Below are 129,278 nucleotides of genomic sequence, written 5' to 3'. Positions count from 1 at the left end.
TACATTAAATTTGAAAGTAAACACATTTGAATTTTTAAAAAAACCTCTGTCATCAAAGGTACTGAAGTGATGATGTCACTACAGCCAGTCCAATTTCTTAGGAATACAGCTCAAATCTGGCAGATTCGCCAGGTACTAAGGAGTAACTCACTGAAGAACCGTCACCGAACAAGTGATCGAACCAGAAACTTCACGATGACCGGAGAAGTTGAAAGTACCTGAGACTTCCAAGTAAAAACCTGCAATTTATTTGAATGATTCAGAAAAAACATTTCTTAGAAATGTGTTTGCCTGAATTCCCAAAGGACCGTCCAACCTGGAGGAGCTGAAACATCACCATGGATCAGATAACACACACACACACACACACACACTTAAACGTAATCCTAATTTTAACCAAATTTGATTTGTAACTAATCCTAATTTTAATCTAATTCTCCAGTTATGTCTGCAGATTCTCAGACATCCAGATCATGGTGATCCTAGGAGCAGATAATCAGATAACACACACACACACACCTGAACTTGATCCAAGATTTGACCAAATTCTAAATTTAACCTTGTTCTAACCTGTATGCCCGACTTGAAAATGTCTGGCATACATTAAATTTGAAAGTAAACACTAATTTGAATTTTTTTAAAACCTTTGTCATCAAAGGTACTGAAGTGATGATGTCACTACAGCCAGTACTGAAGTGATGATGTCACTACAGCCAGTCCAGTTTCTTAGGAATACAGCTCAAATCTGACAGATTCGCCAGGTACTAAGGAGTAACTCACTGAAGAACCGTCACCGAACAAGTGATCGAACCAGAAACTTCACGATGACCGGAGAAGTTGAAAGTACCTTAGACTTCCAAGTAAAAACCTGCAATTTATTTGAATGATTCAGAAAAAACATTTCTTAGAAATGTGTTTGCCTGAATTCCCAGAGGACCGTCCAACCTGGAGGAGCTGAAACATCACCATGGATCAGATAACACACACACACACACACACACACACACATACACACACCTGAACTTGATCCAAGATTTGACCAAATTCTAAATTTAACGTTGTTCTAACCTGTATGCCAGACATTTTCAAGTCTGACATACATTAAATTTAAATGTAAACACTAATTTGTAGTTTTTTTTAAAAACCTTTAAGCAGTGAGGCCTACTAGTAGTAGTGAAGCCTGACGCTTTCAAACGTGTAAAAAACATTCCTGCTCGGTCATTTTTGGGTCTAGCGACACCAAATCGGACACGCTCCTACTAGACCACCCCCTGACCTTGCATATTTTTTTTCAGAGAGTTAGCTCAAATGGGGAGCGAGCACGGCCCCGTTTCTCACTCCACCGTTAACCCTTTCATGTCCAAATGCTTCAAAAGGGGCTAAAAAGGTCCAAATCTCACACATTCCTTCACCAATTTGGACCAAACTGCTAAGGTTCTAGATATAGAGGCTAATGTGAACGCTCATGCACCTTTTCAGACCTCCAGGGGCCACAAAGAAGGAATGAGGGCCAAAATGACACGTTTTTTTCATAATTGTCCCTCTTTGGCTCTCATTTCTCTTCTGTAACACTCAGAGAGCTGAAACCTGGGATCTGGTACCTCTAAAACATGTGAAATCGAAATCCAGTGGAAATGTTTTGCTAGCCCCTCCCAAACCGGAAGTAGCTCCAGGAACGACCTAGAGACTTGTGCTTCAAATTGATTGTTCACCGAGGTCACCTGAATCACCCCTGAAAGTTCCAGCTCATTTGATGCAAAAATGACCAGTTTGTGGGGTTTCACAGTCCAAAAATGTGAAACTTTGACCCTGCGCCAGGGGTCACAGGAAGGTCGTAGAGACACCAAACCACCACAGTTCAGCTCCAAATATAGCCTAGTATAACATACTGAAAGATCAGCCCCGGGGTCCCAGTAGGAAAATCTGACCGAGTGTTCATGTTGGAAAATCAGGTCTTGTCACACTCGTAGACCCTGAGAGCCTTCTGCCAGTGGAATTAGACCCTCATTTTTTACCCGAACGGGACGCAATTTTAACCACGAGTACTAGGGCCCCCCGTGAGTCAGTATATACAATGTCAGCGTCCTAGGTCAACAGGGGGCCAGATGGTACCATGTTGAAGTTTGGAAGTGTACACCTTTAATTTCCAAAGGGCCAATTAAGGTCAAAATCTGACAGAATTTTTTGACACACACACACACACACACACACACACACACACACACACACACACACACACACACACACACACACACACACACACACACTTAAACGTAATCCTAATTTTAACCAAATTTTATTTTGTAACTAATCCTAATTTTAATCTAATTCTCCCTTTATGTCTTTGCAGATTCTCAGACATCCAGATCATGGTGATCCGAGGACCAGATAACACACACACACACACACACACCTGGACTTGATCCAAGATTTGACCAAATTCTAAATTTAACCTTGTTCTAACCTGTATGGCATACATTAAATTTGAAAGTAAACACATTTGAATTTTTAAAAAAACCTCTGTCATCAAAGGTACTGAAGTGATGATGTCACTACAGCCAGTCCAATTTCTTAGGAATACAGCTCAAATCTGGCAGATTCGCCAGGTACTAAGGAGTAACTCACTGAAGAACCGTCACCGAACAAGTGATCGAACCAGAAACTTCACGATGACCGGAGAAGTTGAAAGTACCTGAGACTTCCAAGTAAAAACCTGCAATTTATTTTAATGATTCAGAAAAAACATTTCTTAGAAATGTGTTTGCCTGAATTCCCAAAGGACCGTCCAACCTGGAGGAGCTGAAACATCACCATGGATCAGATAACACACACACACACACACACACACACTTAAACGTAATCCTAATTTTAACCAAATTTGATTTGTAACTAATCCTAATTTTAATCTAATTCTCCAGTTATGTCTGCAGATTCTCAGACATCCAGATCATGGTGATCCTAGGAGCAGATAATCAGATAACACACACACACACACCTGAACTTGATCCAAGATTTGACCAAATTCTAAATTTAACCTTGTTCTAACCTGTATGCCAGACTTGAAAATGTCTGGCATACATTAAATTTGAAAGTAAACACTAATTTGAATTTTTTTAAAACCTTTGTCATCAAAGGTACTGAAGTGATGATGTCACTACAGCCAGTACTGAAGTGATGATGTCACTACAGCCAGTCCAGTTTCTTAGGAATACAGCTCAAATCTGACAGATTCGCCAGGTACTAAGGAGTAACTCACTGAAGAACCGTCACCGAACAAGTGATCGAACCAGAAACTTCACGATGACCGGAGAAGTTGAAAGTACCTTAGACTTCCAAGTAAAAACCTGCAATTTATTTGAATGATTCAGAAAAAACATTTCTTAGAAATGTGTTTGCCTGAATTCCCAGAGGACCGTCCAACCTGGAGGAGCTGAAACATCACCATGGATCAGATAACACACACACACACACACATACACACACCTGAACTTGATCCAAGATTTGACCAAATTCTAAATTTAACCTTGTTCTAACCTGTATGCCAGACATTTTCAAGTCTGACATACATTAAATTTAAATGTAAACACTAATTTGCAGTTTTTTTTAAAAACCTTTAAGCAGTGAGGCCTACTAGTAGTAGTGAAGCCTGACGCTTTCAAACGTGTAAAAAACATTCCTGCTCGGTCATTTTTGGGTCTAGCGACACCAAATCGGACACGCTCCTACTAGACCACCCCCTGACCTTGCATATTTTTTTTCAGAGAGTTAGCTCAAATGGGGAGCGAGCACGGCCCCGTTTCTCACTCCACCGTTAACCCTTTCATGTCCAAATGCTTCAAAAGGGGCTAAAAAGGTCCAAATCTCACACATTCCTTCACCAATTTGGACCAAACTGCAAAGGTTCTAGATATAGAGGCTAATGTGAACGCTCATGCACCTTTTCAGACCTCCAGGGGCCACGAAGAAGGAATGAGGGCCAAAATGACACGTTTTTTTCATAATTGTCCCTCTTTGGCTCTCATTTCTCTTCTGTAACACTCAGAGAGCTGAAACCTGGGATCTGGTACCTCTAAAACATGTGAAATCGAAATCCAGTGGAAATGTTTTGCTAGCCCCTCCCAAACCGGAAGTAGCTCCAGGAACGACCTAGAGACTTGTGCTTCAAATTGATTGTTCACCGAGGTGACCTGAATCACCCCTGAAAGTTCCAGCTCATTTGATGCAAAAATGACCAGTTTGTGGGGTTTCACAGTCCAAAAATGTGAAACTTTGACCCTGCGCCAGGGGTCACAGGAAGGTCGTAGAGACACCAAACCACCACAGTTCAGCTCCAAATATAGCCTAGTATAACATACTGAAAGATCAGCCCCGCGGTCCCAGTAGGAAAATCTGACCGAGTGTTCATGTTGGAAAATCAGGTCTTGTCACACTCGTAGACCCTGAGAGCCTTCTGCCAGTGGAATTAGACCCTCATTTTTTACCCGAACGGGACGCAATTTTTACCACGAGTACTAGGGCCCCCCGTGAGTCAGTATATACAATGTCAGCCTCCTGGGTCAACAGGGGGCCAGATGGTACCATGTTGAAGTTTGGAAGTGTACACCTTTAATTTCCAAAGGGCCAATTAAGGTCAAAATCTGACAGAATTTTTTGACACACACACACACACACACACACACACACACACACACACACACACACACACACACACACACACACACACACACCTGGACTTGATCCAAGATTTGATCAAATTCTAAATTTAACCTTGTTCTAACTTGTATGGCATACATTAAATTCTAAAGTAAACACATTTGAATTTTTTAAAAAACCTCTGTCATCAAAGGTACTGAAGTGATGATGTCACTACAGCCAGTCCAATTTCTTAGGAATACAGCTCAAATCTGGCAGATTCGCCAGGTACTAAGGAGTAACTCACTGAAGAACCGTCACCGAACAAGTGATCGAACCAGAAACTTCACGATGACCGGAGAAGTTGAAAGTACCTGAGACTTCCAAGTAAAAACCTGCAATTTATTTGAATGATTCAGAAAAAACATATCTTAGAAATGTGTTTGCCTGAATTCCCAGAGGACCGTCCAACCTGGAGGAGCTGAAACATCACCATGGATCAGAAGACACACGCACACACACTGAAACGTAATCCTAATTTTAACCAAATTTGATTTGTAACTAATCCTAATTTTAATCTAATTCTCCAGTTATGTCTGCAGATTCTCAGACATCCAGATCATGGTGATCCTTGGAGCAGATAATCAGATAACACACACACACACACACACACCTGAACTTGATCCAAGATTTGACCAAATTCTAAATTTAACCTTGTTCTAACCTGTATGTCATACATTAAATTTGAAAGTAAACACTAATTTGAATTTTTTAAAAACCTTTGTCATCAAAGGTACTGAAGTGATGATGTCACTACAGCCAGTACTGAAGTGATGATGTCACTCCAGCCAGTCCAGTTTCTTAGGAATACAGCTCAAATCTGACAGATTCGCCAGGTACTAAGGAGTAACTCACTGAAGAACCGTCACCGAACAAGTGATCGAACCAGAAACTTCACGATGACCGGAGAAGTTGAAAGTACCTCAGACTTCCAAGTAAAAACCTGCAATTTATTTATTTTTTTATTTATTTTTCATTTTTTTTGACTTAATAGCAGCATCTACACGATCGTTGTCCTCCGTTGCCATGTTTGTTTTGATCTACTGGCGCTTTTTTTTGGGGGGGCATTATTTTATTTTATTTTATTTTTATTAATACAATTCAGTCATTCACAGTGTATCAGTCTATCAATTCAGTACAGTAACAAGTAACAAGTGTGTCAAGTAGATTACACGCACAACCAGTACAATACAAAAAACAGATAAAATTAATTACAGAGGTCTGCGACATCTTAATTATCGTATGTTGTATTTCTTCAAAAGTCTTGTAGTCTTTAATAATTTCTTATTATTCAACTTTAAATGTTCAATTGAGGATAAATACATTTTTAGGTCTGTTTCTGCAAAATTTGTCCAAGAAGGCACTTTTTCATTCCATTTCATTTTATGTATACAATATTTAGCGAGGATTATGAATAGGTTTATAACAAAAATTTTATTTGAAGTGAACCTTGAGTTATCAAATATAAGTAATATTTGGAGTTTTGTTAGTAAAATCTGATTTCCCAATTTTCCTGACAGATAATGTTGTAATTTAAACCAGAATCTACTGCTATAAGGACATTCTACAAAGACATGTTCGATACTTTCTCCCTCACATTGACAAAAAGAGCATTGATTCAGTATATTTGGAAGAAAGTGACAAATATTGTCTTTGACTGGGTGTCACTTTTCTTCACTTGTTCACTATCTGTGAACAATTTTAAATAAACATTCTTTAACTTTATTTGTAATTATATATTTATAAGGTAATAAAAAAATGTTATTCCACTTTTCTTTTTTTATAGGAACCCCATCTATGCTTACACACTGGATTGACAATGTGAATTAAGTGATTTCTAATATTTTTGTTTGTCCATTTCTTATCAAGCAGATTTGTTCCTTCAATGGAAATCGGCCATCCATTGAAATTTACATTTGGAAACTGTATATTATATGCTAAATATGTTATACTACTTGGAATCGACTCTACAACCATTTCAAACTGTTGCTGTGGTATTTGAGTATTGTACTTGTTTGAAAAGCTCTCATAGTCATAAAATTTGCCATCATTATCAAGGAGCTGGGGGGTATTCCACGAAGCTGGCTAAAACAGGCTGGGCTTACGCCGGTAAGTGTGGCTTGAACAAGCGGCAACTTTAATCTCAGCTGCAAGTAGTTCCACAAACGAGGCTCAGCTGTTTTTCAGAGACGCTTATTCAAGCCAGGCTGATCCAAGCCAGGCTGAGCGCGCGTCCGGGGGAGATAAAAAGCCCAGACGTGTCGATCGTCGAAATGATGATATTATGTCTAAAAACAGAGCGGAGAATTTCTCTTCGGCGGAGCAGAAACTTCTCACGGAGTTGTACGAGGACTACAGGGACATTATCACAAGAAAAGGCAACACGGTTGCGATAAATAAAGCTCGAGACGCTGCCTGGCAAAGCATTGCCGACCGTTTAAATGCGTGTTTATTTTCTTTTTAATGAAGCACTTAGTCTGAGCGTACACACGCACACGTCTGAAAATTTAATTTTCAGAGGGCAAGTTTTTGACACCGATTAGGGATAACCCACAACTGCAGTGGTTGATGACTTTTTTTTCCTCACCCTGAAGTTTGTCACACTACTGTGGCCCAGAGGAGATCAATCTTGATGAAATAAAGCTTTTCAAACCCCATCGAAGACATTTTTTATGTGTGTATAAACACACACACACACACACACACACACATATATATATGTATATATATATATATATATATATATATATATATATATACATATATATATATATATATATATGAGAGAAAGAGGCTACAACATAGCCTGGTTTTGTGTAATGTGATGGTGGTTTTCACTTTTTACTCTGGTAGGCCTAATTCATGTTCTTGATTTGACAAATATATATCCACCATAGATGAATAAAGCAGCAGGTAACACCTAAAACCAAAGTAGGAATACTTTGGAAAAAAGGGGCAACTTCATGTGGAGATGTTTCATCAAACACTCAAACTTTGAATAAAAAAGAAGACAAAAAACATGTAGGCCTATAGAGGAGATGTCATTTTTATTAGAGATGATAGTGCTACTGTGCCCTACATTTAAATAAGGGAGAAGACACAAATGAGCTTGTACACAAAATAGTTATCTCATCATTTGGCATCACCTTTGGATTATCATCATGATCAGATTGGACCGCTGGTAAAAGGAAGGTATTCTTTATGGAAAACTGTGGCTGTTGTGTCCTGCTTATTTTAAGACAATCTGTGCCTATTCCTGTTACGTGTTGACTGCACTTTGAGAGTGAAAGAAGAAAGAAACTCAGATATTTCAAAGTATTTACCGCTGGTGGATTTGAACCCATGGCGCAATGAAAAGTAAAACCACATTTAATCTACTTAACTATGCTCTAACCACTGATTCACATTTGCACACTGTGACAAGATGTGTAGTGTAATATGATATAGTTTGATTCACGGTTATTCCGGCGTTATTTAAAAAAGAAAATTTAAAAAAGGTCTCAATGTATGTCACCGAACAAGAACATCATTGATTGCAGATCAAGATGAATTTAATGTGTAACATGCGGTTCACAGGCGTCTTTCTGAAGCTCGTCAGAACCTTCTCTGACATGGAGCTAAAGTAAGCTTGACTGTTAGCCTGCCCCGGACCAGGCTTGTCGCTCTGGCTGAGTTACCATGGTTACCAAGCCAGGCTAGCCCTAAGCCTTGTTGGTGGAACTAAACTCTCACTAAAGTTAGCGAAGTTGACCGAAATAAGCCAGGCTTAGACCTAAGCCAGCTTCGTGGAATACCCCCCTGGTTTACAGTATATAAATTCTCCTCAGTCCAATTCTGTAAATATAAAGATTTGTTTCTATGTAAAATATATGCGTTGTTCCACAGAATACAATTGTGGGGAGAGAAGTTATGTTTGTAGAGCAGAGACCAACTAAGCAGAACCTGCTGATGAAAATTAGCTAATTTCACAGGAAGTTTACCAACAGTAAAAGGACAACGCAGAAGGAAATTCAGACCTCCCAATTTACTAAAAATATAATTTGGGAAAACATTCCACAAACTATATGGGTTTCTCAGAAATCTTTTTAACCAATTTACTTTTAAAATTTGATTGAATACAGTAAAGGTCAACACATCTAAACCTCCTTCAGCTAACGGATTTGATAAAATATCTTTTTTTATTTTATGAGCTTTGTTTTTCCACAAAAAATGAAATAAAATCTTATCAAGATCAGAGCAGAGGGATTTGGAGACATCTAGTGTTGAGAATAGGTAAGAGGTTCCTGACATTCCTTCTGCCTTGCTCAATAACACTCGACCATATATAGATAGATCTCTGGCAAGCCAGCTATTAAATTTCTTTTGAATGGTGTCAACTACAGATATAAAATTATCAGTTGAATTTTTTTGCACTTTAGAAATCTTTACTCCCAGATATGTTACAGTATTTTTTACAGGAATGTCACAGATGTATGTAAGATCAGTATTATAAAGAGTTAAAATCTCAGATTTTTGTAAATTTAGTTTTAGTCCAGAGATGTCTGAGAATTTGGATATTACAGATAAAGCTGATGGTACTTCCCCAGAATTTTTTAAAAATATTGTTGTGTCATCGGCTAATTGAGATATTTTAATTTCTTGATCAAAAACCCTGATTCCCTTAAAAGAACTCTGTTGAATTAGATCATTTAAAATTTGTCCCACAAGTAAGAATATATACGGTGAGGCTGGGCAGCCTTGCCGCACCCCTTTGTTAATTTTGAATCTGTGAGATGTACCATAAAGCAGCTTTACTGCACTGTTATTATCTTTATAGAGTGTCTTAAAAGCTCTGACAAAGAAGTTTCCAAAATTCAAGAAAGATAGTGTTTCAAAAATAAATTTGTGGCTAACTGTATCAAATGCTTTTTGATAGTCGAGGAAAAGAATTAAGGAATCATCAATAATTAAATCTTTATTGTCCTGCCCTCGCACTTGGTTGGCTAGGCAGGTAGTTAACCACCAGTCGAATCACAACACCATTGTTTCATTAGACTGATTTATTTGACATGGTGTGTGTGATGTGTGTCGTATGGCGGTAAAACTGCAATTAAACAGAGAGAGAGGGAATGTATGAGTGACATTGCAAATGTACAAAATAATATAAAATGACCTTACCCCAGAAAACAGACCAAAACCTCCATTGCACAGTTAAAGTTACTAACAAACTGGCTAAAGCTAACGCTAGTTAGCGCCATATGCTAACGCCTGAAAACATGCATATTTCCGCCTAGAATTAGCTGATAACAGGATGAACCACAAGACATCTAGTACTAAATATACAGATGCACAATATCATTTTTTTCCTTTTGAAGCACTTACAGGCTGTGCTGGCTGAGGACACAGCGTATGCAGGCACAGGAAACTCAACTGATTTCTTTCACTGCTCTCACTCACTGGGATTCCACTAGACAAGTGGCGCCCTCTAGCGGCTTAACTGAGAATGTCATGAAACTTACACTAGGAGCTACTGAACACTAAATTCGACCACATAAAATAGAAAAACATATTAAGGTGGCTCATAGGAGCCAGAACACTCCCCGCCTGACATTAATGCATGTCACACCCAAAAACAAACTTATTGCAAGGAATCTGATACAAGGAGAACAACGTCTGTAACAGGTCTAAAATAAACCTTAGCATTGCCATCTTTCATTACTTTAACTTCAACTTTCCTAACAAGTCCATCACCACTGGGGTGGACCTTTTCGATGACTCCCATAGGCCATTGGTTTCTCTTCACAAGAGGATCCTTCAAGAGGACCACGTCTCCTTGCTGCAGGTTAGGTCTGGTGATATGCCACTTGCGACGGCATTGCAGTGTGGACAGGTATTCCTTCCGCCAACGATGCCAGAAGGAGTTGGCGAGGCTCTGGACTCTTCTCCATTGCTGGCTGTAGAGGTCCTTATCTGCGAAGTCGCCCTGAGGTGCAGGAGGTGCTCCAGTCTTTTGTGTAAGGAGCGTGGCTAGAGTGAGGATGAAGGGAGAGTCCGGATCACTTGACACTGGAACCAGCGGCCGTGCGTTGATGATGGCGGCCACTTCTGCCAAGAAGGTGGTCAGGACTTCGTGGGTAAGGTGCTTGGAACCAAGTTGACCTAGCTGGGAGTCAAGAATGTTACGTGCCACCCCTATCATCCGTTCCCAACAACCCCCCATGTGTGACGAGTGAGGAGGATTAAAGACCCAAGTGCATCCACTATCGTTAAGGAATGACTTAACCCTTGGGTCATTAGGAAGCTTGTCAAAGCTTAGTTCTCTACAGGCTCCTGTGAAATTAGTCCCACAGTCTGACCTCAGCTGTTTAGCAGGTCCTCTGACTGCAAGGAACCTGCGGAGCGCATTGATAAAACTAGAGGTGTCCATGCTCTCTATAACTTCTAAGTGAACTGCCCTCGTGCTCATGCAGGTGAACATCACTGCCCATCGTTTGCTGCTAGCCAGCCCACCCCGGGTACGACGAGAGGTAACCGACCATGGCCCAAACACATCAATGCCTACATAGGTGAATGGTGGCTCTGCACTAAGGCGTTCTGAAGGAAGGTCTGCCATTTTCTGAGTCTGTGTCACTCCTCTTTGTTTACGACAAACTACACATGTGTAAATGAGGCTACTGATCTGGCGTTTGCCTCCTAAGACCCAGTAACCCGCTGACCTTAAAGCGCCTTCTGTAAAATGACGCCCCTGATGTATGACCCTTTCGTGGTAATGGCGGATTAACAGGTAAGTAACATGGTGCTTGCGTGGCATTATCAGAGGGTTTTTCTCTGCAGTTTCTAGTTCGGAGTGGAGGAGGCGACCCCCGACCCTGAGGAGGCCTGACTTGTCAAGGTAAGGAGAAAGTTTTATGAGAGGGCTTGATTTTGAAATGTCCTTCCTTGATGCCATCTGCTCGAGCTCTTCGGAGAAGCTTTCTTGTTGGACGGCCTTTATGATAGTCCCTGTTGCTTGGTCGAAGTCTGGAGGTGTGAGTTTGTCACAGATATGCCACCCCTTACATTGTCCGTCTGATTGCCTTTGCTTGAAAGTGCGTGCAATGTGTGTCAAATGGGCAACGGCTCTGGTAAGAGACTTCCAGCTGGAGAAAGACTCAAAGTTTACAGCTTTTAAACCAGGTTGTGTGGTTTGGACAGCGGCAGTAAGCAAGGGACGCACCTCAATGTCTGTGTCGGGGCTTTCAAGTTGAAACTTATCACTTGAGTCGCTCTCTGTGGGCTTTAAGAGAAACTCTGGCCCCTGTAACCATGTGCTGGATGACAGTTTGTCAGCAGGTAGAGATCTGGACCCATGGTCTGCTGGGTTGCGCTCTGAGGGTACGTAGCTCCACTGAGTTGGCTCTGTTGCTCGTCGGATGCGTTGTACTCGGTTGTTCACAAAAACATGAAATCTCCTTGACTCATTGTAAATATAGCCAAGAACGACTCTGCTGTCTGAGAAGAATCTCATGTCAGTGATTGGAGTGTCCATTTCATCTCTGATTAGCTCTGCAACCTCCACCGCTAACACAGCCGCACACAATTCAAGCCTGGGAACGGTAAGGTCTGGCTTTGGGGCAAGTTTTGCCTTCCCGAATATGAAGGCAAGCTCTGGCTCACCCTTTTTGCTTGTTGCTTTTAAGTAAGCCGCAGCTGCTATCGCTTGGGTGGAAGCGTCGCAGAAAACACAGACTTGTTTGTGTACTGCATGGGCAAAGGAAAAGGAACAGTATGGTCTTGGAATGTGTGTTTCCTCGAGTTGCTTGAGAGCATTTCTCCATTCTGTCCATTCCTTGTACATGCCTTCGGGTAGAGTCTCATCCCACCCACATGTCTCCTTGGTAAGTTCTCGCAGCAGTGCCCTCCCCTGGATACTTACTGGCACGGCAAACCCAAGCGGGTCAAAAAGACTGTTGATCGTTGACAGGACCCCTCTTTTTGTGTAGAGCTTTTCCGTTTGGGAAACTCTGAATGTGAAAGTGTCTTTCTCAATGTCCCAACATACTCCTAAACTTCGCTGTATAGGAGGGAACTCAGTGTTGAAGTCTATATCCTTAAGCCCGCTTGCCAAGTCTTCAATGGGAAATGATCTCATCACGTTCGGGCTGTTTGAGGCTATTTTATGGAGCCTCAAATTGGATGAAGCAAGCAGTTCTTGAGTGTCTTTGAGGAGCTTGACTGCTTTGGACTCGGTGGGAACAGACTTTAATCCATCGTCGACATAGAAATGTCCTTGGACAAACTGTTTGGCCTCAGGGGAGTGCTGTGTATCTAACTGGTTGACAGCGTTTCTCAGTCCGAAAATAGCCACTGCTGGGGATGGGCTGTTACCGAATACGTGTACTTTCATTCTGTACTCGACAACTGGCTCTGCAGGGTCGTTGTTGTGGTACCAAAGGAACCGGAGGAAGTTTCTGTGGTCCTCTCGCACCTGAAAACAGTGAAACATTTGTTGTATGTCCGCCGTAACAGCCACAGCTTCTTCTCTGAAACGGACCAGCACTCCGACAAGACTGTTGTTCATATTTGGCCCTGTGAGCAACACATCATTTAAAGACACCCCCTGAAACTTAGCACTGGAGTCAAACACCACCCTTATGTTCCCCGGTTTCTGCGGGTGATAGACACCAAAGAAGGGCAGATACCAGCATTCTTCTTCTACCCCAAGAGCTGGTGCGAGTTCTGCGTGATCTTTGTCAAACAACCCCTGCATAAAGTCCATAAAATGTCTCTCCATCTCCGGACGCTTCTTTAATGTGCGACACAGTGACTCCAAACGGCTGAGTGCTAGACCCCTGTTGTTTGGGAGTCGGGTTCTTGGTGTGCGGAAAGGAAGTGGAGCGATCCAGTTGTTTGCATTGTCTTGATAAAAGTCTCTTTCCATGATGTGTAGAAAGGCTCGGTCTTCGTGGGAATGTGCAAGCCTTTCATCACTTTCGGTTTGCTGAAATATTTGCTCCCCTATTTGAGATGAGCTGTGAGCTTCCCAAGGCTTGCTGTGTGTCTGGGGATGCTCTTTGACATGAAAGGTGTTCTGGCAGGGTGGTAGGAGACTTGGGCGCCCATTCTCCAGAACAGTAGTTCTGTATGAGCCCACAACAGCTGGCTTATGAGCTCCCTTTAGGCATACATCCCCGACAATAACCCAGCCGAGTGCAAGTCTCTGGGCAAACGGAGCATTAACTGGGCCATTCACTCGTTCAAATACCTTGTGCACTTGTATAATGTCTCTGCCTAACAGCAGCAAAATCTCAGCCTTAGGATCGAGAGGCTGGATTTGGTGTGCGAGATGTTTAAGGTGAGAATGGGCTAGAGCGACTCCTGGTGTGGGGATATCGGACTTGTTGTCTGGGAGCGAATCACACTCTAGTAGAGAGGGCAGAGGAGAGCTGAATTGGCCATCAACAGACTGTATAACGAGATTCTCAGCTATGCGTCCATTTGTCATAGAAACCCCATTGCATGTCTTGATTGTGTATGGAGCTACATTGCTCAGTGAAATGTCAAAGGTATCAAAAAGACTCGACTTGGCCAATGACCTATTGCTCTGGTCGTCAATGATAGTGTAAACCTTGACCTTCCTGTTTGGGTGCCCCTGGGAATAGATGTAGGCCTGGCATATTTTAGAGCAGGAGCGCCCCCCACTTAAGTCCCCACAAACTCGAGTGCATGCTGAGCTGGTCTGTAAACTGTCTGCAGCATTCTCCCCGCCATACTCTTCTCTGAGCTCCCCGCTCTGGTCTACAGTAGTGTTTTGAGCTTTTATCTTGTGCGACCAGGGAGCAGGACCTGCGTGCAGTGCAGCAATATGTTTGTTACTGTTGCACTCTGAGCATGTGATTGCCTCCTTACAATCCTTTGCTTGGTGAGTAGAAGAATCGCAGCACCTAAAGCAAATGTTGTGCTCTTTAAGATATGCTTTGCGCTCATCTAGTGTCTTTCCTCTAAAACCCCTGCATGTTTTCAGTGAGTGCGGTTTCTTATGGATTGGACACTGTTTGTTTGTGAACTCACTTGTTTTGTTTACCTCTGTTTTGTGGACAGCAACAGATGGTCTGGGTTTTGCAAATCTTGTGTAGTGGTTGTCACGAGGTGGGGTGCATGTGGGAGTAGAAGACACTAACTTAAAACTGGGGTCATTTCTCATTCTTGCTTCGTCTTGTACGAAGTGACAGAAGAATGAAAAAGGAGGGAAACAAACCTTGTATTTTTGCTTGTATCTTGTCCCCTCTGACATCCACTTGTCCTGAAGATTTATTGGCAACTTATCAACAACTGGAGCAATGCCACGAGAGGTGTCTAAATACACAAGTCCAGGTAAAGAACCATCAGATTTGGCTGCATCAATTTCAGAGAGCAGGTCACTAAGTTCTCTGAGTTTTTGGGGCTCTTTGTTTAAAACTCTGGGAAAGTGTTCGAGTCTGTCAAGGAGAGACTTCTCGATAGCCTCTGAAGTGCCATAACATTCTTCTAACCTCGTCCAGACTTGATATAGACCTTCCGCAGGATTGTTGAGATGGACACAACGTATGCGTTTAGCATGTTTGGATGACTCATCTCCAAGCCACCGGGTGAGCAAATCTAACTCTTCGCCTGGTTTTAAGCTTATGCCCTCTATGGCATTATGAAAGGAGGCTCTCCATGCCCAATAATCCTCTGCTCTGTCAGTAAACCTTGTTAACCCATCTGTGACTAGATTTCGTTTAGCCAGAAATTTAGCGAGACTGGCAAATTCACTGTCCCTATTGTCATGTTGCTTTGGCTGGAATGGCGAACTATAGGGGGAGAAGGAGTTCATTGGCTGGGCTGTGGTACTCACATACTCGAAGCCATGTCGCTCATGGGTGGTGGAGGCTGGTAGGGAGAGACCAAATTCATCTCTATCATTCTTTTTGTTTGTGTGAGGTTCATACTCAAACGAGGCTGCTGGATCAGGAAGCGGGCTTATGGCACGTTGTTTCATAGGAGTGAATTGCTTGGTGTCTGGTGCGTCTTCACCGAGGTCATCTGGTGTTTTTCTGAGGAACCTTTGTACTTTGTCTAAATGTGTTGTAGCTTGAAGATGGCTTAGCGCGTGAGAGGTCAATTTGGTTTGTGCCTTGTCTCCATCTTGTTTTGATTCCCCATGTTGTTTTTCAAATGAACGTTTTGACATCATTTCCCCATTTACCTCCTCTGCTATTGCGGCTTCAAACACATTGGCTTCAGCAAAGGCGGCCTCTGCTTCTTTTTCTTCTTTAAGCACTTCTAAGGTGGCACTTAACTCTGCTTGTTTCATTTTTATCTCGATCTCTCGTCGTGCGAACTCCGCTCTGGCACGTGCTGCTTCAGCCTTGGCACGTGCTTCGACTGCTGCCTTGGTGAGTGAGCTGCGGGATCTGGAGGATGAACTGGAGCAAACGGACCGGACCTCGAGGTGCTCCTCTTTAGGCGACTGCATTGTTGCATCTGGGTCTGATGGCTGCGTGCTGAACCTCCTGCGATAGTCGTTCACAAGCCTTTTTACTGTCCTGCCCTCGCACTTGGTTGGCTAGGCAGGTAGTTAACCACCAGTCGAATCACAACACCATTGTTTCATTAGACTGATTTATTTGACATGGTGTGTGTGATGTGTGTCGTATGGCGGTAAAACTGCAATTAAACAGAGAGAGAGGGAATGTATGAGTGACATTGCAAATGTACAAAATAATATAAAATGACCTTACCCCAGAAAACAGACCAAAACCTCCATTGCACAGTTAAAGTTACTAACAAACTGGCTAAAGCTAACGCTAGTTAGCGCCATATGCTAACGCCTGAAAACATGCATATTTCCGCCTAGAATTAGCTGATAACAGGATGAACCACAAGACATCTAGTACTAAATATACAGATGCACAATATCATTTTTTTCCTTTTGAAGCACTTACAGGCTGTGCTGGCTGAGGACACAGCGTATGCAGGCACAGGAAACTCAACTGATTTCTTTCACTGCTCTCACTCACTGGGATTCCACTAGACAAGTGGCGCCCTCTAGCGGCTTAACTGAGAATGTCATGAAACTTACACTAGGAGCTACTGAACACTAAATTCGACCACATAAAATAGAAAAACATATTAAGGTGGCTCATAGGAGCCAGAACATTTATAATGAATAATATTTAAAATTAGTCTGATATTATCAGCAATATGACGCCCAGGCATGAAGCCAATTTGGGATTCGTGAATAATATCATTTAAGCCTCTTTTTAACCTTTTAGCCAAAAGGGATGCCAAAATTTTGTAATCATTATTTAGAAGCGTAATACCTCTCCAATTATCAATAATCAGCGGATCTTTATTTAGCTTTGGAATCAGAGTTATAAGTCCCTGTTTCATGGAGGTTGGTAACTCCTCATTGTTGATAGATTCATTATAAACTGCAAGAAGAAACTCTGAAATTTCAGAGGAAAATCTGAAATAAAATTCTGAGGCTAGGCCATCGTTACCTGGCGATTTATTGGGTTTAAGACATTTGATTGCATTTTTTCATCTCTTCATTAGACAGTGATTCATCACAGTCTTCTTTTAGATTATCACTTGCTTTTTTTTTACATCTTTCAATGAATTTAGTACATTTGCACTGTCCGAACATAGATCTGTTTTATAGAGATTCCTGTAAAAGTTAGATACATATTCTGAAATTGTAGTATAATCTTCTGTTATTGAATTGGTAATATTTAGTTTTGACAAAGAATTTCTTTCATAGTTTCGCTTTTCAATACTAAAAAAAATTTGCTGTTTTTTTCGCCCTCTTCAAGCCATTTTAGTTGAGATCTGATAAATGCACCTTGAGCTTTCTCCTTGTGTAGCTCATCTAACTCCTCTTGATATTTCTGTAGTTGTGTCTTTAATCCTTCATCATCATCATCTATCATAAGAATAGTGATATCAGAAATATTTTTAATTAATTGCTCTAAGTATTTCTTTTTATTGTGATTTATCCTTTTACTGAAATTAATCACAAATTTTCTAATTTCATATTCAAGTAATTCCCAGTATTTTCCAAATTCGTTATCATTTTTAGCTAGTATCCAATATTTTGTAATAAGTTTTTTAATAACAGTTGTAAGTTCATTATTGGTCAATATTGAGTTATTAATTTTCCAGTGGTTATATACCTTCCTATTAGTTTCATATGTGAAGTTTAATTTGATGGATATGGATTTATGATCCGTTAAAATTGCAGGACAAATGTGTACCTCAGTTACATGTTGTTCAAGTTTCTTTGAGATTAGCCAAAAGTCAATTCGGGATAAAGATGAAAATGTTTTGTTGCTCCATGTATACTGTCGATCGTTGGGATGGTGAGTTCTCCAAATGTCAGATAAGTCCAGGTGATTCGAGAAGTTGATTAAAGAGTTCTCACCAGTTCTTGTTCTTGAGGGATGTCTGTCAATCAGATTGGACCACACCATGTTAAAGTCACCTCCCAGAATCACCTTCGTTGAAATGTATTTGGTGCACATAAAAGAAATTATATCTTGTAGTTCTCTCAACAACGTTGTATTTAAATTGTCTGAGTTATAACCGTATACATTTCCCAGCAAGAGAATATATGGGTGTAGTTCAACAACAAGAAAAATAAAATGACCTTTATCATCTCCTCTTACATCTAATATTTTACCTCTAAAGTTGTCTTTTAATATGGCCACTCCTGCTGATCTGTTAGTGCCATGCGCAAACCACAGATCTTTTCCCCATTGGCTCTTCCAAAAGGATGCATCTTCTGAATTTGAGTGACATTCTTGTAGAAAAATAAAGTCTGTCTTTGTCTCTTTAGCAAATAAAAAGAAGGCTTTTCTCTTAACACTGTCTCGCAGACCCCTGGTATTAACAGACAAAATAGCTAAATCCAAAGTTTTTTAGAAAAGAATAAAGCTACAGAGATACTTTTCCTAGACATAAACGAACCAAAACGACTCCTCTTTTTGTTTTTTTTGTTTTTTTGTTTGTTTTTTTTTAGGCCAAAAACTGAACTTTTTTTTTCTTCACATATTTGTTACATATTTATAAGCTCACCATCCTTATAAACTGGATGTAATTAATCGAACTTCACATAGTGAGAACAAAATCAAACCTTCATCTTCCTTCTTAATCAGTTAAATTTAGGATCTTTGACGAACTTCTACTCCATCCACGTAACCTTTACGTCCCACGAAGTATGCTTTTTTTCCAACGCTCCGGGCTTTCTCAATAATGGGCCACAACGCAGCTCTGACATCCTTATCTTCTTTCGTGAGGTCTTCTCCAAAACGCAGCTTGCTGTCACGTAGATATGCGTTGTTTTTTGCATTTCTCCATATCTCATCTCTCAGTGTGCGGTAAGCAAACAGGATGATGACCGCTCTGGGCTTGTTGTCATCACGTTTCCTTCCAAGCCGATGGACTACATCAATCCCCTCTGCAACTTTTGGTCCCGGCGCAGAAGCCACTTTTTGGCAAACTGCCATTACCTTCTCCTTCACATTTTCTTCGCCGTGCTCGGGCAACCCATAGAGGCGAAGGCACCACCTGCGCTTGTAGCGTTCTGCGTCTGCAATGTGTTCTTGTAGATTCTCCATGTCAGACTCCAACTTTGCACATTTCGTTTTAAGCTCCATGTTCTCTTTTTTGATGTCACCAACCTCCTCATGCAGATGCTCAATGGCTTTCTTAATTTCTTTGATGTCGTCAGAGTTCAGATTTATCATACACTTAACTTCTTCTGCCCTGTCGTTCACCGCTTTCAGTATGGACAGTAAAGATGGCTCAGGCTCACGATTCCCACCGCAGGTTTTCTTGGGTGCCGGGCTGCTGCTGGGTGAATCGGGCAGGGGGGCGAACCCCGGCTCGACTTCCAAAGCCTCAAAGCTGTTTACATCTGTGTAATCATGCTCTTCCATCATCGCTGATACTGCTGAAACTCTTAACTTGCGTTTAGTTTCTTCTTTCTTGTCTTGAGCTTTCAACATTTCTCTGGCTGGGAGCGCTTGCTAGCTAAGATGTTGAAGATTTGCAGTTAGCAAAAACGCTTGTTATGCAAAGTTCACTTTTACCAGGAGTAAAGCTCTTTCCGCGCAGTTTTTGGCTTTTCTTCTTAACGTTGTCTTATTTAATGGCTGAAGTAACACATTTGGCTTATCAAATATCGACGTTGTAAAGTTTGGAGTCGAATTTTATCGCAGGCGTCTCAAAGAGCGTGTAGATTCACCGCCATCTTGTGCGGACCTCGATCTACTGGCGCTTGGTGTCGTCTTCACACCCGGATATCCCGCCCCACACACGAATACTGCTGCTGCTTTCTTGAGAGATTTGTGAACTCACAAATATCGCGAGAAATCAACTTGCTGGCAAGGTTACACATTAATGACACTGGATAGAACTTAATCAGAGCTCGGTTTATCTCGGAACATATGTGAGAGTTATGCATTTGTTTGACGAGCCTAAATAACTGAATGGAAGTTTCAGGACATTCACGTGTGACTCATGATGGAAGCCCTCCAGCTTTAAAAGTTTGGATTGTATCCGTTAAGCTGTAACAGAAAGAAGTGGGACCTGTGTGGTATTTCTGTGTAAACATACTGAGTTTTTCGGTTTGTCTGTGGTGCTTGCCTGCTTTGAAGTCCACCATGTGCGGCTGGGCACCGCCACTACAGCCGAGGCCATGACCGTCCCCCGGCACCTGGCCGGGCTCTGGCCGTGGCTGCTCATGGCGGCCCTGCAGGTGGTGCTGGGCCAGCCGGGCCTGGAGTCCGAGCGACCGACCCTCCGAGCGGTCATCAAGGTGACACTGCTGAAGCACGAACCGTCGGGAAAGCCCATCATTTTGGAAGGGGTGTTTGTGGGAGGGAGCGCCGGCAAGGCGGAGGGAAAACTAATGCAGGTAAGGTGTCACTAAACGGTGGTCACATATTGTCACCATGTACCTCCAAACACATCCACTTCTGCACCTCATATCTGAGCTGATTACTGAGTAGCACTAGGGTTGCAGGAAATGTAATGCCTTGCTCAAAGAGACGTTAACATAGTTTACATTTGAGTATTTGGTCTTTTAGTCTTTTGTCTGTTGGTCTTTTTTAGTCTTTTATCTGCAACACTTCTCCATTAATTCCCTCCTATTTACTGTTTCCTTCAGTTCCAGCAGGATTACTAGACTTAAATCTAATCCTGCTGATGAAACTAAGTGATGTCATGTTTTGGGATCCCCTCTATGGCTCAACAACTTCAATCACCCTGTGGCTGTGCCACATGGAGAGTAACCAAGTCCATAGACTGGAAGGAGAACATGCAGATATAAAGAATTCATATGAAACTATCCTGTCATTCAGTGAATCTGGTACCATGTTTCTCTAACCTAATAAGCAGTTTACATAACCAAATCTTGGTAGTACCTGCACTTGTGCACAATCAGAATCCTGTCGTGACCATGTGTCAGAGCTGCTCACAGTACCGCACTTCTTACTGAGTACTCAGCATGTGATGACAGAATATCTAAATTCCTTTAACAATAGTGATGACAAACAGGTGTTAATAGGGTTACTTTGTTTTCAATCTGTTTTTACCGACCCATGAAAAACAGCGGTTAGATTTAGGCTGCCAACTTTTTTAAGTGCATCTTTCGTTGCTAAGGTGTCAGCACTGTTTTGCAGTAACTATTTTTGGCATCTAGTCTTCTTCCAATCTAGTTAATGCCAAGGTGTGGCTGGTGAAGACTCGCATCATGTTGAGGCTCATGTAAAACTAAGCAAAACCTTTTTCTTTCTTTTTTTTTTGTTACCATTTAGATATAGACATGCATGAACGTTAACCCTGTAAAATGTAAAGTATGTGATCTATTCAGTGTGCATATTTAGGATTCAGGAGTGGATTAAGTTTCCTGGGCCATAAAGCTCAGCTATGTCAATTTATTTACTGTCTCCAAAGAAACAGGACCACAGATATGAGGAACTGGAGGATATTGTCTCTCTTCACTCACCAGGTGTGGGAAGTTTTGCGAATGGCGAGCCAGGTGCTGCAGTTTGTCATAACTGATAAGGATTTACATGGCTTCTTGACAGAGAAAGCCCAGCATTAGGCACCTTGAAAAGCCACTGCTGTTTTCTTCTCCAGTTGAAGCTGATCTCACTTTAATGTGTCTGTGTGGGATGTTGACAACATGTTATGGATGGGTATCACAGTGCTGAGAGAAAAGGCACTTCCAGCTTTCTGGGATTTCCAGCTTTCTTTTTTTCCACATAAAACCACACACTCTGCACAGTTTGCAGAGTGAATGGACTTAATGAAGGATGTAGAAGTTATATGTGTATTTTCCTAAAGGTGTGAAAGGAGATGCACCATTGCTACATTTAAACCGATATTTGTTATCTCTGCTAAAGTCAGAATGGCGACAACTGGATTGCCTCTTGATAAGATTCCTCGTGTTTCTTCTTTTTGCTCTCTAAATAGTGTGTATAGTTGATTATGTTTCCTCCTCTGTTTTCTTGTTTCTGTAAGTCAGTTAACTCACTGTGGTTCTGTCGAAGGCTTGGAGGGGCAGTTTAGTTAGATTTTCTTCCTTGTCGGGTTTCACAGTGCACAGAGGTGGTGTTGTGCTGCAGGATGCTCCTTGCTGCAGCTTAGACCTGTTCAAACAGGTCTCCACTGACTCTGCTGGCACCTTTGTGGTCCCACTTTATGTTCCTGTCTTACAATGGATGAGGGAGATGAAGGCTGTGCAGTAACATAGATTCTTTCCCTCACTCTGTCTTTGTCCTAGCTTTTACTTTTTCCTCTGGATGATGCTTGTCTCTGATTATGCTTCATTCTTGCTGGTGGGTATTTAGCAAGTGTTCTGGAAGAGTTTCAAATGATACCCCAGATTTAACTGCAGACCATGCAGAATCATCACAATTGCTGTTCATAAGCTACAGTTAGTTTTTGTCTTTTGGCAGTTGTACATTTTTTAAGGGTAAAATGTCTCATGTATCATCAAGTCCTGTTTTTATCATGTTTACTAAGATGTGTGGGTCAAACTTTGACAACTTGGGATTGAAGAAGTTCCCAGGTTTCTTTACTGTATCCAAGTCATGAGACTTTACTTTGGTACGGATCTCCCTCTGATCTATTAAACTGTGATCTCCCTGGAAATATGCCCTGTCCTCTGAATGAACACGTTCGCTGGAACACTGGCTGGGCTCTTACATATTGACTTGAATACATGTGTATATGATGAATATAATGACTTGTTTCTTTTATGTTTACTTGCTATTTTAGTCCACTTTTGACACTTAAATAACACTAAAACCCAGGAGCTTCGGGGGGCTTCGCCCCCCTTGTCCCCCAACCGGGCGCTGCCCTGGACCCGCTAACCCCCAGACCCCCAGCTGAATTTTTCAGATAATTTCACTTTCCTCAAATCACATCCCTGGTTGCAGGGTGAGTAAATTATTTTAATGAAATTATGGAATTGCATTTCACACATATGAGCTTTAAACGTTCAGGCCATGTATAATTCGTATCATGTATATTTTGCTATATATATATATATATATATATATATATATTATTTAAATTCCAGATTAGCATCGTGTTGCAGCCATGCAGCAGCTGTGATGTTCCGGGTTGAACTGGCTGTCCGCATGGGGCTGACAACAGAGGATGAGGCATGTACATCAAAGTTGTGCAAGTGGAACGACATAACTCGTAAGAAAGTTGAACCCAGTAAGCTGAGCGACATCAACTTCAGTAGGCCCAAGAGAAAGCAGACAGAGCTGACACCAAAGCCATGTAAAGTGCCAAAAACAACAGCTGTTAAAGTGCCAGGTAAAACTGAAAAAGTAATTAAATTGCATGTAATGTTTAAAATAGTGAGATATCTAATGAACATTCTGGAAACCCTATACATATATATATATATATATATATATACACCCTTATGGCATGCTATGGCATGCCGTTTAGGAAATTATATATATAATGAAAGTCGATATATATATAATGAAACTTGATATATATATAATGAAACTTGATATATATATAATGAAAGTCGATATATATATAATGAAAGTCGATATATATATAATGAAACTTGATATATATATAATGAAACTTGATATATATATATAATGAAACTTGATATATATATAATGAAAGTCGATATATATATAATGAAACTTGATATATATATATAATGAAAGTTGATATATATATAATGAAAGTTTATATATATATATATATATATATATCAACTTTCATTATGTATACATCAACTTTCATTATATATATATCGACTTTCATTATATATATATATCAACTTTCATTATATATATATCGACTTTCATTATATATATACACACGTGGACAAAATTGTTGGTACCCCTCAGTTAAAGAAGGAAAAACCCACAATTCTCACTGAAATCACTTGAAACTCACAAAAGTAACAATAAATAAAAATTTATTGAAAATTAAATAATCAAAAACAGCCATTACTTTTGAATTGTTGATTAACATAATTATTTAAAAAAACAAACTAATGAAACAGGCCTGGACAAAAATGATGGTACCTCTATAAAAGATTGAAAAATATTTGACCAGAGTGACATGATTAACTCAGGTGTGTCATTTAATTGACATCACAGGTGTTTCCAAACTCATAATCAGTCAGTCTGCCTATTTAAAGGGAGACAAGTAGTCACCCTGCTGTTTGGTGAAAAGGTGTGTACCACACTGAACATGGACAACAGAAAGCGAAGGAGAGAATTGTCCCAGGACATCCGAAAAAAATTATAGACAAACATCTTAAAGGTAAAGGCTATAAGACCATCTCTAAACGGCTTGAAGTTCCTGTGACAACAGTGGCTCATATTATTCAGAAGTTCAAGACCCACGGGACAGTAGCCAACCTCCCTGGACGTGGCCGCAAGAGGAAAATTGATGACAAATTGAAGAGACGGATCGTTGGAATTGTATCCAAAGAGCCCAGAGCAACCTCCAAAGAAATTAAAGGTGAACTCCAAGGCCAAGGTACATCAGTGTCAGATCGCACCATTCGTCGTTGTTTGAGCCAAAGTGGACTTCATGGGAGACGACCAAGGAGGACACCACTGCTGAAAAAAACTCATAAAAAAGCCAGACTGGAATTTGCAAAAATGCATGTTGACAAGCCACAAAGCTTCTGGGAGAATGTCCTTTGGACAGATGAGACCAAACTGGAGCTTTTTGGTAAGGCGCATCAACTCTATGTTCATAGACTCAAAAACCAAGCATACGAAGAAAAGAACACTGTCCCTACGGTGAAACATGGAGGAGGCTCAGTAATGTTTTGGGGCTGCTTTGCTGCATCTGGCACAGGGTGTCTTGAAAGTGTGCAAGGTACGATGAAATCTGAAGACTATCAAGGCATTCTGGAGAGAAATGTGCTGCCTAGTGTCAGAAAGCTTGGTCTCAGTCGCAGGTCATGGGTCTTCCAACAGGACAACGATCCAAAACACACAGCCAAAAACACCCAAGAATGGCTGAGAGAAAAGCGTTGGACTATTCTAAAGTGGCCTTCTATGAGCCCAGATCTGAATCCCATTGAACATATGTGGAAGGAGCTGAAACATGCCATTTGGAGAAGACACCCATCAAACCTGAGACAACTGGAGCTGTTTGCTCATGAGGAGTGGGCCAAAATACCTGTTGACAGCTGCAGAACGCTCATTGACAAATACAGAAATCGTTTAATTGCAGTGATTGCCTCAAAAGGTTGTGCAACAAAATATTAAGTTATGGGTACCATCATTTTTGTCCAGCCCTATTTCATTAGTTTGTTTTTTTAAATAATTATGTTAATCAACAATTCAAAAGTGATGGCTGATTTTGATTATTTAATTTTCAATAAATTTTTATTTATTGTTACTTTTGTGAGTTTCAAGTGATTTCAGTGAGAATTGTGGGTTTTTCCTTCTTTAACTGAGGGGTACCAACAATTTTGTCCACGTGTGTATATATATCAACTTTCATTATATATATATCAAATCTTTTTTCCTACCGAGCCCCGGAAGGGACATGTCCGTATGGCGAAGCGACAATGAAGGACACTCACCCGGACGAGAATTTTATTGAGTTTTATTTTGAAATCGGCCTGAAATACACAGACATTCAAGCAGTGCGATGCGCTAAGAGTCTGCCATGCAGACCAGCGATCCTGATAATGGTAAGTTTTATTTCTCCAACATCCTGCTGTTATCCTACTATGAATACGCTAGCTACAACAGTCCCACATCAGTATTATGAACGTTCCGCCAGCTAACGCGGTCCGGACACCGGATCAGTGATTAGAGGTTGGCTTTGAACTATTGTTTGCCAGCCAGTTAGCCGCTGGTAAGCTAACAAGCTATGAAACAACTCCTTATAAAACCGGAGGAAAGCAGCAGCGATATTTCAGTCCAAGACCTGTATTCAGAACCTCCCACGCTGTTACACAATGACCCATTATTCATATTACTGAACTATATGGTTATCATTGAAATTTCCCTTGAAGAACCAGTGAACTCTTTGCGAACACATTTTAATTTATGTGTTGATTATGTTTCGTATCAGTAATACAAATCTAAAAAACTGATTCAAATGATCAAGTTAACACAATGAAGTAAAGAGTACTGGTAATCTGCAGCTATTTTCATAATTTCAAGGTAAAATTCTGATGTGTGATTTTCTAGCTTTGCAGATGTGGAAATCCAATGCACTGATTTCTTATACACAGATGCTTTTGGTGTTTTTTGTTGTAAAATAAAACAAGGCATTTATCACTGTTGGAAATGATGACAGGTATTATTTGTAACACTTTCTAACATTGTATGGACAAAGCAGTAAATCAGTTAATGGATAAAATCATTTGTATTACAGATGCTATCAACAGCATGTCTTGTTCATTTTATTTAGTTGTCGGCCTTGGATGATGAGGTCCAGTTACCAGGAGCACTAGTCTGCAGCTTACTGGTTCCGTCCTGCAGCTCCTCCACGCTGTCCTCCTCTCTACAGACCAAATCAAGTAAGATCTGTTTAGGCTATGCAGACATCAACATGATCAGTATGTTATCTTTTGACCCATCCTAAAATCACAAAATAGAACATTTACTTTAAGTTAACTGTGTTTATGAAATAGAAAATAATTACTGACAACTAGTACTTTTTGGTGCTTTTATGCAGGAAAAGGGAACCAGGAAGCTGCTGTGGATCCTCTACAGTGTCTGGAGAGGTCAGAGAAACGGTTCTTGGAACAGATCGGAAGACACCAAGACGTGACCTCTGCCATTCTCCAGAACATCCAGAAGATGAATGAAAACCTTGGTTGCACTGATGGGACGCATGGTGTCGGTGCTGGAGCAACTGTCCCAGAATTAAACTGCATTGTTGACTATTGGCTTTTCTAGAAAATAAATCTTTTTTAGTACTTCACCTGTTTTGTATTTTACTCATGCACTTTGGGTGAATAAACAGAAATTTGTGATGAGAGATGCAAATTTTGTCTATAATCTACAGAGACTTTATTCAGTGTTCAGTGCACACTTTTGTTACACACATTTTGACAGATAAGCAGTTGTGCTTTTCAAGCAGATTTTAGTCAGAAACATCAGTAGCATATGTTTTTTTTTTTTACTGTTACACCAATCTAGGTAGATAAACTGCACTACTGCAGCAGACATATTATTGAAATGTGCTTCTATTATGTGTCTACATACACTGCTCACAAATAGTTATTCAACTTTTGGGTGAAATTGATGGAAAATATAAAAAGTGCATGCTGTAGTGATATATCATAAAAGTAGGGTATTTAACTAGAAACATGCAATAGTGATTTCCTCATCTCAAAAAAATTTATTGAATCAAAAGCTAACAACAGTGGAGGGTATGTCACAATAAAAATGTCTCAGTTTGGACAGAACAGCAGCCTTCAGCTGAAATCCAGTACAATTGTGTCCCACCAGTGGCGTGATCATGGATGTGTCCAGGCAGCAGCTGGCCTCTGCCTCGTAATTAGCCTTAAGACCAGCTATAAAGATAAACATAGATATTATCATTATCATCAACATATGGTGCATGTGTTTAACCTTTAAGCTATGTAGGGATGCAAATGTAGTCGAAGCTAAGTAGCTAAGCTAATGCTAACACGTTCAGTGTTCAGAATCAAAACATCTCTAAAAATTACCTGTTTTCTCAAACGTAGTCGCCGTTCCCTGTGACAACCATGAAGACAGATAGATAATCACAGAAGAGCTCATCTGAAGAGCAAATGTCCAATAAGGTTCCTGTTTTTGTTTGCCATGTCCTTCCAGGGCTCAGTAGGAAAAAGTCTGAATATATGGAATGAAACTTTGAATAGATGGAATGAAAATCTGAACATTCTATATTCCGACTTTCATTATATATATATATATCAACTTTCATTATATATATATATATCAACTTTCATTATATATATATATCAAGTTTCATTATATATATATCAAGTTTCATTATATATATATCGACTTTCATTATATATATATATCAAGTTTCATTATATATATATTGACTTTCATTATATATATATCAACTTTCATTATATATATATCAACTTTCATTATATATATATCGACTTTCATTATATATATAATTTCCTAAACGGCATGCCATATATATATATATATATATATATATATATATATATGTATATATAATAACATGAAGTCATTCAGACCAGTGTCTAAACAACCAAGACTTCATCAATGTATATGCTTTTAATCGTTTTATTCTTTTCATATAGTAATTTCTAAAGTTTAACTGTTACTTTTAAAACCCCCAAAAATGTCACTACTTATTAAATAATTATGTATGTTTTGATGGGAAAACATGATGTAACTGCTGTTATATATTTTATATTATTTTATCTTTGCAGAGATTACAGCAGCAGACTTTCAAGCACTTCAGCTTATTTTCCCCAAGGCAGCTGTATTGACCAGTTTAAACTCTGCGGTGGACCACGACACAGACACAGCGTCAGAGTCTGGGTGTGACATACCTGAGCCACTCACTGCCATCTATGATCCGTCAGAATGATCCATATCTGGCAGCTTCACCTGATGGAATCTTCTCTTGTGAATGTTGTGGGACTGGGGTGCTTGAAATCAAGTGTCCATACAAGTACAGAGATGGATTAGCAGGTGCAAGCGAAGATGGGTCATTTTGTTTAGACCGTGACCGGAACTTGCGTAAAGGACATGCATACTTCTCACAAGTACAACTTCAGATGCATGTCTGTGGTGTGGAATTCTGCGACTTTTTTCTATGGACACCAACAGAAAATATCACCTGCAGAATTGTAAAAGATGAATCTTTCTTGGCAGCTACCATCCCAAAAGCTACATACTTCTTCATGGCTAACATCTTACCAGAACTGATAGCTAGAAGTCTAGATCCATCAATCCACAAAGGAAAACTCTGTAAAATCTGCGAGCGCCCTAATTATGGCAAGATGATTACATGCCCCGACTGCACCCGAGCATTTCATTACGAATGTGTTCACATCCGTCGAGCCTCGAAAAACTGAAAGTGTGCAGACTGCAAAAAATCAAACTACTGTATGCACAAATAAGGACCTTTATTATTTTCAGTCAGTATTTTATATGTACTGTAGTGACTTTACATCTATTGCACATAATTATTTCCAGAAATACGAAGTCCTTACAGTATAGTTTATAACAGTAACTGTTCTTGGACAAATTAAATGTTGTTGTGCAGTAACATTTACAAAGTCTGTTGAAGTAGGCTTTCTAGTGTTATTACAGTGGTGACAAAATACATTTTGTTGTGTAACAACTTTTACAATGTCTATATTAAAGCACTATTTTTCATATTGTAAATAATGTTTTCATTGTAAATAGTGCACATAATTATATCCCAAGATAACAAGTCATGAAACCACATCTTACAACAGTTTTGCGACAAAATACAGCTTTGCTGGGAAACAGCCTGTTAATGTGCTGTATGTATTATTACTTTTTGTTTACTACACTAGCACAGAGATTTGTTAGTGCTCCACAAATAATTACAATATCATCTAACAGGTCAGCTTGGGAAACTGGAATAATTGAGGTGAGAATTCTGAAGTTTTTCCACCTGCCAATAACTCGTTCCACATGTATTCGAACCCTTGCAAGTTGACGAGAAGCATTAACCTCTTCTGCTGACATCTGTTTCTTTCCCTTTGTGAAACTGGGCATTTTCAGTGTTGCCCCTAATGTGGCCAATTCATCCCTGACTAGAAAACCCCTGTATGCTATGATTTCATCCCCATGTTCAATTTTTTCTAAAAATCCTGATTCCAGTGCAATTACTTTATCAGATGCCCTGCCACCCCACCCCCGTGAAATAAATGATATAGCACCTGCCGGGGTAATGCCAATCAAGTATTTTATGGTGTTGTGCTTGTAATTTGACCAGGTCTCTGCCCATGCGTTTAAATTGTAGGTTCTATCTACAAAAATTTCAGAACAATCAATAATGCATCTACATCTTCTAAATTCAGGCTTAAAAAGTTTTGGCATAGTAGCAATTACTGCTTCCTTGCTGGGCCAAACTATTAAAGCTGACAATGCACGTGCAACACCTGGTATATGGATGAGAATAATAAAAATTAAGAAACTATAGAAAGAAGAATAGAGAGAAAGAATAGAAGTAATGAAATTAAATATAACACAATTAATACCGATATTTACAAGGTAGAAAGGAATATGTAAACACAGTAGTGCAAAATGATAATTGCTATGAACACAGTCATGCAAATCATTGCATACTGCAGTGGGAAAAAAAAGCAGAGAATACTGTTTATGGTGCAAAAGGTACTGTAAATGTCCATTGGAATACTGTCTGTTACACAGGTGTGGAGGAATGGCTCAGCTGTTCATTAGGGTGATGGCAGTAGGGAAGAAGCTGTTTTTGTGTCTGATGGTTTTAGTGAACATGGCTCTGTAGCACCTGCCAGAGGGAGGGGGGAAAAACAGTTTTTGTCTGGAGTGAGTGGGGTCTCTGATGATGTCCCCTGCCCTTTTCCCGGTTCTAGCGGAGTACAGTTCCAGGATGGAGGACAGGGGGGCTACGATGATGTTCTCTGCATTCTGTACTGTGCACTGTAGTCTGTTTCTGTTCTGCTGTGTGACTGATCCAAACCACACAGTGACAGGTGCACAGGACAGATTCAATGACTGCAATGCAGAACTGGATCAACAGGTCCTGTGGCAGGCCGTGTTTCATCAGCTGTTGCAGGAAATACATCCTCTGCTGAGCCTTTTTCAGGATGGAGCCGATGTTTGTCTTCCACTTCAGGTCCTGAGAGATTGTAGCCCCCAGGAGCTTGAAGGACTCCACAGCTGGCACAGGGCTGTTGCTGATGGTGAGGGGGAGGAGTGACGAAGGCTGTCTCCTGAAGTCCACTGTCATCTCCACAGTCTTGAGCGTGTTCAGCTCCAGGCTGTTCAGGCTGCACCATATCACCAGCCGCTCAACCTCCTGCCGATATGCAGACTCGTCACCATCCTGGATCAGGCCGGTGACTGTTGTGTCATCTGCAAACTTCAGGTATGTAACAGCTGGGTGCTTGGAGGTGCAGTCATTGGAGCAGAGGGAGAAGAGTAGCGGAGACATGACACACCCCTGCTAGGGTGACATCTCCCAGCCTCACCTGCTGCCTCCTGTCTTTCAGGAAGTTGGTGATCCACTGACATATGAATGGAGACACATTGAGGTGGGAGAGTTTGGTCAAGAGGATTTCAGGGAGGATGGTGTTGCATGCTGAGGAAAAGTCCATAAACAGGATCCTTGCATAACTCTCAGGGCCATCTAGATGCTGCAGGATGTAGTGCAGCCCCAGACTGACTGCATCATCGGCCAACCTGTTTACGCAATAACCAAACTGCATGGGGTCCAGTAGGGGTCCTACTATAGACTTCAAGTGGCTCAACAACAGTCTCTCGAAGGACTTCATGACCACAGATGTCAGAGCTACTGGTCTGTAGTCATTCAGTCCTGTGATGGAGGGTTTCTTGGGAACTGGGATGATTGTGGAATGTTTGAATGTAGATGTTAATTTGCATAGCTCCAGGGAACTGTTGAAGATCCTGGTGAAGATTGGAGTCAGCTGGTCAGCGCAGGCTTTAGACAGGAGGGTGACACTCCATCTGGGCCTGATGCCTTCCTGGTCTTCTGTCTCTAGAAGAGCTGGTTCACTTCAAAGTAATTTAAGGTGCAGGTGCATGTCTGTAATGTATGGCATATGCTATGTCTTGATACAAGGCAAGCAGGATGAGCAAAGGGGGTCCATTGGAGGCGGGGGGCAGTGATGGTTGAGAGTTGAGGAGCTGAACATCCCTGGGAACAAAGGTTGCTGTCCACTTCTGACTCCTGCATCCAGGACAGAGGAGCTGACGTCCTGATGGGAACCATTTCAACGATGGGTGTGGATGGACCTGCAGTCATTGATATAGAGAATGAAGAGGTGAGAGAACGCAGCCCTGAGGAGGGCCAGAAAAGGTGAAGGAGAGGTCAGAGAAGGTGTTATTAACCAGCAAAGTAGATTATTTAAAATTGCTGTCTTAAAGCATGAGTTAATTGAACTGTACCAGACTGACCCTGAATCCACAGTTTATTCGTGGTGATGATAATTACATACAGACATGCCTTTCTGTTTTTTCTGTTTTAAAAGTTCCTTCTTCATTTATCGTAAAGAACTTAAAGCTGCAGCTCTTCAAGAGTTTTATTTATGAAACTTTGAAAGGGACAAATTAAAAATCCGTGCATGATGCCATGACGCATGATGTCACACATACAGATAGGTACCTAAGGGAAATCCAGAACCCTGGACCCTACAGTGAGGAGTCAAGTAACTCTGGGCCTCATTCATGAACGCGTTCGTAGAAAAGCGTTCGAAAGAACGGCTTTAAGAACTCCCAAGAGAAAAGTACGTTGAATTCACGAAGCGTTCTTGACAAGCCAAATCTGTTCTGAGGAGGGAGATGCACCGGATTCAAGAACAGTCTCTACGAACACCCTCCCCTCTCATTAACATGACATTTACATTGTATTGACTTGTAAATGTAAAAGGTACACCCTCTAAACTTCCTTATAAGGCAGCAGCAAGAGCGTGTTTGAGACACGTGAGCACTGGAGTGCAGGTGAAACTCCGCCCACCAGAGTGATGGTCATTTCTGCAGATGACAGAGCTTCAAACAGCCTATAAAGTCTGACCTGAGACAGCTAAACTTTTATACTCAGAAAGGGTGTCTGTCGTAATAAAACACCCTCTTTCTCTGCTGCAGTGACAGGTAAAACTGTGGTAATTTGTGGTAATAGTTCATATCATTTTAAGGAAGAAATTCAAATTTTTGGATCAATTTTGACTGTAAGAAAATTCTGAAAGAACAGATTTTTTGTGTGTAAGAGTCCTCCTGAGTGTTCTTAGAATTTGTTCTTACTTTTAAGAACAGGTCAGTTAAGAACACGTTCGTGAATGCCAAAAATCTTCTTAAGAAGGCTCTAAGAACAGATTTGTTCTTAAGAACGCTTCATGAATGAGGCCCTCTGTTATTACACTGTTGGGTATTTGGCTGGAATACTTTAGGTCGACTACAGAAGAAAGAGTAATGACAAATCAATGCAAAGTCCATCCATTCCCCACATTCATTGACGAGGCGTCAATGAACGTTTTGATGAAAATGATGTGAATCATATGTTAAGACCTTCACAGATACCAGATTTCAGCCCAACTGAATACCTATGACAGATTTTGGACTGATATGTTGGACAGCCCTCTCACCACCATCCTCAAAACATAAAATATACATATATAAATATAGTGGCCTCCAATATAATAAACTACTTCTGCCATGTTAGTGTGACTTACTCTGCTACATTTCTTTTAGAGACAGCTTCAGTGTAGTGAAGTTTCACTTTCAATTGTATAACTGGTAGCTTAGCTCACTAGACTCTCCAAAGTAAGGAACACATTTTTTTTTTAATTTCTGATAAATAATCCACTAAACAAATGTCAATACCAAACACTAACTGTCATTTATCACTGTATATTAATGGCAGCAATAACAGCAGAGCTTTAAAAGCTGGCCGGTCTACTCTGAGCATTCTTTATTTTGTTAACTTCAGGATGATGATTAAACAATTAAACATCCATATTGTATTTGTGATTTTTATGTGGGTCAGATGGGGGTCTGACTGTTTTAAAGAAAGCAAAAATGAAAGATGTTTATATCATTTTATTGTGCTGTTTCTTGTTTTTGTGCTGGCTCTTCTGCTTGTTCTTTCTCAGTTGGTACTTTACATTGTCATTTATGGTCCCATATAGAGCACTGGTCATCCAGATTTTGCAATCTTGAAAAGTCTGGTCCTTTGTTATTTTGTGCCTAACATGGAATTATTCAATAAAATATCATTCTACTCCAGATTAAATGTTTTGATTAGTAAGGCTAAAATTCTAATAACAACAACAAGCACTTGAAGAACTAATGATATTATCATGTGTGCACACTGATCCAATGTACTGAATATTTTTTGCTTAAAGCACTCCTTCATGGTTTCAATGAGTTAAATACACTCATGCATCACCACAGAATGATGTCTAGATCCTTGACTCATGAGCTAATAGAGCGATCTTTCATTGCTCAACAGGCCTCAGAGATCTTCTCATTACATTTGGCTGGACAGACTCAGTTAAAGGAATGCTGTAGTTGCTTAACTGCACCACTAGATGGTGCTTTTTACTGGGTCCTCAATTTAGACGAAGGGAACCATGGGCCAAACTATTCATTTGTAAATCTGGTTACATTCTCACCTGCAGTGTTTCATGAATACAGTCTTCAGTTAAACATGTCAGACCTTTTGTTCCAGTCATTTCTGTGGTTACTGTTTCTCTGCACAAAGGCTGGCACAGAAAAACAACTCAGGTTTAAAGGTTGTCATCGTAAGTTGCTGTGTCTATCGGGTGCTGTGCAGGTATAGCTCTGTACTGTTGGATTGTGTTACAATTAGGAAGCTTGTTTAATGCCAGAGGGTCCTGGCATTGTGTGGTTTCAGTGTAACTTGAAGGATTGGGGCCATGCACACTGTCTTATGTGATGGTTTACATAGTTACTACAGTCTCGCTTCATTGCACTGGAATCTGCAGCTGGTATTTTGTAGTCAGACCTTAACAGTGAATCCACTGTATGACACTAACGGGTCACAAGTGATGGAGAAGTCAGAAAAAATATAAGTAATTAATAAAATTAATTATTATGAATTTTTACTGCCATTATTTATTCTTATGGAATTGTTCTGGAAATTGCACAAAAAGAGCAATGCATGTGTAAAATGATATTCAGGAAAGTCGTCCCATTTTCTTGCATCCGGGAACATTTCTCATTTTACGTTTCTGGACAGACAACAATGGCTCGTAGAGGGAGAGAGAGGAGGAAGAGATGGAATGACCAAAAACATAAGCCATGACCTAAATTATTGAAACACCGCTCTTTCTTTAAACTGTCACGAACAAGGAAGCCGTTTCTGTGTTAAGTAATGTAGAAGGAAATATCTCTGTATCTGTTCTTAATGATGACAGAATCTCTTTACGAGAAAAGATGCAGATACATGTCATATAAGGAACTAGGTCACATGTCAAACTACAACTCAAAAAAATAACACACAACTAAGCAACAGCTACACCTTATTTCACATCCTCCACCTGCACTGGTGACTTATTTTGATATATAAAAGCATCAGTATCAGCACGCAAACAAGGTTCCAATAAAAGTTAAAGGTGTGTATGAATATGTATGAATGAATGTGTATAATTAATACAAATGTATTACGCTGACAGAGTACAAAAGTGCATTTGAAAAGTCTGGTCAACATTAATCTTGCAGTGCAGATAACAGACACACAAAATTAAAGGATGAAAATAGGAAATCTGTTCTGCTCTAAAGAATAAAAAGACCAATTCCAAGCCACATTTTCTTTCCTTCTGCTGTTTCAGAGGTCAGAGGTCAGAACCAACAACTAGCAGCTTTGCACGTGCTGATACACAAAACCTTTCATTTATGTTCATCTTCTTGTTGTTGGCCCTGTTGTCTACTTCAGTTGTTTCATTTTGTTGTAACCTTTCCTCTGTTCCTCCACCCATTAGCTTTGCGACTATCGTCTTCCTGCATAGATCCAAAAAAAAGTCTCATTGATGCCACCATGTGAAAGACCAGAGGACCAGTAGAAAAAAGCAGATGGTATGTTAATGTGGGAGGCATTTCTGTGTAATGTTCACCGATCAGCCATAGCACTAAAACCCCCTCCTGTGACAGCAGACAGCTTTGACCCACTGAGCCATGGACTCGGACGTCTGAGGGCGTCCCGTGGTGTCTGAAAGAGGACAGTGGAACCTCTGGCTACTGTGAGTTGAGGGGTTTGGCCTCTGTAAGTCGGCCTGGTTTCAGCAGATCTAATACATGCATGCTCAGATTACGATGAGAGGAGTTTAGAGAATAAGTCGACACTTTGAAGTCAACACAGATTTTGCTGCCAGAACCCAAAGTTTACCAGCAGAGCGTTAATTGTAACAAACTGATGCCCGGTCAGTGGTGTTAATGTTGTGGCTGATGAGTGCAGATGTTTGTACTGTGAATATACTGTATTCTAATAGAAACCCAGTATTAAAATGAATTTCAACATTGACCTTCCATAAAAACGATGATAAAATATTTGACACATTCCACCTTCTCATGTATTAACTCATGAAAGCGAGACTCATCAGTCACTTTTTTAAGTACATCTGTAAAATCTAATCTATTTCCAACAGAACAGCTCTGCTATAAATCCCACTTTTATGAAGCGTCTAAGTTCTCAGTTTTTGTTGTCCAAAAGAAAAAAGGTGGTATTTCTTCCCGATGTTTTGCTCTCTGTATTACTGAAGTTGTCGTGGGTGGTGAAAAGTGTTCCAAATATTTGCCCACCTGATGTATGTCAGTGAGTTGTACTGAATATTAGGAACACGTAAATGTAACACGGTCCAGAACATCAGCACCACCCACTATGAACTTAATCCCAAAACTAATGCACAGTTAACACCATTTGTTCTGAAAAAATGTAGAAGCTTTGTTAAAGTATTTATTTTTTTAGCAGAGCTGTTGTGTTGGTCTAGAGTTAAGATAAGATAAGATCTCTTCTTCATCCTGGAGGAAATAATTTAAAATCTACTTAATAAAGAGGGCTGGGAGTGTATGTGGTATGTAAAGCACCTCCAAGCTTGGTTAAAAGAATAAGCTTTTCAAAACAGGTTGTAACTTTAATATCTTTGTACAATTTACTGCTATGCTACGGATATTCTCCATTTGGTTAAATTGCAGATAATAAAAGCAGAACAAGTAAAATCACAGAAAAAATACTTGAACTACAAAAAAATGGCCAAATCTGTAAATAATGTACACATTTAAAATTTGTTCTTTTACAATGCATGACCATAATATTACAACATTACTGTATTTCAGTTATCTTTAAAAAATCTTTTAATCCTTAACCATATACATATACACACACATATATATATACATACATATATATATATACATACATATATATATATATATATATGTATATATATATATATATATATGTATATATATATATATATATGTATATATACATACATATATATATATATATATATATGTATATATATATCTGAAGTGGACAACCTTAGTACACAAGTAAAACCCCATTCTGCTCTTTCATTTTTCAACATTCAAATCCCCTGAGAGCCACTTTGGTTCTGTCTCCTTCCTCAAAAACTTAAAAAGCACAGAAATAAAAAATGTCTGTTATTCAAATGCACAGAATGTTAAAGGTGTCTTTCCATCACAGGTCTTTGTGAACTCACTCTCAGTCTCTGGCAGTTGGAGACAGTTGATCACCAAATAAGAATAAACCACAAGTGTCTGTCTGGGTGCCTCCATGTGGGCTTTGAACTTAGTGACTGCATGTAACTGCTCACATTTACCCTCTTTTCTGCGACCCACAGCAGTTCCCTCAGACAGAGTAGTTTTTCTCCATGTTGCCTGAACCTCTCTAAAAACTACATGTGGTGAAGTCATTTCACGAGAGCTGTAAACTAAAAACAAAACCGAGAACTCGGCTTCCACGACCACAGGAGCTGTCAGGAAGACTTTCAGCTCCACCCATGTGCCACACATCAAGTGTTCTAGCAGCATATCATGCACACATCCACCCATCCACCCACACATACACACACACACACAGAGGCCTCATTGGTGCTCACAACTGTGTCTTTTGCCCTTATTTGGATATATGAAGGCTTTGAGCTAAAGGGAAAGTATAAGATCAGAAGATGAGGTGTTGACTCAAGACTCACACTGAATGCTGGCTGGCCTCTGCTGTGGAAGGAAAAAGCAAGTGGAAGTTTCTTCAGCTCAGTTTTGAAATGTGGGCTGGTAGAATGGGATAACATGGAGAAAAGGGAAGTGAGGGGATGTGCTTCACATGGGGGTGGACATTATCAACACATGGCCACACACACTGCTGCTGTGTGTGTGTGTGTGTGTGTGTGTGTGTGTGTGTGTGTGTGTGTGTGTGTGTGTGTGTGTGTGTGTGTGTGTGTGTGTGTGTGTTTCATAAAGCTGACAAAACTGATTAGAAGGCAGATACAGAACCAAGAGCAGCTCGTCATATTCAAGGATTTCAATTCCATTTACAAATGAAGGCAGCTGCAACAGGCATACAAAGGCCTCACTTCAGCAGGTCCAATAAAACAAAGTTCACATGCTCACAGGTGCATGCACAGATCCTGAAGCAGACACGTACTATCAGCAACATGTACATAAAAAATCAAAAGTGACAGCATTCTGCAGTAAAATGTCACCAGTGACTGATAATTTATTGTACTTGATTCATCAGTATGTCAGCAGCATGTTTCTGTTGCAGCAGCTCCAAATGAAGCTAGTTCTACCTTTACACACCTGTGTCCAGTGTGGGGTCGAGTTCTCTCTCACTGGCCAACTGAGAGATCTGAAGGACTGTCTGATAATTAATTAAAGTCCCAGAACACAAATTGGTTTTCTTTATTATTTAAAAGGTCCTCAGAGACCCCATGTTAAAACATCCCATTTTTTTTTATAACTCGCTCATTTAAATTGTATGAACGATTAAAGCTGTACATATAAAAAATAACTTTGGTGAAAATGAAGATTTTCACCTTGTTAATGTGTTTATATGATTTTTTTTTATATAAGTCATAAACACAATGGCGGAGCAAACCTTGAAACTGCACTTTTCAGCAAGTTGAAATAAAATTGCTTTACATGCAAATACACTGTAGTGTAGATTTATTTCTTACATTCTTCCACTGTATTTGCAAATTCAAGTTTACAGTAAAACAATCACTTTTACAACCTTAAACTGTTTCTATCATAAGATTCTGAGTCATGAAAAGATTTGGATATTTTTCATTTTACTGTCATTTTTCTTGTGTTTCTGCTTTCTTTTTACTTTGTTAAACTGACAAAATGATGAGTCAGGCTGATTTTGGGCTTCAAAGGATACCAATTTGTGGGGTAAGGCACTAGTCAAAAACAAAAATAAATCTTTTTTTTTTTTTTTTTTTTAAAGCACCGTATTAAGAAGATCAAAGGGAAAACAGATTTTTGGCTCCAGACACAATTTTTTGTAAGGAGCCACCAGTCAAAAAAGTTGAGACCTACTAGTTTTATATTCACCACATTGTACTTTACAGTCCTATCATTTTTCATTGGTGCTCTGCAGAAACCAACTGAGCAGCTCAGGCCTGCGTGGGGCAGTGGTGAAGGATCCTGTGAGGGATCAGAGCATCTCGGTGATGTCGACACTGTGGCCCTGTGGGGAGCCAGGACAGAGCAGCCAGCAGGGAGGGGAAATGGCTGCTGGCCCAGATAAGTTCTATCATCAGAGCCAGTGTGGGCCGGCTTGGGAAGGCCCCAGAGTTAGTGAACTGCTCACACAGGGAGTATGGATCACTTCCTCCATGGCTCAGAGGAGTGAATGTGAGCGGCCGGTCGTGTGCCAGATGAAGGCTGGTGTTTTTCCTCAGTGGTGACTCAGTGGGTTAAAGAGCTCCGAGATTCGCACAATGCAGAGCAGAGGTCAGGAGACTGGACGACAAAAGGCCAAAAAAAAAAATGCATGCATCTTTTAAAGCAGCTATATGCTACAAATTTTCTCACTCTCTTTGCTGGTATAGATATGTTTTATTTCTAACTGTAGCATCATGAGTGACCCTTGACTGTCATATGCATAAATAAATGACTCAGAATCCTCATATAGCAGCCTGGGGGCTTACTGAGGCAGAGGTCAGCACAAACAGGGAGTTTGAGAATAGAAGTCAAAGCCCCGTTGCCAAACTAAAAGAGATAAGTTGTACCACATACAACTTAAGGCCTTTTATACCGCCAGACCCTAACAGTAAACCGAAACTTCAGCTATGTAAATGTCAAACAAAATGTGGCTTTGAAGCTTCTCAACCTTTTTTGTCCAGTTGACCTAATGAGCTAGCTCAATAAGTTATCTTCAACTATGTTGAATACAGTTAAATCTCATGAATTTCACCAGAGGCAAAGGCCAGTGCTACTCTGCTGGACTTTTCTGGATTATAATTTAGGATTTGGCTTGCTTTTGTCTCATTCATGCAGTAGAACAATTTCTTAAGGTGCATAAACAACTAGAAAAGCACTTAGAGAGTGCAGACCTCCGCCAAGGATAAGAGAGGAAAACAGGAAACCCATGCAGTAAAGGATCATGAGCTGGAATCAAACCTGGGTCTCTGACACAGTTCTGTTTATGAATCACCTTCTTAATCAGTTGAGCTATCTAGACACCTTGCTCCAATTTGTTGGACAACGTACTAGCCTATGATGTTTTTGTCATATTTTGGACCACATACTAAAACATACTTAAAACTTCAAAGTGATCCAGAATCCAGGATTCTTTCCGGATTGCCACCAAAATTAGATCAGTTCTTCCTCTTACCAAAGTCTACATCCCCTCAAAATTTCATGTGAATCTGCCCAGCCGTTTTTGAGTTATCTTGCTAACAGACAGACAGACACACAAACGCCGGGTGTCACATAACCTTCTTGGCAGAGGTAATGAGTTGTCACATCTCAAGAACCGGTATTCATTTATTTTTGTTTTGCAAAATTAACTTCAGCTAAAGTTAACAACTAGCCTTAAAGTGCAGTCAGAAAAATGAAGGAGTCGCTGCATTTGAAATTTCAAACTAACATGAGATGTAGTATGTTAATAGTATGTCTTCTGTTTTCAAAATGCCTGAAACTTAAGGACGAACCCAATAATACAAGAAATGCTTACAAATCCAAGGTGAAAACTAGCGCATGCAAGTATTGGACACTGTGCTGTCTGATTACAGGTGAGCAGATGCCGGCAGAGGAAAAGGAAATGAGCCTGGTGTGTTACCATGGTAATAGAACTTTCAGGAAGTGACATCTTATTTCACTGAGAAGTTCATTTGAAAAGATGCATATTGCATTTTATCCACAAAGTGATGCTCTGAGTGACGATACACATGTTGAGGGTGTAGTTGATAGTTTAGGATGTGAGAGACTCATTGCATACAGAAAAACCTGAAGTACCCTGAATAGAAATATTTGGGGCAAATTCTGTACCACCAAAGATGGCAGTTGTATGACACACGTCTCGACCCCCTGATAAAAGCCAGTCATCTTTTTGTACCAGCTGAACCAGGAAACATCCGACCAATCGTGTTGATACACGGATGCATAAGCACAATGTCATCAAACTGTTTGCTTACCAAACTTTTAAAATGTTTTTATCAAATTTGACTGGAGATTAGAGCTGGGCAGTGCAGCTAAAAAAAAAAGAAATCATGCTAAAAAATATATATTTCACTTCAGTCAATGTCAATAATTATTAGAACAGCTTTTAAAGACTTTGTTTTTAATAAAGATCAGCGTAAAAATGGTCCATTCTGAATTTGACCACCTTAACTTCAATTTTAACAGCTTATTTATCAAAGTGCACTCATCATCATTTTAATGTTGACACAACAATGAATACGTAATGAAATAAATACACACACATAAAAAAAGGAACACTATCAAGTAAAGCCAGGAGGTCCATGGAGGGTGACCGTGGAGTTGCCGCACTACAATGAGGTTCAGGTTTGTACTGTCTGCTCTGGATCAGGTATACTGGTGTGGATTTTATTTCTATGTCCTAGTTATGACTCTCTCCTCATTCATTCATTCAGACAGAGACCTGGTCTAGTTAGCGTGGAATAACTGCAGATATAACCAAGATGATGATCAAGTGGCGAGACATACAAGGACTTTCTTTGATTTTCTGGTTCTTGGGGAGTGTTCAGGCCGTTTCTAACCCCAAAAAATATACATTCTGTGACATGCAGGCATTTGTAGTCTGAACAGGTTTTGCAGAAGTACAGAAGCACATGCTTTCCTGACATCTCTCTGGTGAACTTTTTTGAAATTTGTGTCATCTTTTCTCTAAAGCCTTTGTTGTGTTGTGGTCACATGCATACTGCAGGAGGAACAGCTTGTTTTCCACATTTACTGGCCTCAGAGGGCCCGATGTCAGAATGGCGTCTGCTCTTTCTCTCTCAACTGGAATATATGTGATGGGAATTAAGCTATATTCGACCTGTGTCAACTGTCTTCACCCCCAGTGCTGTTGGACCTTCTCTGTGGGAAAGAGTGTAAGAACATGTGAAACCTGCACAGACGTATAATCAACAACCCCTCTGTGATTTAGTACAGTTTTAAAGCAGCTTGCTTGATTGAATTTTTTGTTTCAAAGCAAAAAATAAATAAATAAAATGAAATAAAATTAGAACTAAGCATGCAGTTTTTACTTCACTACATGCGTTTCACAACTATAGTTGCTTTTTACATGAAGATTTGACATAAAGAAAAATATTATATACTACACAAAGGGCAGTGAGTAATGGTTACATTTACAGATGACTGAGTGGTTAGAAGGTTCACAGATTAGCAGTTTCTCCTCTAAACTTCTCCCACACTTTCATTTTAACTGTTCCGTGCCCAGAAGAGGTCACAGCAGCAAACATCTCACAAAAAAACTCTTTTACATTCTTTCCATAGATTTATGTGTCAGATTTTTGTTTTCGCTTCTTTCTTCTCTCATTCATCATTTTACAACCCCTCAGATTTACCGTGTGAACTTTTGGAGGGGCTCATACTCTAAGTTGAAAACCCAAAGACTAATTTAACAGGATAAGAAATATTTAAAAGCGGCCCCACCTCAATCAGCTCCAACATGCCGTTTAAAGATCAGTATTAATACTGTAATCTAATGAAGCATTTCGTTACTTTTGTCAGAAGTTCTACTGAAGTTAAAAAAATGGGAGTACTTCTTCTACTGTTGAACTCCATGAACTGTCCTCTCTGCACATAGTAAATATTACAGCACTACACTGATAGAGCAGATTTCAGAAGCCTATAATGGGAAAAATAATGCAGATACAAAAGGTTTACCATGACAATGGGAAATAGTGAAGAAGAAAGGAAAAATGTGTCCTGATTTTTTGTGTGGCTTCTGCAATGTTTTATTTAAAGCTTTCATAAGAACAATACAGTACCAACACTAAATAATAGCTTTAAAAAATATACAAATGAACTTATTTACTAGAAACCTATTTCTGATTACTGTCATAAAATGCTTTTTAAAATGATATATCTATACACTGCTTGTAAATGCAATATAGGGAGGCTTTAATTGTTTCCCAACCTGCTAGCCAGCTGTTAAACACATAATTCTATAGCGCTTAAGAACTTGTAGAGGAAACCAATTATTGTCACTGCTGCACTGCTAACAAAAAAAAAATGAAGCCAGTTGTCATCAGTCTGCATCTTAAGAAGGACTTTTTGTGGTGACCTAGATTAAAAAGTAAACCACCAGAAGAAAGAAAAGAAAATGAACTAGCTTCTCAATTTGGTCTATTGGGCTGTAAAAAAACAAAACAAAACTAAGAGGCAGAAGATGCATTTAGATTTGTTACTAAAAACATCAACACCACAAGAAAATATCGTGTTTTCAGTAAAAGTATCTGAGTTGTATTATATATAACTGACAGCTTTTCTTGCATAAATGTTACATGCAGGTTTGATTATGATATGCCATGAAACATGACATAACACAAGTTCAAATACATCAAACAGCTAACTAAGTACAGTAGTTAGGTAAATGTACTTATTTACTTTCCACCACTGCTGCAGAGAGATGAAGTGCTCTCACATTTTATCTCTGTCTTAGTCACTAAGTGTCAGCAGGGTGAGATTAATCTATCATCCAGTCCCGGTGACTCACCCGTCTCCCCTCTAGACTCTGCATCATGACAAACCTCACAGTTACAGTTGGGCATTTAGACAGAATTGAAACCTGCGGCCTTTCACTTTTAGAATCCAACAGAGGTGATGGTGATCGTAGTGATGAAAATGTCACTCAGTATGCAAAGCAGACCTTTTGAACAAGTGAATGCAGATCATGAGTCGTATCTAACAGCACCCATATGCCTCATCGATACTGACTTCAGTGATGGGAGACAGAAACAGCAGCTCTTGTCTTTGCATAACAAAGAATATTGTAGAGGGATAACTGTGGGTCTAGGCACCGTTTAACTCTTCTTTATTGTACTACTTCTCTAGAGGAGGAAATTTAGATTATAAACGTAGCCAGCCCCTCAGTGGAAACGTTCCACCAAACCTTACTGTACCTCTGTGTTGTATAAGCATCTACTTTGTGCAGAAATCTAAACTGGGAAACTGAAAATGATTTCTAGTATATATGAATATATGATTTACGGTGTATATGCACCGATCAAGCAAAACATTATGACCACCTGCCTACTATTGTGATGGTCTCCTGTATGCTGCTAAAAGCCTCTGACCCAGTGGGGCATGTCCTCTGGGGTTGCCCTGTGGCACCAGGGTGGTGCAGTGAATTCTATGGGTCCTGTGGGTTGCAGGGTGGGACCTGCCGAGATCAGGCTTATTCTGGCACATCCCACAGATGCTAAATAAGATTTGAATCTGGGGAGAGTGGAACCTGGGTGAACACCTTGGATCACTTCTGAGTAGTTTCTGTGGTGTGTCGGGGTGCATTGTCCTGCTAAGGGTGGCAACTGGCATCAAAGACTGCTGTTGCCATGGAGGGTGGGTTGTTAGGAGGGTTGCTTGACCAGCAATGTTTAGGTGGGTGGTACATGCCAAACATGCACATGAATGTCAAGACTCAAGTTCCCCAGCAGAACATTGCATATAACAAGATGATTGATGTTAATCACTTCACTTGTCAGTGGTCATAATGTTGTAGCTGATATTGGTGTGTGTGTGTGTGTCATGAAACCATCACTGTGAGTAGTTCCCATCCACCTGACAAACCTGAACATTGCAGATATGCTGGCTGTGTGCTGTAATCTCTTTCAACTTCATTCTGACCCTATTACTCAACATTTCATTGCTCTGAGCTGTGAAACTGCACGAAGATACAGAATTTCTACAAGGGTTTAAAAGACATTATGGCATGTCTGCAACTGATCAACAAATCTTAACAAGTATGCAAACATTCAGCTTAAACCATAAAAGAAATTTCATTAATTGCGAAAGAAAATTATTAGAGAAAGAAATCAGAGACATTGTAATGTTTGTGCCAATATTAAATCTTGCTAGCTGCTGTCGGCTTTTTGAAAAAGGCATCTGCAGAAGGCAGAGTGAAGACGGAAGAAGAGAAAGACAGCGGCTGTGACTGTTAGACCTCTTCCTGTGGTTGCGTCACGTGGTTGTAGAGGGTTCAAAAGGAGACAACTTGTTCTTCTTCTTCATCTGCTCCTCGGACAGACAGAAGACACGTGTGAAGCTGCTGGACCATCGACGCTCAGAGCTCAAAGAATAAAACGAGGATTCGGGTAAAGTATGATGGACGACTTTGTTTACTGAATGATAGATTTATTCGTAGTGAAATGGCAAATCTGCTTTTATGTGCCTGATGTTAAAAGAGAAGTCAATTTTTTAGCTTTCACTTCATTTTCTCTGCATTTCTTTCATTGAACATCTGGTCCAGTGGCTTTTATTCAGAAATTCATTTGAATTTCAAATTTAAACGTTAAAACTTGAAACACAGACATAGTTACAGTATTAATACTAGATTATTACTAGTATTTTGTATTACTTAAATGCTTAATGTATCTTTTTGATCTTTACATTTAGTCCACTTTCAGTCTGAACTGATAACAGATGTCTGCAGTTATTCTCTAACTCATTTTAACCGATTTTTTAGAAAGTACCTCAGACAGAAAAGCTTACTCACGGCAGCCAAAATGGCTTCCTCAAGATAGCGCTTCCTCTGGTTTCCTTCTGACATTTGCCAAAAAAACGTAGTTTTATAAAGACCGAGAGTTTTGTCTCATTGTTCTACCTTTTCTTTTGTTATACACCAATGTTACGAAGTCTTACAGGATGTCAGTGAGTTATACAGAGAGCTAGATATGCAAATGTTTCAAGAGAAATCAGGAAGTGTGCATTTTCTGGTTTAACAATAGCGAAGGCTGTTGGAGCTGTTGAGCTGACAGGTTTCATGTCGGTGTATCGGTGTGTGTCTGGGTGGGGGAGGGCGGCAGCAGACGTGGGTGCAGATGCAAAAGAAGAAGACAAGACGGAGACGACAGCAGAGGACGGAGGATGTACAGTGCAGTCATCCATAAAGTAGAAAGCACTACTAAACTCCTCGCCAAAGTGTAGTGTTTCCTACTTTATGGATGAGTGTACTGTTGGCTTCAGGGAGGCCCAGCATGGCGCCCACGCAAAAACTCAGAAAAGAGGAAGTTGCTTTGTCTTGCAAGGCCACACATCACCCAGAGTGTTGCAGCAGTCAGTTCACATGGGTAGAGTGTGGCGCCAAGCAAAGCTTTCTACTCTTTCTCCATCTTATAATTCGTCTGTCCTGAAACAAAGATATACACAGTATTTATTGTATAATCTGTATGAAATGTAATAAAGATCACAATGAATAAGTATTATGTTTTACCTTCTGTTTGTTCTGGAAAACATGCACCACACACTGTGTTTTTGTGAAAATATACATACTTTATTCCTGTAAAAAGATCCATATGGAAAGAAACCATCACAATTTCAAGTCAAGGAGTCCTCTGTGGACTACATCTTTACATACTGTTCCTCCATTGACACTGCTTGGACATGCAAAAAAAAAAAAAAAATCTGAAAAACAATATTAACAAAAATATTTACAGATGAGCTTCCAAAAAGGGTAATAAAAACATTAATATGTAATATAAAAAGGTCAATCTTACACTGGTTTTAATGAATGTATGTCAGAACAGACAAAAAAAAAGAAAAATCCTGTGCTGTATGAAAATATACCACAAGTCCCAACACTGTTCAGTATATACAGACAGCTACTACAGCTTCTCTTCCACTGCATCAACAATCTACAACTCAAAAATTGTAGACGAGTCAGCCTAGAACAGAAATGTGACAGCAACATAAATAAGGCAGAACATGGGTATAACATTAGTATGCATGCAGTCAAACATCCTGTAAACAACTTATTAAGACTAAACAAGGTCTTCATGTAAGGCTAAATATAATCAACTGAGCTAAAGTACTACCAAAATGGGTCGAGGTCCTATTCAGTCGACAGTGGAGCCGCTAAGTTACTACACAGCAGGTAGAGGAATACTTGTGCAATAAAGGCCGTGAAATACAAGATCAGTAGAAATATTCGCTGTACATTTCGGCAACTTTTGAGCATCCACTCCTTGTCTTTTTTCTTTTTAAAAATGACATAAATAAAGAGGAAACATACAGTACAGCCTCAGACTTGCCTCTATCCCGGCTACTTCACATCTAAAGTGTCTTTGACAATCCACCCTCCCTTTTATTCTTGGCATCATCATGCTCCCTTTATGTAACACTGACAAATTCAAACATTCATGTCATTAAAGAAAATAATAATAAATCTGCCTCCCATGTGAGGAATCGGGCCTCCGCCTTTCAACCCTAGTTTAGTTTGCTGAATTCTCCCCCCTGCTGTCAGGGATGCTTTGTCTCTCATTGCTATGGTAACAGGCAAAGCACCTAAGATTTTGGCATATTCTGCTGCTTCTTGACAGCCAGAGTCAGAGACAGGTGGCTCAGCAGTGAAAAGAAACAATGAATGAAAACCTGAGAAATTTCCTAACAGCCCCATGTGACACAATCAGACCGAGTGATCAATCTCTGCACGTGTCGCAAGTGACTAACAACCTAAGGCCTGCTCCACACACTCACAGCAACACTCAACACTTGAACTACATCTTCATTTCAGTAAGCATTAACAGCTACAGTGCAGCTAAGCTCTACCACTGCTGTTTACAATGAACTGTATTGCTAAAGTTGTACTATTTAACACAGTGGTATGATGCAAATGTGTGGACAGAGAAACTAATCACCACGACTCTGCATGAACTGATAAAGGTGTTGTAACGCTGTTTAGCCTGTCTGACCCAATATTCACACACCACAACATCACCACACTCCTAACATGGAGGCAAAACAAAAGATACATGAACAACTTAGAGCCAAGTCTATCACAGTACAGTAGAGCTACAAATGACCAGCGACAGAACTGAAAACTGCTCACTGTAAATGCAGGTCTACGAAGTGCTGTCACTGTTGGTTTTTATATGAAAAAACATACAACATTTGAACCATTACTAACCAGAAAGGCTTACAGGCTGCTAACTGCTGCACTGACTGCACTGTTCCATTGAAATCTGGATATTATGGCGAACCAAAAATATTTTCAGTTTCTAATTTTGGAGTACAAATTAGCTAGAGTTCATAAATCAATAAATCCTTCAGTTTTGCAGTGTACACTCTTTGTCTACTGTACATAAAGTTAAAGGTAGAAGGTGTGATGAGGGAGAACCACGAGGCTAAGATACTGCATGAGGTGGAAAACAGGTGAGTGTTGGTGTTTCAAAAACATCTCGCAGCAGCGAAGGGGCCACAATTAAGTACTTAAGGAAAGGTACGATAAAACAATAGGCACCTAATTGAAGCAATTTCTGTCTAAATCCTTCTGAGTCATAACTCTACCATGATGCACTTGTTGACATCAGTTTCCATATAATTATCAGTACATTTCTGAAATCCTTTGCTGTTTTCATTAACTTATTCTAATGTAATAGATTAAAATCTGCTTAGATATGTTCTAGAAATGCACCCATTATCTAACATGTCCACTGCACAAAAAAAAACAAGTCCACCGTATAATCACTGCAAAATGAACTTCAGATCTTGCAGTTATCTCGCCTCAACTTAAAGATTTGACAGATTTCAGATTCTCAAATGTGAGTCCTACGGGCTCTGGAAAAGTGCAATGAGCATGTTCACTGCTTTTTAAGGTTTCATCAACCAAAGGAGTAATCAAGAATCAATCGAGAGAGTTAATAGTGATCAATGGTTGCAGCCCTGTTAGCTAACAAAGCAGCTTGCTGATGTTCACATACTATTAGATTCTGTACACTGCAGGTCTCTCTCACACTCACGCATATTATATGTAGTATGTAACAGTTAGGCTGGTCTTGACTGTTGTCACAACCATTGGAAGTTCCTGTATTAATGATGGAGAAAGGCATCTGTTTTCAGTCTCACCAGTGGACTGCAGACTTCATCTACACACAAGACAAAGAAGGGCAACCCTTCGCATTCTTTACATCAAACTTTAACAAACAGGACCATAAACCTCAAAACCCAAAACGGATTAGTTCTAAACTACACCTATGAAATGGATCCTGACCGTCTCTGACAGCTCTACATGACGACACTCCTGCCCTGACGCCCCTTCATGCAATGTGATGGTATGGGCAAGAGTCTGATACAAATAAATAACATGTTCTGTACAAAGTACTGTATAAATACTCTTAAAGACAAGAAACACAGGTGAGGGAAGCAGACATATTTAAAATACATCACTTCAGGATGGATAGTGCATTCTTTATAGTCACATAAAGGAAAAGATAGTCAGCTGCTTCTGTTTGTTTGCTTCAAATAAAGTGGTACCAGTACACGAGCATTAAAGCTAATATCTAATTAGCTGTCTCTGAGTTGGGATGAAGTCTGCTCTGCTGTTATTTAGTGTTTTAACCATTAAAGCTTCTAATTAGTTGAATATTTGCAAATGCTTGGACAATTACGAAGTAGTTGGAGCATATTTGTATAGTTTACTCACTTTAACATGCGCTTCTACATGCTCTCGTGATGCTATAAGCTGAACGCTGGTGTTTTAAAGTACTCTATATTTACCAGGTGGTCTAGCAGGGCTCTAAGGCAAATGTATAATTACTGATGGTTAAAGCATCAGGTATTAGATGGGATAGCTGCTAACTGCACCTACTATCAATGGAGACTAATAGACAGAAAAAGTGCTTTCAAAGTGACAGAAGTATTCAGAGTCAGATGACCTGACTCTCATTCTTTCTTGCTGGATCCCAGCTTTTTGAACAGTTTCTTCCCTTTGGAGAAAAAGCCTTTCTTCTTCTTTCCCTGCACAGAGCTGTCTGTGGGATTGGGGGCAGGAGGGGAGCAGCAGCCCTCCACTGCAGCTGGACCTGAAGCTGGACCTGAAACCGTGTCCAGCTCTGACATGGGGTCTGTCATGTCTGGGGAAGGAGGTTCAGTCTGGGGGGGTAAAGCCTCTTCTAGTGTTGAGGGCCTGAGGTCCTGTGGCTCTGTAGAAGACGTCTGAGTATCCTAGAGCAAGATAATATGAGTATGAGAATGAGCCTTTTTTATGTTCATTCAACAATATGCAAAACTTGGTAACAGGGTTCTATCTTTATACTGTCTACAGTCAGTATTTACTGAAGTGGAACTAATGTTTAAAATAGAAAACAGTGATAAGAGGATACTAAGGAAGGAGGTCTGAGCTAATTCTGTGGTTGAGTAGGTGCAGGTTCCTCTGCAGAGGAGCAGTGTGAACTACAGCTAAAGGTGGATGGAAGGCATTATAAACAGGCAGTGAACGGGGGAGCACTGATCATCTAAAAACACTTACGATCAAGTCTCAAAGTGTACAGTTCGTTTTTGCTTCTGCAAAAGGCCATGCAGGAAACAGTGGACAGAAGAAATGTGACAGGGCAGAATTAAAGAAACATAACAGAAAAAACACAGCAACCAGACAATGGAAATAGTTATAATTGACGAAAAAAATAAAGTTAAAAAGATCTTTTTGATGTCAGTTACTTAGAATAATGACACATAGAGCAACAAACTGTGGCCAGGAAGCTGTCTACAGCTCCATATTCAGCTGTGTACGCGAAAGAGACAGAAACGCTAAGCTACCGTTAATTCTTTCTTCGGTTCTGGTGCAGGGTGGGCAGAGAGAAGTTCTGCAGGAGCATCGTCTGGTAGAGCCTGCAGGAAGTTGGAAGGGACCAACCCTCTGTGTCCATTCAAATCTCCCTGAAAAATACAAGAAGGATGCAATTGCTGAAATGCTTTCTCTACAGATCTATATCTACCAGACGATATGAGAAGCTAATGTGGTGAATCCTAGGACTTATTCCCAGAACCTGTGCTGACTTGGGGAAATCATCGTTTAAATACGCCGTCCTCTTCAGCATGGAATCAGTTACAAAATGGCCTGAATGTTAAATAACTGATCTCACAAAAAGAATTCAAGTTTAAACAACTTGTGAGCAGACACATTCAGATGTACGTGTTGTAACTAGCTCACTTTGGCTTGGTCTGCTGAGTTATCATCATTCATTACTTGTGACATATATTTTGCAATTGTAATACATTTTTCAACCTTATTTTTGAACTTGTTTTGTGTCTATATCTCTGGCTGTCTATGGCTGTCCCTCTTGGCCAGGACAAATTTGTAAAATAGATTCTTAAACTAAATAAGCCTTTCACTAGTTAAATAAAGAAAGAAATTAAGCAACTGTAATTTTTAACATTCTTAACATATATAAATTTGTAATACTTATAAAACCATAAAAACTTACACACCATCATTACCAGTCTATTTCTATGTTCTACTCCACACGATTATATTTTCAGTTTCTCTCATGTTCATTTAGAAATGAGTAATAGTGTGTAGTGCAAATTTGTTACATTTTTCTGGAAGGAAAGTGAAGCCATTTATTACTATAATGTGGCCAAAAACAGACCATTTTGAATTCCAGAGTCGTTTAAACACTTACGTAGAAGAAGCCATCTTCATCCATGTCACCAATCACTTGTATGATGTCTCCTGCACTGAAGGTCAGCTCAGCCTGAAGATAGTCACAACAAAGATAGCAGATAATGAACAAACATTTAATGCACACAAAGTAGGAAAAAAAAAGCGCATGTGCATTTCTGACCTCAATGTCAGTGTTGGGGGAGCTCTCTCGTGGATCGTAATCAAAGATGGCGACCATCCTGCGAGCTCCTGGGGCTGGGTTCTCCACAAGTGCAGCAGCAGCAGCAGTGTGGCTGGGATCTGTCGGTCAAGTAGAAAGGGGAAACTGTTCAGTCAGACATCCAGAAAATTACAGGAGCAAAACGTCTGCAGTTCCAATCAGCCTGTCAGCATGCAGGTCATCCTGTCTGCATGAGTCTGACTCACTCAGCGTCATGCTAAGCTGAGGGAAAGTCACACCACTGCAGTCAGATATACTAGAAATCTAAATAAAAAACAACAGGAGATTAGCAGTGAGAGGTAACATTTATTCCCATGACAATGTCACAGCAGTCTGAGCAGCGCTGCAGTTTCAAACAGTAGTCAGATCAAACAATTGTCATAGGATGAAGAATGTACGTAACTCTTTGCAATACTGTTAGAAAAATAGAGACAAACAGAAATTATTAGATGATTTAATGATGTTATCTGAACTGTGAAATGAAAAGAGGAGGTGGGGAAAAGGGACTGCTTGACAATTATAACTGGGGGAAGACCTTTAGTTCGCAAGACATTTATTCATTAGGTTGTCCTTTTCAATGAAGATGCTGTTTGGGGTTGTGTGTTAGAGGAGGGGGCTCACTCCAGGGACAGAAACAGGCTGTATAAGCTGATCAAGAAGGTGAGCTCCACAACCTGTTTGAGCTGGAATCAGTCCAACAGGTGGCTGGGGCGAGAATGCTCAGGAAACTGAACTCTATGCTGAATGATGAGCGATGCCTCTCACCCACTACACAATCTGGAGGTGTTTAGGCAGAGCACTTTAAGCCACAGACTCATCTTCCCTCAGTGCAGGTCTGAGCACAGCAGGAAGTCCTTCCTACCAGCTGCAATCGGGCTTTTCAATTCACATTAATATTTGAACTTATGATGTATATGCTGTGCATATGTTTTAGCTTTTATAATTTTTTCTAACTTATACTAAGCATATGGTCATACTGATGACCACTACTGTTGGCGTTCTTTAGGGTTTGTGGGTTGCTGCTACATGCTACATGCTGCTGTAACAAAGTAATTTCCTGCAAAGGATCAATAAAGTATTATTCTGTTCTACGTTATTCTATTATAGGGATTATATGTAAAAGGAGGAAAGAAAAATTTGATCTATCCAATATTTTCGGTGGAAGGAAGAACAGACTGTCCATCAACACAGCTCATTCCAACTTATTTAAGACTTACTGAATAACTATAACTTTCACGAAAAGCATGTCAAAGAAGCTCGCTGTGTGGCTGAATATTGTTTAAACAGATGGATTAAAAGTTGAGTGCAAACTTTGCAAACAGTAGTTTGTATGTCACAACGAAGCAACTAACATTGCAGCTCATCCATCTTACATTCTTCGTAGTTCTTGTACTGGGATCATGAGTTGACATAAGTCTATGTTCAGAAATTGTATGAATATGGGCAGGTGCAAGCTGGTTCAAGTCTGTTGTTATCATTTCATATAAAATAATCAGGTGCCAATGATTTAGTTAATCTACACACGTGGACAAAATTGTTGGTACCCCTCAGTTAAAGAAGGAAAAACCCACAATTCTCACTGAAATCACTTGAAACTCACAAAAGTAACAATAAATGAAAATTTATTGAAAATTAAATAATCAAAATCAGCCATCACTTTTGAATTGTTGATTAACATAATTATTTAAAAAACAAACTAATGAAATAGGGCTGGACAAAAATGATGGTACCCATAACTTAATATTTTGTTGCACAACCTTTTGAGGCAATCACTGCAATTAAACGATTTCTGTATTTGTCAATGAGCGTTCTGCAGCTGTCAACAGGTATTTTGGCCCACTCCTCATGAGCAAACAGCTCCAGTTGTCTCAGGTTTGATGGGTGTCTTCTCCAAATGGCATGTTTCAGCTCCTTCCACATATGTTCAATGGGATTCAGATCTGGGCTCATAGAAGGCCACTTTAGAATAGTCCAACGCTTTTCTCTCAGCCATTCTTGGGTGTTTTTGGCTGTGTGTTTTGGATCGTTGTCCTGTTGGAAGACCCATGACCTGCGACTGAGACCAAGCTTTCTGACACTAGGCAGCACATTTCTCTCCAGAATGCCTTGATAGTCTTCAGATTTCATCGTACCTTGCACACTTTCAAGACACCCTGTGCCAGATGCAGCAAAGCAGCCCCAAAACATTACTGAGCCTCCTCCATGTTTCACCGTAGGGACAGTGTTCTTTTCTTCGTATGCTTGGTTTTTGAGTCTATGAACATAGAGTTGATGTGCCTTACCAAAAAGCTCCAGTTTGGTCTCATCTGTCCAAAGGACATTCTCCCAGAAGCTTTGTGGCTTGTCAACATGCATTTTTGCAAATTCCAGTCTGGCTTTTTTATGAGTTTTTTTCAGCAGTGGTGTCCTCCTTGGTCGTCTCCCATGAAGTCCACTTTGGCTCAAACAACGACGAATGGTGCGATCTGACACTGATGTACCTTGGCCTTGGAGTTCACCTTTAATTTCTTTGGAGGTTGCTCTGGGCTCTTTGGATACAATTCGAACGATCCGTCTCTTCAATTTGTCATCAATTTTCCTCTTGCGGCCACGTCCAGGGAGGTTGGCTACTGTCCCGTGGGTCTTGAACTTCTGAATAATATGAGCCACTGTTGTCACAGGAACTTCAAGCTGTTTAGAGATGGTCTTATAGCCTTTACCTTTAAGATGTTTGTCTATAATTTTTTTTCGGATGTCCTGGGACAATTCTCTCCTTCGCTTTCTGTTGTCCATGTTCAGTGTGGTACACACCTTTTCACCAAACAGCAGGGTGACTACTTGTCTCCCTTTAAATAGGCAGACTGACTGATTATGACTTTGGAAACACCTGTGATGTCAATTAAATGACACACCTGAGTTAATCATGTCACTCTGGTCAAATAGTTTTCAATCTTTTATAGAGGTACCATCATTTTTGTCCAGGCCTGTTTCATTAGTTTGTTTTTTAAAATAATTATGTTAATCAACAATTCAAAAGTGATGGCTGTTTTTGATTATTTAATTTTCAATAAATTTTTATTTATTGTTACTTTTGTGAGTTTCAAGTGATTTCAGTGAGAATTGTGGGTTTTTCCTTCTTTAACTGAGGGGTACCAACAATTTTGTCCACGTGTGTAGAATTATCATGTAGGTTTTCCCACTGCAACCAATCAATTGGTTGAACAGCAGGTGTTATTTCAATCAATGAAGGCTTTATGTGGTTGACTACAGCCAAACCAGATTCTTAGATATGCCAGCAAATAATCAAATGAAACAGGCCCTAATAATAACGGATGAAAATGAGAAATTGTGTTATCAGCATCCAGAATACAGTCCTCAGGTTAGCAACTGTTATCATGACAACACGACAGTAAGTTCATAAAATCGCAGATGGACACATGCTGTGCTCCAGTGCACACTGAGATGCTCGTCTGATCATGCAGATGCAGGGAGGGAGTGTCAAAGGGTCTAAAACAAACCTTGACTGGAGGAGTCTACGCTCTCCTCCCAGAGTGCTGCAGACTCCACTGGAAAAGACGAAGTGAGGGGAAAAGAGCATCAGCACAATCAAAGAGTAACTGGTGCCCCTGTCTGAGAATAATCCTGTCTGAAGTTATATCATCACACACAAAGTCACAGGTGGAGATCAGAAGGATGAATGTTTAAACAAGTGACCTTTAGGTGATCATGTAATTCATTTGTGACACAGGAGCAGGACACAGGGAAAAGAATATTGTTTGAGATTATCAATCGATTAGCAACATCCTGCTCCCGTATCTGCAATGTATTACATGAAAATTCAATGACAGGACTCACCCCTTATGTATGTGGCTTCTAACATTTGTGTGTCCCGTGCTACTGACAAAATAAAAGTCACAAAACCGGTGGAAGGATGTCTAAATAGCCTAAAGCAGTAAGAAAGAAAGTGCAACACGATGCTTTAATGATAGAAATTGAAACTACTTCACATGACCAATTCATAATGGTAACACTTGTCTACAATGCTGGGAAGGTGACTCACTACATCACTACAGTGGATGGCCTAAAATCCCCCCTGCTCGCTGGGTGAGAAGCAGCAACTGAAAGAGCAAAACCTAAAGTGAAAGAGACAGAGATCCAAACCAGAGAGGAGAAGAAAGGAGAGAGGTGGGAAGCCGCAATCTGCAGCGAGACACACCTTTCTTGGATCGTCTCGGTTTCGGCGGTGGAACAGGGCGACGTGGAAGCTGTGCGTGTGTGCGAGTGCCTTAATGGAGTTTTAGAAAGGAAAACCAAAAATAATAATAAAAAGAAAAGAAAAATGAAACCAAAAAGAAACACAGGTGTAATTTTTAAGAGAAGCAGATCAGACGAAGTAGACAATGAAAAGCCAGTGAAGGGCAATTTAAAAAATGACAACCAGTGAGCAGCAGAGGCAGTAGTGAGGACAAGTGGAAGTGAAAAGGTTAAACCATCTGCAAATACCACTCTGGGTAGAAAGCAGGAAACAGAAGCAAAGTGTTAGCTTGATACTCTGGAGTGGCTTGCTGGCATTTGCCACAAACACTTTGACTTAAAGTTTTTCAAGATACCTGCATGAAAACTCAGTCAGCTACTAAGAATATGTAGATGGTTATAATTTCCTTAATAGCAACACAGTGCACAAGAACATAACACATTAAAACTGATGCCAAATGAAATACTTTTTGGGTCCATTTTAATAAAGGTCAACTGAAACCCAGTCTGATCTCTCCTGATAGAGAGGTTACAGTTAAGAAGGAGCTTGTTTTTCTATTGTTCTCGATCTATTTGTCTTTTAAGCATTTCCCATTCATAACATGAGATTCTGTAACACTTGTGCTGCTATTTTCACTTACCACTTAAACATAAACAGCGGTGACAATATGGGTAAAACATTCCAATTTACAGTAAAGGATGTCAAAATGTACTTGTTTTCAACATAATGTAAGTAACACAGAATTGGGGACTTTGACTGAATGTGTTGCATACCTATCTTCTCCATGGAGGCCGCTGTGGATAAGAAACCCTGCTGCAGTAGCTGTAGCCGGGTCTCCTCATCCTCCACCTGGATCTCTGACACCATGTTGCATGGAACATAGCCCAGACGACCACCTGACTCCCCTCGGTAGAACCCGTCTGCGTCTTTATCTCCATAGACCTGTGGAGAGGAAAATGACAGTATGTCTATTGAAACGGAATGAAGTGAATAAAAAACAGATACTTTCAGACATAGCGCCTTTTGCACCTGTAGAACACTAGTTTCATCTAATTGGTGAAGTGATGGCTTTAAAACAGAAGTGAGTACACCCCTGAGCAATAACACTTAAAAGCCACATGATTCTAAATTGTATCATTTCATCTTAATAGCATCACTTTCAAATTGAACAACAGATTACTTGCTTCTATGTAAAATCAAAAACTAACATTCAGATTGAGTCTTTTAAATGTGTCCATCTTCAATTCTATACATCTTCACAAAGAATTCAGTTGAGGTGACACTCAGTCTAGTCATAGTTTCCATTTTGGTCTTCTTAGAAGTGTGTGTGATTTTTTCAGAGTACTTTAGATTGTTATGTTGGAATATTCCTCTTCTGCCAAGCTTCTACAGACCGAGAGTCATCTTGCCAGTGGTATTTTGGTATATCCCCAGACAATCATAGCTCCATCTATAAATGTCAGCCCTCCATTACCTTTGGCATTCATGCAGCCCAATTTCATTACACTCCCCTCTCCGTGCTTCACTCTCAGGACTATGCAGTGTATCACTGTCGTACTCCTGAACAGGTTCACAAGAAACAGCCTGAAACCTGTTTGAGCCAAACAATTTTTTATTGTTCTCATCCGGCCAAAGATTGTGCTGATCAGGTATCTTTTCCTGTTCTATAGCAAAGTCTTGCTGTTTTATACAGTGGAGCAAAGGACACTTTTCTTGGGTGCCAACCATAGAAGTTGATGTTCTAAAATGTCACACTGTCTTAGCTGTTGTACAAACTCTGATTTCCACTGATAACTCCTTTGCCAAGTTTGAAGCAGTTGCCCATCTGTTTTTCATATTGAGATTGTGTCAGTAGCATACTGTCTATGGTGTCATGTCAGGAAGATGACTACTGCAGCTCTGATTATTGGCTTGTTCTTTGCTTCCCGATTACTGCTAAAATTGTAGCCAATTTTGGTTGGCTACTGATATTTCTATCTCTTTCTCCATCCTTGAGATGTCACCCATTCAGATTTTCTAATCGTCTATTAATTATTTTCCACATGGAGCCATGATGCAGACATGCAAAGCATGGACACAGACCAAGTTCAAAACGAAAAGGTTCTGGTGTTCACATGTCATTTTATAATTTGTGATTGTTCACAGGAGGAAATACTCAACTGCTCAACGTAAGAATGAGGCAAATATTAAGAGGTGATACCATTTTGAATCATTTGACATTTAATAATATTGTTTTTTATGTTGTATCAGTTTTTATCAGTTATCAGTTTTATGCTGTATTATATGTATGTGTATGTAACATACAAGCATAGTACTAATATGCTAAGATGCAACCAGAGACTGAACACTATGTCTACAACAGGACTAATCAGAAATGCTTTGAATTGAAAACACGCATAGTTGTCAGTGACAGCAGCGTGCAGCCGTACTTTGATGATCTGTCCTTCACTGAAGGGCAGCTCCTCCTCAGCAGCATCAGGATTGGGTGACATGTTGGCAGGATCATACGGAAAGAGGGCTACAAAGATGCGTATGTCACCGTCTCCTTTCATCTTTGGTGATTCAACACAACCTGCAGACACACATACAAACACACTATTACATTAGCTGCCCATATGAACAAACACTTGGCACAGGGTTGATATAATTAATAATGTCTACAGTGCTTAGGTGGCTTAAATTCACACATTTATTCCTTTCATAAGAGTATTGCTTACATTATGATCCCTGTAATAAATAAATTACACCTTGAACATATTTTCTTAATGTGTAAAAAGTCTCTTAAAGTAAATAAAATGGAAAAATCTACTCTTGCAGAAAATAATTTTCATTATTTTACATAAGTTGCTGTTGTTTTCATGCAATTGCATTCATATTATTTAAAAACAATTTATTATTATTATTACAATGACTATCACTATTTCAACCCAACAGAGCTTGTAGAGAAGCCATGCTTAGCTCGCAGTGAAATCTGCAAATAGTATAACCAGCTTGCACCTCCCCCACCACCCACAAACTGCAGTGCTGCTATGAGCAGTGTACGCCCGGCACAGGCCTGTCCTTAAAAGAGGTAATCAAGCTAAACCACTGATCCTAAGCTGTGTGAGCCGTTGACAAACGTGCACTCGTTCATGATCTGCAACTGCACTACAGCGGAAACAGTGTTTGACCCACTCTGCAGTCTAAACCTGAGAATGTTCACTCACAACACAGCCATAACCTAACATCAAAAATAATATTGTCAGAATTGCTTTGAATACACTGCATGATACAGATCATGCAACGCAGTCTAAGAATTTGTTCTGTAGCTCTGTGTAGAACATGCAAACAAGAAGTATGACATCAATGTGGCTAAAAGCACTGTGACTGTTTCCTATTTGATGGTGAGAGACAACATTGAAGAGCTGTAGTGAGCATTTAAGCTGCACTCAAGAGACGTGTTCTCTATCTCATTAGGGAGAATCAGCCCATCTGTGGCAAGAGTCACGGGCAACGACTTGCACACTTTCACATCCTCACTGATTTTCTAGTAGATAGAACAGAACTTCTCACTGCTCCCTTCCTCTATCTATGCACGTGTACACTTGTGCGTTTATGCGCTCAATCAACTGTGCATCTATACATACACCACAAAAGCCATGTTTACTAAATTAATTTACCGTAGTATCTGTGACATCTTGACAAATGAAAAGAAAGGGGTTGGGGAAATGTCGAGGCAGGAAGAATGATGGTGGGGGTTTGTATATTGAAGTTGGAGATTGTTTCTTTGCTGGCTAATCGAGGTTACTATTTTAATGTCTGTCACTTCCTCCTGTCATGACAAGCCACTTTGGGTTAAGCCGGTTCTCAGCTTAGCAGGCTCTCTCCCACTTCTCCACTGCAGCTACAGCACCTCTTTCTCTCTGACTCCCCCCTCCCTTCCTACACAAGGTGCTAATCTGACTACCTTCATGTGAGAGAAGGCAAGGCTTGCCAACACAGCATCGCCACGTACATTACTGCTGCAACTTTTAGTTGAAGAAGGGAAAGCAATGAGATAGAAAGGAAACATAACGTCAAAAGAGGTAAAAGCCTCTGACCTTTGAGGTGCCTGGACTGCAATGTTGCAGGTTTACAAGAAATCTCCGCCTGGCCTCCCCACGATGTACCTGCCTCAGCTGGAGGGATCTGGCTGGGCTCCTGCTCAAAATGCAGAAAGTGAAATAAGACAATAAGAAAAATGTTCAGCAAAGAAACACTCAGGCAGAGAATAAAACTGACCATTAAATGCAGTTTTTCATTTGAAAAAAATAATATCTAATTATTTATGCTCAGTTTTGAACTGCTAATGTGAACGAATATATCAAACTTTAGGGTTTCTTACATGCCACAGTTATAGCATATACATGCTTATCCTTTGCATCGTGGCGGTATTAACAGACAGACACACAAATATCAAAGCACATCTGCTATAAGGTAATGCAGGACAAAGCAGTGCTGTGACCAGATTAAGATAAGAGTTGAGTGGTTTTAAAGAATGTGCGGGAGAAATTAAAAGGAAAACAGGAAGTGGCGTAGTCAGAAAGAGGGAAGACACAAATAGAACAGATAGTGACAAACTCGTTGAAGCATTTTTAAGCCACTTTCTGGCCACATTTTCACAACTCATCCAATACACTATTACTTAATAATATACTGTATTAATCATGCCTTAAACAATAAAATGTGCTGCCTGACCTCCCTCTGTCCACTCCACCGATGACGGTTGGGAAATAAATTGTCATCTACTGAATGGTGGAATTATGTGACATCCATTAACTAACTCAGAGGGGTAAATCCACACAGTGACAGGGGAGAAGAAGGGGCTGGGACAACACAGCAGCTGGCCTGCAGTTATGTTTACCAGTGGATCAGCTTTTGGACCTCGTCGGTGTGGAGGTCTGCAGTGCTCCACTTGAGCGCCCTCCACCCACCACTCAGAGCTCATCTGCTCCACCACCACCTCCCCGGGGATGTATTCCATGGGCTCTTCATTGTCATCTGTACCGTACTCCACATCGATCTCCACCCCTCGACTAATAGGTGACCTCACAGTTCGTACTGTTTTGCTGACTGGGTAGGGTCTTGGCGGGGTAAGGCCATGACCAGGGCTGGTCAACGCAGCGACAGCCATCTGGCTCCTTAGCATGGCCTCCCTCCTAAGGCGGTCCCCTAGACCTCGAAGCAGTGATTTGCTGTTGTGGGTCAGCTGGGGAGGACAGCGGGCTGAGACCTGCCTGCTGGTGGGACCCTCATATAAACTCAGCTCTTCATCAGGAAAACTGATGGTGTCCACCATGTCTGCATAGTGCACCCTGTGCTGTGTCTTAGGCTTGGCCTGCAAGGGTCCATGTCTGAGTAAAGGCTCTTTGGTTAGGGACCTGGTATCCCAGTTGAAGTGGTGATGGTGGGGGGGAATGTGTGGGTTGGAGTGATGTGCATGATGCTGGGGGGCATGATGGAGGCGCTCTGGGTCTCTTTGGTGAAGAAGGCTGAGCCTTGGCCGAGGCTGGCGGTGGTGGGTTAGGGGGTCTTCCTGACTGCTGTCTTCCTCTTCTGTCACCTCAGGAATGCTGAACAGTTGCTTGTTTTGGGGAACCTGAAGAGGTAACTTTAGGATCTTTTCAACAGCCTCCTCATCACTGTCTGGTGGCTCCAACTTGAATGACTACAAGTGCCACAATTCAAAGCAAGTGAGGAAGATTTGGCGATGGTGGGATGAAACATTGTATTGTCCAGTGAAAACAAAGGCAGTGGAGATAAAACAACCCAGCCATGCAAAGGAAAGAGAAAAGAAAGACAAAGAAAAGACGAACAAGAATCACAATCAAAAATACAACAAAAGAAACAAGATGATTGATGTTATTTACTTCACCTGTCAGTGGTCATAATGTTGTCGCTGATTGGTGTGTGTGTGTGTGTGTGTGTGTGTGTGTGTGTGGTAGTTGCAGTGTACGCTAGTATGCACTCATTTCTTTACCCTGTTAGCTCCAACTGTGTATCCTCTGGGTGGTGCCTCTCCAAGGTGGTCAGAGTAAAGGTCCTCCTCCTCCTCCTCTAGGATGTCAGACAGGTCTGAGCGGCTGTTGTCTGCATGGTAATCAGTGGGAGGCTCCGCAAGGCCCCTGCCGTAACTCTGAGAAAAGATACAGTGACAGTCTGAGTCCTATGTGAACCATTTTAAAATCTTATTGGTCACTGCCGATAACCACTGAGTAAAGCAATAAATCTGTTAAAAAAGTAAATGTAGATGTATTTGAATCTGAAGAACTACTTACTTAAATGCTTATATTACTTGTGTATAATTAAGTGTCATATGGCCTTCTTCATACATTTCATGCATGGGGCATTGGCCCTTTTAATCTGACACATTCAACCAACTAAAGAACATTAAATGACATTCTTTCAGGTCAATTAGTAATTAAATAGCTGAACAATTTTTAACTCTTTAAATATGCTGCCTTTAAAAATCATAAAAATTACACCATTTATTGGGGCCAGGAACTGCAGAAACAATACAAGGGGTTTTCAGTGTTTTGACAATCCTTGAATTACATGCGTTAAAATGCAGTTCCATTCAGGATAGTAAAATTATTAAAAAATTTCCTAAAAATAAACCATTTGCACCAGATTCTGTAAAATGAATAAATACGGGAAATAAATAAAAAAATTGGAGGTCCCCCTCACAACTGAGAAGCTATGACTGATTCAGTTCTGACCGGCAGTCATGCAACAAAAATCTTGTGAGCGAGACAGAGGAGTAAGATAATACCTCATTTGTAGAGGTTGTAAAAATATTAAGATAGAAATATTTCAAGTATGCAGAGCCACCCCTTTATTCAGTATTGGTTACTTATGTGGGCACTTGCAAATATGGTGCACAGGCTGATTCTAAGTTAAGTAAAAATGTGAAAAGGAGCCAAAAACACTCAGACACTGCTTGGGGTTTAGAGGGTTAAATTCTTTTACAGACATCAGCAACGCTATGTGTAGAGTATGTGTATTTTATACATAACCTACACCTCTGCAGTATGAGCCCTGTTAAATTAGTTGCAACACGACTTTGAATTGCAATGACACTGAGAACACCTAACTACCTAGTACATTAATTTTTCCAGTGTGCCAATAAATCAGGGCTGACCTGTAGCCTAATACAGTATGCCGGCTCGTGATCCTGCCTCAAGAACTCCTCGATGGACACCAGGCGGGTATTCTCTCGCTCCTCCTCTACCTCAGACTCTAGTGGTGAACTGCTGAGGGGTCGCAGCAGGTTAATGTCCTGAGGGTTAAGGAGGTCTGTGATTGGGGCTTTGGGTGGGGAAGGGACACGCTCAGGGGTCCCAAGCTTGGCACTAGGGTCCTCGATGAACTCTGTGATGGACGGGAATGGACGTATTGTTCCAGGGCTGTCGGTGTCTCTGTGCTGGTCCAATATGGGTGCTGTTGCCATTACTAGTGCTTGTTCAGGTGCTGGTGCTGCTACTGGAGACAGCTGAGGTGCTGAGGTGGTGGGGGAGGTCACATGAACCTGAAGATAGTCCAAAAAATGCTGTTTAAATAAAGCAACTTTCTCGAGCACAAGATGTTCAAAGTCCGACAGTCTGATCAAATTAAGACAAATGTGTGTCCCCACCTCACCCCCCCATGATGCCATGGAGTCAGCTCGCTGTCAACAACAATGTGAGTTTTTTTTAGTCTGTGTTTTTTTACATGTTGACAAACTGGCATTTATGCAAAATTAGCAGTTCCTTTTTGCAACCATAACTGTACATACAAATCGTGATAATCTGGTCCTAAGGGTTTTAAAGTACCAGAGTAGCCTTAATAGACTGTGTCACAGTCAGTGCCACAGCTCCAACTGTTGACTGTGTTGATAAGTGGGTTAAATCATTCCTCCCAACTACACTGACTATCTTCCAACTGTTTTTAAAACATCAGGATGCACCTACTACTTTCACTCATGCAGAATTTTGCCTCACATCTCTCTCTCCAATTAGGGCTGCACAATCATTGCCAAAATGCTAATTACAATTAATTCCATCAATATTAAGTTAATAATCACATTAAATAATTAAAATATTTTTATTGCACATCCACATTTGAACAGAGTACTGCCTCTACTTCCATGTTGTACTATGTTCTCCTAATGTACAAATCTACATCAAAATAGAATTCAACATAAGGTTCTTCTTCACTAGAATTCAGTGCACCTCCTAGAGGCAAAATATAAATAAAATTGGACTCAAAATTCCTCATTTGCTGAACAACTACTTACTAATAAACACTACAATTTACCAATGTTGCTTTACCTCATCGTGTGCAAGTTACACTCGATACAAGCTCAGCAGCTGTGCATATAAAAGCCTCTAGTTTCCACTCAGTTACTGTAGTGTAGCAACTCAGACATTCCATTCTCTATACACCGCTTTATCCTCACTAGGGCAACTCAGACATATTTAAGAAAAAAATACTTTGAAAAGAGTGGAACTAGGCATTTTAATTAAAGATTTACTTTATGTGCAGAGCGGTCAATTGTGTTCATTCAACAGTGGGAAGCAAAAATGAATTCACCAGCCATATAACTGACTGAAAGTAATACCTAAGTATGTAAAGTTGGCCATTTATATATAGAAGGGTCACAGAGTGGGGATTACCACTGGAGTAATGATGGAGACTACTGGTAACGTGGCCTCACACACAGCCAAGGCAGCAGCAGATGAAGGGTGGGCCCAGGCCTTCACATATGAGGCAGATGAGAGAAGATCTTCGGAATGGAGAGCATTACATGGGTTGGCAGCAGCCTCCACTTTGAGGCCAGTAATGTGTGTGTCTGATGGCAATGTACTGGGCAGCATGGAGACTTTGGCAGCAGAGTTTCCATAGGACGGCGATAGGGGCAGGATACTGGGACCTACTGGGGTGCAGGTCAGCTGTGGCACAACTGGGGTGGTGGTAGCTGGGCCTGCCATGATGGCAGCCAGCTTGCAGGGCACATTTACTGGCAAGGAGTCACAGGACTCCCCGTGGGCAGACATGGTGCGAACAGTGAGCTCCTGAGCTGCCTGCAGGGACTGGATCTGAGAGGGGCCCAGCAGGGCACTGCCAGCAGTAGGAGAAGACACCTCCAGCACCTTGGATAAGAGAACGATAAGGTGTAATGCAAACATTATAACTAAATATCATCTTAGCATAGGCCAAAGACAGATAAATACATGCCAATTTCTGCTTTACTGAAAGAAAGTTTAGAGTTTATCACTAAATTTAAATCCTTGCCTTTTTCTTGTCAGCATATATAGTGTATCCAGTGACACGGACTCCATTGGAGGTCCCTGCAGCATCTATAGTGACTGGCAGCCAGCTGATGAGAGCAATACCTGGAGAGGGACCAGGCTCTAGCTGTACGTCCAGAGGAGCATCAGGGGGGCCTACAGCAGTTAAAAGCATCACACCACAGCCAGTGGCAAGAAAAATATAAACAAACATGTTTAAATATTAGCATAATATTGAGTGAATTGCTTATACTGAAACTAGACTGCTTGGGAGGAGTAATATTAATCAAGTTAGACATATGATTCTACCAAGAAAGCTGGCATCGATCAGTTTAAAGGGATATTAAGAAACTTAGAAACCATATACCTGAGTTCCCAGAATGAGGGCATGGAACTTAAGCAAATTTGAAGGATCATTGAGTGAAATACAACTCATATCTTTCATAACATTGAATATAATTATGCATTTCAAAGCTCTGAAGCTTCTACACTCCCCTCCAGAAGTATTGGAAAAGTGAGGCCAGTTCCTTCATTTTTGTTGTAAACATTTGCATTTGACATCAAACAGTGAATATGAGACAAGAGATCAACATTTCAGCTTTTATTTCCAGGTATTTACATCTAGATGTAATACCCAACTTAGTGCCTCACTATGACCTTGAAAATCAGGTCAAGGTCATGCACCCCAAAAGGCACATCTACATTACCAACAGACTTAGTGTGCGCAATATGAATGAAATCCCTCAACTAGTTTCGGAGATATGATCCGGAAACCAAAAAATATTTGGAGTGCCTCACTATGACCTTGAAAATCAGGTCAAGGTCATAGTAAGGCACCCCAAAAGGCACATCTATACTATATAGAGATGGCCTGGGTGCAATATGAATGAAATCCCTCAAGTAGTTTCTGAGATATGCTCCGAAAATGAAATGTGGACGTACGTATGGACGGACATACGGACGGACGGACGGATGTGCCCACGCCAATATATGGTCTATAGAAACATTTTGTCTGCCGGTTTAAAGAAAAATGAAACCAAATTGATTGGGAGAACCTTCATGGTGCAGAATGTCCCAAAACACACTGCCAAAACAAGAAAGGAGTTCATTAGGGGTAAGAAGTGGAAGGTTTTAGACTTGCCAAGTCAATTTCCACACTTGCATTTTACCAGCTAAAGAGAAAAGTGAAGCGAGTAATCCTCCAAAACAAACAACAACTGAAAGAGGCTGTGGTGAAAGCCTGGAAAAGCATCACAAAAGAAGAATGTCTAAGTTGTGCATCAGACGTAAATACCTGGAAATAAAAGCTTAAATGTTGATCTCTTGTCTCATATTCACTGTTCGATGTCAAACCCAAATGTTTTCAGACTACAGCAAAATAAAGGAATTGGCCTCAGTGTTCCAATACTTTTGGAGGAGCAGAATGGCAAAAACGTACAACAAACTGAAATCAAATTAAAGTTCAAGATTAAAAGCATGGAGCGACATCAATGACTCTGTCAAGATACCACGGATAGCTTATTACTTTTTATTACTACCTATGATCATTTCATTCTCCTCTCATACAATACTCACATGCGATGCTTTTCCACAGAGAAAAAAACATATCAAACAAATGTGCAAAGTGCATTTAAAGGTAAGCAAAGTACTCACAACAGTATAACTCCTCCTTTGTCTCAGTAATTTCATCAGTACAAATATTTGATCAGTAGTTGTGGCAGGGAATAGTATCTGACTACCTTCCCTTAATTAAATGCAGCACGCTGTGCCAGAGTGCTTTGAATGCTTAATAATGGATATGCAATTCAGAGCAGTTCTTAAAATGGTCTCCCATGAATAAACTGATGTGATAGTGTCGTTGCGGGAGAATCAACACTGCTGAACTTGAGACATCCTAAAAAGAGCTGCTGCATATTCATGCAGAACTATCATGTGAATGGCTCTACAGGATTAGCAGCAGACCATTGAAGACGCTTCGCTAACAGAGGGGTGGTCTACAGACTGCCACTGATATAACTGTCAATATGACAATATAAAATGTCAGTAACCAAGACCACAGGCATGTGCATTAGTTAGAAATACTGTTCTTTTAAGGAAAAAGGCTTTTTTTAAGCTTATGAACATGACTTGGGTCTCTGTCTTACACACACACAAACACTAGAGTTTATACACAAGTCTAAAAGTTAATAGAATAGATTTTAAGTTGATGATACAAGTTCAGACAAAGTAAGAATGTACCTTGGGTTTTATTTTACACACTGGTAATAGGAATTTACTCAAAAGGTGTCCAGATCCTTTCATCTGGATCTAACATCTGAACCAAATAGTACTTTGCATGTTGAAGAAAAACTGGTGTTGCCAATTCATGATCCACAGGCTATGCTTAAGTGTACTTAGCATGGCAGCTTCAGAGAACATCTGATAAATAAAATACTGATTTCTGACCTGCCATCAGTGTGGTGAAGGTGATAGTAGCGCTTCTGTGTTCACGTCTCTCCACAGGTAACTCCCATGGTGTGCGGTGCGGCCGTGCCTCCACTTTGACTGTGTACTGCAGGCTGGGCAAGAGGTTATTGAGGCACAGCGAGTAGCAGCCAGCCTTTACCAGCTCACACTCCTCCTCATTCAAGGACACAATGTGCACATAGTTACTGTTGCTGGGCAGCCAGGCCAGGTTGGCAGAAGTGGCAGTGACCCTCTCCACACGCAACTGCGTGGGCGCCACACAAACATCCCGACCGACCAACATGCTGCAGCGGAGCTGGTCAGAGAGACCCTTCTCTGTCAGGCTTTGAACTGACACACGGTAGGCCTTGAGGTTTATGTCTAGCCGCTCCAGTACCGCTTTGGTCTGGGAGCCGAAGGGCACATTGAGCCGCAGCTCCTGGTCCACATATACATTATAGCTCCACACATTGCCCCACCCAGCCGGCACCAACGGAGGGTCCCAGCCGATGATGATACTCTTGGCAAGCTGCTTGATGAGGGTGAGCTTACGTGGGTAAGGCACAATGTCCACTCCCACCTCCTCCAAATCCAAGTCCAGGCCGTTGGTGAGGGGGGCTGGGACAGCCAAGGCTGATGCTGAATCTGAGGTGGCTGAGGCTGGGCCAGAGGCAGCAGAGGCCTCTGTCCTTTCTGAGGCGCTGACGCCCATGTGGAGGTGATGCTGGTGGCTGGCACTGTGCAGGCTGCTTTCTAGCAGGGAATTATGGGACACATCCACTGTCTCTGGATGGTGACTGCTCATAACATCATCGTCTGATACACGTTCCACAAAGTTAGAGGGGACCAGCCCTCTTCTTCCATCCATCAGCTCTCCTGAAAAGAGTCAGAATAAAATAGTGAACATCATGTACAGATAGAAACATGAAGCTGGGGATACAAAAAAAGAAATCATACTCCACAAGTACCTTCATAGAAACCGTCATCATCCATGTCACCATACACGTAGATGTATTCTCCAGCAGTGAGTGGCAGCTCCACTTCAGGGTTGTCATTGGGGCCATCATAAGGACAATAGCTATTGCAATGTAAATTTGCAGTGAAATAATTTTATTACATCATAAACTATTGCTGTAGGGAGTCAACTATTGCATTAAGTAAATCTTTACCTGTATCTTGCAATAAAAACCTGAAGTTTTGCTCCTGCTCTGCTGGCGGTGAAAGGTGCTGGGGCAACGTCAACGTCCAACTCTTCTACTTCACTGGCAGTGTCCACCTGAGAGTAGCATGCAGAGAGAGCGAATTTATAACAGATGGTGAAAATTTTAAGAAATCTTAAGACATTAATTGTGAATAAAAATTAAAAGGAATAAAGGTTTTATTCTTCTCATATAGTAAATCTGAACTCTATAAAGTAATAGAGGAAAAGCAGATGAACCTGGAAGGTTACTGCAACAAAAAGTAGATTCCTTGTTGTCAAACTTGAATAAACAATCTTCATAGTTTAAACTACGGAGGATCACATGACATTTGATACACAGAGGACAAACTAATGCAGTCTGACACAACAGCCCTTATAATGTGTAGCATATGTTAAAACTATTTCAGACAGAGATTGATTCAACTGTATCATCTTTTAGGAGGCTGTTTCAAATATTTTGTCTAAAATTTCCTTGGTGCAACCAATTAACATTCTTCTCAACAAATTTTCTACTGAATGAGTATACAAAGGATATGAGGTAAAAGTTCAGAAATGACTGTAAATGAAATCATTGTGTTTAAGTGTTTTTTGTAGTTTTTTACTGAAGGAAAATCTGCCTGGAGCAAAGGAAGTATTTTGTAAACACGAAATACTTCCTCTCTAGATCATCCATAAATGATCTAGAGAGGTAGATAACAGTAAAAATAAAGTATTCTATATTATTTTACTGTGATTAATACGAAGGAGTCATGACTGAAAATACAGAATCACCTTGATAACTGACGTGGAGTTTAATTTTGATTCATACCAGCTCCACACATGACAATAAGAGAGGTTGTGTATTTATAGTCACCCAGGAAAACCTTTTTAAGGATAATCACCTACAACTACTACTGTATAACCTTTATAATCCACAGTGCAGAGTGGATTATCTCACTAAATATGAGCTTTGTTTAACTGTAGGCAGACTAGTGACAGGATGAAAAGACCACCAACCCATCTGCCACACAAGACCAGGCACTGACTGTTAGAAGACGTGGCAGAACACAAATACTCTTGGCAGCAAATTTATTTATTTAATGTGAATGAGAAGAAGAAGCTGTTGCATCTTCAGTTACAGTCAGTACTTGCATGAGATGACGGGGAGGTTAAGGAGGGCATTTTAATCCATTCAATCCACAGAAACAATCGTGCACGAGTGTCTTAGTAATCTTGATGACTAATCTGCCTGTCTATGAAGAAACGAAGGAGTGAAGATTTTGCGAGAGGCATCCTGCACAATGACGCAACCTAGATGAATGCTAGGTTACTAACGGGGCATTTTTAATAATCACACACAGAGGGGCAGGATTCTCAAAGTACGTTGTGACTGTAAAAAGGAAATACACTCATAAAAAGGGAAAATGCATTTTCTATGTATTTTTTCAATGCATTGTGGTGTTAATGCTTGTATATACTGTATCCTTGTTATTATTCAGTTTAATAATGAGTCAGTTCCATTAATTAGCTCATTTATAAACTGTCCTGTACTGTCTGCTACTTGAAGTTTGTCAATGTCTGTTCACTTTACCCTCAATGCCACCACAAGACCGAGTGACTCTAATCAGTCAAAGTGCTGGGGAACATATTTAGAGTGCCTGCATGTATAGAATAAATACTGATAGTAGCTGCCTGTGTATCTATAATGTATTGCAAGAAGAAATTTTACATATCATATATGTATTGCCATATTAATATTCTGTCCCAGCCCTACTCCAAATCCCTCATCTGCCCATCAAATGTTAGCAGAACCAAGCAGATATCAATAGTAGCTGGCAGTCTACAAATTTAATAGTGATAATACGATATTAGTGACAGTATCAAAACATAAAAGAAAAAACAAGGCAAAAAATAAATCCAAATCTAAATATATCTGTTGCTGATTTGTCTGCTTTGTTTCTTTTAATGTATATCACTGATCTGCCCCGAAACCAGAGATTAATATCTTAATATAATACATTTACACCATATTAAGCTTAACATTTGTATGGTCACTGTTAAATGATGACTAAATTTGCAACAGAAAACGAAAGAAAGAATTAGCTTTTAAGTAAGTAACAAGTAAGGTACAGTAAATTCTCATTGCTGGTACCTCATGTGTTGGGCTTGATTTATGCGGACTGAGGTGGGTGTCGGACTTGGGGGTGAGGTGTGCGGTTTCTGACTTGCTGGAGGAAGATCCTGACTTGCTGACGCTGATGGTGGGCAGCTCTCGATGCTTAGTGACAGGCGAGCGCTCCACCCTGGACAGCCCTGCAGCATGGGGAGTGGCCCCCATACGCAGAGCAGCAGCCACATCTAGCAGGAAAGAGGGGAAAAGGGTAATCCATGAGTTTAGTGGGCAACCACAGCCTTGTCTCTGGTTAACCTGGCTGAATCCATGAGCTGCAAGGTGGGCGAGGTCACGGGTTGACATGCAGGAGGCTCAAGGTTGAACGTGGCTGATTAAACGGTAGAGGGAAAAAAATCCTGTCTCCATCTGTCTGAGGTCAGAGGTTACGCTACCTTGTGGCAATGAGTGTCACACCAGCACTGTTAAGGGGCTTTAACTGGTTCCATGCTCCACATACATTTCAGCCCACGAGCACTGACCCTCATGTGATGGTGAGAATTACATACAGGGTCTGTTACAGAGTCGGACTGTTACAGTGTGGGTGAGATGACAGGTTGGAGCATGCTGTGCTTTTGTGACAGCGTCCTAGACATTTAATGAGTAACGGAGACGGAGAGCATACCGAGCGGATCGTTACCCTCAGGGCAGGAGAGAGTGTCACCTCCCTCAAGACTCCAGAAGGCTATTTCACCCAGGGACACCATATCCCATGAGCCACCTGTGCAGTCTAAAACACATGAATAGTGTAGGAGAGAGAGGTTGGATACAGAGGAGGAAAGATTTGGACTAGATTTGCACTGTTGTTATAGTTCAGGCAGTTGTGGTTGAGATTACATTTTAATATAAAATATCCTATAAACACTTTTTACACACAGGTAAGTAGAGTAAATGTCAAGTTCACATTAGAAATAAACAAAGAAGATACACTGGTATTAAAACTATTAGAAATTTCATTTATCCTTACTGTTCAAAGGAGAATTCCAGAGTCAGTAATGAAAATCTCTTCTAAAAAAAATTCTGAAAGAAACTATCCCTAATGAGATGGTTTAAAAATGGCTCGGGATGCTTTTGAAGGCATTTTGCAATTTTCTTGTTCTGCATTTCCCAAACCATGTTTTGTGCCAAAGGTCAATTCCTCTTTTTGTGAGAAGATTTTCTTTGAAAACAAGACAAGAACATGACCTAAAATTATATACTGTGAAAGTCTAATTATGGGTAGTTAATAATTTAACTAGCAGAAGAAGGTAAACTGACTTTATTTCTGTGCTCTATTATGATAAATTAAGATGTTACTGAAATTGTTGCAACACAGCGCTATTGTATTTGATAATTAGCAAGTAGTATTTTGCTAATATCCAGTTATCATGTAGGAAACCATTTTTTGGATATTTTAAAATTAAGTACGTAAAATAATTCTCTCAAGAAAAAAAAACTAATAATCCACTGACATACAGTCAAACGCAGGAAGAAATCTATTAAGAGCAAAATACTTCAAATTTCTCACCTCGTTCAGTAGTCAGGCCCACCCCATTGGTCAGAACTGAGAGACTTGGATTGTTGAGGAGGCTAGAGCTGGCCAAGTCCACCTTCGAGGCCTGCAGTCGAAACTTCTCCAACTCTTGGGATAGCAAGCCAAACTGTTCGCTCTGGCTGCGACACTTCTCCTCCAGCTCTCGTACCTTCGACTTTACGCGAAGTGTAACGAACATGGAGAAGATGTATCAGTAAAAACACACTACTGTACACATTAACTGAGAAAATCCACCTTTCAACACTGTCAGATAGGATATCATTATCTAGCTATAATTACTAAATGTCAGTGGGAATTGTACAATGTGGCACTATATAGTATGCTTTTCCTGAATACATTTTAAAGTGCACGTAAGTTTATATACACACAAACAACTGAACTAATCCTGTTTAGCAACATGTGAATGCAATGGTGTGTATTTTAATGTGGATTTCTACTGAGGAATCAACACTGAGTAGATAAAACCAACCTTCTTTATAAATTATCAGCGTAATGCAGAAATCTTTTGACGATAGTCTATTACATGGTAACTATGGAAGATGTTTTCTATCATTGATGGCCACACTTTTGATGAACTAAATTTCAAATATGACCTATAAGAGTTTTGGTGGATGGACAAATGAAACAACACAACATTTACAACAAAATCAATAAAGCAATTCAGTGCAAGGTTAGGTTTCTGCAAGACAGACATGACAAACTGTCAATTAATCATTTGTTTAAGCTGCAAACACAAATGACAGAAAGCAGAGGGGTAGTTTTCTGGTAAAATGGGAAACAGGTGTAAAACGTTGGTAGGGTGCCACAGTTTATGAGATGTTACATGTTTTTTCCTTTCTACATTCGCTTGAGTTCACTTAAACAAAGCCACTATACAGCAGGGTTATTTTTCAGAACACTGCAGAGGTTTCTCTCAGCCCTACTCAGTTTCTATATGTGGCTGATTTCACTTCCGGTTGCGGTGGGAGTTTCCTGGCAGGCTGATCTGACAAAAGCCTCTGCACGAAACTGTCTGAACAACATTTCCTGTTAGCTCTCACCTACGCAAAGCCAAGTCTGCAGTCAATCATGATCTAGCTTCACTGAGTTGAAGTGGCATAACTGCTAAAACACTGCAGAAAATCACTTACAAACTTCAAATAAATGCTATTACAGTGCGACTTAGGGATGAGTTGCATAAAACAACATGATAAAGGTAGCAACTGTTCTCAGCACAGCTGGGAGTGATAACTGTGTCACAGATACACTGTTATCTGGCCTCATGTGAATGACCTGATTTACACACACTTTGGTAACCTAAAAAAAAGCATCAGCATCAAATGGGCTGCTGCTCTCACATGAAGCATCTATCAAAGGCTGTTTAATAGCAAATACTCCTGCTTCAAATTCAACTGCACATATAAAACACAAATGATGTTCAAACGTAGCTGGGGTTTGGTGGTTCTATCTACAAGGACTGGGGAAGATTTTAACCCTTTGATGCAAACGTGTGTCAAGAGATACCTATTTTCTGTTGAACTGGGTCACTTTTGACCAATGTTGTGCATCAAAGGGTTAAAGCAGTAAGATAAATTATTCGGCCCAGGAGCTTATAAAGTACCTGCATGCAGTCCAGTGTATTCTGGTTAGCAAAAAGACAACACAAAGGACAAAACAAACACATGCTTGTAAAACAATGAATCTGGGAAGATAAATTATATTAATAAAGCAGAAACACAGCAGTCAGAAAATCCTCTCAGAAGCCAGAATCACTAGAATGTCTCTTGGCCCTCATGTGTAGTAAACACCTGCTTTTTAAATTAACTCACACATTCCTTATAATCTTCCACAATCATGCTTTTAACAGATTGAGAGGGGCTGTGTGTTGACTTGGGAACAAAGCTCAGGCCCTCGGGAGGGAAAGAAACTTTCTCCTGTGATGCTTTAGGTTTAAACAGAGACAGAAAGTGTAGAGAAACAAAGCCAGGGGAAAGAAGCAAGCTGTTTTTAAAACAGGAGCATCTATACTCTACCAGTTCCCTCCACAACACAAGCTGAGTCAACTCCTAAAATAAAATACACACTTCTTTAAGGAACAAACTCCAGTAACAAAATGCACCATGTAAAATGAGGAGCACAGACAACGGCCATACATAGTCATCAACTGTGGATGGTAAAAATTGTTGAGTTGCTGCAGACACCAAAATTTTCTTTATCTTTTTTCATCATTCAAAATCAGCAGCCAATCAGACAGATGGGGATTTCAACCGTCATCAGCTGTCTGCATTCATTTTAAATTCAAAGTGTGTTACGCTCGCACTGACAGCAAGCAGAAATGTCACAAGGCAATGGAGCAGCCATCTGTTCAAACCGTTTTCCTGGCCTACTAGTGCGACAAAAATATGAGCCTTTTCTACAGCAGCTTCTCAGCCAGGTGTTTCGATAAGAACAGAAAGCTCACTCTAAGGCTTCGGCGGAACTGAGAGGTCTTTTACAGACTGCAAACAGGGAGAAAATTGAATATTTACACGGTTTTTGTTCAGTGTTATTGAATATATAACACTGAAAAACAGAAAACCTTTTAATGGTGAATTCATTTTTCTTTTATCACACTGACATACACTAGTCCTCCCCGTGATGTCTGACATTACCATCCTCTTTTGTGTGACTTTACTAAACACTAGCAGCTTTTATTTTTATTTTTTGCTAAGTCATTTAAAATGCTTGAAAGCACCTTCGGGTACACCTTGCAGTGCTTTTATTACTATAAAAACACTGCATGGTGCAAAAATAATTTATTAGCTTTTCTACTCTGTTGAGCAGTGATGTAATACAAACTCACCTCCAGCATTTGAACCACTCCTTCGTGCTCCCTCTTGGCGAATAACTGAGCCTGACAAAATAAAAAAAACATTAAAGTCTTGATAACATTGGTTGTTTGGCCATAAAATTGTAATTCACAGCACAGCGAGCCCTGTCAGCAAGACTTGATGCTTTATTGGTGCCCAAATGTTGCCTCCTGCTGGACAAAGCCCCCACCAGCTTAAATTACAGTGAAAGCAACCTATAGACCGTGAGGGTGGAATTTTCATAAAAGAAATACTTGTCAGATCTATGTTCAAGAGGCTGTGCTTCTTACCCGCTGTAACCGTTTGATTTCATCCTGTTTGAACTTAAGGATAGCCAATGCCTGCTCATGTTCCAATTCCAGCTGCTGCCTTCGCTCGGCGACCTCTCGCATGTGCTGTTCACAAGGAAAACAATGCATCAGAAGAAGTCTGAAGGAGTAAAACTGAAAATAGCATTGTCCTTGACTTCAGCACTACCTTTAGGACCTGCTCTAGGTTCTCCAGTTTGGCACGGAGTCTCTGGTTCTCCTTGAGAACGGAATTGTGTTGAGCAGTCACTTCAGAGAGATCTTCCCTCAGCTCCTCATTCTCAGCCCGAGTCTGAAAAACAACAGCAGGTTAACTGACTGACCAATGCAACGCCAGATCTCAAGCTTGAAGTTGGTGTGTAAAATATTATTACAGCTGACCACTATGACTGCCAGTACAATGAAATTGAGAACAAAAACTATACATGCTGAGACACTGACCTGGTCGAGCAGCTGTGCCTTCCTCCTGAGGAGATCTGCCTCCTCCTTTAGTTGCTCATTTTTGCCTTGCTCATCCTCAAGCTGGCTCTCCTGTTACAGGACAACATACAAAACACCAGACAACTTGAGACAACCCTGAAGAAATCCACATATGCCCAGTCGTCATGGGTTCACTACAGTAATGCTAAAACCAGACTGGAGGAATGCCAGAGAGCATGACTGAGGGACACAGTAGAGCAAGAAGATTGCTTACCAAATCCAGACATCTCTTCTGTCGCTTCTTTACTTCATGCTCAAGATTTTCACATTCTTTTCTCTTCTTGCTCAGCTCACTTTCCTGAACCAACATTGATGACAAAGACAGTTATACTGAAGTTTTATTTTGAAAGCTAAATCTAGTTAGTTACATAGCAATAAACAGACCAAACCCTGCATAATATTCAGAGCAAATCCATTTAAACAATATGCAATGTACCGATAAATAATTTGCATTTACATTTCACAAAATACAATACAATGGCTTTAGTTTCCATACTGAAATTTGACACAACATCAGTGAGGTATTGCAAAGCTTAGCATCGTTTAATTATTCTAAATGCAGCTTACATGCAGGACCAGCACTGGAGAAATCAGCTTATTTCAGCATAGACAGGGGACCTCAATCAAGTATTACTACTGTGATTGTGTGGGGGGAAGCTACAGAACAGACAGGCTAATTGCAGACCACCAACAGCTGACTGGAAGAGATACTGTACTCTCACCAGTGATGACACAGCAAGACAATAAAGATAATTAAACCACAATCTGTGGTCTGATTTGATCATTTTGTCTCAGTTGCAGCTATGAGGGCCGATGAATATTGTGTATCAAGCGAGGATGTCCTGTTGTGTAGTCACATCATAATTGGGAAGCTAAACAACTCTCATTTTATAAAGACTATTCTCATTGAACTGATTTTTTTATGGTAATCTGGTGCGCAAAGAAGGGTGTAGACTACCATCGGTCTCTTTTGACACATAATTATTAATAGCTGTTTTCACTTGTTTCCTAAACCATACACAGAAGCATTGGCAAATGGAACAAGGTCAAACCGGTCCATGAGTCTGTAGGTGATTCTCTTAATTCCCTACAGCCACACTAGCAGATCTGTGAGTCTGTTTTTGCACACAACAGTGCAAAAAGCTGATCTCATCATTCCAACGAGCTCATAATGACAATGCTGACATACTGATGTTGAGCATGAATGAAGTGTTGAGGTATGAATGCTTACCATGTTGACCATTTCATTTCAGTGTGGTAGCTTGTTAGTATTTGCTAGTTAGCACAAAATGCAGAGTGTACCTGAGGTCATTAGTTTTGTCAGTGTTTAGTGAGAGACCAAAGTATTGGGCACTTTAAAATTTTCACCTGATGCTGCTGTATAATGAAAATATACAACTCAGCTTCTTGACAAGATCAGTGTTTAGACCAAATTCCATAGCTATCCATTTCATAGCTGTTAAGATATTTCAGTCTGGACCAAAGAAATAACGGACTGTCACAAAAAAATACCACATGCATGCTTTCTCGGCTTAAGTAGTTTCTGGCAGTGTGCACTCAGCTGATGAGCTTTGTCCTACATCTCCAAGTCATGTAAATCATCTTCTCCGCTGCTTAAGATTCCTGTTCCTCTTATGATACACCCATGTTCAGTGACAGACAGCTAGTCCGCTAGTGAATCTATGAGGTAAGGTTAAAGCAATCCTTTCAAACAAACCAGCACTTCATCTCGTTTCCGCTTAAGCCAAACTCTGAGGAGTTGAACCTGAACATTAACCCCCTTTACACTTAGAAGGACTAAAAATTTAGAAGCCTTTTACTTTGTGAACTTTTGGTTTGAAAATTGCCAGCTGCAGTTGTCGTGGAAAACCTGCTAATACTCTTATTATCTTAAAAATACAACAAACACTGTGCTGGTTGTTAGTAAAATTTAGAAGTCGACCTATTATCAGCAACAATTTTTAAAAATAATATAAATTAATTAAAAAATGCACTACTTTGACTGATGCAGTCAACTGTCTCTCGTCACCCTGGTATCTCGAGGAATGTCTGGCTCACAGTATTGTTGGTCAAGAACAACAGGCAATCAACACTGAAGGATAAATACTGAAAAGTTCACTTTTAATTAAACATATGTTAAACTGAAATAAATTAAGCCATTTCAACTAAGTGGAGTTTGTGCTATTCTAAATTTCAACACCAAGATTTTATTATTTTTTTCCACAAATTTAAATCTATCCAAAATATTAGCTACTGGCCTCCTTGACTACTAATAATTATCATCAGGGTCGGTCCTGCAAAGAACATATTGATGAAGATCTAGTAAATCTGAATCTATTGTAAAAGGGACAAAGGTTGAATTAGTCCACTACTTCCCGCTTGTGTACCATGATAGATCACATAAAATGTAAGAAATTTCAGTTTTACTGTGTACGTATTCTGACTTCCGAGTAAGAACTACTGTTGTGGCATCTTCAAATAGCTTTCACTGACTGAATAGTGAACCTGTTCAAACAACATATAGCTTAATTCAGAAAGGTTCAGCAGCTGGTTTCAGGGACTTGAGTACTAAAAGGTTAAAGCTGCAAATCACCTCTTCATCAGCAGCCAGCAAAACTTTGCACGTTTGAGCTTTGACAGCATGTCGGTTTAATCCCCGTTTATTTCCCATCAGCCCTTTCACCTCTGATGTCACAGCTGTTTTCTTCTGTTCTGCGCATTTTGACCTCTCAGCTTTCTCTATGTTTCTTGTGAGTAATGAGGGTAGTTTAAATACAATCTTGATCAACAGAAATAACGGTCATGGCAAAAATTACATAGACAATAATAACAGTATGGAGGCTGTGCACTCTGATTGACAGATACTGTGCTACTGTAATCACGCTTCCCTGTATTACAAATTCGTTTAAGCTGGCCGACGTACAATGCCAGTGCACAGTTACTGTCAAAATGTTTTATTTTCAGTCCCGACAAAGAAAGTCAACACACAGATGAGAGGGGAATACAGTCTATTTAAGCCATGAGACCTACTTGTAGAATCAGCAAGGGCGATGTGCTACTCTTCTGTTTCCAAGGGACAAGATCAAAATAATCCCAGCATTACATAACACATCTGACTGTAGTTTTTCCTTCAGTGGAAGTCAGCTCAATCACAGCACTGACATTCAAGCTTTAGTTTCACACGGTAATGCAAAGTGGAAAGCAAAGCTAAGTTCCTGCAAGTAGGCACAACATAGAGCTATTGCTGCTAAGAGTGCTGAATGTGTATGAATGACTGTTGGGAGGAAAGGACTGACTTGAAGGCCATACAGGCAGTTACATATAGTAACCTTGTACATTACAAAGGCTACATTACAAAGGCTAGTTGCACTACCTCTTGCTATAACATAACTACCTCATGTCATTCCTGTATCATTCCACTCCATTCCCTCCTGCACCTTATTGTTATTACTTACTTAATTTGTTATTTTATTTGCACCTTACCTTATTTTATTATATCTTTGTGTTTTTTATCGTATTTCTTCACACTGTTTTGCACTGACTGAAGAGCTTTTGCAATTTCATTGTACTTGTTGCAATGACAAATAAGTTCTATTCTATTCTATTCTATTCTATTAACCAACTCATACCAGCAAACAAGGTCTCTAATTCATAGATATAATTTGATAATGTTGAGAAATATGAAGATTTATGACCAAACTGCTTTTTCGAGCTGTTTTGTCCTCATGCTGTAAATCAAAGCCAAGTATGCTCAGTGGAAAAACAGTGCATGCTGTTCTCTGAAAGTTCCCCTAAATAACAGGATCAATTGTGTCAGCTGAATATACCACTAGATGCTCTCACCAGAAACTGAAGGTGCCGCTCCTCTGTGTGCTCCTCCTGATGGGAGGGGGTCGGGCTGAGGCCCGGTAGGGGCGTCACTTGCTGTACCGACTCCTCCTCCTCTCCGGGAGTCTTCTCACATCTGGATGGAGCTTCATCTAATGCCACACACGGGGTCTCTCCTCCAACCTGAAGGAAACACAACAATCTTTCAGTACATTTGCACGGATGATCCTGAAAAGATCAAAATCAAAGGTAAGGATGTAATGATACACTGGTATTAACAGTACTGTAACATGTACAAAATTAAATATTGATATAAGGTCAATAATACACATAAATAATCTCGCAACCAGTAACAGGAAAAATATATAATAAAGTTGCAGTTACAGATGCTCTCTTAACCTCCATACACTGATATTTCAAATGTAAATGATTTACCAAAACAAGGAAAAAACACAATAAATATTTTTTTTAAATGGATGTAACTCAAACATCAGATTTCTAGATTTGTCTAGCATCTTTTAGATCAACCATGTGAAACTGATTCAACTAAAATAATAACTAAATACACTTAGATCAGTGATCTGAATGTATGAATTACTTCAAATGTTTGAGGATCATAAAAACAACATCAAGCACAGTTACAGGACTCTCTCCAACTCGCTGCATTTGGATTTTGAGTGGTGTTTGTTTAAAAATGAAAAAAAATATACATGAAAGTAGTTAAGGATAATTTTACCTGACCTTTTTTTTTTTTTCAAATTTCCTATAAATATTGCGATAATATCCTTATCATGAATTCTTTTAGCCATGATAATGGTCAAGTGAAAATGTGCTACTGTGTCAGCCTTAATCAAAGGTATAAAAACCTCCTGCTCTGATTCTAAAATCAGAGCGAAGAAATGTGTGATTCTTGTGCCACTCAGTAACCCTTAACGCTGCACCCCCCACTGTGAAAGAGGGATTAGCAGCAAACTTCGTCTCCAGTTGTCCCACTACAATCAATGAATAATCCAGGCGGAATCCCTCTCACCTCCAGCATGACTAGAACACATGACCGGGGAGGCTGTGCTTTCTAATGTGTGTGTAATCACATGAATATTTCTCAGTGTGTTACCATTCTTTTCCAATTAGTGCCGCACATTCATCTTTATAAACTGTGTAATTCTTGTAACTGAGATCCAGGTGGAGGGCCGGCTGATGCTGGTTCAGGGTTAAGAGTCAGGAATCAGTGTCTAATTTTAGAGCAAACCTGCTTATGTTCAGAGTAAAACTGTGTTAGTGCAGCAAAGGCCACCACCTAATAACAGGATCAAAGGTGTTCTGCCATGTGCTGCAGGGGGGTATCTTTTTCATATGCTCTCCTTTCTATTACACTGGAAGATGCATCACTATAGACTTCAGAACCAGTTTCTTTTTGTTAAAAAATCCTCTTCAGAACAATGCATGGAAAAACTCGTATGCTGTGCTGGCAATTTCTATGTAGTGGTGCTATTAACACAACCAGACACGCCTCCACAAAGTAAACATTGATAGACACTGTTGCACACCAAAGCGGTTGCTCGCAAAAAGTAGTGCCATTTCTCCCTTCTGATTCATGCCAAGTTTGTATTAGTTGGTAAATTCTCGATTGCCAAGGACAAACAGTCTAACAAATCTAGCAAATGAAACAAAACAAATAATGGCCCAATATGATGTTTGTGATTGGTTTTATTTGAGTTTATTTTTAGTGCAATGATGTTGTGAAAAAAGTCAATATATAAACTAGGGACACACTGGGACCGCAAACTTTTTAAGAACGATTTTTTTTTAACATCTCTTTGTTTTTGTAACTTGAAGATTGCCGTTTCATACAGCAGCTGCAGATAATCATCACTCATCTCTGCCGATGCAGAGGAACAGTTGGACATTGATTAATCCACAGGATCGTCTATCAAGAAGGCAGAAGGTTCAGAGAGAAGTGTTCCTGTTTGGCTTCAGGAAGACAATGAATTATGACAAGACGTCTGATTTGAATGAAAAAGAGTACTTTGTTCTGCCAGCTGTGTGCAGTCTCTGTCATTTTTAGAAAACACTAAGCTGTCTCAAATATCAAACTGCCAATAACAGATAAACTGGCCTCTACGAAGGACGACTCTTTGGGTCATAAAGCAGCTGATTGTGTTTGGTATAAATGAATACTACATACAGCAAGACACTCATGTTCTCTCGAATGTGTTGCAACTTGCATCAATCAAAAATATGTGTTGCTTCGATGCTCTATCAGGTACGGAATTGATAACTCATCGTGAGTGTCAGGCATCAAATCAGTAGCATGCCTGTGAAGTTAAGTGAGGCTATCCCTGGTTTATCTTTTGGACATAAGATCAGATGGTGTTAGTAGTGGTGATGAAAGGCCAGCAGGAGGCACTAATTCCATTGGCCCACTGACAAAAACAGTGCAGAGGAATAAGGGCTTTAAATGTTTTTACCTGGCTATTTTTTCTGTTTCTGACTGCTTTTCATTACAGATCATGTCACATCCCTCATAAGTACAGACGTGCCAAGTGATCCCCGCATCCTGGCAAAATTCCCATCTTTGTATTTGGTCAGTCACGGCTAAACCAGCCAGTCTTCTTGTAATTCTAAATTTGCTTGTAGCACTACGTATCCATTAAGTGGGCTGGCTTAAGTGTGTAAAGTTTGCTGCTACAGTCTGACAGCCACACTCTAAGGTGGGAGAAACACATTGGCAGAGCCAAGAAAAGAAGAAAAGATCATTACAAGGGCTGGGCACATTAGTCTCATCCAAAATCATTAGTCCGTTTTTGAGTAATGTTGCGCATAGACAGACAAACAAACAGATGTACACCGATCGTCAAGTAACTCTACCGCGTTCCTTGGCGGAGTAGTTAATGCCGCCAATTATTTTATCGCGCGTTAACGCAGTTGTTTTTCCCGTTGCTCACTGCCTCTGAATACACATACAGACAAACTATGGATCACAGGAGGAGGGCTGGATGTTGATCAGGACTTGGGATGGGCGTCATCACGTCTCACTCAAACTAACAGTGGAGGGAAGTTTCAGCAGACTGGTCAGATGCAGTGTGTGGGAGAAATAGAGATAAACCAAAACATGACAAGCTAACAAATGTCGCAGTAAAGTAGTTAGCTATAGACTGCATTTCCATTAGTATTGTGGAAGATGTCGGTTTGAGCCTCAACCTGCATCATTGGAAGGATTTTTTGTGTGTGATGATATTAACTGGGACTGTAGTCCCCGACACAGAGGTCATGGGTTCAGGTCTGTCCCACGGCCATTTGCTCTTCTCCTCACATTTCCTGTCACTCTCCACTGTCCTATAAATTAAAGCCTAAAAAGGTCAAAAAAGAAGTACAAACATGGACTTCATAGACTAAAAAGTCTTCTGCACAGTCAGTCCCAGCTGTGTACTTCTTTCTGTTTGACCACTTCACCTCACTCTAAAAGCGACAGCTGCTACTGAACATAGACTGTTTCTGCTGCTCCCTCATAAAAGAAAAATGTTTCTGCTGGTATCTGTTCAGAAAGAAAAACGGATATTTAAAATGATATATGAATGTTAAGTTGCTGTTGCTGGGAAGGTTCCTCTTATAATGTTATGATTGTGGCTCTCGACTCTGAGGTTGGGCAGGTTGTTTAGGTTGAGATTTACAAGAAATATGTTAACTGCTACTGTAAAGGTAATACTGCTAACAAAAAGCACTTTATTTGTTTAAAGTGTTTACAAACCAATTGTTATTGCATTTTTGTTCGTATAGCACTACATTAAAAATAAAAGTGCAGAATACACAACTTTAAAATTCATTACTGAATTTCACGATTAATCACGATTAATCACATAAAAATCATGCAATTCATCGCAATAAAAAATTTTAATCATTGCTCAGCACTAATTATTATGCAAACTTAAATCAGTCTTTTTTAAAGTTATCATTGTACTTCTCTGTCATCTCTCATTTACTTTACTCTTTTGTTGTATTTGCTCTCTAATCTATCTAATGATAAAGATTCCACTTAGCATAACAAAATATTTCTTTCAAGAAGTTCATCCATCCATTCTCTATACACCGCTTTCTCCTCACTAGGGTCGCGGGGGGTGCTGGAGCCTATCCCAGCTGACTCGGGCGAAGGCAGGGGACACCCTGGACAGGTCTTTCAAGAAGTTGGGATATTTTATTTTTAAGTTCACACATCAGTATATGATATTTTGCTGAGGAACATACAGGTAAAATTACTTAAAAAGCAGTTTGTTCTGTAAATTTGAGAGCTCACAGTGATGCGTTCAAAACAAACATAATCAGTGTTCAGGTGACGTGTGCTATAATTCAACATGGTTCAGACGAATGAGCACATGGGGAATATTACATAATGTCTCATTTATACATTGTAATGAAGAATAACAGGACTGTCAAACAGAGCATTAGAACAAACTATAGGCTATTGTGAATCATTTCAAAGGTTTTTGTGCCAACACACTAACCTAGCGAAACTTACTATGACTAAACAGGCTGCACATACTTTACAGTGTACCAACAAGTTTCAGACTCTATTGTCACTTGGACAAGTAGAGAGACAGATAAACTCAGGTGTCAGGGTTCCAGTCGATTGTAGACTGTAGATAGATTTGTATATCTCACAATGTGTCCCACATGTAGCAGCAAAACTACAAAATATCGAAAAAGAAAATCGAGACTTGAAGGTTTTCGGTACATTGTGTTACTGTTCCAGTATTAGGACACATTTTTATTTCATCGTCTACAACACACAGGCTGCAAGATCAACGGCTGAGGGCATCAAAATGATTAAAACTTCTTTTTGGGGTGCACATGTCAACACTGTACCCACTTCACAGTAACCTGCCTGATGGAGGAACATAGTCGCTTTCAAAGAGATTTTGAATAGTGCATAAATATGTGTTCAGATGGTTTCATTAGACTGACTTTTTTCCCAAATGGATTCCCCAAGAATCATCAGTTAATTGTTTAACTGAGCAGCAGTTGATCTTTAATCTGCTTAACAAGTTAAATATCAACATTTATCCTCCAAAAAAGAACAAAATTATCCTAAGAATCATATTCACTTTACCTAGTAAAGTAATGAATCACTAGTTTTAATCCTGACAACTACTCTCAGCCGCTTTATCAATTAAAGAGTATTACATGATTTTTTTCGAAGGACAAGAAAGAGTGAATCAAGCTAGTTGACAATTTTGCTCATATTAAGTTGAAGAGATAAATCAAGCAGAATGTTGGCAAGAATTTTGTGCTTGCATGGGCCTTCAGTAGTCACATTAGTGTTTTTTGTACAGTATTATTGTTTGTACTGTTTTTGTGTTACATACAGATAGCAGTAATTTGCATTAACAGGTTTTGCTGACATTTTGAAGATTCTGTTTTCTGAGACTTTATGAGGTAAGTCTGTAGCTGGTTCAGGCCAACATCAAAAGCCAAACATCACGGTTCATCATGTAAAATGACTTGTGATGCATTATGTTCAAGCAATATGAATCATCAGCAGACCAGTCAATATTGTACTGTGGAATTTCTATGCAAGAAAATTCCTTAATTAACTCTTTGATGCACGATATGAGTCAGGTGATTTTCCATTGGTTTTGGGTCACTTTTGACGCATGTAACACATCAAAGGGTTAAAAGATGCTGAAGTTCAAATTTAACACTACCAGCTACTCAATCTAGTCATGCAATGGGATCTACAGTGTGATGAATTCCACTCAACAGTACCATATGAAATTTTAGGCATCAAGCAGAAAAAGCGGACCAAAATGGTAACAGCCTTGAGTGAAAATAAGCTGCCTAATGTAGCAACTTCTCACTTTGGGACAACAACAGCAGGTCACATTAGCAGTCACTATTTAACAATAGTTTCACAATTTAACTTGATGAAGTGAAAATGAAACTTTGGTGTTGCTGGGCTTGTGTCTATCTGTAAGGCAGCGGGGAGAATGACTTCAACAAATTGCTGCTTGATTGTTTATGGAGTAAACAAAGCATCACTGTGTCACACTGCTGCACCACCAGAGTAGCTCCAACAAGTGCAAGAGACATCAACTCGAATACAACAATCAACTCATCATGCCATAAAAACTTCAAGGGTTTATTTAAATTTCGCATCAAGTCTAGGCGGATCAATCTGATTTTAGCCAAAATCGGGAGGCTACTCTTATTTCAACTTGTAAAACCATATTTAGACACATTTTATGTTTTGTGGGTGAGCACATATTTATTTTTAACATGTATACTGGGCACAAACTTTTCTTCTATTTCTATCTGATCTCATTTTCACGTGTAGCGATGGTATGTACATCAGCAAAGCTGTCAATCAAAACTTTGTCTTTTAATCTTCAGATTTCAACTGAATCTTTTGAGTTTTCGTTCTTTAACACTTAAGCAACTTCTTGGTTGTGTTTTGCTTACTGATAAGCTAAACAGTAAAAAGCAACAGTTCCCCTACGATGGTTAAAATGACTCAGATTAAACAGGGGAATTCAGTAGTAAGATTATAAAAACCCAATCCTAATTTCCAAAGCTACAAAACAATTAATAGCTATAATGATCAATGAATCAAGTACAATGCATTCTTGTCTTTGTTGAGGTCTTAAGTACACCTTCATTTCAAAATATAGAAATAAGAGAGTAAGAATATATGTCTGCTTATTATGTTCAGTCAGGCTTACATGCAATATAAATGCATTCAAAGAAGAGTTGGCCTTAAAGGAGACTAAAATTTCAGTGTAGATTTTCAATTACCCAATGGCAGCATCATGTATTTTGGCTTAACTCAGTCACAACATGCAACAAATGAATAACATCCTCTAATGTAGCAGAGAACACCCAAAAACCTTCACAGCCATAGTGACAACTACTTCACATGTCTGGGACTGAGGGGATGTGCTAAAACTACACTAGAAACAAAACAGGGTGTGCATAAAGACTAAAATAATGAAGCCAAATGATCCTGCAGATGTGTAAACACAGTCACATAAATCTCTTATCACTGAATGACCGAATGATGGATGCAGGAATGCCTACAGTCTGTATTCAGGTTGAGACCACAGACGGTGCTGCTGAACGTGTTGCTGTCAGAAGAATCTCTAGTTCAGAAGTTCCCCTTTGACCGCACACTGCTGCACACTGTAGGCTGCCATTCTGCACACTTTCCACGGATGTGGTCCATGTATACTAAAGGATCAAGTACACCCTAGGCCCATGCGTACTAAAGCAGGGTCAGATCCCATTCAGCAGGCCCTGAATGCCATAAGCACATTGGTGTAATCCCTGCAGACTACTGAAACGGGTAACTGGATCACTTCTTTTAAAAGCACCTTAATGGATTGGCCTGGCCGTTGATTTTCTTTTTAATACTGAACATATCGATATCCACCAACCAAATGCTCTACCATCCTGTCACTAAGTCGGTCTGTCTAAAATCTACATCTGGAAGCTCAAAAATATGACTGTTACAAAACCAGGTTTCTGACAGGCTGCCCTTGACGAGGCCTCATGCTTGTCCCATCTTTCTAATATGTGAGAAAGTGGCAGTCCATCACAGACAAGGGTGGGATTTACCACAGGATTTACTGAAAAAATATTAAAATAACAACTACAATGAAACCTCAAAGAAAACCCTTTAGCTGCAAGTCATCTTGTAATACCAAGATGCTTCATGCAACATACTAATAATCTTTGAGAATAAGCCTTGAGCCAGTTCTTTCACGCTCCCGGTTCGTCATGACAGGTTTTCAGTGCTAAGCCTCAACTTTGAATCTTGCACAGCTTCAGTTCCATGCCAAGCAGACACATATGAAGATACCCAAAGAGAACTACAACGGACCACTGACACGAACAGAGACAACAATATTCACAAGATGACCTACCCCTTTCGTGTGATCTGTGGCAACGTCAAGGCTTCCCTTGGCCTGCTAGTTATCCAGAGCAGGGTGAGATAGAAAAGTCTTTAGTGCGGCTGGAGTCTTACCTACCACCCAAAACCCTCTCACCGCTGCCACAGCAACAGAGAGCGGATTACTGGACTGTACCATTCTGTTGTTAGAGGGGATTAGAGTTCACACAACATGGCCCCTTTCTGGGTGTGCGCGTGCCACTGAGAGTGCATGTATGCGTCCCACAAACGACAGATTACCACAATCGGCATTCTCATTTGAGCTTCACAGGCAGAGAATTTACTCCATTTCACACAGAGTGGATGATTTTACCTAAAATTCCAAAATATGCCCATCAAAGTGATAAAAACTGATATTTAGAAACAGAATCTATAGCTATAAAATAAACTGAAATGAAGGACAGCGGGAAAATAACACTTTACCCTATTAAAAAGCTGGTCACTGCTGTGGATGAATGAAATTTTACAAAAACAAATAAGACCCATACTACATTATGTAACCATTTTATGCATTTCTGAATTATGTGTCTCTCTCTATTTTTTGTGTCTGATAAATCTGAGTGTCCATTCTCTGCTGAAGAATTGTTTCTAAGAACTGAATAAAGAGATGATACGCATTAAATGTGGAGAAGATCAGAGTGTGTGACTTCGGTATCTTTGATCAGGCCCTAGTTCAAGACTGGGAATCATCTCATTATGGCTTCTGGCAGATTAGTATTGAGCCGACGACAAGCCATTATATAACGCTGCAAAACATCCATGCCAACATAAACATACACTAGGTTTGGGAAAAACTCAAAGCTCTTTATTTTATGTGGTTGAATTATGTATATTCCAAACTGTACTGAAGTAACAACACCATCCTGAGTGTAAGTACTCAGAATGTACCTGGTCTGTTCGGAATCACATACTTGACCACAAATAATGACTAAAATTATGGCTGAACTGAAGTCTGATTTACTGTGCAAAGATTCAGCTCACTTGCCTATATTAAAGCTGATTAAGGAGTCAGCGTAGAGTTTAACTGTGTTACTAAGTAAGGGGGATGACTTTACCTTATCTTCCCCCTCCTCCTTAGTAATTTCCCCAGACTTCTCTAGGCCACCGTGGTCAGGGCTTTGGTTGTGCTGCTGCCTGGATGATGTGACGGAGAGCTGTCTCTGGAGCCGTAGCACCTCCTTCTGAGACTCGATGAGAAGCTTCTCAAATTCCACTCTGCCAGATGGAAGAGAGGAGTCCTGCACAGACACGCATTAAAATTAGCCACGAGACAATGTTTTCAATTCCGCTCATTATTTTTCTGTCAGTGTTTCTTCAAAACATATTTAAACTGCATCCCCAGTACTAAATAGATTCACAGAATAAATGTGCAGTCTTATTGTTTGTGATCTTGATGTCACAGTTCAAACCACTATAGTACTGAACAGCTGTAAACATAAACATTAGATGTCCTAGTAAATGTAGTGAAGTTGTTTTTGGGTGACTGAAGTAAAAAAAAAAAGTCAGTTATTTGATCAAAAGATTAGATTTTCATTTTCTAGTTCACCTTAAATGTAACATGGGATTTAGCACAGGCACGCTCATTAGATCAATGCGCAGCTCACCCCTGAAAACCTTTATTATTAACTCAACAGATGTTCACATTCAGTAGAAGCAGCTCTTAAGTCCATCGTATTTAAAAACAGGCACATAGAAAGGCAGCCGATTCATGCACTGTCATCTATCTAGACATCATCAGTGACGCAGTCTTTGTAATACAGGCTTAGGAGGGAGGATGAGCAGTACCCATGTTGACCAGCAGAGAGCAACCTTGTGGCAATGTCAGCTCTGGCAGTGATGGCGAGTGGGGTTAGATGGAGGGTAAAAATTTGGAATAAGCCTTTCAGTTGAAAGTGAACTTAAAGCCAAATTAGTGATCCCAGTTCAATTTCCCAGTTGAGTGACCTTCCATAGGTTACTGTGGAGTTGTGTTATGAATACCTTAGTGGTGCCCAGCTGTGCCTCCAGCTCTCTGCACTCCTGCTGCAGGGCAGCAATCTCCTTGTCCTTATACAGCAGTGCATCAGCATGCTGGGCTAGATCCCGAGCTCGCTGACGGGCAAAAGCCCTCTTATATTGTTCCACTGATCCAGGTCTCATCAATGACGGGGAATTTACCTGCAGAGGAAATATGTATTAATCACAACAAAGCATTTCAGACAAGAGGTCTAGAATATACTCGTATTGAGAAAAGACACACAAGGATAAACAAGCTGTCCACATCATCCAGTCAACTGGTTGATACGCAAATTGTCCAAGGCCAGATTATCACTTCTATTATTGTCATGAGGGCATAAGTGCTATATCAACAGCCTTCCATTAATCTACTTGTGAACACTTCCATTTTTTTTCACAGCTTTGAACCCCATCAACCTAATAGATACTGCCAACTAATATAGTGTTTAGGCTATGTTTATTGATTATTTAATCAGCTCCAAACTAACTGATGCCAGCCATGTCAAATAAGTTTTTGAAGTGGCTTCATTTTTTCCAAACCCAGAGCTAAAAAGTTGAGCTAACTTTGCCAACAGCAGTTTTTATATCACATGACAAAAATGATAGATATCACATCACTTAATGATATCCAAACTACAGAAATATGGAATTAGAGGGATTGCATTAGATTGGGTCGCTAGTTATTTAAAAAATAGACAACAATATGTTGAGTTTGCAGGTTATCAATCCAAATTAGAAACAATTCAGTGTGGAGTTCCACAAGGCTCAGTATTAGGGCCCAAACTTTTTATTTTATATATTAATGACCTCTGTGAATTTTCAAAAGTGTTGCGCTTTGTCCTTTTTGCAGATGACACAAATTTTTTGTGTCTGGAAATAATTTAAAAACATTAATAAAAACGATTGAGACAGAAATGGTCCTGCTTCGGAAATGGTTTAATAAAAATAAATTATCATTAAATTTAAGCAAAACAAAGTTTATGTTGTTTTCAAATCAAAAAAGTCCAGAAATTGTAAACTTGAATTTAAATGGACAGTGTATAGAAAGAGTGTCTGAATTTAAGTTTTTAGGAGTATTCATCGACGAAAAATTGAAATGGAAGTCGCATATTGGACATGTAAAGAAGAAAATATGTAGAAATATAGGTGTGATGAGTAAAGTTAAGTATTTGTTAAATTATAATGCATTGAGAATATTATACTGTTCTTTAATTTTACCGTATTTGGTATACTGTTTGGAGGTTTGGGGTAATTCATATCCTACTCATCTGTTACCCTTAGTTATTTTACAAAAGAGGGCTCTTAGAATAATTAATAAAGCCGCTTCAAAAGAGCATACAACAAAACTGTTCCTGAAGTCAGGACTATTAAAATTGAAGGATTTAATTGTTTTACAAACATTAATAGTCATGCATAAAGCAAAAAAAGGCTTGCTACCTTGTGGTTTGCAAACACTTTTTACTTTGAATAGTGAAAAAAGTAGAAGAAATCTTGACTTTAAATATAATTCTGCAAGAACGACTCTTAAAGGAATGTGTGTATCTGTCGCGGGTGTGGAAAAATGGAATTCCTTGGAAAAAGAAGTGAAGCAATGTTCAAACATTTTGCACTTTAAATGTAAGTTTAAAGAAAAAATATTTAACATTTACGCAAAGGAGCAATAACAATGATGTGATTGATCTGTAGATTGATTGTGGCCATCTGATGTTTTTTGTTGTGGTTGTTTTCTGTTTGAGTTTGGAAAAAAGACTGGGGTAGGAGTTAAAAAGACTTATTCTTCATCCTACTCCTGTTCTTGTACATGGGATGTGCGTATTTTGTGCTTTATAAATTGTATCCATTTGTTTTTGTTTTTTTTTACGCATTACCATGGAAAAGAATAAATGAAATGAAATGAAATGAAATAGACTATTTTGTTTGCGTTATATTCCTCAATAGTTCTGGTGCTGGAATCAGCAGTTGATAAAATTATATTTTCAGAAATTCTATGAATATGGACAGTTGCACACTGGTCTGCTCAGTCTTTTCTTATTATTTCAGTATAAAATGACAAGATTAAAATAATGTAACATGCTGCAAATGGTAGATTTTTAAGTTTACTTGTAATTCATTAACACTAATAAGACTCTTTCTTTCATCCTGTGACTAAGTGATTGGTAGAAGAGTAGATATGATTTCAGTCAACTCAGATTTGCTTTGGTTGACTAAAGCCCCCTTAAAAAAAACTTGAGCCAAGCACTAACAAAATGTCATTGTAGTTTGTAGGAGTAGCTGCTGTGGACTTTCAGTATTTGCAGTGGAAAGCCGAGCTGTTTCTCACTGATTTACCAGCACCATCAGGACAAGAACAGTAGCTACAGTCCACCATCAGTTACTATCCAGGTGCACACAGAACACACAGCAGCCAGTGACTGTGGCAGCAAGGAAACTATTGTATTGGACTATTGTAGCTTTTCTGAGAAGACTTCCTGGTATAATTGTGTTGGATTATATTATATTATTGTGCTGACGTCATTTGACAGGAGACTACACAATCATCAACACAATTAATAACAACTCCTAAATTGTAAATTGTGGAAATGCCTGGAAAAACATCTGTATGCTACCAATAAAACAATGCCCCAAAATAGTGCCTAAGCATCTAAAGCTACTACAGCGTATCAGAAAGTAGGTACTGGGCAATCAAGCATATATTTTGTTGAAGCTGTATATTTTAGTGTTTTGTATGCCACTGGTGAAGTAAAGAAAGAAAAACACAGTATGAAACTGCTTGTCTCCTCAGCATTTTCTTTCCCTAGTTCTCCCTCAAATTGCTGCATACACACAGATTCAACCAACTTAATTCCTTATTCTGGTAAAAAGAAAAAAGTTATCTACAACTATATATCAGTACAGATGTTATCTAACTATTGAGCTATGTTGCAAAACAGTACACATGTACAGTAAAAGAAAAAAGTTCATATGAAGGGGTTTTAAAAATCTGCATTCAAGAATTTTCTTTATAAAAGATGGAATATATTGAAACTAAGAAAGATTTCATCCTCAACAGAGTATGATTTATACAATCAGTGCTCTTTTTTGCTCTTTAATAAAAGAATATATTGCATCCTAGGGGACTTCCTGGAATGAAAACTGAATTCTTTTAGCTATTGCAACGATGCATTAAATTATTCATTAGGTAGCTGATATTTTACAACAAGGCTCCTATTCATCACACGCTTGACTATTCTATTCCTAACTCATTACCAGATATGATGACGATGTGATGATTTAGACTGTGGTGTTTGATTATGAATCACTTATAGCATTTGGCTTGCAGTGTGGCTCGCTAACACACTGCTCGGCAACACAGTTTGCTGTGAGAATCTTTGAAGTATGCTATTTGTGGAGTTTACCACTTTGAGGTTGGCCTCCTGCAGCTTCCGAGCCCTCTCCTCCAGCCTCTTAGCGAGAACAGCCAGCTCTGTGTTCTTTCTCCTCAGCCGTCTGACCTTCTCCTCCGTCTCTGGGGCACTGCTCTTCCGCTAAGCACACGGGAAACAAATATCATCATCAGACAGGGCCTGCAGCAAATGCTAACACAGCAATGCCGAACAAGAAAGTCATACAGGCAATTATTCAGGGGAGCATATTGATAGTTTGAATGAGGGCTCGGTAGCTGGCTTGCTAGTTTGAAATCATCCGCCTGTGCAACCTGTTGACTTTCAGACTAGGGAGGTCACAAGACCAAATTTTCACGGTGCAGAATAGAAATCACACATTTGCTACTGCCTCCAGAGTTGGTCACATTGAAGCATATTTTACACCGTGTCCCAAAAGGTCGTTCTCCCCAGTGGACAACATGTTTGATTGTTTATCACCAAAATGGGTCACACAAATATAAATTTCTTCCTTGACCAAAGTACATTATACTCACAACCACATTTTGGAAGCACTGTTGCCATGGCCAAGAGGAAGGGTGAGAAAACTACTGTTTCAGAGTCTGAGATTTGTGCACAGGCCATTTCTCTTTGAAATGCAGGAAAAACTGGCTAGCAGGTAGCTCTGTCTCTTGGCAGAAGTATCCGCTGGGTGCAGAAGTGGTGACAAAACTACAACAAAGGAGGATCCTTCAAAGACTTGCCATGCTCAGGATGTTCATCTGACCTAACTGCACGAGCCCAGGATCTGATGAGAAAGTCCAACGGTAAAAGACACGAGTCATGCCGGTGACTCAGTCAGAGGCTGAAAAATCTTGGGAACGATATTTCTAAGAGCTCCGTGCATTGTTATTTAACAGAAACATTGGGGATGAAATTTTACAAGAGGCAACATACCCCGCAACTCAACAAGCTGCATAAGGAGAAGAGACTGGCTTTCACGACGAAGTACATAACTCTGATGCCAAAAGACTGGGAGAACTGGGTTTTCTTTGATGAATGCCCTCTCTACTTATTTCTGACAATCAATAGCCAAAACAGCCATATCTATACAGACGATGGTGAAAAAGTACCATCTTCTAAACAAGTGCCCATAGTCCGCTTTAGGTCTCTCAGAACTGCGCAATGTGACTCCAGTAACCACTATTAATGAATAATATTATACCAACAATATTCTAGAAAAGGTACTACTTCCAGTTTTGGTCAGAAGGAAAAAATAAATCGGGCCTGTGACTGAACAGACGTTCAGAATTGGTATTTATGGAAGATGGTGCCCCTGCTCACACTGTCCGGATGACTCTGTAATGGTGTTCTGAGAATCTACCTGGCTTTCTGCCTAAGGAGAAATGGTTACCAAACTCCCCTGACCTCAGCCCAATTGAGAACTGAGTCCACCACCAACCACCATGAAACTATGGAAGTGGGGGAACCATGCATACTCAAGAACCTCAAATATTTCATGCCTGAAAGACTGAAAGCTGTGATCAAAGTGAAAGGGGGAAATACTGGTTACTGAATAAATTGACTGTATTGTATATTCTGTATTTGAGCTTTGTTTTTCTAGGGAGAAAGAACTTTTGGGACACGGTGTATACCTTTGATTAGAGCTGTCTGAATTTCACACCACCATCACAATGGCTAAAATATTTTAGTGTCTATAGAACATTTGAAAAAATACATTATCAGTCAAGTTTATCTTTAAGTTTGTTATGTCTTTTGTCTCTTTTTTTGGCAAATGAATTACACTCAAATACAACCACAGAGAGGTGACAAGAGAGTCTGTAACCATAACTGTTCTGTATGTTGTTCCTGTGTTGGAGCTTCAACCAGATAGTTACTGGTGCTGGTTTATTTACATTATCATATGGGTATTACTAGCATGATATTCATGTTTAATATTGTTAAATATACCAATTATGTCAATATCGGTATATTGCGACACCCCTAATTCAAACAATACATGGGGAAAGGCAGAAAATATTCATCATTTTCTAAACTGAATAAATGAATGTGAAAACTGAAACAGAGGGTGTTGCATCTCTCTGTTCGATGTGTCTGTGCACCTGGCCTACTTTCTACAAAGCCTTCAGTCAAGACTACACATTCTGTTATTTTTAGTCTTACCAGCAGGCCATTCTCCTCCCTCAGTGTGGTGCAAGTCTTCTCCAATTCATCGAGGGCTCGCAAGAGTTCAGAGTTCTGACGCACCAGGAAACCACACTCAGTACCATTCTGACAAACAAGTACAATAAAAACAGATGCAGAGTTTACCAACTACTGTCTTATTTTCTTTTCATCAATGTAACAACTCTGTATTTCTTTATAAGTAAAAACAAAGAGAGGTTCATTTTAACATCCACAAAATTGGTTAAATCATGTTTCATCTCTAAGTAGCAGCAAACCTTTGTCTGCTGTCAGCGTTTATAGAGCATTATCTAATGCTGGTTGACAAATGACAGCCCATTGAATAGGCTTTTCATTAGACCAACTCACTCAGTCTACAACTGACACTTAATACCTATTATAACACAGCAACTCAGCAGAAAGGAAAGAGAGCTCAGCTCTCACATTGCATTATGGATAAACAGACAAAGAGGAGGCAAGAGCAAAATGACAAGATGTGATCATATAAAATGATACAGAAAGTATTCAGGCATGTAAAATTTTTACTTATCTTTTTATGTTGGATATCTAGTTCCAGATTTTTCTATTAATCTACAAGACCTGATGACATGCTCTTACAACTGATTTTCTTCTCCCTTTTAGATATTGTGTCAATTGCACAAGAACACCAATTAACTGTGAAGTTATTAAAGAGATTTCAAATTAAAGCTATCCCTCTCAAGAACATTGAATTAGTTGCTTCAGTGCTGTTTTGGATCAGAGTTGTGAGAACAGATGAAACTTTATGTCACTTCAGTTTCACTTCACTGATGCATTAATGATGACCACATGGTTAAAATGTGTTAATGAGGTAATCAAATCTAGTAAATTAAAGAAATGGCTTCAGGTGTGTGTAGCACAAGCTGCACTTTAAAGCAATAAACTGTGATGACATCTATTTGATTAGGAATAAAGGACAGTTTCCCAAACAAACGTTCCAAACCTGAAGTATATTTCATGATTGCAGTCTATTGTCATGCTCTTTCTAAATACACATCATATAGTGTGAACAGCACGTGGTGCTACACAAATTAACCTGGTATCTTCTGAGCGCTACACTGAACAAAGCAGCAGTGCATGTGGCAGACAGTCAATGTGGTGATCAAGCCTGTCATGGGTTTTTAGCAGCCACGTGGAAGAAGCCTTGAAGTGGTGGCAACCTCAAATTGACCATTCTTTAAAATGGGCTGCGTCACTCAGCTTAGAGATGCTTGGCTCAGTTAGAGATGGTCTAAATTAGCTTTAGAAAGAAGGGTTGAGAATACACCTGCCACACACAAATTTGATGTCTGCAGTGTGAGCAGAAAAGCTGTAAGGGAAGGGATTGTTGTCCCCAGAGTAAAACATATTCATAGTCACCTAGGCTGACTTTGGCATCTTACATATGATGAAAAAGCAGTTACTATTTGAAGCATTACTGCTGGATGATACCTGAGGCAGGTCTGACTAGTGTGAAACAGCCTACCTGTCACTGCCCACAGGTACTACAATCTCCAGACAAAAGAAGGTTCAGCTGTCGTAGACCACATATCTCAGTAGGAAGCACACAGATGGCTCCACATGTGGAAGACTCGAGAAGCTGTTCAGATGTGCACCATTATGTCTACGCAACACTCTTGGGATCTCATTACTAACCTAAAATAGCCCTCTGTCACACTGACAGTTTTGTAGTGAATAAAGACTGGCACTAGATAAAACATCCCCACGGCATGGTGCAATAGTAAAGTCATGTGACCATCATTTTCACTGTGTTGTCCTGGTAACTGCAGATGATGGGTGATCTGGCGGCTCCCTGGAGGGTTTTTAATTCTACTGTACCTGTTATTGAAGTCAACACTAATGACCAGCTGTTTACTAAAGTGGCAGCTGAGGCTCCCGTGTGCTCATTCTTCAGGATTATCATGGTGGTAACACTAGATATCCTGTCTGATTATCTAGTCAATGGGTTACAAACTAGTGCCAGAAAGACCATATGTTTTCAGGGTGAGACCATGCAGACCAGCAGACGCCATATGTTGACTGAAATTTATACGATCAGTTGAGGAAAATAATTTCCCAAAAAGATGGCTTACGTGTGGCATAATTTTAACAATTGAGGGATTAGCTATGAACACAAAATCATTGCAAATAACTGGAGTTTCCCAAAATAAGTGCATGATTTAGAAAATGTCCAATACCATCTAAATTAGTTGTTAAAAGCTTACAGTCACAGCAATGATCTGATCACTATCCATCACTGCAAGCAAAAAAAGATGCATTGTGGATGACATTTATAATCAATACAGGTACTGAGTCAGCAGGTATATTCTCCTTAAATGCTCTCCTTGGGCACAGCCTGGCATGAGCTTAGATAGTGTAAAAAAAACTGTCATCTCATTGTTTGCAATAAGCTTGAGTATGCTTCAGATGCTGAAGCTGTTACACAACATCACATGAAGTTATATCTGCAAGATTTTTGTGAAAGCAAACTCTGTTTTTAATATTGTTTATGGATGACATTTTTTTGCAGCAGCTATTCAATATATTGACATTCAGTATTTTTTTCTTTATACATTAGCTTTTATTTTTAACCTGTCATTTCATTGCTGGACTCACAAGAAGTAGTCACAAGATAACAACTCTAAAAGTAATCCAGCACACTTTTATCTCACTGATATCTAACTTACCACTTACTCTTCATTCACTTTATACAGTGTCAGAGCTCTATGAAGTGACTTTAAAAACAAATCATCTTACTGCTACTGGCAATGACAAACAAGGCACCAGTCATTTTGCACAGAGATGAGCTTTTATAGGTTTATTCAACAACCAAAGAATGACATCGATATTTTCCTTTCTTTTTTACAGAGCCAGAAGTAAGGGAGATACACAATATGAAGTAAAGGCAATTAGAATTACTGATGTGCAGCTGTATGACTCTGACAGCCAGTTAAATAGTAGTTTATATCTACATTTGTCCACATCTGGTATTTGCATTTTTGGAAATAAAATGTCATCACTTCATTATTCTATCCTATTATACGAATGTTGTCAAAATTAGCACATGATTTTTTAAACTATGGACGGAAACGTGTTTGGTGAGGTCCCAGTGACCTTTGACCACCAAATTCTAGTCACTTCATCCTTGAGCTGAAGCAAACATTGGCACCAGATTTGACTAAATTCCCTCCAAGCATTAGAGACATAACGCGCTAAGCCCAACCCTTACGAGAATGGGACAGACATACAATCCAAATACAAGAATGGGACAGATATACAATCCAAAAATATAATGCGTCTGGCCTGGGCTGTCACAGAGACGGCATCATAAAGATCATAGTTTATGTTTAAGTGCCTTTGATTCTCTTCTTTAGATGATATATTTGTGCACATGAAGAAACTACACACCAAAGTGCATTGCTTGCCAAAAAAAAAAAATCTATGCAGCACTTCATTATCACACTATTTGCTTTGCTGATGATGCGTGAATTTTTCAGGGACACAGAAACACTGCTTATTCAACTGTCGAGGTCTGATTTCTCGCTTATGCTGTGAAAAAAAGTGATTTAGGAAAACACACTGATTCAAATTTGATCTTGTTGTGCTTTCTGTGGAAGGGCATGTGCTAAAAAGCATGGAAAAGGCTCTGTAACTAATAACTCCAAAAAAATGATATTAAAGTAACATTAAAGGCCCTAGGGGAGGCTTAACCATAGTACTATAGAACCAAATCGTAAAGAAACCAGCTCACAAGGGACACAAAAAAGCATCTGTATCCAGAAAAATGATGACTGCCCACATTATATTGAATTTGCTTAGAGCTGAGACAGCTGTGCTTTAAGTAGCCATGACCAAAAAGTATGATATAGCAGAGTGGTCGCTGCAGCACAAGAACTGTACAGTTTACAGTTTAGCCTAAAGAAACATCTTCATCTGTAATTTTCTTACATGCTTCTGTACAATCCCTGTTAGAAAAAAATCAAGTTTACATCATCTCAACTTTAGCTTCAGTTTCTAAGCAAAACAATGAGTCGTTATCTGTTCAATAAAGACGGAAATTTAAAAAAAAACTACTGAAACGAACCTCCAAAATGCAGAAATTGCAAGGCTACACAGATGAAACATCTACTTTATTTTAAAATCATGTGTCAAGACAATAAACTGAGTACTTACTATGATTTTCTTTGTCCATGTAAAACATTTTGACTACTGTCAATGTGCTTTGTTAATAAAGCTGCTACTTACCTTCAAAACTGAATCCATAATGTATTTAAATAATGGCTCTTTCTCACTGCACAACCTAATAATGCAACGGACTACAATGTCAGTGACATTGAGGAATAAAACAAGCTTATGTCACTGATGTAACATTGAGAAGCTATAATTACCATAAACTGCTGCAACCCTAGTTAGTTTTTCAGATTTAAGCTCAGGGGATGCAATTGGAAAAAACATAACACCATTCTTTGTGGCCTGTAAAAAGCCGGGTTACAAGGAATGCTCTGCACTATACACAAAAAACATTCTTCGAAGCCTTGAAGAGTTAGCATCAGCTCCCAGATGAACCTTTGTGTCCTTGAAAGTTATTTTACCATAAGCTAGAGGAGTCAGCCAGGCCCAACGTCCCAGTCTTCCTCTCAGGACAGTGATGCTAAAGCCCAATCAATCACCTCAGAGGAAGGCCAGCCAGAGTGAACTCAGCCTCTGCCTGCCTTCATTCTGATTCTAATGATCTTGGAGAGCATCCATGTTGTGTAATTGTTCCCTGGAAATCATACTGAAATACACCGGAGGCTTTTCTTTAGACATGAGGTAATGCTGGCTTTTTGCAAACTACAAACCACCCAGCTCTTCCTTCCCTCGCTGCCACAGAAAAGAACTGCAGATGGTGAAGTCTGCTCAAGGCCAGTGTGCGTATTAGCATTCAGGCAGTTCTCCTCGCTCACAGCAGTGCTGTTTTCACATGGGCCTGGCTCGGTAAAGCAAGGCAGATGCAACTTAGTAGCAGGAGGGCAGGGGTCTGTACACAAACGTCTGTCAGGAGAGCTGGAGCCCCGGGCAGGGCAGACAGGCCTAATGGAGCCATGTCTTTGTGCTCTGTTTGAATCTGTCTGCAATAATTCTAAATACAGGCAGATAACTAAAGGGGGTCCTGATTATAAAACATATTTGAACTATACAAAGTTCACTGGCACTACTACAGCTTTCATACTGATACTTAGCCTACAAGGGGTATAGTATACCACTATGTATCCTAAATGTGAACTTTAACATTCTGAATCTATAATTGTGTTTTCATTGTGTAAAAGCTGTCGATATGAAAAGGCTCAATAAATGGTATAATAACATTATTATATTTTCATTCATAATTTATTTGGGTAGTATTTATCAAATCTCCATTATACAATTCCTAAAATGAACTGCACAGTTACAGTCAAAATCCCCCACTGCTGACACAGCCCTATTAAACCAACTCTGCTGTGTGAGCTCTCAGCAGACAACAGTTGATGAAAGCATGATGGGTGAAAGTTTCACCTTTAGCGATTGCTGTCATGTGAGATCTATTAAACTGTGAAAAAAAGCCTCTTTCATCAACACGTTTCTCTTGGTGGACATTCCAAGTCAGTCACTCCAGGGTGATCATTTTCAGACTATGGAAAGACTGACATTTATGATGAACACTTATTTATCAGAACCACTGGGTTACTGTTAATTGAATTACAGCCACTTTTACACAATGGGGTCAAAATCAGAATCTATACCTAAATTATAGAGCAACTTCAGAGACCACTCAGAAATAATAGTAACAATAATAATTATTTATATAGCACTCTTAAGACTAACATTCACAAAGTGCTTTGACAGTCAAAACATGCAACACATACAATCAAGCAAGATACAGGAGACAAGTCAGAGCAGTCAATTAAAATTAATGGTAAAAAGGATAATAAATTAAATGAATAATTAGCTAGATAAACACCCATATCAAACAAAGGAACTGGACTTTCTATATCATATTGATTCACCTCTATGAAAAAATTCCTCTTCACACAAACACGTGTTTTAATCCTAAAATGCTCTGACGGCTGCCAAAACTGAAGAATGAAAGTGCACTGGTACAGAAACACTGATATAAATGTTGAGCTTTTTAATACTGCAGTGGATCCAGACATGTGCAAGCCAAAGGCTACTACCTAAAGCAGATAATCTGAACCCTGCTATGGACCATGAAAGTGACTCTACCCAACTATACCCAAGGAAGGACAAACTCCGTCATCACGCAACTGTCACAGTCTGGCAACACAGCAGGTGCTTCCAGCAGCAACATATGCTACTGACCTTGCAATCTGAAGCAACTTTAACAAAGCCATTTGTCACTAAACAAAGTTTTACAGATGGGCTGAATGATCACGTTTTAAATTAGTTTTCTAGTTTCTCTCCCTTTCATACGCTCTCACTCAAACTCACACATCTACCATGCAGTGCAATTTGTTGTTCACTTTCTTGCCGCCCAAAGACATTGCAACATGGATCATACCTCCAACTCTGTAATTAGCAAGCCAGTTTGCCTCCTGAGTCATAGCTGCCCTAAAGTAAAATTTAAAAGAAACTTCACAAGTGGCTTGTTATAAATCATCCACTCACATTACTTTTATTACTAACAAGAAGCTGACACTGGCAGGACTGTGCTCTGTAAAGAGAGCAGACTAAATTGTCTTCTGATTATCTGGGTCAGTTGCTGTTTCATGTGCCTCTAAGGGCCCCAATTAAAATGGCTAGCAAGTTTTCTAAAATGCAACCCTTTCTTGAGGATTTTGCTGCAATTTTTAAAGTAGAGAAGCAACACAAAATACTGCAGACACCAGTCTATTATGATAAATCTTGGTATTAAATTTGCCACTCTGTGTGTGTGACAAGTGTTATTAGCAAGTTATGAAACAGTTCATGTGAAGACTATAAATATGTGAGACTAAAGGGTAAATTCAGACCTGGTGGGATACAGACAAATTTATTGACAATTTTTTTTTTTACTATTTTCACATTTTTCTGATTAGCCTTGCTCCGCCACTGTTCCTTTTGTCTTTTCATCCATAACTATATAATAGATATGAAGTGAGTTTTTGTTTTCTGTTTCGTGAAATTATTTAACACTACAGGTTAGACATATATATTTAGGTCTTAAATATACTAATATAGGGCATATTAGCAATGAATGCACAACCATTATAAAAGACTATGTGGACAATAGAAGAGTAGATGGTAATTTTTGTCACAATTTTGACATAATAGGGTACTATAATGACCTAAGCAACAAAAACTGGAACAGACCATTAAATATTAAGAGATTTATTCTTCACATATTCATAAGGTTGCACAACCAGATTGTTCTTTTGTCTGCGATCCATGGCGACCTTTTGTAAGCCGTATGGAAATGTCTGGTTTCACAGAAACACCAGCATCAGCATTTTTTGCTGACAGCTAGAAATCCCCCACTATAAACCTCTAAGGAGTCTACAAGACAAAGACACAGACAGGCACACAGGCGCACATGCTTTGCCACTGTTAATTCTTTGTTAGACATGATAACTGAAGTAGTAGAATAAAAGCTCCAATCCGTGACTAATGTACCACATCATATTATATACTGTATATATTAGGCCTGGGCAAGAAACCTTAAGAAATGATCACAATAAAATGCAATCAAATTAATAATTATTGACAACTTTTAATAAAAATGAGAAACAAAAAGGCTTAATTTGAATTTAACTTTGTATCACTTTGAATTTAAGCATTTGTCAACCATTGAATAACCCTAACACAACAATGAAAAATAAACACAAATACAGACAGTGGAATGATCTCACATTAAACGCCCACAAAAGATGCACTGTGTGAAGCACTGCGGTTCAAGTTCTGAGTGTCTGGCCTGGACTTGGTATTACTGGACAAGACATCCCCACCAGCCTTCACATACACCCCAACATAAAGCGCGTCATCCCTCGGACGAAGCCACTGGAAGCGTGTTGCTTAGGTGAAGGTGGTCAGGGACGAATGGCTGTGGGTGTTATTAGACAGTGAGGCATGTCTCACGGGAACAAAAAGTAGTTCCCACTGGCCGTACCCCTCAACAAGGGAGGTCTGCCGGAGTGCGCGAGGATGACAAGATGCCAAGGAAGCTGATGAAGCTGCAGCAGAGCAATGGAGCATGTAGAGCCTCCATTATCAATCTAGGATATGCTGTTTATGAGCCAGAAAAGTCGCAATGTGCTTTCATGGTGGTTTTCATTTGATGCTTTGATTGATGGTGAATGATAATTTAAGTACAACCATCGAACAGTATGTCAAACAATTTTCGTATTGCTACTGACGAACTGTTATGTCTATCGGCAGGACATATCGCTGTCATTTTATCACCCAGGAATAATCTGTACTGTAACCATGCAACCACTGGGTCTACTGCTGAAGCAGTACATTAATACTTTGGTAAATACAGATTTTAAGAAAAATTAGAAAGACAATTTTTAAGACTGGTTTATGTGGTTGCCACTGTTCTCCTGCCATTCCCACCAAAACAACACAGAGCTCACGGTTGGCTCAGACTAGATGGAAAAAAACACAACACAAAACAGCAACTGAATACACAAGCTGTACATATGCTATTGTAATTAATATTTGCTGTCTGCACAAACACAGTACTAACACAGTACTGTAGCATTAAAGGAAATTGTTGCATTATGGTTATTACTGCTAAAATTTAATGTCTCTGTACTACCTCCATTGGCAACTTTTCTTCCCACAAATATTCGAGAATTAAGGGAGAAATTCAGCTTTTCAGACAGAATAGCTTTGAGAGATTCTGCAGGCTGGTAATGGCTATTCTACATTTTTACTTTAAGAAACTGCAGATTCATTTTACACTGTGCAACATGCATGTACATGCTGCTGGGTTTCATTCACTGGCATCAAGGCAGTCTGCTGAATCTGAAAATGTGCCTTAATAATCCTGGCTTTGTGTGCTCCCAGCAATATTGGAAGTGGAAAAGCCTCCGACCACAGATCCCACACTACAATAAGACACGATCGGAGAAATGACTCCTGAACACAGTTTTAATTACCAGCAGAGGCGAGAAACAGAAAAAACAATTACAACTTGTAAAGACTGGAGATAGCAGCCCTTTCACTCAAGTGGATACTAATGGACCTAACAATATCATCGAAGCGCAGCAGCTTAGAGTCAAATCAATGACTCCCTGTATCCCATCGTATCAGTGATTTTCTAATGAAGTTTCATGAATTCCTCATGACATGCATGGTATTTCCTACACACACTATGTGCGTATCTCTCTTACAAATTACACCTCCTATGGTTTAACACAGCACTGCTTTTCTATCGATACATTTAAATGTGGAGAGAAGATTCAGATTTTATATGCTATTTTTAAACACTCGATACTATGATCAAGTTACCAATATATAATTCATAAAACAAAATGATAACCGCAACTATTCAAGGTCAATTGAAATCAGCAGCGCTGCAAAACTTTGCTACAGTAAAGGAAAACAAACGGTGTTCAACAAAGCAGAGAATTCTCTCTTTAAAAAAGATATGAAAAGAATCCCAAAGCTGATTGTGGCCTGAGGTGTTTCATTTACTGCAGCTCCCTCCCTATACTCATATACAAGTCAGGAAGAAGGCCACTTAAGTGTCCTCTCAAATCCCCTCCTGTATTTATCACGACTCATCTCCTGAGGGTACCTGACAGTGACAGATTAGGAGGTCTCTCGTACAGCGAGAACAAAGAGCAAACACAAGGCGCCCCTACACTCCCCCCAGGCGTCCAGCAATCTACTTCCACCACCCTTCACACAACAGTCCTTTGGGTGAGATTGTGCAAAAAAAAATGCATCGTCTGAAGATTCTAGTTATTGCCTCTTCTCTCTCGTAACTTAAGGACATAAGATGTGCATATGCTTGGCAAAACCCCTTTACATGGTACAAGCTGTCTAGTTTACATCTAGGGATTAGACTGGAAATCATGCTGCAAGCACATGTTGAGAGGGATGGATGAATTCATGCCAGTAGTGATTTCAAGCTTGATGCAAGAAGAAATCAACATGGAAGTAATTGTTACAATGCGTTGACATTCGTAGGTCATTATGGTATATTACATTCTTGTCTGTATTCTAACTGGGAGCTGTCTCTGTTACGGTTTCTGTGAGGCTCAGGCACAGGAAAGAGATGGAGACAAGCAGATGCAGAAACAACAGTTTATTTACAACGAAAATAGTTACAGGAACTACAAGACTAAACCGGAAGACACAACCAGAAGAAGAATCAGATTACTGATGTAAACAAATATGGATCACTCAATAGTGCCTCTAGAGGGTGGTGGACTATACAAAGATATATTAACGGAACAAGATAACTAACTCAGTGCAGGTACAACCTGGGCAGGAAAGCGGAACTGTAGTGGCTAAAAGGGAGCAGCTTATTGAAAATATAATTTAATATAATTTGAGTTTCAATTTAATATGATGACTTAAGAAGTTTGATTATGTGTGTTCATATTGATAAAAAAGGTGTAGATGCCCTTTAACGTCTCAAGCGCAGATGTTTGTTTACCTTTCGTTTCACTTGAGTTTCAGTCTGTGCTCGATAGTGAGAGAAGCATAGTTTTCTTACCTGCGTTCAGCAAAAGGTACAAAAAGTGTATTAGCCAGCCATATTTTTCCTGTCTGTGGAATTATATTTTTGGGAACAAAGTAAACCGGAGAGTTTATATTTTTTTCTTTTATCAGGACTTGTCTGGAGTGGATCTGTTGGATTGTGCAGCTGGGCTAACCGCGAACACTGCATGTGAAAGTAGTTTTTTGCTAACGAGACTCAGTGTAAGTTATTGCAAATCCTCACAAGAGATAAATCTCTAAGTAATACTAAGGACAAAACACAGGCAACAGTAACAGGAACAACTAGACCTATACTGAGACATGTGAAAACAAAAGAGTGACTTCACTCACCGAGAAATACAGATAACCAATCTGTGAATTACTAAGACCATAATACTAATCTGAACAAGAATATAAAGCAACAAACGAAGCTGGCGTACCAGGAAAAGGCTAAAGAGTGCAAACACTCACAGGAGAACTCGAGCTATACTAACTTACAGAAAACTACAATGCAAGACTAATCGAATGATGAGTGGTGTCTGGTTATATTGTAGTAAGGTTGAATCCTGATTGGCTCCAATCAACCTTCTTGCGCTTCTGCTGATTGCGGATTGTCATCACCTGCCGCCGCAGCCTCTGTCCCAGGCACACCTAAAAAGGAAAACAGCAAGGCAGGGGGAAGGAGTGGTCCTATCCAGAGCCTGCAGCAGCAGGCCTGACAGTCTCGGGCTTCTTCCTTATACAGCAATTACAACACTGCTCTCCCCACAGCATAATTAAAATCCATTCTAGCATGGCTGCCTCATTGTCCGAAAATAAAAATGTCAAAGTCCTCTAAGCCTCAAACAGCTTAATAAGGTGTCAGACATACAGAGAATGTCTGGCTTTTTAAAAAAGGCAAAACTCTGACAGAAGTACGGGTCACCAAATGATTTTATTTAATGCAGAGTCAGCACAAAATGGATAGATAGGAGACAGAATGCAGTAAAGATGATTGGTGTTTCCCCAACCCTCCACAGGCTCAACACTGAGAGCTTCAAAAGAATATAACCCTTCATCTTGTCAACGACAATTGCATATGCATACGAGCCCCACACCCCTTCCCCCGCTGTCACACCAGCAGCAACTAATATGTGAAAATTCGCTGAAATGGCTTTACAGAATCTACTTTAACATTTAAAACAAAATCAATCACCATAATATGCGTAAGAGGCTTTACTATGTGTAACAGAGACATGTTTAGGTGTCTGCATATCTTTCTCTATGCAGTTTTGCTCTGCTTCTGCTCTATATTGTTACACCGAATGGCATACTGACTCTCAAACTGAATATTACTTCCAACACACAAACTGATCTGCCCTGGTTCCTACTATGTCCACATGCCATTGTGTTTAGAAAGTCAATATCAAACAGACACCACAATAAAATCGCATGTGGCCGCATCTGTGTACTTTCCTTAAAGGTATGTCACCGAGATTAAACTGCCTTTGTCAAGTCAGGCTTTAATGCTAAAAATCAAACTAAGAAATGACAAATAGAAGGAAACCATTGAGCCAGTTTCATTCTACAAATTGCCCTGACATGCAGTGCATCCTTCCAGAAATTGAAGTGCTTAAAATTAATTGAAAAAAAAAAAAAAGCTTCCAAGCAGCCCCACAAGGACCTTGTCACCATTCTTGAAGTTGCCAAAAATTCCTCCTCCTACTCTGTCACTGCCATCACTGCAGTTTTCCCCAGCCGGCACCTCCTCACTCAGAGCTCACCGATGAAGGACTGAAAAATTCCCTGGGGTGCTTCTAGCACAAAGACATATTTATAGTGAGCACTAGGAAATCCCATTCCTGTGTCATAGGTCAGGCACAAACATGCTTGAACACTCTACTTTAGTATTTGTTCTCTCCGGTGGTGAGAAAATATTGATTGGCCGGTCTTTGACATTAAGTGTTAACACAACATTGCTGCTCAGCACATTAAATGAGGTAGCATCTCTTTTAAAAGCCACAATTAGGGGCCAATCCGATAACTGACTGGTTGGGAACACACCAAATAGACACTGATGTCCTGAGTAGTGAGTTTGCGGTTTGAATCCCAGTCAATCAGACTCTCTTCCCACATTTCCTCATTCCACTGTCGGTATCAATACAGGCACATTAGAAATGTTTAAAAAAGCAAATATCAAAAGAAAGGACATAATAGCCTGAACATAAAAAACAGTACATCTCTTTATCAGATAAAATGATATTACAATGTAAATGCAAGCTTAGCCATGCAGCAAATACAGTCGACATTTTTAGAAGAATATGAGGTGGACCAGACCTGGAAATGAGCGCACAGATGACAGAACTGTTAACAAAAGAGACAAAAACTGCCCAGGACAGGGCAGCAGATGGTCAGCATATCTAGACAAGTCATTGTCATTGTCTGTGGCAACCATGTTAGAATGTCTAAATATCATTTTAATGCTCCACAGCAAACCTTTACAAGTCACAGTTTAAAAAAAAAAAATCCCATCTGGTAGGGGCACACGAGTAATGAAAGTGACCTTTCATGACAAGTGCTGGGTCAACAAAATGAGACTCCCTTTCATCCTCCAGGCAAAATGTATTTTCCATTGTGAGGGGGAACGCAGGTAATCACTGGTTTCATCTCAGTAACAATTTGGGAGCACGACCAAATGACAGAAAAATGTCTCAGACAGGAAAGAGTTCTTTGAGGATGCCAAATACAGAGCAGTCTGCATGTTGGCCAGAGGAGGGACAGACAGACACCCTTTGTGTGATATGAATTAAAACCTTTAAAGAGCATTCTTGCCATTCCTCTAACAATAAATTAGATGTCATTTAAGTTCATTAGCAAGAGAAAACTTGAAACCAGTAACTGGGTACTTTAAGGATACCCACTGGCTGACTAAGATTTTGGAAGCAAATGTTGTGGGCAAAGATGGATATGCAGTTAGTGCTACTGCCAAGTAAGAGATGTGTAAATAATGTCCTTAGCTGATGGAGGATGTATAGCAGCAACAGTGTTAAAGAGCATTTCCAATATTACATAAATAACTACGTTATCATTTTCAGCAGCTCTCTTCAGCAAGTCATTGCAACCGTGAGAGGATCTCATATTTTAATCTACTTTCTGTACAGCCCACACACAGTACATGTAACGGTGATATCCAGTCACACTGCAAGTGACAGCAGACAAAATGTCTTGTTTCACTGAGGTCCTCTTTGCAGCCAGACAGCAGACAGTGATGTTTGGGCTGGGAGATGGTGAGAGACCAGCACTCTCGAGACAACACTTGCACACCTATGTTAATTATTTACAAGTCGTTACATGACTGGCCAATAAAACATGTGCACACACATTCACATACAACTATAATTCAGCAAGAGGACTAAGTCTTCTGCAGACATTATGATCCTTTCTATATTGTTTGATGAAATTGTGCACAAAAACAAATACTGTGAGCTATAATGATTCACAAGTTTCTTGACTGGTGGAAGATTAATCATTGTCTATTTTTGTAATCGATACATTTTTTTGTGTAAAAAAAAAAAAAAAAAAGACATTCTCTGGGTGCAGCTCCTCTAATGTGATGCTTAAAGGGGAACTTCATTTTTTTTCAACCTGGGGTCTGTTTTCATTTGTCATTTCATACATGTGAGTGATGGAGAAATGAATTTTCGACATAGCTCCAGTATTTAGCCAGACAGGCAGCTTAGCAGCTCAGCTAGCGAAAAGTATGGTGCAACTTGCCCCCCCGCGTCAAAGTCCGCCCTAATGTGCTTTTTTCCCCACACTGACCGGCTCGGATAGTCTCAACGAGTGTCCCACAACATACTAGAGATAAGAAGTGAACGAAAACTCCAACAGTTATGCCACTAAAAGCAAAACCAAGTGAATCACTCCTTCAATCAACCTGATAAATGCCTAAAACATTGGATGTTCATCACTGTGAGCTTCATTAAAAGCACAACACTAAGGTGAATCATAATTCAAAGACTCTACCCAGACAGTATGAACACATCCTCTATGAGATTTTTGAGTCAGTTCAGAAAATTACAGGCAGAGTTTCTTCTAGACACATCATATACTTTCAGGTCCCCTCTGAGTAGAACCTGGGTCAGCAATGACCTGCAGTGCTAGTGTCAGTGAAGCACCCACCCATCTGTATTTAACATCTGATCAGTTCCAATACACAAAGAAAGGTGACGGCACAGTCCCTCAGCACCTATGAATCATCAATGAATTAGTATTCTGATGTATCTGATACTTTGAAGGTCTCATATTGCGTCCCTTTTCAATAAAATATTGATAGTTTCACATACTCCCAGCGGTGTGTCTAACAATTTTTCAGCTCAAAATACTGCAAAGATGATTCCTTTCACCATGACTATATTAGCCCTGGTTTGAGGGCTGTTCTAAGTGGGATGCTTTGCTCTAAACGCCAGTTGGCTACTGCAGTCCCCTCTCCCTCCACGAAGAAAACTGTCTTCATGTCTGTGTTTGACAGCACAGAGAAAAACAGCTGACCGTGCAACTGCTGAAACCCGGAGACTTGGCCTTTTTCTCTGAGTAATCATTTGACATGAAAATATGGCAGAAATCATAGCAAAGTCTTTGTGTTTAACTCTGAGTTTTTCAGACAACACTGTGGTGATAAAATCAGCATTTTACGAGGGACGTAGCTATGAAGTGTGTGCTGGTTAACATGCCGTTGTAATTGGCAGTGTTTCAGCCACTATTTCGTACTTGTTTTGATGACTGAACAGAAACGGCTAAATATACAAATGAGAACAACTTTGTTGAGGATTCGACAGTATTAAAATCCACAGACAGCAGGACAGAAGCAAAACGATGTAAATAGTGGCTGAGTTTAGATTGCACTGAACTGCTGTGTTCACTCTTACAGCCAACAGCAGAACATTTTTTTACTTTGGTCCGTGGCCAAGACATTTAAGAGCTAGCAGAGGTGGCTCGAGAGAGTACATAAAGTTTGAGCTAAACAACTCTTTGTTAGGTGTTACACAGCACCTGTGTCAAATTTCTACTGACTTGCAAAGCTGAAAGACTAATAGCAGAAGGAAACATTGTCATATCCTAACAGCTTTTACTTTTGACCTCCAAGTTCACTAAACAAACACACTACAAATTGATTTGAGGGGGAGGGGCTCGGTAAAACCCAATAATCAGACAGGCAGCCACATGGCATCAAGACAGGTGTTAAAGAGAGTGGATCAGAGAGGACCACACAGTCAAAAAGGCTGTTATCCTTTGGTACAGTCAGGCTTCTTTTTTCCATGAAGTGAAAAAAAACTTGACATTTACAAATTTCCAGATTGTTTCAATTACGTATTTGTACAGTATGTCTCATGTTAGCAGATGAGCATGGAATGACTGATAAAGAAAGGCATGGTTTTAAAGATATATAAAAATGTGCTACTGTGCAGTGTCCATCAAGAGTTTCCTCTGACCAATTAACCAAAGCTTGGGAGAAAAGTAGAAATTAGTTCTCCAGTGCTCTATGAATTTGAACCTGAAACAGATGGCGTGCTTTTACTGGTGACGTCAACACAATGTCACACACCGGTCTGTGAACAGTAAAGTCTGTGTTACCTTTATGACACGTTTCTTTTTCACTGATAAACAAAAATGGTTAGTATGCTTGAGTAACAGAAACCCCAATTAACACAGCAAGTAAAAAAATAATAACAAAAGCAGTTAGCATTTCAGTGCTGCCAATTATCCTTTCAGGCTGGCTGAAACTTCTTCAGTGGTGTCATTGTGTGTTTTGGCTAATCAACTAAACAATCCTTTTGCAGCATAAACTGATATACAGTTAAGGTAAAATGAATATGGCATAACTTTCTGATTGTTCATCCAAGTCACACTGGCTCTTGAATATCTGATTCCAAATACAAAATCATCAGTCTTTCTATACAGTCCATTGGTAGCACAGCCAACTCATGCAGTGCTTTACTGAACATGACATCACTGTCTAGCTACTTTCAGTCAGTTTCTGTTCTGTTTCTCAATGTTTGGTATGCAATACCTGCTTTGTTTTTACATCACTATTTTACTCTTGCTTTTTAGGAGTACATTTCATTATGTTTTTATAAAAGTGCTTCCTACCACACAAACAAACATATTCATATCCCAGACACAGTCATAAATTATGGGTGGAACTGATGATAAGAAAATTCAAGGTAATTCAATTCAATTATATTTATATAGCACCAGTTACAGTCAAATTGTCTCAAGACATTTTACAGAACCGAAAAGAAAACAAAAGGATAACTATAGCACCCTCACTGTAAATAATAGTGCAGTTATAAAGAGTAATCTAAGAGTGACAGCCTCCTGCTGAAAAATACTGTCGATCTCAACTATGAAATGGCTAAATAAAAATTTCTAATGCATCATTTAAAGCTCCCTCTCAGCATCTATGGCCTCAGATGTTCTCCCACGTAGTGTATTTACAATTCATTAAGGTTTTTTGCTAAACTGTGATCATGGTGATTGGCTACTGAAGTGGTGGGGGTGGGGAATGCAGCGGCAATATTGGAAAGAGATGACTACGTTGCTTAGATGATGAAATCCTGTCACATCTAAGGATACATTCAAAGCATCAAACAAAGAAGAAGGGGCTCATGGTTTATGGAAGAACTGGTTAAAAAAAAAAAAGAAGGTTAAAATACATCTCACAAACACTGATCACCATTATCTGAAATTCCTTTCCAGGAAATATATGATATGTTTCAAATAAGGTACTCAGCTAACCGATTCTAAAACAGTGGATTTCAAAACTAAAAAAAAGGGCAAACGGTGTAGCAGGTTCATTAATGGCAAATCTATGTGACCCGGGTTGATTCAGCTGTCCTCAACATGTTGCTCTCCATAGTCGAGTATGGAGACATTGTTTTGACTGGAGCACCAAGGCTTTATTTATAACCTTCAATTAGCATCTGCTAACTGTCTGTATTGGTTAAAGCACTTACAATTAATCGTTCCATATGCTTCAAGTTTTTTTTAATATGCTGGACTATTTCATTGATTGTCAGCACTTTTCAAGGAAGTATTTTGTTTGCTGGATGTGGTAATAATTCTTTACAGAGACTGATTGCAATGTACCAGCTAGTGTATTTGAGTATCCACAAGCAGCTGAAAATCTCGTGGCTTTAATATTGATTTTCAAATGGCTGTAACTTTACGTGGACCTTCTGTTCACCAAGAAGACACACAGAGGTGTGAAAAACAACTACAATGCCACTGTGAGTCAGCATAAACCCGGCTAAATCCCTAATGTGTATTTCAGAGCATTTTGAAAAATCGCATGAGAACAAGTTAACGTAAATTTAAAAAAGAAACAGGTATTTTTCAAAACAAGTTTATAAGTGTACTTGAAGTGTTTTACCTTTTTTAAAAAGAGTTGATGTGCTTCACGAGAGATAAAAAACACCATTTTGCTTCTGCCTTATCAATGAATATATTTTTTAATTGGTCAAATTATTAACTGCAAATAGTTGATTAACAAATACTTCTGAACATTCCCAATTCACGCTACAGAACGCCAGCACCTCTGAGTGACGGACTCAGTTGTAAACAGTCACTGTCTGAAAGCACCTTAAAAGTGGAGTCTGTGATTCTAGTGGATGAAGGATGAGATTCAGCTAGTTAACATAGCATGTGACAGATTTATTCTCCCTCCTGCTCCCCCTGCCATCTTTAACATCATGACAAAAGGACTGTTGGACTAGAATCACATACTTCACAGTTAAGTTTCCTTTTGAACAGTTTACTATTCGAAACTTGTCATTCGAAAAAAGAATTCTGATGTGGTCATCATTTAACTCACATAACTGATCAGCAGCTTCTTTTACCGTCTTTCCTTGACATGAAGCTAATCAGATAGTGCTGACTGCCTAAGACCCAAAACTAACGACCAAAGATAAAGAGAGACAGCTGCATCAGAGCCAAAAATAGCGCATTTATAAACTGTTTTACTTGATCTGGAATATGGTTTAAAATAGTAACTAGACAAAAAAAAAACAAAAAAAAACGCTGAATATCACATACAGTAACCATACCTACAATTTTTCCTACAGAAAAGAATTCCTGAGGCCGTGTCTCTCTTTTTCCTCTTTGAGGTTTTAACAGTTTGTCTACAATTGGTTAGGTTTTCTTCTTCTACTGCTTTGTCTAGCACAGCCATGTATAATGTAGCCGACACTGCCACCTTCTGAAGACACCTCGCAGCCTTTGACAATTCAAAATTTTGCTTTAAATTCCCTTGACAAAAATATGGAAACATGGCACTTGTTCCAGAAAATTTGTCAAATAATTATAATGCACACACCTATTCAGTGTGTCACTGTAATTCAATACAACGGAGTCACTCTTACATTTATACTTGCATACACAATCCTTTAACTTTCAGCTACTCTGCTCTATGTGTTTCAAAGACTATGAAGAACCAGTCCACATATTATATATGCTAGGATTCACAGAGCTACAACAATGAATTGAGTACTGTTCTATTAAAAAGTTTTTTCTGAAGACTTGTGACTCTACAGGAAAAAAATAATGCATCTGTTTTTCTCTAGTACTAGTTGGAATACAAGATGTCTCTGAATTTCTGTAGGCCTCATACATTTTCATGCTATCAACAATCATAAATGGTGCTAAAAGATACAACAAATGTTCCAGACTTACCTTTTGTATCCCGTCCACTTCAAAACCACTGAGGTTGGCGTAAAGCGAGTGGTGCCTCTTTCTTAACAGTGATGTTGGAGCGATATTAGCAGTGGTTGCGACCACCTTGTCCAAAAGCCCATGCTGCTTATTATCCTGCTCACCCGACCCCCTCAACTCCTGCTGTTGTCGCCCAATAGCTTCCACCTCCTTGTTGCTCTCCATGTCCGTAGGTGCCAGTGCTGGCTCGGGCTGCTCAGGCCGAGTGCACAGGTCATACATCACTCTCTGTCAAAGTCAAACACAGCAGAAGGGATCGATATGACCATTTGAGGTGCCCAACCAAGACCAGTGCATTGCATGCTTTTCATTTGTTGGAGAAGAATTACATTGATCAGCTGTGGCAGGTAGACTTCAAAATGATAAAGATGTCACTGTCTTTCTGGCTTCAACAGTTCAAGCAGGAAAATTGTTAGCTAAGGTGATGTGTCAAAAACCATGCAAAGGACTGTCACTGCCATGGCTGTCAGCAATGTAACAAGTCTAATTTTGTAAATCCGTGTAAAGCTGACAAAAACAGCACTGGTGCAGGTTGTTGAGGCTCAATGAAAATGCAGTTACAGAAGAACCAGGAGTAAAGTACTTCCCTTCTCGCTGCGCAATGACGTTTTCCAAAATGAGGGCAATCAACTCCAAAGGGACTTTGCATATTTTTGGCCTTGGTCTGGGAAGGCAAGACAATGAATTTCACTGCACGATAGCATTCATGAACATACTGTTATAAGTATCTTTCACAGTGTGGCGTTCAGATTCAGAGTTCTGCTCACTACAGTGACAGAGCCCGTTTTTTTCTTGTAATAGAGCTCTGTCACCTGAGGGATGGATGATCACAAATCGAAAAAGGAAAGCACACCAGTTCACTTCTTACCCTACATGACGTTGAAATAGTCCATGTAGGCCCAACTGGAGTAGCAAATAGGACGAGGCGTGCAATGGAGGAAAATACCCGAGAACGATCTAACTAACAGGTCTCCTCTCCAGTCCCCGTTCTCTCAGTGAGGCTGAGATGTGGGTGGCATCCATGGCTGTGAGTCTCTCTTCATTTATACCGCTGTGTCAAAAAGCATTTCTTCCAGACGAAATAGGACTCGACAGGGCTGCTTAATCCCATCTTGGTTGTAGCACCATAAAGGTGAAGAAAGAGGACGAAGGGGAAAATGTGTGTGTAAGACGGTGAGTGTCGCTGAGAGAAGGGGGGTAGGGAGGACTGCTTCCCTCGTCCTATCACAAAAAGGCTGGCTCTGAGACGGGGCCCAATCACTACAGGGACTAGAGATCGTTTCCATGGAGATGACGCTGGAATGATGTCGGCTGCCTATTGATTGTTCAAGAGGCAGTAGACACTGCAACAGAAGGAGGCTGCAGGAAGCAGTCAGAGAAACAAGTGTGTCCAGTAGAGACATAGTACAACGTTTTACTGCAGTTGTGCACTACAGAACTGAATAGGATATCTGACAAGGTGATGCTACTCATATTTCAGTAATTTTGCCTGAGACATAGATATTAAAAAAAATGTACAGCAGTCGGTTGGATATTACAAAAGATACAATTTGTGCCACAACTCAACAAAACTTTATAAATGAACTTGTCATTTAGTATTGTCTACTACATTAGAATGAGCAAGGCTGCTTAACAAATCCTCTTAACAAGCTGCAACCTAAAAACATACTGGGAGAGTTTTTTTTTTTTAATTTGGAAAACCACCTTTTTGAATCATCACTCAATCTTAAACTGTTTGTTGCTTGGTTCACAGTTTTGTATTTAGCAACTGCTGAAAATGATGTATAGGTGTGTATGTACACACTATGAGAATGGAACATTAGTCAATGCTGACACCATAAAGCTTGTTAAGCTGATATTTCATCTCTGTTTTTAGGACACTGTGAGCCTGTTGCAAATGCATAAATATGTAGTCTCATGTGAAATCAGCAGCTATTCCTTTTCTACAAATGTTACTAAATAAATTAGGTAGTTATCAGAGAACTAACTTTAAAGACCTGACACTTATCTAACCTGTTCTTGACTTCTCAGCATCAGGTCAAAATGTATTTTATTGCTGATGCTTTAGAATGTGACTGCTTTAATACAATGTAACACTCTGTGTCTGCCACTTTTAAAGTCACTATTAGAAAGTTATCACTGGACACAACAAAAGAAAAAAAAAAAAGCTAGATCTTGAATGGATAACCCCAGAGCTGCAAAACAATGCTGATGTCTTAGAAATGCTGTGCAAGAAATACTAAAAAGCTATAAGGCTGGGCACTGCTGTATAGACACAGTTCAAGCTTTGATTAATTATTCAATTTCCTCTCTATGAAAACAAGATTCAAAATTTAAGAGACAGATGCATGCTGACCTACTTCTGCCACTCCAACAAGAGGCATACATACATCCACTCATTTTCCTCCTCTATGCACAAATCCAGCAAACTGCTCTGACAGACAGACATGTATTTTACACTCTACTACACCACTCTTACTACATTTGTAAGAATTTTTTTTGGTCCACTTCTATATTTTTCAGTGATTTTTGAAGGCCTTGTTTTAAAATGAGCATTTTCTCATCAAACATGTTTTTAAAATATTTGGCACGATTGTACTTGTAAAGATCTTCATTTACTTGTTAGGGTTTAACTTACTAGTTAAAATCAGAATACGTGTCAAGAAATGCTATTAAGAAACAACTGGGCTTTTAATGAAATAACTGATTAATTCTTCAAACATTGCCGTAACATTTAACCACTGGATCCTTTAAGCAACTGTCTGAGGATCTAAAGTGCAGCTAACTGATGCATACAAACAGGAGAAGGCTGAAAGACGACATCAAAGGGCATCCAAGTTGTAGCTTCCACTGAAATATAATTGAGAAAAGGCAGTTAAGGGAAACTGTGGATGACAAGACAAGATCTGGAAAAGCAATAAAAAATTCAGATAAAACTACCATCTGCTAGGCAGAAAGGTAAAGCAACACCCCACACTACTGCAGAGGAGCTGCAGGAAGGTTTAGCTGACACAGGATTGGTGAATGCACAAACAGGACATCAGAAGAAAACCTTATCAGCCACCTCAACACAAAACACGAGCCATGAAAGCAACATCTTCATAAGTCAAAAGTAAGTGTTGTGGACAGAAAAAAAGTCAAAATGTATATCTTTGGCCATACCACTTTGGTGACTGTGGCCACAGACAAAAAGTTTCTGTAGCCTGGTTATAAACATTTTTATCAAGCAGTGATATACAGTACCTGTAAAAAGTATTCACCCCCATTGGATGTTTCACCCTTTTGTTGCTTTTATACATGAAATCATGGTCAAGATTTCCACCTCGGGGTCACATGATGCAGCGGAGGTAGGTAGATGCCTGTCCTGGAGCTTTCCATGTAAACTCGGTTTAAACTTATAAAAATACCCACTTAAACCTTCATCTCCATCTCGAAGATGCAATATGGACTTGAAACATAGAAATAAAGCTCAAAATTTGCAGACGGAACCATTTCCAGCTCGGGAAGCTACAACACATGAAGTAAGCGACACGTGCGACATGATGGCTAGCAGACAACACGAGGTGGAGGGAAGCTCGCTCATATTATGACAGATAAAACACGGTAATGAAGCCCTTTCACAAAAGCTTGACTTTAAAATCGCGAAAATCAACCAGTCTATTTCCGAGCTTAAAACAGTGACAGATGGGATGCGCTCTCGTATTGCTGAAGCAGCGGAGTGAATTCACACAGCAGACGACAAGCTAACAGAGCGAGATACCTGGGTCCTCCAGCTAAATTAAGAGATGGACTTCCTGATGGATAAAGTTGACCAACTGGAGAATCATAGCCGGTGCAACAATATTCATATTGTCAATCTCCAAGAAGGTTGAGAGGGGTCGGACAGGGTGCATTTTTTTGCGGACTGGATTCCTTCTATGTTGGGACAGAAGCATTTTGCTGAGCCCGATTATTGAACGAGCACACTGGTCCTCGAAATCCTACCCGCCAGCAGTCCAGCAACCCAGACCCATCTTCATCTATCTGCTGAAGTACGCAGGCCGAGATAAAATCCTACACATCTCTGCCAACCAGAGAGAAAGGGAGGGGCAGTTTTTCCCGGACCTGAGTGCAAGTCAGGTGAAGCGCAGAAAGGAATACAACCACATCAAGAAGGATTTACACGCGGGGAAATTTCCATTCAGCCTCCTTCATACTGTGATACTGAGAGTCCACCCTGCCCGATGGAAAGACGATATTCTTCAAAACACCTGAGGACGCAGCTTCTTTTCTCCAAGATTTTCCATGAGGCACCACCAACTGATACCGATCCTCACCAGTACCACAGCCTCTCGGGGCATAAGAAGAGAGCAGAAGGCCTGCTTTGATCTTCTCCAAAAACTGTTTAGTGACTTTCTGTAAGTGCAGCACCATACTGTTTGTATGGAATCAGAGCTAAACCAGTTGTTATGTGGCTGCACTTTAAACGTTATTTCTAGGTTGTTTTTTTTCTTATCCACATGGATATTTGTGTATTTTTATTATATCTTTGAAACTGAAATGCTGAAAACAAACTAAAACGGATCCAGGCATGACAGGGAACTAGTTGAGTATGTTAGCTTTGGAAAGTGCCAAACATAGGTCTCGTTTTGCAGTCTTGGATGGTGACGTATGTTCAGGGGAATGGCACTCAAGGGAACGGGGAGATTTATGGTTCTTTAAGATTTCTTTTTTTAAATTTGTTATATTGAGAGACACTATTTGTTTTTTAGCCTAACTTAAGGAAACTATATGGTGAGCTGCTGCAGACTTGTGCATTTTTTACATGGATAAGGTGTTGAAATTTGTCAGCGTCAATGTCAATGGTTGCAGTCGGCCCATTAAAAGGAAAACCTAAAATAAAAGGTTAAAACAGACAGAGAGAATGGACAATCTTTTAATTCTAAGGTGAGAGGAGTTGCTATTTTAATAAATAAAAATCTTCCCATTACTATCAAGGAAACAATTACTGACCCATTGGGCCGGTACATATTAACCCTCAAGCGACCAAGCTATTTTAGTGACTAAAATGACCGACTGGGGTCATTTATGACCCCACTATATTTTACACACTTTACACTTTATTGCCTCTTTTTGTGCTTTCTTACCTATTCCACTCCACTGCATTTTAAGATGGATATTCTAAAATAACCTTCTTTTATTATTCATGGATTTTAATCATTTATGAATCAGAGCTAAAGTAAAACCATATGAACAATATGATGCATTGTAAGAACGCAATAACATTTATTTAGACACGATTTGTCTGCCACTTCTTTTAAAACTTTATTCCTTTTGTTTCCTCAATAGTAAATCAAAAGTACATAAAAACAAAATCTACACAAACACCTTGTCTGTATGTGTGCAATGTAACATGCAGAGACGTATTTAGATTAGGGGCGGCTGTGGCTCGGGTAGCAGAGCCCTTCGTCCAATGCAAGACACTTTACCCACCTTACCTCCAGTGCTGCCACTTACACTGGTGTATGAATGTGTATGCTGTGTAATGTTGGTGGTGGTCAGAGGGGTTGTAGGAGTGGATTGGCAGCCAGTCAGTCTGCCCCAGGGCAGCTGTCGCTAAAAATGTAGGTCTACCAGCTATAGTGCACTGCAAAACACTGAAATATAGCGATTAGAGGTAAAAATAAATAAATAAAACTTAGGCCTACAATAGTGAAAAACCTATACATCTTTCTGGGGTCATAAGTGACCCCAGACAAGTTTCCATTATCCTTGTCACACCAGTTGGCCGATCTCTACAAAAAACTATGAGCAGCTGTAGGACAAGTAGATTGACAAGTTCATGCTAGGAAAAATTTTTCAGATAAAAGATATAAAAACGGCAAATATAATTATATGGCTGGGGTCATAAATGACCCCACTCGGTCGCTTGAGGGTTAATACATTGCCAAATTTACTCAGAAAACTGATAAGACCCTTTTCTGGATAAGTCAGCAACTGCTTCAGCTAAAACTAAAACAAGTAAAACCACCTTGTAGTTCATGAAGGACTTAAATTTAACAGATTTTTGGAGGCAAATACACACTCAAACCAAAGATTACTCCTTTTACTCCAACTATCGTAATTCTCATACTAGAATAGACCTCTTTTTATTGTCAAGTAATTGTTAAGTAATTTATAGAGCATTAGAGTCCAAATATCTGCCAAGCCTAATTTCTTACCAGTCACCACTTACTTTGTCCATTCTAATGCCTGAGAAAAGAGAGATTTTTTTTTACAGGTGGCGTTTGAACCCAACCCTTCTTAAAGAGCTGGTTTCTGTAAATTTATTACAGAACATATAAAATTGTTTCGTGACATAAATTGCCTGTTTGCTCCCAATAGTTTTATCCAGAGATAAAAAACACGTACTGTTTACTGGTGACTAAAAAAGTTAAATAAAAACACATCAAGCATCTACATCGCTGAAAAGAACATGAGGACAAAACAAAGGTATTATGAAATGGCTGAGAAAGCTCAAAAAGCCATGTTCTACCAATTAAAGGCAGAAGAAAGCTCAAGAACCATTAACCAGATCCAAAATGAAGCTGGTAACATCACACACAACCCAAAAGAAATTAATGAAATCTTCGAACAGTTTTATGTAAATTTGTATAAATCAGAACTACCTGAAGACTTGACAATAAGAGACGCACTCTTATTTGATATCAAGTTGCCCAAACTGGACCAGGAGGAACAGAAAAATCTTGATCTTCCATTTACTCCAAAGGAAATTTAAAAAAGCCTTAACCTCTCTACGGTCCAACAAGTCACCGGTTCCCCCACAGAATTCTACAGAAAATTTAAGGAATTACTCATTCCTCTTCTTATGGATGTAATTAATCTAACATTGAAAACTCAAGACCTCCCAGATTCTTTCTCCATGGCTATAATTACTGTTATCCAAAAAAACAAAAAACAAAAACAAAGGCCCGTTAAATGCTCTTCTTTTTGACCTATCTCACTGTAGAATTTAGATTATATATTGATTTCTAAAGCTCTTGCCAATAGACTCAGTAAATACTGAGCAAAAATGATCAATCCAGACCAGACTGCTTTCATCCAAAAGTGATCTTTTGCAAGTGATTTGTGTAGTCTATTGAACATCATCCACTTCGCAACTTCCACAAAGGAACCTAGTACAGCCATGACTTTGGATGCCAAAGCCTGTCAAAGGCCTTTGCCTTTGACAGGCTTGAGTGGCCTTATTTGTTCAGGGTCTTGGCTAAGTTTGGATTTGATTCTGCCTTTATTAATTGGGTTAGCACTCTTTAAAAAAAACAGGCCAGAATAGTCACCAATGGACACATTTCCACTGCCTTTTTGTTGAATAGATCTAGCAGACAAGGTTGCTCCTTGTCTCCTGGCATCTTTGTTCGTCATTAAGCTTTTAGCAGAGGCAATCAGAAGAGATGCAGACATAAAAGGCTTTATCGTGGGACCTACAACCCACAAAATTAAGCTTCTGGCGGACGATATAATTCTTTATTTGACAAACTAATTTATTCTCCTGGATAATAAGAATTTTGACATATTTTTATTAAAATTTGCACCATACAGGACATCAAAGAGTAAAAGTCTCTTCACCAGAATTTCTGTCAACATATTGCACATATTTAGTTCACACTTTCAGAACTAACAACCAATGAAAAGGTTCATTTAGAAATATGAAGCTGCTCACCTCCATGTTTCTCTCCAAGCATTTGGAGGGCACTGGCACGTCTGACTGAGAGGACTCAGAGCAGATGGAGGGCCAGTCATCCCAGTCTGCATGGGGAATGTTGTGAGGGTGACAAATTTTCAGAGAGTCACTCTGACAGGTGTCCAGGGCTGAAGCAGTGGGGCTGGGGTCAGCTGTGCACACATCCCAACCAAAGGTCTGCTTCAACTGATTCTGTTTGGTTATCCTTTTAGCTGAGCGGGAAGCATCCAGGGATCTCTGTAGCGAGGCCTTGGAGTACGTTGAGAGAGGTGTCGTCTGACGGGTGTTACTATCGTCTTCCTGAGCTGGCTTCCTTGAGGGGCTTTTGAAAACATAGCCGGGGGGTCCTGCTCTCTGCAGTCCCTGCAAAAGTCTCCCATGGGACTCTAGCAAGTGGCACAGTGAGATCGCCTTTTCTAGCTCAAAATCCTGCCAGTGATGCAGTTTATAAGCTGCCTGCTCATCATTTATCTGCTCATACAGCGTCAGCAATTGCTCCAGCTTTGTATACGTTTGTCCACTGCAAAAACAAAAAGTCTTTTTCCCTGTGGAATCTACTTTGCTGTACTGTCCACTGTCTTGAATGTTCACCTCCTTAATCAGGAGATGCCCACGTCTCTGAGAGTCTTTGTCCTTTTGGCACCCTCGCCGGGCCCTCAACTCCCTCACAGCTCTCTGCTGTTCCTTCTCTGCTTCTTCTCGCAGATGCCGAAGCTCCACACTAAGTTGGTCACAAGTCCGCTGTGTTCGGTGCTTCTCAGCTTCCAAATCAGCAAACAGCCTCTCCAACTCTTGCCCATAGTCCGTCTGGTCATGGCATGGTTTCTTAGAGGACAGTGCCAGAGGGTTATCCCTGTCTTTCCTCATAATGCCTCATTCACAGCACCACATGCAAGGAAGGATGAGATGAGAGCCATGCATCAGAATTGAGAGGAAATGCAGGTGTTATGGTGGTTATTGGACATGCAGCATGCAATGATAACATCTGGAAAGATTAGACAGTGGAAAGCATTAGAAAAATGGTAAAATGTCAGAGTAAGGAAATGTTCAGAGCACAGTGGAAGCACAGCTAATGACTGAGGATTTGCTCCTCTGTTTCGGGAAGGAGAAAGAAAAAGCTTTAGAAAAGCAGGTACTATGAACATACCAATGAAATCTTCTGATTTTTTTTGGTCAAAAATCAAAAAAGAAGCCCACAGATTTGTGTGCAAGGAGGATCATAGGCAAAGATTTTGCACAGGTCTGGGGAGGTATGCCCCCTCAACATTCAGAACACAAGTATTTAGACATTTAACAATGCCTCAGACAAGGGCAGGTCTTTCTTTTATTATTAGAAATATTTTTAGATTTGTATAAATTCCATTATATTTCGAATTGTCACATGGTGACTAAATTTGGTGTTTTGCTTTACATAAATAAATATTTATTTCAATCATAAATTGAGCCAGAAGGAGTACTTGTAATTGTAACCAAAAGGTCTTTGCAGTTTACAGCACAAGAAGAAATTAGTGTCAGTTATCCTTGTTTTAAACTGAGATTAACATGTTACAGATGAATTTTAAATATAAAATTAAAAATTATTCATCCTGTGGGCTATAATATTTAAAATACAACCTTCATAAATGAAACAAAGCCATTAATAACATGTCAGTCACAATGTTGGGGGTGAAGTTGGAGTTGAAATAATCCTTTAAGGCTATTTCAATGAGTTAAAAAAAACACAACAACAACACTGGTTATAATGGAGGGCACAGAGCAGGGCAAATCATGCAGACATGAGGATAACTGCTGTGGCAATCAGTTTCCGGCGAACTATCCCTTTTCAGCACAGACTGGGCTATGTAAAGTTATTCTAAACAATACAAATCTAACGTCTGCGTTTGAAACTGATATCGTTTTAGTTTGTTCTGTCTAAACTGGGCTTCGTGAACAGATGTCACATCATGCAGGTACAAACAGACAACTACAAACTCACTCAAATATGATTAGTGGAGCTTGTGCTCAGGAACAGCAGCCTCACATTCAGCTGGAGATGCAACAAGTGAACCGGTCCGCTCACACCAAACAGTACTTGCGCTGTTAGCTTCTGTTACTGGAACCAGTTTAACCCACTGGGTCAAGTTAGCGCTGCCCATATGGACGCCAGTTTACGGCTCATATTACACAGAGGGTGGTAATATGAGCAAACTAATTAGCCTGTATGAGCAAAATGTTATACGGTGAGATACGTGACGCTAAAATATGCTTCGTAAGGTGAATGCTATTCCGTTGTACATCTGAAGTGAGAAAGTGTTGACTGCTAGCTACCGCGTCTTGTTAGCTTGTGTTAGCTTACCGTTAAGTGTTCTAGCACAACTTGTGTCAAACTCACCTCTCACAGGACTCTACTCTCATGTTTAACTTTTCGTCAATGGAGACATCCTTTTTTTCAGCTACCGTAAAGTTGTCGAGTTTAAAATGAGCTGCGTAGCAGCACTGAGATTGGCTGCGTTAGTAGTTAAAGGTCCACAGAGCCATGCAAGAAGCGGTTTGTTTATCTGACAGACACCAGAGTCCCAGTATGTCCAGCGTCACCCTGCTGGCCCAGGGCCGTGCTGCCTTCATGACCGCTAAAAACTTCTCCCTTTATCCCTTTATCCCTGGATGTCACAGTGACTGAGAGTCTTTTAAATTACTGTCATTACAAAACGCTCATTTTGACAGCAAAAAAAAAAAAAAAAAAAAAAAAAAAAATATATATATATATATATATATATATATATATATATATATATATATGAAATATTTATCAAAAATAGAGCAAGAGGTGTATATGAGTTCGAAAAAAGGTTTTCGGTAATTTATCTCTCAGGGATTCTTTAATGAACACTCGCAATTCCTTGTAAGACTCTTCTTTAAATGCCTACTTAATTCAGTTAATTTCTATCTTGGTTTCAATGCCTGGCTTGATTTTTCCACCTGTTTTGTTTTGTTATTGTTGTTGTTGTTTGTTTTTTATACAATAGTTACCGTATTACCGACAGTCCCCGAAGGCAACAAAATCATTGCGTCTCACCCCATAGCCCAACCGACTTGTGGGAGATGGATGACCACTAGTGGCTACATGCTGCTAATGCTGAGCTGTTAGGGGTGGTATTCAGTGGGTACGGAAAGTAATCAGACCCCTTGAAATTTTTCATTCTCTGTGTCATTGCAGCCATTTGCCAAAATTAAAAAAAAATCTTTTTATTTCTCATTAATGTACACTCAGCACCTCATATTGACAGAAAAAAACAGAAATGTAGAAATTTTTGCAAATTTATTTAAAAAAAAAAACTGAAATGAGGGGCTGGAGCCATATAAGGAGCTGGAGCCTTATAAGCGTAAGCTTCTTCCATCCCCTTTTCAAACCACGGGAATGTAAATTTGTACTTATATATATATTATGATTATTATTTGTTGTAAAAAGTATGAACTATGTCATTGCACCCCAATACTGATTTGAAATAAAAAGAAGAAGAAGAAGAAGAAATATCACATGGTCAGAAGTATTCAGACCCTTTGCAGCGACATTCATATTTAACTCACATGCTGTCCATTTCTTCTGATCCTCCTCCAGATGGTTCTGCTTCTTTATTGGAGTCCAGCTGTGTTTAATTAAACTGATTGGACTTGATTAGGAAAGGCACACACCTGTCTATATAAGACCTTACAGCTCACAGTGCATGTCAGAGCAAATGAGAATCATGAGGTGGAAGGAACTGCCCAAGAAGCTCAGAGACAGAATTGTGGCAAGGCACAGATCTGGACAAGGTTACAAAAGAATTTCTGCAGCACTCAAGGTTCCTCAGAGCACAGTGGCCTCCATAATCCTCAAATGGAAGAAGTTTGGGACGACCACAACTCTTCCTAGACCTGGCCGTCCAGCCAAACTGAGCAATCGTGGGAGAAGATCCTTGATGAGAGAGGTAAAGAAGAACCCAAAGATCACTGTGGCTGAGCTCCAGAGATGCAGTCGGGTGATAGGAGAAAGTTCCACAAAGTCAACTATCACTGCAGCCCTCCACCAGTCGGGGCTTTATGGCAGAATGGCCCGACGGAAGCCTCTCCTCAGTGCAAGACACATGAAAGCCCGCATAGAGTTTGCCAAAAAAACACATGAAGGACTCCCAGACTATGAGAAATAAGATTCTCTGGTCTGATGAGAGCAAGATTAAACTTTTTGGTGTTAATTCTAAGTGGTATGTGTGGAGAAAACCAGGCACTGCTCATCACCTGCCCAATACAGTCCCTACAGTGAAACATGGTGGTGGAGCATCATGTTGTGGGGGTGCTTTTCAGCTGCAGGGACAGGACGACTGGTTGCAATTGAAGGAAGGATGAATGCAGCCAAGTACAGAGATATCCTGGAGGAAAACCTCTTCCAGAGCGCTCAGGACCTCAGACTGGGCCGAAGGTTCACCTTTCAACAGGACAATGACCCTAAGCACAGAGCTAAAATAACAAAGGAGTGGCTTCAGAACAACTCTGTGACCGTTCTTGACTGGCCCAGCCAGAGCCCTGACCTAAACCCAATTGAGCATCTCTGGAGAGACCTCAAAATGGCTGTCCACCAACGTTCACCATCCAACCTGACAGAACTGGAGAGGATCTGCAAGGAAGAATGGCAGAGGATCCCCAAATCCAGGTGTGAAACACTTGTTGGGTCATTCCCAAGAAGACTCATGGCTGTACTAGCTGAAAAGGGTGCTTCTACTCAATACTGAGCACAGGGTCTGAATACTTCTGACCATGTGATATTTCAGTTTTTCTTTTTTAATAAATTTGCAAAAAATTCTACATTTCTGTTTTTTTCCGTCAAGATGTGGTGCTGAGTGTACATTAATGAGAAATAAAATGAACTTTTTTGATTTTGGCAAATGGCTGCAATGACACAGAGAGTGAAAAATTTCAAGGGGTCTGAATACTTTCCGTACCCACTGTATTTGTAGACATGATTTTATGGAGAGGGAATATTGCATTGGTTCATTTTTTTCATTTATCATGACTCACTATTTTTTAACTACCCTTCTGTTGCAAGGTATCTTCCAAATGCTCCTACAGAACCCAATAATGTTATAATTTACTGAAAATGCAATACATTTTGCCCTTAACTTTATCAAAAATGTAGGAAAGCCCGGTAATATGTCATGTCATTCTGTATAATATTGTAATTATGTTTTTACTGTTACTGTGATATCTTTCAGATAGGCAATTTTGTTTTCCAAACACGATAATGTAATAGTTTGGACTGAATATGCTTATTTTCAGTTAACATTGCTAAATTTTTCATTTTAAGATTTTTATATATGTTGGGTCTGTCTCTTTGTCTTAGCCTTATGATTAACTGTGTACCCTATCTCTCACCCTATGTCAGTTGGAGTAGGTTCCAGCCCCCTGTGCCCATTTACAGGATACAGTGGGTCTAGCGGATGGATAGATGGATGGATGGATGGATACATACACACGTGGACAAAATTGTTGGTACCCCTCAGTTAAAGAAGGAAAAACCCACAATTCTCACTGAAATCACTTGAAACTCACAAAAGTAACAATAAATAAAAATTTATTGAAAATTAAATAATCAAAAACAGCCATTACTTTTGAATTGTTGATTAACATAATTATTTAAAAAAACAAACTAATGAAACAGGCCTGGACAAAAATGATGGTACCTCTATTAAAGATTGAAAACTATTTGACCAGAGTGACATGATTAACTCAGGTGTGTCATTTAATTGACATCACAGGTGTTTCCAAACTCATAATCAGTCAGTCTGCCTATTTAAAGGGAGACAAGTAGTCACCCTGCTGTTTGGTGAAAAGGTGTGTACCACACTGAACATGGACAACAGAAAGCGAAGGAGAGAATTGTCCCAGGACATCCGAAAAAAAATTATAGACAAACATCTTAAAGGTAAAGGCTATAAGACCATCTCTAAACAGCTTGAAGTTCCTGTGACAACAGTGGCTCATATTATTCAGAAGTTCAAGACCCACGGGACAGTAGCCAACCTCCCTGGACGTGGCCGCAAGAGGAAAATTGATGACAAATTGAAGAGACGGATCGTTCGAATTGTATCCAAAGAGCCCAGAGCAACCTCCAAAGAAATTAAAGGTGAACTCCA

At 39.8% G+C, this 129,278-nt stretch overlaps 1 protein-coding gene and 1 long non-coding RNA gene across 19 annotated transcripts; one reads left to right on the top strand and one right to left on the bottom strand.

The window, feature by feature from the left end:
* The first annotated feature begins 25,705 nt into the window (after window positions 1-25,705).
* LOC127530530 (uncharacterized) lies at window positions 25,706-27,191 on the top strand. The gene is made up of 3 exons (XR_007937115.1): window positions 25,706-25,882; window positions 26,611-26,719; window positions 26,878-27,191. It is a non-coding gene; the product is annotated as an uncharacterized LOC127530530 (long non-coding RNA).
* Window positions 27,192-46,859: 19,668 nt separating this feature from the next.
* LOC110967859 (peripheral-type benzodiazepine receptor-associated protein 1) lies at window positions 46,860-125,692 on the bottom strand. Of its 18 annotated transcripts, none has more exons than XM_022217593.2 (35): window positions 116,281-116,652; window positions 115,742-116,076; window positions 115,374-115,640; window positions 95,979-96,086; window positions 93,831-93,959; window positions 90,421-90,597; window positions 89,496-89,678; window positions 80,517-80,684; window positions 76,888-76,971; window positions 76,635-76,724; window positions 76,363-76,485; window positions 76,176-76,280; window positions 75,879-75,929; window positions 75,070-75,102; window positions 73,031-73,211; window positions 72,149-72,253; window positions 71,506-71,711; window positions 69,343-69,449; window positions 69,142-69,251; window positions 68,174-69,049; window positions 66,096-66,122; window positions 65,733-65,884; window positions 65,114-65,590; window positions 63,601-63,987; window positions 62,440-62,595; window positions 61,324-62,127; window positions 60,521-60,620; window positions 58,871-59,013; window positions 57,215-57,383; window positions 56,403-56,471; window positions 55,705-55,752; window positions 52,169-52,287; window positions 52,007-52,078; window positions 51,141-51,260; window positions 46,860-50,549 (listed from the first exon to the last, which is right to left on the bottom strand). In XM_022217593.2, the coding sequence occupies exons 3-35, from the start codon at window positions 115,632-115,634 to the stop codon at window positions 50,268-50,270; spliced, it is 6,222 nt and encodes a 2,073-aa protein (XP_022073285.1). In that variant the 5' UTR covers window positions 115,635-115,640; window positions 115,742-116,076; window positions 116,281-116,652; the 3' UTR covers window positions 46,860-50,267. The 18 variants fall into 18 exon arrangements, with proteins under 18 accessions (XP_022073285.1, XP_051793044.1, XP_051793045.1 ...); XM_051937084.1 differs by having other exon boundaries at window positions 115,374-115,636; window positions 115,996-116,076; XM_022217591.2 differs by lacking the exons at window positions 115,742-116,076; window positions 116,281-116,652 and adding exons at window positions 50,854-50,888; window positions 123,112-124,004 and having other exon boundaries at window positions 50,425-50,549.
* Window positions 125,693-129,278: the final 3,586 nt, after the last annotated feature.

This window comes from Acanthochromis polyacanthus, chromosome 17 (assembly GCF_021347895.1).
Source record: "Acanthochromis polyacanthus isolate Apoly-LR-REF ecotype Palm Island chromosome 17, KAUST_Apoly_ChrSc, whole genome shotgun sequence".
In the NCBI taxonomy this organism is placed as follows: Eukaryota; Metazoa; Chordata; class Actinopteri; family Pomacentridae; genus Acanthochromis; species Acanthochromis polyacanthus.
This window is presented reverse-complemented; position numbering and strand designations above follow the sequence as displayed.

Coding starts and splice junctions, on each gene's coding strand:
- LOC110967859 (XM_022217583.2), bottom strand. CDS start 123,999: ATGAGGAAAGACAGGGATAACCCTCTGGCACTGTCCTCTAAGAAACCA. Junction 72,254..73,030: donor GGGCCTGACTACTGAACGAG/GTGAGAAATTTG, acceptor CATGTGTTTTAG/ACTGCACAGGTGGCTCATGG. Junction 69,450..71,505: donor AATCAAGCCCAACACATGAG/GTACCAGCAATG, acceptor TGCTACTCTCAG/GTGGACACTGCCAGTGAAGT.